We start from the raw sequence: 144,179 nt of genomic DNA, 5'->3' as shown, positions 1-144,179 counted from the left end.
GCAAATAAAGGGGGGCACAAAGCATCTGTGATGCATTACAAGTGTGAATGTTTGTCTGTGGATATTCTGTGTTCACAGGCATTACATACTGGCGCTGGGGTTGTGAACTGGCTGCTCCTAAACTGTGTCCCTCTGACAGATTTTACTGTGGGTCTATCCCCTATAAGTCCCAGTGTGTCTGTGTGTGTGTTGTACACGTGTGAGGCGTGTCTGAGGCAGGTAGTTCCTCCCTGGAGAAATCCATTTTAGGGACACAGAGTTGTAATGTGGTGGCTCTGCTGACACACCAAGAGCCTGCATGGGTGAAAGAAATACATGATAGTATGCACCATCTTAATAGGAGATTAGATAAGTCTGAATCTCATGCTGAGTGCTGGTGAAAATCTGTGGAAGATGTGATTTTTCAAGGCTCTGTTCTTCCATCTGCAGGCAACCCCTCTGGGTCACATAAGAGACCATTTGCGAATATTGTGAATAGACACTGATTCTTGTGTCGACAATAGTGACTCCAGAGAAATATACCATAAATTGGCAAAAAAATATACTATATATGTTTATAGCTATAAGGGAAGTTTTGGGAGTCACGGAAACCACTCCTGTACCTCAGGAGAAGGCTTATTTATATAAAGAAAAGAAATCCAAGGTCACCTTCCATCCTTCCCACGAGCTAAATACTCTCTTCGAGGGGATGTGGGTGAATCCTGAAATTTTGTATTCCCAAGAGGATTCAGATAGCGTACCCTTTCCCAGCAGAGGACAGTAAAAAATGGGAATAACCCCCTGTGTTAGACAGTGCACTGTCCAGGTTGACAAAGAAGGTAATTCTCCCTGCACCTGGCACGGCTTCACTAAAGAACCGGCAGACCCTAAGATGGAAACTACATTAAAATCCATTAATGTTGCAAATGGTACGCTGCTCAGGCCCACTATTGCCTGTGCTTGGGTGAGTCGCACTATTGAAAAATGGTAAAAAAGCGTGTCATCAGAAATTGACACGATTGATAAAGATGAGATACTCCTTCAGTTAGGAAATATCAAAGATGCTGCAGCATACATGCTAGAAGCAATGAAAGATATTGGACTCTTGAGTTCACAAGCCGCTACCATGGCAGTATTGGCTAGGCGGGCGTTGTGGATTCGCCAGTGGAACGCGGATGCAGATTCCAAAAGAAACATGAAGGCTCTCCCATATAAAGGTGAGACCTTATTTGGCGATGGACTGGATGCGTTAGTCTCGGCGGCTACCGCAGGTAAGTCGACATTTTTTCCCTCTGCGCCTGCACCGGCAAAAAAGACCTATCACCCGCACATGCAGTCCTTTCGGCCCAATAAATACAAAAAAGCGAGAGGTTCCCCCTTCTTTACAGGTAGGGGAAGGGGAAAGGGAAAGAAGTCCGCAGCGGCTTCAAATTCCCAGGAGCAGAAGTCTACCCCTACTTCTGCCAAATCTTCAGCATAATGCTGGGGCTCCCTTGCGAGAGGCCGCTCGGGTGGGGGCACGTCTCAAACTGGTCAGCCAGGGTTGGATTTTGTCTGGCCTGGATCCCTGGGTGTTGCAAGTAGTATCCCACGGATACAAGCTGGAGTTTCAAGACGTCCCCCCATGACGATTTTTGAAATCGACCTTGCCAGCTTCACTTCCAGAAAGAGAAGCAGTAACAGTGGCAATCCAAAAATTATGTCAGGATCAAGTCATAGTCCTGGTACCTTTGTCACAACAAGGGGAGGGATTTTATTCAAGCCTTTTTGTAGTTCCGAAGCCCGGCGGCTCGATCAGACCGATCATAAACCTGAAAAATCTGAATTTCTACTTGAAGCGTTTCAAGTTCAAGATGGAATCACTGAGAGCAGTGATTTCCAGTCTGGAGGAGGGGGATTACATGGTGTTGGTAGACATAAAGGATGCTTAGCTGAATGTTCCCATTTATCCTCCTCACCAGGCCTATCTGAGATTTGCGGTTCAGGATTGCCATTACCAATTCCAGACGTTACCTTTCGGTCTCTCTACGGCACCGAGGGTATTCACCAAGGTGATGGTGGAGATGATGGTTCTCCTGCATCAGAATGGAGTCAATATAATTCCTTATCTGGACGATCTCCTGATAAAGGTGAGATCCAGGGAGCAGTTGTTACAAAACATCGCACTCTCCCTGTTGAAACTTCAACAACACGGTTGGATTACAAATGACCCAAAGTCAAGGTTGGAACTGACGACAAGGTTGTCTTTTCTCGGGATGATTCTGGACACAGAAGTTCAGAGAGTATTTCTTCCGGTGGAAAAGGCTCTGGAAATACAGAAAATTGTAAAACTATACTGATACTGAAACCAGCCTGTGTGTCGATCCATCAGTGCATTTGGTTGTTGGGGAAGATGGTGGCTCCCTACGAGGCCATACAGTTTGGCAGGTTCCATGCCCGAATATTCCAGTGGGACCTGTTTGACAAGTGGTCGGGTTCCCACCTACACATGCACTGAAAGATAATCCTGTCGTCAAAAGCCAGGATTTCACTCCTGTGGTGGCTGCAAAGCTCTCACCTACTAGAGGGACGCAGGTTCAGAATTCAGAACTGGGTTCTGGTAACCACAGATGCAAGTCTCCGAGACTGGGGAGCTGTCACTCAAGGAGAAAACTTCCAAGGACGATGGTCAAATCAGGAAGCCTGCCTTCACATAAACGTGCTGGAACTGAGAGCCATTTACAATGGCCTTCAACTAGCGGTACATCTTCTTCAAGATCATCCCGTGCAGATCCAGTCGGACAATGTAACAGCAGTCGCGTACATAAACAGGCAGGGTGGAATGAAAAGCAGAGTGGCAATGGCAGAGTTGACAAAGATCCTCCTCTGGGCAGAAAGACATTGAAAAGGAGTAACGTCTAAACATTACCACCGTATTTGGAGAAAATGTGTATCTTGGTGTGGATCCAAGAAGGCTCCTACGGAAGAGTTTCAGTTGGGTCGTTTTCTCCATTTTCTACAGGCTGGTGTGGAGGCAGGCCTTCGATTGGGATCAATCAAGGTCCAAATTTCGGCCTTGTCAGTGTTTTTCCAGGCACAATGGCCTCTCTCCCAAAGGTTCAAACCTTCGTGAAGGGGGGTTCTGCATATCCAGCCTCCATTTGTGCCTCCAGTTGCACCATGGAACCTTAATGTGGTGCTGCAGTTCCTTAAGTCGGAATGGTTTGAGCCTCTACAAGAAATAGAGTTGAAATTTCTCACTTGGAAAGTGGTGATGCTTTTGGCATTGGCATCCGCATGACGGGTGTCTGAATTGGGGGCCTTGTCTCACAAGAGCCCTTACCTAATCTTCCATGAAGATAGAGCAGAGTTGCGAACTCGTCAACATTTTCTTCCAAAGGTGGTTTCTTATTTCCACATAAACCAACCTGTTGTGGTGCCAGTAGTTACTGACACATTCACCGAGTCAAAGTCTCTAGATGTGGCTAGGGCTTTGAAAGTTTATGGGGTATATGCAATTGCGTTAGAATTCCGGCTGGAATTCGGCCGTTTTTGGATTCGACACAATTCGACAGTCGAATCTCGGCCACCGGCACACGAATTCGACATATTGAATAAAAACCGAATTCGACAGTCCCGCTGTCGAAAAACGGACCAATTGGCGATAGTGTGCATCCTGGATTCCACTTCATGGACGGCACAAAAGTGTTCAAAAACCCCTGAAAAAAATTGCGTGGGCTCTCCCCTCCTAAGCATAACCAGTCTCGGGCTCTTTGAGCCGGTCCTGGTTGTAAAAATACGGAGGGGGGGGAATGACAGGTGATCCCCCGTATTTTAACAACCAACACCGGGCTCTGCATTTCCGGTACTGATGCCAAAAATACGGGGGACAAAACACTTAGGGGTCCCCCGTATGTTTAACACCAGCACCGGGCTCCACTAGCTAGAGAGATAATGGCCCTCATTCCAAGTTGTTCGCTCGCTAGCTACTTTTAGCAGAAATGCAAACACAAAGCCGCCGCCCTCTGGGAGTGTATCTTAACATATAGATTGGTAAATGCTCAATTAGCTTAGTGATATCATTCAGGTGCTCGAACGGAAGGGGTATTTCTAAGCAATAAAAAAAGCAATTGGTTTCCCCAGCACCCTGAATGATAACAGTAACCAGATATAAATCCCACATGATAATAGAATTCAGAGATCTTCGTTACACATATTTGTGCAAATGTGTGGTTAAGTGGTTATTTGCGCAAATATGTGTAACGAAGATCTCTGAATTCTATTATCATGTGGGATTTATATCTGGTTACTGTTATCATACAGGGTACTGGGGATACCAATTGCTTTTTTTCTTGCTCAGTGTATCTTAACATACCAGAATTGCTAACGAAAGCAATTTCCTTACAGTTTCTGAGTAGCTCCAGACCTACTCCTAGATTGCGGTCACCTCAGTCCGTTTAGTTCCTGGTTTCACGTCACAAACACGCCCAGCGTCTGACTAGCCACTCCTCTGTTTCTCCAGTCACTCCTGCGCTTTTACCTTGCACGCCTGCGTTTTTTTAGCACACTCCCTGAAAACGGCCAGTTTCCGCCCAGAAACACCCACTTCCTGACAATCAGCAGGGCGATTGAAAAGCTTTGTTCGCCTGTGAGTAAAATAGCATAGTTTTGTGTACATTTGCTTAGTGCGTGCGCCCTGCTGTGCATACGCATGCGCAGAACTGCCGGATTTTAACCTATTAGCAATTCTGCTAAAATTAGCAGTGAGCGAACAACTCGGAATGAGGGCCAATGCCACAGCCGGGGGACACTTTTATACTGGTCCATGCGGCCGTGGCATTAAATCCCCAACTAGTCACCCCTGGCTGGGGTACCCTGGAGGAGTGGGGACCCCTTAAATAAAGGGGTCTCCCCTTCCAGCCACCCAAGGGCCAGGGGTGAAGCCTGAAGCTGTTCCCCCCCATCCAAGGGTGGCGGATGGGAGGCTGATAGCCATTGTCTAAAAAAAAAAGAATATTGTTTTTTGTAGTAGAACTACAAGTCCCAGCAAGCCTCCCCTGCAAGCTGGTACTTGGAGAACCACAAGTACCAGCATGCAGGGGGAAAACGGGCCCACTGGTACCTGTAGTTCTACTGCAAAAAAATACCCAAATAAAAACAGTACACACACACCGTGATAGCACAACTTTATTACATACATGCACACCGACATACACCCATACTTACCTATGTTGACACGAGGCTAGGTCCCCTTTTCCACGTAGAATCCACGGGGTACCTGTAAATAAAATTATACTTACAACAATCACGTGTAGATCTGTCCTCTTCAGAGTTTGTAATCCACGTACTTGGCAAAATAAAAAAATGCAAAACACGGACCACGCACTGAAACGGGTCCCATGTTTACACTAGAGATGAGCGGGTTCGGTTCCTCGGAATCCGAACCCCCCCGAACTTCAGCCTTTTTACACGGGTCCGAGGCAGACTCGGATCTTCCCGCCTTGCTCGGTTAACCCGAGCGCGCCCGAACGTCATCATCCCGCTGTCGGATTCTGGCGAGGCTCGGATTCTATCGCAAGACTCGGATTCTATATAAGGAGCCGCGCATCGCCGCCATTTTCACACGTGCATTGAGATTTATAGGGAGAGGACGTGGCTGGCGTCCTCTCCGTGTAGAATAGATTAGAGAGACACTTGATTTACTACTTGGGGAGCATTAGGAGTACTCAGTACAGTGCAGAGTTTTGGTGATAGTGACCAGTGACCACCAGTTTTATTTATAATCCGTTCTCTGCCTGAAAAAAAACGATACACAGTCACATACCATATTTGTGCTCAGCCTCAGTGTGCTGCATGATAATATCATCTATGTATATCTGACTGTGCTGAGTGCTCACTGCTCACACAGCTGAATTGTGGGGGAGACTGGGTTGCAGTTAATAGCAGGAGTACAGTGCACACTTTTGCTGCCAGTGTGACTGACCAGTGACCACCAGTATATTGTCTGCCTGAAAAAGTTAAACACTCCTGTGGTGTTTTTTATTTTTATTCTATAAATGCATTCTGCTGACAGTGTCCAGCAGGTCCGTCATTCATTATATTATATAAATATTTACCTGCAGTAGTGTTATATTTTTTTTGTTCATCTCTATCATCTTTATCATCTCTATATTAGCAGACGCAGTACGGTAGTCCACGGCTGTGGCTACCTCTGTGTCGTCAGTGCTCGTCCATAATTGTATACCTACCTGTGGTGGGGTTTTTTTTTCTATCTTCTTCATACTAGTAGTTTAGGAGTCTGCTGACAGTGTCCAGCAGGTCCGTCATTATATTATATATAACTGCAGTAGTGATATATATATATTTTTTATATCATTATCATCTCTATACTAGCAGACGCAGTACGGTAGTCCACGGCTGTAGCTACATCTGTGTCGTCAGTGCTCGTCCATAATTGTATACCTACCTGTGGTGGGGTTTTTTTTTCTATCTTCTTCATACTAGTAGTTTAGAAGTCTGCTGACAGTGTCCAGCAGGTCCGTCATTATATTATATATACCTGCAGTAGTGATATATATATATTTTTTACATCATTATCATCTCTATACTAGCAGACGCAGTACGGTAGTTCACGGCTGTAGCTACCTCTGTGTCGTCAGTGCTCGTCCATAATTGTATACCTACCTGTGGTGGTTTTTTTTTTTCTATCTTCTTCATACTAGTAGTTTAGGAGTCTGCTGACAGTGTCCAGCAGGTCCGTCATTATATTATATATACCTGCAGTAGTGATATATATATTTTTTTTATATCATTATCATCTCTATAATAGCAGACGCAGTACGGTAGTCCACGGCTGTAGCTACCTCTGTGTCGTCAGTGCTCGTCCATAATTGTATACCTACCTGTGGTGGGGTTTTTTTTTCTATCTTCTTCATACTAGTAGTTTAGGAGTCTGCTGACAGTGTCCAGCAGGTCCGTCATTATATTATATATACCTGCAGTAGTGATATATATATATTTTTTTGTATCATTATCATCTCTATACTAGCAGACACAGTACGGTAGTCCACGGCTGTAGCTACCTCTGTGTCGTCAGTGCTCGTCCATAATTGTATACCTACCTGTGGTGGTTTTTTTTTTTCTATCTTCTTCATACTAGTAGTTTAGGAGTCTGCTGACAGTGTCCAGCAGGTCCGTCATTATATTATATATACCTGCAGTAGTGATATATATATATTTTTTATATCATTATCATCTCTATACTAGCAGATGCAGTACGGTAGTCCACGGCTGTAGCTACCTCTGTGTCATCAGTGCTCGTCCATAATTGTATACCTACCTGTGGTGGGGTTTTTTTTTCTATCTTCTTCATACTAGTAGTTTAGGAGTCTGCTGACAGTGTCCAGCAGGTCCGTCATTATATTATATATACCTGCAGTAGTGATATATATATATTTTTTATATCATTATCATCTCTATACTAGCAGACGCAGTACGGTAGTTCACGGCTGTAGCTACCTCTGTGTCGTCAGTGCTCGTCCATAATTGTATACCTACCTGTGGTGGGTTTTTTTTTTCTATCTTCTTCATACTAGTAGTTTAGGAGTCTGCTGACAGTGTCCAGCAGGTCCGTCATTATATTATATATACCTGCAGTAGTGATATATATATTTTTTTTATATCATTATCATCTCTATACTAGCAGACGCAGTACGGTAGTCCACGGCTGTAGCTACCTCTGTGTCGTCAGTGCTCGTCCATAATTGTATACCTACCTGTGGTGGGGTTTTTTTTTCTATCTTCTTCATACTAGTAGTTTAGGAGTCTGCTGACAGTGTCCAGCAGGTCCGTCATTATATTATATATACCTGCAGTAGTGATATATATATATTTTTTATATCATTATCATCTCTATACTAGCAGACACAGTACGGTAGTCCACGGCTGTAGCTACCTCTGTGTCGTCAGTGCTCGTCCATAATTGTATACCTACCTGTGGTGGGGTTTTTTTTTCTATCTTCTTCATACTAGTAGTTTAGGAGTCTGCTGACAGTGTCCAGCAGGTCCGTCATTATATTATATATACCTGCAGTAGTGATATATATATATTTTTTATATCATTATCATCTCTATACTAGCAGACGCAGTACGGTAGTCCACGGTTGTAGCTACCTCTGTGTCGTCAGTGCTCGTCCATAATTGTATACCTACCTGTGGTGGTTTTTTTTTTTCTATCTTCTTCATACTAGTAGTTTAGGAGTCTGCTGACAGTGTCCAGCAGGTCCGTCATCATATTATATATACCTGTAGTAGTGATATATATATATATTTTTTATCATTATCATCTCTATACTAGCAGACGCAGTACGGTAGTCCACGGCTGTAGCTACCTCTGTGTCGTCAGTCACTCGTCATCCATAAGTATACTAGTATCCATCCATCTCCATTGTTTACCTGAGGTGCCTTTTAGTTGTGCCTATTAAAATATGGAGAACAAAAATGTTGAGGTTCCAAAAAAGGGAAAGATCAAGATCCACTTCCACCTCGTGCTGAAGCTGCTGCCACTAGTCATGGCCGAGACGATGAAATTCCATCAACGTCGTCTGCCAAGGCCGATGCCCAATGTCATAGTACAGAGCATGTAAAATCCAAAACACAAAATATCAGTAAAAAAAGGACTCAAAAATCTAAAATAAAATCGTCGGAGGAGAAGCGTAAACTTGCCAATATGCCATTTACCACACGGAGTGGCAAGGAACGGCTGAGGCCCTGGCCTATGTTCATGGCTAGTGGTTCAGCTTCACATGAGGATGGAAGCACTCAGCCTCTCGCTAGAAAAATGAAAAGACTTAAGCTGGCAAAAGCACAGCAAAGAACTGTGCGTTCTTCGAAATCACAAATCCACAAGGAGAGTCCAATTGTGTCGTTTGCGATGCCTGACCTTCCCAACACTGGACGTGAAGAGCATGCGCCTTCCACCATTTGCACGCCCCCTGCAAGTGCTGGAAGGAGCACCCGCAGTCCAGTTCCTGATAGTCAGATTGAAGATGTCAGTGTTGAAGTACACCAGGATGAGGAGGATATGGGTGTTGCTGGCGCTGGGGAGGAAATTGACAAGGAGGATTCTGATGGTGAGGTGGTTTGTTTAAGTCAGGCACCCGGGGAGACACCTGTTGTCCGTGGGAGGAATATGGCCATTGACATGCCTGGTGAAAATACCAAAAAAATCAGCTCTTCGGTGTGGAAGTATTTCAACAGAAATGCAGACAACAGGTGTCAAGCCGTGTGTTGCCTTTGTCAAGCTGTAATAAGTAGGGGTAAGGACGTTAACCACCTCGGAACATCCTCCCTTATACGTCACCTGCAGCGCATTCATCATAAGTCAGTGACAAGTTCAAAAACTTTGGGCGACAGCGGAAGCAGTCCACTGACCAGTAAATCCCTTCCTCTTGTAACCAAGCTCACGCAAACCACCCCACCAACTCCCTCAGTGTCAATTTCCTCCTTCCCCAGGAATGCCAATAGTCCTGCAGGCCATGTCACTGGCAATTCTGACAAGTCCTCTCCTGCCTGGGATTCCTCCGATGCATCCTTGCGTGTTGTCGAATACTGGGACTGAGGCAACCTGCTGAAGGCCTAACAGTTATGTGTGTGCACTACGGGATAGTACGTATATTACGTATATTATGTATACACCCAATAATCACAGTAGCAGAGGGTTCTCATATTCATTAGTATAGTGTAGAAGCATAAGAGAATCCATCTTGATTCTAGCTAGATGATATAGCAAATTCATCTTGAACTTTATACACACCCTGAGAGAAAAACAACTTTGTTGGCTAAGTATTGTTTCCACATACGCACTTTCTAAAAGCTCATAGAGTACAGATGTAATTCCTAATATGGACACAGTTGAAGCTCACGAGTATCTTGTTAGTATTCTTGACAATTGTCCCAATATTGCCTAACATTGTATTCCAGAAGTATGAAATCATATGGGAGGGATATAAGAAAAGGGCGTAACTGTGTATTATATAAAACTCATTGTTACGTGTATGTTGTTGTTAAAAGGATTTAACCCAGGCGGAGAGAATGCTACCTCTCCCCTGTATACGGGCGTTGCCCTTTGAATAAATAATAATTGATTTTTATAAATCCATTTTCAATTCATTCTTTTACCTAACAACCCAAACAGCAACAAGATGGTTAATTTAGTTAACCTCACAAGGAGAATTCAACAGATGGGGGCTCGCGGTCCTTGGAACTATAGATCTCGATCTCTTCATCAAATTCTCAAAGGGGTGTGCCAGCCAGCCAGCAGCTAAGGATGGAAGGAACATCCCAAGTCATTACAGCACTGGTAAGTATAGAATACCATGGTATGTGCTGTATTCCAGTACATGCTGTTTCTATACCTGCCAGCTGTCTGTGTGATTATATTTTTTTTATAATATGATAATTAGGAGTGGAGAGATTGACAAAACTAGTAAAATAACTCAGGGACCTGTTTGTTGTTGCTTGTTTGTAAAATTAATACCAAAATTATGTCCAAATCGGTTGAAGGACCAAGTAACTCGGAAACGATGATTGACAGATGCTGTTGCACGTAAATAAGAATACCAAAATTAATTCAAAGATTTGAGCAAAGAAACAGTGACCTGTGTTTTTCACTCTATGAATGATTGCGTGTATAAGTGCTGTGGACCATCTTCACGAGGTCTGATTGTGTTTCAATCTGCATTTACAGTATTACGTGCCCTCGTTAACGCTGTAAGTGCCAGATAAGATAAGAGCCAAAATTAAGCAAAAAGCACATAGACCACCTACCTTGTTAGTCAGCTACACGTGTAAAAGAAGGGTAAATGAAATAAATAGAGTGAACAACCCGAGGTTGTAAAAATTATATGTAATTGAGTGTAATAATATAGTGCAATACTGAGCTGCTAAGAGCTGCTGGTTGTTTTAACCATAAGAGGTGTTGTGCTAACCATAACAAGGCATGTTGCTTTGTGATTGTAGTTGTGATAAGAGGATCTACTGCAGCTTCCCAGTTGACAGACGTGTCGCGTGTGTGAAAAATTGCAGGGATTGCGAATTTTTCCAGCGTATGGGAAGGGAAGGGAGGATTAACCCTAAGTGTGCATATCATGTATGGAAGAAATATTCCATAGAAGCACAAATTTTGTATAGTACTGTGACAAAGGGTACAGTATATGTTTTGCATTTCAATCATGCTGTATAATATTGGCCTGATCAACCAATACTAAGCGTATTTTGAAATCGGCAAAACTGTTGAAATCTGCAAGAAATTGAAGTTTGCAAACTGAATTTAAATTTTTGTGTTATGGTGTTTTGTGTGTGGAACATAATGTTCAGTTAAGTATATTCTCAGATCTGGGTCTAATGGAAACCTTCTGTCTGTGATTGGCATGGTTACAAGTTTTGAAATAATAAGGTTTATATATATATATATATATATATATATTTGTGAACTGAGGAAACAAGAGTTGATGTCCGTGTTCAAATGGCTTTTGGCAAATCTGTAGTTAAAAATATGTGTTTATCTAATGTTACTATCTAACTATGAAGTGAAGTTTCCATATAGTATTGTTTAATACGCAAATATTCTTTAATGCAATATATTGTGAGAAGGTCTGCCAGCAGAAAGAAAAAAAAAAAAAAAAAGAAAACCCCTTCAGTTTCCAATGCTGTGTAAAAGCACAGAGAGCTAGGGGGCTGCAAAAGCGCAGAAACGTGCCCCCTCCTTTCCAGCAGTAGTGTAAGCCATGACGCAGTAAAGAAAAAAAAAAGTGTTCAGTGAGCTTTGATTTTTTTTCATCTAATAAGATGGATCATAATAAGCATAAGTCAGTGGTTTCCAATTTTTTTTTAATCATGTGGCCCTAGAATATCAGAATTTTTTTTTTCACAGCACCCCTAGGAAAAAAATGTATTATTGAGAAATGTAAAAATAGATATTACATTAAGTAGATGGCGTTTATATGTCATCCTTAGAGTCAGTTGTGTGGTGAGGGATATTTGCTTCTGTTTGGCCACATATTTTATGACTGGCAGCCACCAGCACTGGATAATTTGAATTGGTACTAGACCATCAACCCAGGGCACCCCTACAAGTGTCCTAGGCACCCCAGGTAGCTACGGCACACAGTTTGGGAACCTCTGCATAAGCAATACTCTAGAAATGTTTGTTATACAAACTATCTACTCCAGTTTTAATATAAAAATTAATATCTTTACCAGATAACCTGTAGAAAATGCTGCCAATTTCTTTCTACAGCATAACTGTAATCAGAAAAAAATAACAATAAAAATCCCAGCAACAGATATGGGCTAGAGATACGCTAACAGCGTTAAAGCTAACAGATCTGCATCTGGCAGACAGTCAAGAAGACAACGCCCTAACTCTGGTGAACTATACGGGGAAAAGAGTTTTCAAAGCAGTAGAAGCAGCAGCTAAAATCATAGGGAAAGATAAAGGAATACGCATTCTGTATAGTAAAATGCTGTAAATCAAAGATTGCGACAAGCAATTAATCACTACGATTCCAGTATTAACATACTTTTAGACAATTCTTCAAAGTTATTTGGAAGAAACCTAATGTAAAAGTTACAGTGTAAAATATACTACATCACGGATGAGGTATTTCTAAAGATTCCAGGAAGAATAAAGTAGGAACAGATTAAGTTGGATGCATAGCATATCTATATATCACTTACCCTGGGTTCGTGAGGTAAAAAAAAAAAATATGCTTGCTAAAATCCATCTCATTGTATAGGCATCGATATAATACGTTGCAAAAGTTCTTAGTGGACTGCACAATATGCAGTGATGAACCAGGTTCCGTAGCCAGGAAGTGTGGGGATATGATTGTATAGAATAGTTATACAGATAGAAATGTGAGCAGGAGCGTTGTTAAGTTTGTAAGTTTTCTGTGAATATGTATATGTGCCAAGGCATTCCATAGGATGGACACAGTCCAAGAAAAGTTTGCTTGGAGGCACATGGTGGGTGTGCATGGGGAAGCGTGGAGTTTGTGTGGACTGGCCAGTCTGAATGATATGTTGAAATAAGTAAAGAAATGTAACCAATATGTGGATAATATACCTTTGTGCTATAAATTATTTGAAGTATTGGTGTCAGATACTAAACAGTTGTGTTTTCTTACAGAAAAGGACAAGGTGTCGCAAGACAAAAGTCTACGGTGTACTGACATAGTTAACTACCTAGATCATTATTTGGCGCTAGGCCAAAGATAGTTAAAACCCTTAGAGGGTGGAGCCTTGGTATACATTTATTGATAGATAGATATGTATGACCAGATGATAGATCTCTAGATACAGTAATTATTTTTGGAAATGCTATATGCATACATTCAAGTTCACAACCAAAGAAATTATAGAAGGTAATACAATATTACACTTTATCATGAATAAGACATTATGGATACACAGTCAGAGCCAAACCATCCACTTATGTATAAGCAAGAACAAAAGAAAAAAATATATATGTTTAATACTGAGGTTAAGCAGTAGATTGTATATGATGTGTGCATTTTACCTCTGACAGTATACAACTTAGATATAAAATGCAATAGTGTAGCTTACGGAGAGATTTCAGATTTAAAGATATATCCCTTCATTCAATAGGGGATATATGAACCAACAGGGAAATTGTAACAAATGATTTGTTCCATGAAAAATGTGTTTATTAGGACACATAAACTCACTGACATACTACATACATAAAGTGCATGGGTGAATCTGGACCAGTTAAAGTGACCGTGTGATAGATGTAAATCTCTCACCATATAATGGGATTGCGGTGGGCTAGTTTAAAGAAGCAACATGGGTCCGAGGCTGAAAATAGCCTAGGCACCACCGCAGATGGTTTATTCAGCGTATCAGTCCTTTTACTTGCTTCACTGATCCTCGTCACCCGATTCCCCTGTCCAAGAACCTATCCTGGTAGGGTTTCCTCTGGTGGCACAGTGATGCCCAGCTCAGAGTGTTTCCTGCTAATGATTCACAGGATCCACCACAACTTAGATACAGCTGCATACTTGTCTTCCTCACCCCCAAAAGTGGGGAGTATAAGGAATATAATGTGGATGAGTAAGACAATTATAATGATTACATCGCATTTTACATTGTATTTAAAGGAATTGAAAAAAAAAAAACTGATTAACAGGAGAAAAAATTTCTCGAGCATCCATAGGGGATAATGGGATGGTGAATTAGTGAATTAGTATTATTAATAATAAAGTGTTGTTGCCAAGTTTCATTAAGGGGAAATGTCATGAGTTATGCAAATCTAAGGGTGACTAACATGAAATAGATTCACAAGCTTTCTATAGTGGGATGAAGTTTAATGGAGAAGTGTACATTGTGTTTTGCCATGGGACCAAAATAATTTATGTGATAATAAGAGGGATCGTGATGGTGATAAAGAAAGCTATAGCATGTTTACTGCAGATGGTTGGGTTGATTAAAAACAACATTGTTTTAATACAACATAGTTTAATGAAAAAAAGGAACTATAGTATGTGTAACAGGTGTTAAGGGGTTATTTGAGAAATGAATAATAAGGCCAGAGGTGTGAGCCATTGTTTCAAAGACAGTAAAGTTTCTTTACTGATAGAAAGAGTTTATAGGAGTTTGAAAAATATTTTGTGTTTAATATGTGTAATGTTGAGAATAAAAAGTCATAATGTGACAAGGAAAGCTTAAAGAATTAAGCATTATTAATCTACAAAAGAGACAGGAAAGGCAGAATTTGAATCATGGCATGGTCCAATCGTTGGTTCAATAGTGGTAGAATTACACCTAAGCCTCTGCTTTGTCTCTCTTCTATATAATTTTTTTTGTTATTCTTTTTGGAATCCAGCAAAGATATGTTATCCAGCAAAGATATATTATCCAGAGACTGATTCAAAACTACAAAATGATTTGACGGTTCAAATGTGTCACACAAATTATTTAAACAGTTACAAGAATATCAAAAGCTGCAAGAACCTTGGAAAGATATTTAACCAACACGAAAACGCACAGTCCGGCACAGGACAATCACTAAAGAGAGTGAAGACGGTGTTATGGTGAGAAGTTGCTTATGTTTTGGTTCCATTACAGATCGCATAGGATGGTCCTGGGCAAGTACCGCTGACTACTGATACAGCCGTTGCAAAGGCTGCAGAAGAAGGACACCTAGATCCATGAGCTTGCAATGAAATGAAAAGGTCAGAGACCAGAGTTTAAAGGAACCTAACACTAAAAAAACTATTGTATGGAGATACAATACAGAGACTGTTACTAATGTTACTACCACAGAGTTGTATTTGAATGAACCCTTCAATCAAGATAGAGATGATTCTGATCATTGATAATAGACTATGTGCTTATAAGCTAATATCCTACAGAACTTTTAACATGTCTGAAAGTATACGGGAGCGACGTTATTTATAACAGCATTAGGACTTAATTTATTTATTTTTCATTGAAGAGAGAGCGAGCAAACGTGTGGTGTAGGTATGAGTACTCATCCATTATTGTGGATGGGAATTATTTCAATAAGACCCTTCCTTCCTCTTTTCTTTTCTAAGCAGGAAATCCAGAGGGATTTATGACTGGTGTAACGAACACACACTTTGAAAAACGTGGTTGTGAGTATTATACTCCACTTGAAGACAGATGTATAGATTAATGCAAGGATAATTTAAATAATTTAGGATATTATTCTGAGGAGTATCCAGTCCAGCAATACCATTAATTGTTGGAAAGATTTTAAGTACTGCAGCTATATAAATTGTATTGCTAATCATTTGTATAGATACAACAGTATCTCAGGAAAGAACCACTGGTGATAATATTAGCTACACATATCGGGTGTATTTCAGTTAGTGGAAATAAAATAGGTCAATAATACAGAAAAAAAAATTATCTTATGTAGATAGAAAAGGTTGATTTAAGGGAATGTGAAAGGATTGTTACAATATACTAACCTAAGGTTTCTAGATGTGCTAGATAGAATTAGTTCGATATATATATAGTAATAGTTACATATGATGTTCATTAAGGTTTATGATGTAATATGTATTTTACTAGGAGTAGATTCAAAGGTTAAAAGAAGAAATCATACATAACGGGGAATGGTAGTTGTCACCATGTCCTTAGGATATGATATATAATTGTTTACCTATTAATTCTAAAAAATGTTTGTTATTTAAGAAGATTGATTTTGCAATTTTATACAAAAACATATATTAACTTGAGAAAAGTTTTCTTGCAGGATGAACTACTCCTAAAAAGAGTAATTGACTCAGTAATCAGGAAACATGTTCCTGCCACCAGAGTATCAATAAAACCTCGAAGTGGTAAAGGTGGCTAATAAGTTCTCCTATGGCTAATGAAGTTGTGTGATTAATCAACTGGAAGTTGACGTTTTTTTTTCGTTTAAATTATTGCTAATATGATTGAACTTTGTGATAGGATATTCCAGAACTGTGGACATTTGTGATGATTCCAGGACATTGGACATGAACTATTACGATACCATATTGTTCTACATTTTTTTTAATACCACAAATTGGAGGATATTGTTGATTTCCGGAAACAGCACTTTGAGCTCACTGCTGTGCTTATTTGACCAAAGACAGTACGGATCCTGATACGTGTATTGCCAAGTATATAAAGGAGGTCCATGATTAAAAAAGAACTTTAACCAAAGCATTATGATATGGACTGGAAAAGATAAATGTTTAAATCCTAGTATTCAATTTTCAGGATTAGGAAAATGTTTTTTAAGTATATTGTATGTGATTGTATGTGATGATGTATTCTGTGATGAGGTTTATTCTTTGGTAACCCCGATGTGATTATAGACATTCATCTGATGTTCACCGCCTACAGATGCGGCCTGTGTTGTATTTAGAAGGCTACTGTCAAACGCAGAATAACAATATTACATGAAATGATTATTAGTGAACTATACGTTCCCAGAAATTCTCCTGAGATGACAGGGCACATGGATAATGTCCCTGATCAAAGGGTGGAGCTGTCGAATACTGTGACAGAGGCAACCTGCTGAAGGCCTAACAGTTATGTGTGTGCACTACGGGATAGTACGTATATTACGTATATTATGTATACACCCAATAATCACAGTAGCAGAGGGTTCTCATATTCATTAGTATAGTGTAGAAGCATAAGAGAATCCATCTTGATTCTAGCTAGATGATATAGCAAATTCATCTTGAACTTTATACACACCCTGAGAGAAAAACAACTTTGTTGGCTAAGTATTGTTTCCACATACGCACTTTCTAAAAGCTCATAGAGTACAGATGTAATTCCTAATATGGACACAGTTGAAGCTCACGAGTATCTTGTTAGTATTCTTGACAATTGTCCCAATATTGCCTAACATTGTATTCCAGAAGTATGAAATCATATGGGAGGGATATAAGAAAAGGGCGTAACTGTGTATTATATAAAACTCATTGTTGTTACGTGTATGTTGTTGTTAAAAGGATTTAACCCAGGCGGAGAGAATGCTACCTCTCCCCTGTATACGGGCGTTGCCCTTTGAATAAATAATAATTGATTTTTATAAATCCATTTTCAATTCATTCTTTTACCTAACAACCCAAACAGCAACAAGATGGTTAATTTAGTTAACCTCACAAGGAGAATTCAACAGAGTAACGCCTACTGCTGCTGGCGCTGCTGTTGTTGCTGCTGGGAGTCGATGGTCATCCCAGAGGGGAAGTCGTAAGACCACTTTTACTACTTCCACCAAGCAATTGACTGTCCAACAGTCCTTTGCGAGGAAGATGAAATATCACAGCAGTCATCCTGCTGCAAAGCGGATAACTGAGGCCTTGGTATCCTGGGCGGTGAGAAACGTGGTTCCGGTATCCATCATTACTGCAGAGCCAACTATAGACTTGATTGAGGTACTGTGTCCCCAGTACCAAATACCATCTAGGTTCCATTTATCTAGGCAGGCGATACCGAAAATGTACACAGACCTCAGAAAAAGACTCACCAGTGTCCTAAAAAATGCAGTTGTACCCAATGTCCACTTAACCACGGACATGTGGACAAGTGGAGCAGGGCAGACTCAGGACTATATGACTGTGACAGCCCACTGGGTAGATGTATTGACTCCCGCCGCAAGAACAGCAGCGGCGGCACCAGTAGCAGCATCTCGCAAACGCCAACTCTTTCCTAGGCAGGCTACGCTTTGTATCACCGCTTTCCAGAATACGCACACAGCTGAAAACCTCTTACGGCAACTGAGGAAGATCATCGCAGAATGGCTTACCCCAATTGGACTCTCCTGTATATTTGTGGCATCGGACAACGCCAGCAATATTGTGTGTGCATTAAATATGGGCAAATTCCAGCACGTCCCATGTTTTGCACATACCTTGAATTTGGTGGTGCAGAATTATTTAAAAAACAAGAGGGGCGTGCAAGAGATGCTGTCGGTGGCCAGAAGAATTGTGGGACACTTTCGGCGTACAGGCACCACGTACAGAAGACTGGAGCAACACCAAAAACGCCTGAACCTGCCCTGCCATCATCTGAAGCAAGAAGTGGTAACGAGGTGGAATTCAACCCTCTATATGCTTCAGAGGTTGGAGGAGCAGCAAAAGGCCATTCAAGCCTATACAACTGACCACGATATAGGAGGTGGAATGCACCTGTCTCAAGCGCAGTGGAGAATGATTTCAACGTTGTGCAAGGTTCTGCAACCTTTTGAACTTGCCACACGTGAAGTCAGTTCAGACACTGCCAGCCTGAGTCAGGTCATTCCCCTCATCAGGCTTTTGCAGAAGTAGCTGGAGACATTGAAGGAGGAGCTAACACTGAGCGATTCCGCTAGGCATGTGGGACTTGTGGATGGAGCCCTTAATTCGCTTAACAAGGATTCGCGGGTGGTCAATCTGTTGAAATCAGAGCACTACATTTTGGCCACTGTGCTCGATCCTAGATTTAAAACCTACGTTGTATCTCTCTTTCCAGCAGACACAAGTCTGCAGGGGTTCAAAGAACTGCTGGTGAGAAAATTGTCAAGTCAAGCGGAACGCGACCTGTCAACATCTCCTCCTTCACATTCTCCCGCAACTGGGGGTGCGAGGAAAAGGCTCAGAATTCTGAGCCCACCCGCTGGCGGTGATGCAGGGCAGTCTGGAGCGACTGCTGATGCTGACATCTGGTCCGGACTGAAGGACCTGACAACGATTACGGACATGTCGTCTACTGTCACTGCATATGATTCTCTCACCATTGAAAGAATGGTGGAGGATTATATGAGTGACCGCATCCAAGTAGGCACGTCAGACAGTCCGTACGTATACTGGCAGGAAAAAGAGGCAATTTGGAGGCCCTTGCACAAACTGGCTTTATTCTACCTAAGTTGCCCTCCCACAAGTGTGTACTCCGAAAGAGTGTTTAGTGCCGCCGCTCACCTTGTCAGCAATCGGCGTACGAGGTTACTTCCAGAAAATGTGGAGAAGATGATGTTCATTAAAATGAATTATAATCAATTCCTCCATGGAGACATTCACCAGCAGCAATTGCCTCCACAAAGTACACAGGGAGCTGTGATGGTGGATTCCAGTGGGGACGAATTGATAATCTGTGAGGAGGGGGATGTACACGGTGATGAACCGGAGGATGATGATGAGGTGGACATCTTGCCTCTGTAGAGCCAGTTTGTGCAAGGAGAGATTAATTGCTTCTTTTTTGGTGGGGGTCCAAACCAACCCGTCATTTCAGTCACAGTCGTGTGGCAGACCCTGTCACTGAAATGATGGGTTGGTTAAAGTGTGCATGTCCTGTTTATACAACATAAGGGTGGGTGGGAGGGCCCAAGGACAATTCCATCTTGCACCTCTTTTTTCATTCATTTTTCTTTGCATCATGTGCTGTTTGGGGAGTGTTTTTTTGGAAGGGCCATCCTGCGTGACACTGCAGTGACACTCCTAGATGGGCCAGGTGTTTGTGTTGGCCACTAGGGTCGCTTATCTTAGTCACACAGCTACCTCATTGCGCCTCTTTTTTTTCTTCTCTGCATCATGTGCTGTTTGGGGAGTATTTTTTGGAAGGGCCATCCTGCGTGACACTGCAGTGCCACTCCTAGATGGGCCAGGTGTTTGTGTCGGCCACTAGGGTCACTTATCTTAGTTACACAGCTACCTCATTGCGCCTCTTTTTTTTCTTCTTTGCGTCATGTGCTGTTTGGGAAGTATTTTTTGGAAGGGCCATCCGTCCTGACACTGCAGTGCCACTCCTAGATGGGCCAGGTGTTTGTGTCGGCCACTAGGGTCGCTTAGCTTACTCACACAGCTACCTCATTGCGCCTCTTTTTTTCTTTGCGTCATGTGCTGTTTGGGGAGTGTTTTTTGGAAGGGCCATCCTGCGTGACACTGCAGTGCCACTCCTAGATGGGCCAGGTGTTTGTGTCGGCCACTAGGGTCACTTATCTTAGTCACACAGCTACCTCATTGCGACTCTTTTTTTTCTTTTTTGCGTCATGTGCTGTTTGGGGAGTATTTTTCGGAAGGGCCATCTGGCCTGACACTGCAGTGCCACTCCTAGATGGGCCAGGTGTTTGTGTCGGCCACTAGGGTCGCTTAGCTTACTCACACAGCTACCTCATTGCGCCTCTTTTTTTCTTTGCGTCATGTGCTGTTTGGGGAGTGTTTTTTGGAAGGGCCATCCTGCGTGACACTGCAGTGCCACTCCTAGATGGGCCAGGTGTTTGTGTCGGCCACTTGGGTCGCTGAGCTTAGTCATCCAGCGACCTCGGTGCAAATTTTAGGACTAAAAATAATATTGTGAGGTATGAGGTGTTCAGAATAGACTGAAAATGAGAGGAAATTATGGTTATTGAGGTTAATAATTCTTTGGGATCAAAATGACCCCCAAATTCTATGATTTAAGCTGTTTTTTAGGGTTTTTTGAAAAAAACACCCGAATCCAAAACACACCCGAATCCGACAAAAAATATTCGGTGAGGTTTTGCCAAAACGCGTTCGAACCCAAAACACGGCCACGGAACCGAACCCAAAACCAAAACACAAAACCCGAAAAATTTCCGGTGCACATCTCTAGTTTGCACATGGGACCCCTTTCCCCAACTGCCGAGACCCCCCGTGACTGCTGTCAAAGAGGGTCCCTTCAGCCAATCAGGGAGCACCACATAGTGGCACTCTCCTGATTGGCTTTGCGCGTCTGAGCTGTCAGGCAGCGCATAGGCGCTCCATTATATTCAATGGTTGGAACTTTGTGGACCTCAAGGTTACTCGCAGTCAACCGCTGACCGCAAAGTTCCCACCAGTGAATATAATGGAGCGCCATTGTATCTCGAGTGCTCCATTGTATCTCGAGTGCGCCGCCAGACAGCTCAGACGCGCACAGCCATAGCAAACTGCAATGAGGAAAGAGATAGTAAAGAAACCGGAATTGCAATAGGTTGTGCACTTTCACAGAAATCTGAATTGCACTAGAATTGTGTCAGGAATTCAGGATTGTATATGGATTAGGGATGAGCGGGTTCGGTTCCTCGGAATCCGAACCCGCCCGAACTTCATGTTTTTTTACACGGGGCCGAGAGACTCGGATCTTCCCGCCTTGCTCGGTTAACCCGAGCGCGCCCGAACGTCATCATCCCGCTGTCGGATTCTCGCGAGGCTCGGATTCTATCGCGAGACTCGGATTCTATATAAGGAGCCGCGCGTCGCCGCCATTTTCACACATGCATTAAGATTCATAGGGAGAGGACGTGGCTGGCGTCCTCTCCGTTTATAGAGAAGAGAGTGAGACAGTAGAGAGAGACACAGTAGTAATTTTGGGGAGCATTAGGAGGAGTACTAGTTACTTGCTGAAGTGATAGATAGTGTGACTGTATATTATCTGACTTGTGGGGGAGACACTGACAGTGGGGAGCAGTTAGAGTCTGAGAGCAGGACTCAGGAGTACATATAACGTACAGTGCACACTTTTGCTGCCAGAGTACCACACTGCCATTGTGACCACACTGACCACCAGTATAATATATATTGTGATTGTCTGCTTAGGAGTACTACTTGCAAGTAGCTGATAGTGTGACCAGTGACCTGACCACCAGTCACCACCAGTTTAATATATATATATATATATATATATATTTATATATAATTGTATATAATATATATATAATATTGTATACCACCTACCCGTGGTTTTTTTTTTTTTCTTTCTTCTTTATACATACTACTATAGTAGCTTACTGTAGCAGTCTGCGGTGCTGCTGAGCTGACTGTGTCCAGCAGGTCCGTCATCAGTCATTACATAATAAATATATATACCTGTCCGGCTGCAGTACTAGTGATATTATATATATATATATTGATTTCATCTCATTATCATCCAGTCTATATTAGCAGCAGACACAGTACGGTAGTCCACGGCTGTAGCTACCTCTGTGTCGGCAGTCGCTCGTCCATCCATAATTGTATACCACCTACCCGTGGTTTTTTTTTCTTTTCTTTCTTCTTTATACATACTACTATAGTAGCTTACTGTAGCAGTCTGCGGTGCTGCTGAGCTGACAGTGTCCAGCAGGTCCGTCATCAGTCATTACATAATAAATATATCTACCTGTCCGGCTGCAGTACTAGTGTGATATAATATATATTGATTTCATCTCATTATCATCCAGTCTATATTAGCAGCAGACACAGTACGGTAGTCCACGGCTGTAGCTACCTCTGTGTCAGCAGTCGCTCGTCCATCCATAATTGTATACCACCTACCCGTGGTTTTTTTTTCTTTTCTTTCTTCTTTATACATACTACTATAGTAGCTTACTGTAGCAGTCTGCGGTGCTGCTGAGCTGACAGTGTCCAGCAGGTCCGTCATCAGTCATTACATAATAAATATATCTACCTGTCCGGCTGCAGTACTAGTGTGATATAATATATATTGATTTCATCTCATTATCATCCAGTCTATATTAGCAGCAGACACAGTACGGTAGTCCACGGCTGTAGCTACCTCTGTGTCGGCAGTCGCTCGTCCATCCATAATTGTATACCACCTACCCGTGTTTTTTTTTTTCTTTCTTCTTTATACATACTACTATAGTAGCTTACTGTAGCAGTCTGCGGTGCTGCTGAGCTGACAGTGTCCAGCAGGTCCGTCATCAGTCATTACATAATAAATATATCTACCTGTCCGGCTGCAGTACTAGTGTGATATAATATATATTGATTTCATCTCATTATCATCCAGTCTATATTAGCAGCAGACACAGTACGGTAGTCCACGGCTGTAGCTACCTCTGTGTCGGCAGTCGCTCGTCCATCCATAATTGTATACCACCTACCCGTGGTTTTTTTTTTTCTTTCTTCTTTATACATACTACTATAGTAGCTTACTGTAGCAGTCTGCGGTGCTGCTGAGCTGACAGTGTCCAGCAGGTCCGTCATCAGTCATTACATAATAAATATATATACCTGTCCGGCTGCAGTACTAGTGATATTATATATATATATATATATATTAATTTCATCTCCTTATCATCCAGTCTATATTAGCAGCAGACACAGTACGGTAGTCCACGGCTGTAGCTACCTCTGTGTCGGCAGTCGCTCGTCCATCCATAATTGTATACCACCTACCCGTGGTTTTTTTTTTCTTTCTTCTTTATACATACTACTATAGTAGCTTACTGTAGCAGTCTGCGGTGCTGCTGAGCTGACAGTGTCCAGCAGGTCCGTCATCAGTCATTACATAATAAATATATATACCTGTCCGGCTGCAGTACTAGTGATATTATATATATATATATATTAATTTCATCTCCTTATCATCCAGTCTATATTAGCAGCAGACACAGTACGGTAGTCCACGGCTGTAGCTACCTCTGTGTCGGCAGTCGCTCGTCCATCCATAAGTATACTAGTATCCATCCATCTCCATTGTTTACCTGAGGTGCCTTTTAGTTGTGCCTATTAAAATATGGAGAACAAAAATGTTGAGGTTCCAAAATTAGGGAAAGATCAAGATCCACTTCCACCTCGTGCTGAAGCTGCTGCCACTAGTCATGGCCGAGACGATGAAATGCCAGCAACGTCGTCTGCCAAGGCCGATGCCCAATGTCATAGTACAGAGCATGTAAAATCCAAAACACCAAATATCAGTAAAAAAAGGACTCCAAAATCTAAAATAAAATTGTCGGAGGTGAAGCGTAAACTTGCCAATATGCCATTTACCACACGGAGTGGCAAGGAACGGCTGAGGCCCTGGCCTATGTTCATGGCTAGTGGTTCAGCTTCACATGAGGATGGAAGCACTCAGCCTCTCGCTAGAAAACGGAAAAGACTCAAGCTGGCAAAAGCACCGCAAAGAACTGTGCGTTCTTCGAAATCCCAAATCCACAAGGAGAGTCCAATTGTGTCGGTTGCGATGCCTGACCTTCCCAACACTGGACGTGAAGAGCATGCGCCTTCCACCATTTGCACGCCCCCTGCAAGTGCTGGAAGGAGCACCCGCAGTCCAGTTCCTGATAGTCAGATTGAAGATGTCAGTGTTGAAGTACACCAGGATGAGGAGGATATGGGTGTTGCTGGCGCTGGGGAGGAAATTGACAAGGAGGATTCTGATGGTGAGGTGGTTTGTTTAAGTCAGGCACCCGGGGAGACACCTGTTGTCCGTGGGAGGAATAGGGCCGTTGACATGCCTGGTGAAAATACCAAAAAAATCAGCTCTTCGGTGTGGAAGTATTTCACCAGAAATGCGGACAACATTTGTCAAGCCGTGTGTTGCCTTTGTCAAGCTGTAATAAGTAGGGGTAAGGATGTTAACCACCTCGGAACATCCTCCCTTATACGTCACCTGCAGCGCATTCATAATAAGTCAGTGACAAGTTCAAAAACTTTGGGCGACAGCGGAAGCAGTCCACTGACCAGTAAATCCCTTCCTCTTGTAACCAAGCTCACGCAAACCACCCCACCAACTCCCTCAGTGTCAATTTCCTCCTTCCCCAGGAATGCCAATAGTCCTGCATGCCATGTCACTGGCAATTCTGACGAGTCCTCTCCGGCCTGGGATTCCTCCGATGCATCCTTGCGTGTAACGCCTACTGCTGCTGGCGCTGCTGTTGTTGCTGCTGGGAGTCGATGGTCATCCCAGAGGGGAAGTCGTAAGACCACTTTTACTACTTCCACCAAGCAATTGACTGTCCAACAGTCCTTTGCGAGGAAGATGAAATATCACAGCAGTCATCCTGTTGCAAAGCGGATAACTGAGGCCTTGACAACTATGTTGGTGTTAGACGTGCGTCCGGTATCCGCCGTTAGTTCACAGGGAACTAGACAATTTCTTGAGGCAGTGTGCCCCCGTTACCAAATACCATCTAGGTTCCACTTCTCTAGGCAGGCGATACCGAGAATGTACACGGACGTCAGAAAAAGACTCACCAGTGTCCTAAAAAATGCAGTTGTACCCAATGTCCACTTAACCACGGACATGTGGACAAGTGGAGCAGGGCAGGGTCAGGACTATATGACTGTGACAGCCCACTGGGTAGATGTATGGACTCCTGCCGCAAGAACAGCAGCGGCGGCACCAGTAGCAGCATCTCGCAAACGCCAACTCTTTCCTAGGCAGGCTACGCTTTGTATCACCGGTTTCCAGAATACGCACACAGCTGAAAACCTCTTACGGCAACTGAGAAAGATCATCGCGGAATGGCTTACCCCAATTGGACTCTCCTGTGGATTTGTGGCATCGGACAACGCCAGCAATATTGTGTGTGCATTAAATATGGGCAAATTCCAGCACGTCCCATGTTTTGCACATACCTTGAATTTGGTGGTGCAGAATTTTTTTAAAAACGACAGGGGCGTGCAAGAGATGCTGTCGGTGGCCAGAAGAATTGCGGGACACTTTCGGCGTACAGGCACCACGTACAGAAGACTGGAGCACCACCAAAAACGCCTGAACCTGCCCTGCCATCATCTGAAGCAAGAAGTGGTAACGAGGTGGAATTCAACCCTCTATATGCTTCAGAGGTTGGAGGAGCAGCAAAAGGCCATTCAAGCCTATACAATTGAGCACGACATAGGAGGTGGAATGTACCTGTCTCAAGCGCAGTGGAGAATGATTTCAACGTTGTGCAAGGTTCTGCAACCTTTTGAACTTGCCACACGTGAAGTCAGTTCAGACACTGCCAGCCTGAGTCAGGTCATTCCCCTCATCAGGCTTTTGCTGAAGAAGCTGGAGGCATTGAAGGAGGAGCTAAAAGGGAGTGATTCCGCTAGGCATGTGGGACTTGTGGATGGAGCCCTTAATTCGCTTAACAAGGATTCACGGGTGGTCAATCTGTTGAAATCAGAGCACTACATTTTGGCCACCGTGCTCGATCCTAGATTTAAAAACTTCCTTGGATCTCTCTTTCCGGCAGACACAAGTCTGCTGGGGTTCAAAGACCTGCTGGTGACAAAATTGTCAAGTCAAGCGGAACGCGACCTGTCAACATCTCCTCCTTCACATTCTCCCGCAACTGGGGTGGCGAGGAAAAGGCTCAGAATTCCGAGCCCACCCGCTGGCGGTGATGCAGGGCAGTCTGGAGCGACTGCTGATGCTGACATCTGGTCCGGACTGAAGGACCTGACAACGATTACGGACATGTCGTCTACTGTCACTGCATATGATTCTCTCACCATTGAAAGAATGGTGGAGGATTATATGAGTGACCGCATCCAAGTAGGCACGTCAGACAGTCCGTACTTATACTGGCAGGAAAAATAGGCAATTTGGAGGCCCTTGCACAAACTGGCTTTATTCTACCTAAGTTGCCCTCCCACAAGTGTGTACTCCGAAAGAGTGTTTAGTGCCGCCGCTCACCTTGTCAGCAATCTGCGTACGAGGTTACTTCCAGAAAATGTGGAGAAGATGATGTTCATTAAAATGAATTATAATCAATTCCTCCGTGGAGACATTGACCAGCAGCAATTGCCTCCACAAAGTACACAGGGAGCTGAGATGGTGGATTCCAGTGGGGACGAATTGATAATCTGTGAGGAGCGGGATGTACACGGTGATATATCGAAGGATGATGATGAGGTGGACATCTTGCCTCTGTAGAGCCAGTTTGTGCAAGGAGAGATTAATTGCTTCTTTTTCGGTGGGGGTCCAAACCAACCCGTCATTTCAGTCACAGTCGTGTGGCAGACCCTGTCACTGAAATGATGGGTTGGTTAAAGTGTGCATGTCCTGTTTATACAACATAAGGGTGGGTGGGAGGGCCCAAGGACAATTCCATCTTGCACCTCTTTTTTCTTTCATTTTTATTTGCGTCATGTGCTGTTTGGGGAGTGTTTTTTGGAAGGGCCATCCTGCGTGACACTGCAGTGACACTCCTAGATGGGCCAGGTGTTTGTGTCGGCCACTAGGGTCGCTTATCTTACTCACACAGCTACCTCATTGCGCCTCTTTTTTTCTTCTTTGCGTCATGTGCTATTTGGGGAGTGTTTTTTGGAAGGGCCATCCTGCGTGACACTGCAGTGCCACTCCTAGATGGGCCAGGTGTTTGTGTCGGCCACTAGGGTCGCTTAGCTTAGTCATCCAGCGACCTCGGTGCAAATTTTAGGGCTAAAAATAATATTGTGAGGTGTGAGGTATTCAGAATAGACTGAAAATGAGTGGAAATTATGGTTTTTGAGGTTAATAATACTTTGGGATCAAAATGACCCCCAAATTCTATGATTTAAGCTGTTTTTTAGTGTTTTTTGAAAAAAACACCCGAATCCAAAACACACCCGAATCCGACAAAAAAAATTCGGTGAGGTTTTGCCAAAACGCGGTCGAACCCAAAACACGGCCGCGGAACCGAACCCAAAACCAAAACACAAAACCCGAAAAATTTCAAGTGCACATCCCTAATATGGATAGTATCATAGCAGAATGTTAGGAGCTCATGGAAACTAGTTTGTTTGGAACATAGGATTGCATTTGAAGAGCGAAGTGACAAAAACTTAAGAATGGACTCAGGTAGCAGAGTCACAGGAACTAAGGTTTAAACTCAGGTGGCAGAGTGTCAGTAATTAAACATGGCACATGGATAACAGAGTGAAAGGAGCACATAGAAACTAAAATCACAAACTCAGGACTGTCATTGGGTAGAAAAATATCACAGAACTCAGAATTGCACTTAATTTATAGCAAGAGCTGAGGAATGTATTTTGGGGGTCATTCCGAGTTGTTCGCTCGTTGCCGATTTATGCAACGGAACGATTAAGGCAAACATGCGCGTGCGCATGGTTTGCAGTGCGCATGCGGTTAGTATTTTAACACAAAACTTAGTAGATTTACTCACGCCCAAACGAAGATTTTTCATCGTTGAAGTGATCGGAGTGTGATTGACAGGAAGTGGGTGTTTCTGGGCGGAAACTGGCCGTTTTCTGGGAGTGTGCGGAAAAACGCAGGCGTTTCAGGGAAAAACGCGGGAGTGTCCGGACAAACGGGGAAGTGGCTGGCCGAACGCTGGGCGTGTGTGTGACGTCAAACCAGGAACGAAACTGACTGAACTGATTGCTATTTGTAAGTCTCGAGCTACTCAGAAACTGCTAAGAAATTTATTTTCGCTATTCTGCGAATCTTTCGTTTGCAATTCTGCTAAGCTAAGATACACTCCCAGAGGGCGGCGGCCTAGCGTGTGCAATGCTGCTAAAAGCAGCTAGCGAGCGAACAACTCGGAATCACCCCCTTTAGTAGCAGATTGGCAAGAATGAGGATTCAACTCCAGTAGCAGAATGCTGGAAAATAATCTAGATATCAATATAAAACTAAGGCAGAAAAGCTTGCAAGAAGTTAGAACTGCATATGGATAGCAAAATTAGATAATATGGGAAGCTGATTTTCAGGTAATTACTGTAGGTAGGAACAGGGGCGGATCCAGAAAAAATTTAAAGGGGGGGCACCATGACAGGGGAAGAGGAGAATGTCTGTGGTATCAGTTGTATTTGCACGCACCTTCAGCGCGCGTGCTCACAGAAAAGGGGGGTGGACTCACTAGAAGGGGCATGGCCTCGCAAGATATGCAATCACTATTAACCCCACCTCTCGTTATAGTCACACTGGGAGGTACACACAAAAAACAAGGCCATTCCACTTACCTGCTTGCTATGCTGTGGGTCTTTTGTCTCCTAGTCGATGACCAATCCTTTCCGGATGACTGTTCCAAGTAATGGCGGCCTGGCTCCTCTCCACAGCCTGTGCATTATAGTCAGTTGTAAAAATAAAATGGAGACAGCATAGTTAAAAAGAAATGTCCAGCTCACAGCACTCCCCCTTCAATAACCCCCCTTCAATAACCACAATACCCCCTACCCCACCAGTCCCTTCAATGTCCACACCACAGCACTCTCACAGCCCCTTCAATGTCATCAGTACAGTCATACTCTCCCAACCACGGCGCCTTCAGTGTCAACTCCACAGCACTCTCCCTCCCTGCAGCACCTTCCGAGGTCAAACACCGGTTTTTTTAAGGGGGTTTCCGTATATGTACTGTATGTATAAATGTTATATATTAAAATAAATATATATATATATATATATACACACACACACACACACACACACACGCACACACACACACACACGCAGTACATATATATATATATATATATATAATCCTCAAACTGCTGCCACTCTCCAATAATTCAATCTGCTAAAGTACTCGAACATATAACATGTAAATTAGAGATGTGCACCGGAAATTTTTCGGGTTTTGTGTTTTGGTTTTGGGTTCGGTTCCGTGGCCGTGTTTTGGGTTCGAACGCGTTTTGGCAAAACCTCACCGAATTTTTTTTGTCGGATTCGGGTGTGTTTTGGATTTGGGTGTTTTTTTCAAAAAACCCTAAAAAACAGCTTAAATCATAGAATTTGGGGGTCATTTTGATCCCAAAGAATTATTAACCTCAATAACCATAATTTCCACTCATTTTCAGTCTATTCTGAACACCTCACACCTCACAATATTATTTTTAGTCCTAAAATTTGCACCGAGGTCGCTGGATGACTAAGCTCAGCGACCCAAGTGGCCGACACAAACACCTGGCCCATCTAGGAGTGGCACTGCAGTGTCACGCAGGATGGCCCTTCCAAAAAACACTCCCCAAACAGCACATGACGCAAAGAAAAAAAGAGGCGCAATGAGGTAGCTGTGTGACTAAGCTCAGCGACCCTAGTGGCCGACACAAACACCTGGCCCATCTAGGAGTGGCACTGCAGTGTCACGCAGGATGGCCCTTCCAAAAAACACTCCCCAAACAGCACATGACGCAAAGAAAAAAAGAGGCGCAATGAGGTAGCTGTGTGAGTAAGCTAAGCGACCCTAGTGGCCGACACAAACACCTGGCCCATCTAGGAGTGGCACTGCAGTGTCACGCAGGATGGCCCTTCCAAAAAACACTCCCCAAACAGCACATGACGCAAAGAAAAATGAAAGAAAAAAGAGGTGCAAGATGGAATTGTCCTTGGGCCCTCCCACCCACCCTTATGTTGTATAAACAGGACATGCACACTTTAACCAACCCATCATTTCAGTGACAGGGTCTGCCACACGACTGTGACTGAAATGACGGGTTGGTTTGGACCCCCACCGAAAAAGAAGCAATTAATCTCTCCTTGCACAAACTGGCTCTACAGAGGCAAGATGTCCACCTCATCATCATCCTTCGATATATCACCGTGTACATCCCGCTCCTCACAGATTATCAATTCGTCCCCACTGGAATCCACCATCACAGCTCCCTGTGTACTTTGTGGAGGCAATTACTGCTGGTGAATGTCTCCATGGAGGAATTGATTATAATTCATTTTAATGAACATCATCTTCTCCACATTTTCTGGAAGTAACCTCGTACGCCGATTGCTGACAAGGTGAGCGGCGGCACTAAACACTCTTTCGGAGTACACACTTGTGGGAGGGCAACTTAGGTAGAATAAAGCCAGTTTGTGCAAGGGCCTCCAAATTGCCTCTTTTTCCTGCCAGTATACGTACGGACTGTCTGACGTGCCTACTTGGATGCGGTCACTCATATAATCCTCCACCATTCTTTCAATGGTGAGAGAATCATATGCAGTGACAGTAGACGACATGTCCGTAATCGTTGTCAGGTCCTTCAGTCCGGACCAGATGTCAGCATCAGCAGTCGCTCCAGACTGCCCAGCATCACCGCCAGTGGGTGGGCTCGGAATTCTGAGCCTTTTCCTCGCACCCCCAGTTGCGGGAGAATGTGAAGGAGGAGATGTTGACAGGTCGCGTTCCGCTTGACTTGACAATTTTCTCACCAGCAGTTCTTTGAACCCCTGCAGACTTGTGTCTGCCGGAAAGAGAGATACAACATAGGTTTTAAATCTAGGATCGAGCACGGTGGCCAAAATGTAGTGCTCTGATTTCAACAGATTGACCACCCGTGAATCCTTGTTAAGCGAATTAAGGGCTCCATCCACAAGTCCCACATGCCTAGCGGAATCGCTCAGTGTTAGCTCCTCCTTCAATGTCTCCAGCTTCTTCTGCAAAAGCCTGATGAGGGGAATGACCTGACTCTGGCTGGCAGTGTCTGAACTGACTTCACGTGTGGCAAGTTCAAAAGGTTGCAGAACCTTGCACATTGTTGAAATCATTCTCCACTGCGCTTGAGACAGGTGCATTCCACCTCCTATATCGTGCTCAGTTGTATAGGTTTGAATGGCCTTTTGCTGCTCCTCCAACCTCTGAAGCATATAGAGGGTTGAATTCCACCTCGTTACCACTTCTTGCTTCAGATGATGGCAGGGCAGGTTCGGGCGTTTTTGGTGTTGCTCCAGTCTTCTGTACGTGGTGCCTGTACGCCGAAAGTGTCCCGCAATTCTTCTGGCCACCGACAGCATCTCTTGCACGCCCCTCTCGTTTTTTAAATAATTCTGCACCACCAAATTCAAGGTATGTGCAAAACATGGGATGTGCTGGAATTTGCCCATATTTAATGCACACACAATATTGCTGGCGTTGTCCGATGCCACAAATCCACAGGAGAGTCCAATTGGGGTAAGCCATTCTGCGATGATCTTCCTCAGTTGCCGTAAGAGGTTTTTAGCTGTGTGCGTATTCTGGAAAGCGGTGATACAAAGCGTAGCCTGCCTAGGAAAGAGTTGGCGTTTGCGAGATGCTGCTACTGGTGCCGCCGCTGCTGTTCTTGCGGCGGGAGTCAATACATCTACCCAGTGGGCTGTCACAGTCATATAGTCCTGAGTCTGCCCTACTCCACTTGTCCACATGTCCGTGGTTAAGTGGACATTGGGTACAACTGCATTTTTTAGGACACTGGTGAGTCTTTTTCTGAGGTCTGTGTACATTTTCGGTATCGCCTGCCTAGAGAAATGGAACCTAGATGGTATTTGGTACCGGGGACACAGTACCTCAAACAAGTCTATAGTTGGCTCTGCAGTAATGATGGATACCGGAACCACGTTTCTCACCGCCCAGGATGCCAAGGCCTCAGTTATCCGCTTTGCAGCAGGATGACTGCTGTGATATTTCATCTTGCTCGCAAAGGACTGTTGGACAGTCAATTGCTTGGTGGAAGTAGTAAAAGTGGTCTTACGACTTCCCCTCTGGGATGACCATCGACTCCCAGCAGCAACAACAGCAGCGCCAGCAGCAGTAGGCGTTTGACGCAAGGATGCATCAGAGGAATCCCAGGCAGGAGAGGACTCGTCAGAATTGCCAGTGACATGGCCTGCAGTACTATTGGCATTCCTGGGGAAGGAGGAAATTGACACTGAGGGAGTTGGTGGGGTGGTTTGCGTGAGCTTGGTTACAAGAGGAAGGGATTTACTGGTCAGTGGACTGCTTCTGCTGTCGCCCAAAGTTTTTGAACTTGTCACTGACTTATGATGAATGCGCTGCAGGTGACGTATAAGGGAGGATGTTCCGAGGTGGTTAACGTCCTTACCCCTACTTATTACAGCTTGACAAAGGCAACACATGGCTTGACAAATGTTGTCCGCATTTCTGTTGAAATACTTCCACACCGAAGAGCTGATTTTTTTGGTATTTTCACCAGGCATGTCAATGGCCATATTCCTCCCACGGACAACAGGTGTCTCCCCGGGTGCCTGACTTAAACAAACCACCTCACCATCAGAATCCTCCTTGTCAATTTCCTCCCCAGTGCCAGCAACACCCATATCCTCCTCATCCTGGTGTACTTCAACACTGACATCTTCAATCTGACTATCAGGAACTGGACTGCGGGTGCTCCTTCCAGCACTTGCAGGGGGCGTGCAAATGGTGGAAGGCGCATGCTCTTCACGTCCAGTGTTGGGAAGGTCAGGCATCGCAACCGACACAATTGGACTCTCCTTGTGGATTTGTGATTTCGAAGAACGCACAGTTCTTTGCTGTGCTTTTGCCAGCTTAAGTCTTTTCATTTTTCTAGCGAGAGGCTGAGTGCTTCCATCCTCATGTGAAGCTGAACCACTAGCCATGAACATAGGCCAGGGCCTCAGCCGTTCCTTGCCACTCCGTGTGGTAAATGGCATATTGGCAAGTTTACGCTTCTCCTCCGACGATTTTATTTTAGATTTTTGAGTCCTTTTTTTACTGATATTTGGTGTTTTGGATTTTACATGCTCTGTACTATGACATTGGGCATCGGCCTTGGCAGACGACGTTGATGGAATTTCATTGTCTCGGCCATGACTAGTGGCAGCAGCTTCAGCACGAGGTGGAAGTGGATCTTGATCTTTCCCTATTTTTGGAACCTCAACATTTTTGTTCTCCATATTTTAATAGGCACAACTAAAAGGCACCTCAGGTAAACAATGGAGATGGATGGATACTAGTATACTTATGGATGACGAGTGACTGACGACACAGAGGTAGCTACAGCCGTGGACTACCGTACTGCGTCTGCTAGTATAGAGATGATAATGATATAAAAAATATATATATATATCACTACTGCAGGTATATATAATATAATGACGGACCTGCTGGACACTGTCAGCAGACTCCTAAACTACTAGTATGAAGAAGATAGAAAAAAAAAATCCACCACAGGTAGGTATACAATTATGGACGAGCACTGACGACACAGAGGTAGCTACAGCCGTGGACTACCGTATTGCGTCTGCTAGTATAGAGATGATAATGATATAAAAAATATATATATATCACTACTGCAGGTATATATAATATAATGACGGACCTGCTGGACACTGTCAGCAGACTCCTAAACTACTAGTATGAAGAAGATAGAAAAAAAAAAACCCCACCACAGGTAGGTATACAATTATGGACGAGCACTGACGACACAGAGGTAGCTACAGCCGTGGACTACCGTACTGCGTCTGCTAGTATAGAGATGATAATGATATAAAAAATATATATATCACTACTGCAGGTATATATAATATAATGACGGACCTGCTGGACACTGTCAGCAGACTCCTAAACTACTAGTATGAAGAAGATAGAAAAAAAAAACCCACCACAGGTAGATATACAATTATGGACGAGCACTGACGACACAGAGGTAGCTACAGCCGTGGACTACCGTACTGCGTCTGCTAGTATAGAGATGATAATGATATAAAAAATATATATATATCACTACAGCAGGTATATATAATATAATGACGGACCTGCTGGACACTGTCAGCAGACTCCTAAACTACTAGTATGAAGAAGATAGAAAAAAAAAACCCACCACAGGTAGGTATACAATTATGGACGAGCACTGACGACACAGAGGTAGCTACAGCCGTGGACTACCGTACTGCGTCTGCTAGTATAGAGATGATAATGATATAAAAAATATATATATATCACTACTGCAGGTATATATAATATAAAGACGGACCTGCTGGACACTGTCAGCAGACTCCTAAACTACTAGTATGAAGAAGATAGAAAAAAAAAAACCACCACAGGTAGATATACAATTATGGACGAGCACTGACGACACAGAGGTAGCTACAGCCGTGGACTACCGTACTGCGTCTGCTAGTATAGAGATGATAATGATATAAAAAATATATATATATCACTACTGCAGGTATATATAATATAATGACGGACCTGCTGGACACTGTCAGCAGACTCCTAAACTACTAGTATGAAGAAGATAGAAAAAAAAACCCCACCACAGGTAGGTATACAATTATGGACGAGCACTGACGACACAGAGGTAGCTACAGCCGTGGACTTCCGTACTGCGTCTGCTAGTATAGAGATGATAATGATATAAAAAATATATATATATCACTACTGCAGGTATATATAATATAATGACGGACCTGCTGGACACTGTCAGCAGACTCCTAAACTACTAGTATGAAGAAGATAGAAAAAAAAACCCCACCACAGGTAGATATACAATTATGGACGAGCACTGACGACACAGAGGTAGCTACAGCCGTGGACTACCGTACTGCGTCTGCTAGTATAGAGATGATAATGATATAAAAAATATATATATATCACTACTGCAGGTATATATAATATAATGACGGACCTGCTGGACACTGTCAGCAGACTCCTAAACTACTAGTATGAAGAAGATAGAAAAAAAAACCCCACCACAGGTAGGTATACAATTATGGACGAGCACTGACGACACAGAGGTAGCTACAGCCGTGGACTACCGTACTGCGTCTGCTAGTATAGAGATGATAATGATATAAAAATATATATATATCACTACTGCAGGTATATATAATATAATGACGGACCTGCTGGACACTGTCAGCAGACTCCTAAACTACTAGTATGAAGAAGATAAAAAAAAAACCCCCACCACAGGTAGGTATACAATTATGGACGAGCACTGATGACACAGAGGTAGCTACAGTCGTGGACTACCGTACTGCGTCTGCTAGTATAGAGATGATAATGATATAAAAAATATATATATATCACTACTGCAGGTATATATAATATAATGACGGACCTGCTGGACACTGTCAGCAGACTCCTAAACTACTAGTATGAAGAAGATAGAAAAAAAAACCCCACCACAGGTAGGTATACAATTATGGACGAGCACTGACGACACAGAGGTAGCTACAGCCGTGGACTACCGTACTGCGTCTGCTAGTATAGAGATGATAATGATATAAAAAATATATATATATCACTACTGCAGGTATATATAATATAATGACGGACCTGCTGGACACTGTCAGCAGACTCCTAAACTACTAGTATGAAGAAGATAGAAAAAAAAAACCCACCACAGGTAGATATACAATTATGGACGAGCACTGACGACACAGAGGTAGCTACAGCCGTGGACTACCGTACTGCGTCTGCTAGTATAGAGATGATAATGATATAAAAAATATATATATATCACTACTGCAGGTATATATAATATAATGACGGACCTGCTGGACACTGTCAGCAGACTCCTAAACTACTAGTATGAAGAAGATAGAAAAAAACCCCCCACCACAGGTAGGTATACAATTATGGACGAGCACTGACGACACAGAGGTAGCTACAGCCGTGGACTACCGTACTGCGTCTGCTAGTATAGAGATGATAATGATATAAAAAATATATATATATCACTACTGCAGGTATATATAATATAATGACGGACCTGCTGGACACTGTCAGCAGACTCCTAAACTACTAGTATGAAGAAGATAGAAAAAAAAACCCCACCACAGGTAGGTATACAATTACGGACGAGCACTGACGACACAGAGGTAGCTACAGCCGTGGACTACCGTACTGCGTCTGCTAGTATAGAGATGATAATGATATAAAAAATATATATATATCACTACTGCAGGTATATATAATATAATGACGGACCTGCTGGACACTGTCAGCAGACTCCTAAACTACTAGTATGAAGAAGATAGAAAAAAAAACCCCACCACAGGTAGGTATACAATTACGGACGAGCACTGACGACACAGAGGTAGCTACAGCCGTGGACTACCGTACTGCGTCTGCTAGTATAGAGATGATAATGATATAAAAAATATATATATATCACTACTGCAGGTATATATAATATAATGACGGACCTGCTGGACACTGTCAGCAGACTCCTAAACTACTAGTATGAAGAAGATAGAAAAAAAAACCCCACCACAGGTAGGTATACAATTATGGACGAGCACTGACGACACAGAGGTAGCTACAGCCGTGGACTACCGTACTGCGTCTGCTAGTATAGAGATGATAATGATATAAAAAATATATATATATCACTACTGCAGGTATATATAATATAATGACGGACCTGCTGGACACTGTCAGCAGACTCCTAAACTACTAGTATGAAGAAGATAGAAAAAAAAAAACCACCACAGGTAGGTATACAATTATGGACGAGCACTGACGACACAGAGGTAGCCACAGCCGTGGACTACCGTACTGCATCTGCTAATATAGAGATGATAAAGATGATAGAGATGAACAAAAAAAATATAACACTACTGCCGGTAAATATTTATATAATATAATGAATGACGGACCTGCTGGACACTGTCAGCAGAATGCGTTTATAGAATTAAAAAAAAAAACACCACAGGAGTGTTTAACTTTTTCAGGCAGACAATATACTGGTGGTCACTGGTCAGTCACACTGGCAGCAAAAGTGTGCACTGTACTCCTGCTATAACTGCACCCCAGTCTCCCCCACAATTCAGCTGTGTGAGCAGTGAGCACTCAGCACAGTCAGATATACATAGATATATCATGCAGCACACTGAGGCTGAGCACAGATATGGTATGGAGCATTTTTTTCAGGCAGAGAACGGATTAAAAAAAACTAGCAAAACTCTGCACTGACTGTACTCCTCCTAACAGCTCTCCCCAATCCTCCCCACAATAAGCTAAGCAGCAATCAGATCAACTAACTACTAACAGTAACTATAAACGAAGAGGACGCCAGCCACGTCCTCTCCCTATCAATCTCAATGCACGTGTGAAAATGGCGGCGACGCGCGTCTCCTTATATAGAATCCGAGTCTCGCGATAGAATTCGAGCCTCGCGAGAATCCGACAGCGGGATGATGACGTTCGGGGCGCGCTCGGGTTAGCCGAGCTAGGCGGGAAGGTTCGAACCTGCCTCGGACCCGTGTAAAAAGGCTGAAGTTCGGGGGGGTTCGGATTCCGAGGAACCGAACCCGCTCATCTCTAATGTAAATGCCATCCAGGAACCGCACTCAGAGACAAATAATAGCCAAATATACTTCAAGCTGGCTATTATTTGTCTCCAAGTGCCGTTCCTGGATGGGATATCTATCTATCTATCTCTCTTATATATATATATATATATATATATATATATATATATACACACACACACACTTAGTGTTCACTCTAGGATTTTTTTAGGGCAGGGTGCTGACCTTGGGGAGGGCACATTATTGATTCGGGAGGGCACATTTTAATTTAGAAGGGCAAAATGATGTACATACTGTAATATGTATGCAGGTGTCTTAAACTGGCAGCACATTGTATCTTATGAACCATCCTGGGACACCTTCGCTTCAATCTGACAGCAAATTAAATTTAAATGTGCCGTCAGATTGAAGCGAAGGTGTCCCAGAATGGTTTATATAGCATTCATGTGCTGAAAGTTTATTTCTGAAGTGTCTCAATAGGGTTTATATAGTTTATTAAACTATATAAATCCTATTGAGACACTTCAGAATTAAACTGGCAGCACATGTTGCTATATAAACCCTATTGAGACACTTCAGAAAAAACTGGCAGCACATATTGCTATATAAACCCTATTGAGACACTTTAAGAATTAAACTGGCAGCACGTGTTGCTATATAAACCTGATTGAGACACTTCGGAATTAAACTGGCAGCACGTGTTGCTATATAAACCTGATTGAGACACTTCGGAATTAAACTGGCAGCACGTGTTGCTATATAAACCTGATTGAGACACTTCGGAATTAAACTGGCAGCACGTGTTGCTATATAAACCTGATTGAGACACTTCGGAATTAAACTGGCAGCACGTGTTGCTATATAAACCTGATTGAGACACTTCGGAATTAAACTGGCAGCACGTGACAAGCCTGAGGCAGCGGCAGGGAGGCATGGCAGCACGGCGGGAGCAGCAGCAGCGTAGCGGGGAGGAGTGCCAGCGAGGAGTGACAGCGCTGCCAGAGGAGTGGCAGTGCGGCGGCAGGAGTTTCAGAGCGGCCCGGTGCGGCAGTCCTTTAGTAATCAGCAGGGTGGCAGGGCGGGCACAAATGGGCAGGACGCATTCTGACACTCAGAAAAGGGGCAGAGCGCAGGGCCCCGCGAAAAGGCTAGAGTGAACACTATACACTCACATATATGCAGACCACCCACATGCATTTACAATGTGTTGTATAGGTAAAAGCATATTTCCAACGTGGTACATCCCCCCCCCCAACACAAACACTCACTCAAACAGCAAACTACCCCCTCACATGCACTCACTAGGTCTGCTCTTACCCCCACACAAACACTTGGACTGAAAACTGACTCCCCCACCACTCAGACACACACTAACTGCAGACTGTCACTTCCCCAAGACACAAACTCTAACTACAGATTGTCACTACCCTACCTACCTACCCCCCCCCCCCCCCCCACACACACACACACACACACACACACACACACACAAGACACACACTCTCTCACTAGACTGACTTACATTAGATCTGATGACTCACCACAGTCACTGCTCCACACATCACCGACTGTGGCTGTGAGAGGCTCCTCCAGACTGCCACTGTAGTGTAGGGGCATAGAAGACAGGATGCTCCGCAGTACAGTAGCAGGGGAGCAGGTCGTTGCTGCAGTAGGATGTGCGCAACAGCTCCCCCTCAGTCACCTCCCGTTATTACACTGACTAGAGAGCTCTTAATCAGAGCTCTAGATCTGCTGTTTAGTGCCGCAGCTCTAATATTACTGATGGAGAAAGCAGCGTGTTGTTGCTGCTGCTCACCTTTGGGAGAAAAAAAAAAGTGCTAGAAATGACAGGGGGGGCACGGGCCTGTGTGCCCCTCCCCTGGATCCGCCACTGGGTAGGAACATTGATAGCAGAGTGCCACAAACAAATAGATAGTAGAGTGTTGGGAACTCCGGGTTGCACTTGGATAGCAAAACTATAAAAACTCAAGATTGAACTCAGGTAGCAGAGTGTCAGGAATTTATATCTGTACTCAGGTAGCAGAATGACAGGAATTTATATCTGTACTCAGATAGCAGAGTGTCAGGAATTTATATCTGTACTCAGGTAGCAGAATGACAGGAATTTATATCTGTACTCAGATAGCAGAGTGTCAGGAATTTATATCTGTACTCAGTTAGCAGAATGACAGGAATTTATATCTGTACTCAGGTAGCAGAATGACAGGAATTTATATCTGTACTCAGATAGCAGAGTGTCAGGAATTTATATCTGTACTCAGATAGCAGAGTGTCAGGAATTTATATCTGTACTCAGATAGCAGAGTGTCAGGAATTTATATCTGTACTCAGGTAGCAGAATGACAGGAATTTATATCTGTACTCAGATAGCAGAGTGTCAGGAATTTATATCTGTACTCAGATAGCAGAGTGTCAGGAATTTATATCTGTACTCAGATAGCAGAGTGTCAGGAATTTATATCTGTACTCAGATAGCAGAGTGTCAGGAATTTATATCTGTACTCAGATAGCAGAATGACAGGAATTTATATCTGTACTCAGATAGCAGAGTGTCAGGAATTTATATCTGTACTCAGATAGCAGAGTGTTAGGAATTTATATCTGTACTCAGATAGCAGAGTGTCAGGAATTTATATCTGTACTCAGATAGCAGAGTGTCAGGAATTTATATCTGTACTCAGGTTGCAGAGTGTCAGGAATTTATATCTGTACTCAGGTTGCAGAGTGTCAGGAATTTATATCTGTACTCAGATAGCAGAGTGTCAGGAATTTATATCTGTACTCAGATAGCAGAGTGTCAGGAATTTATATCTGTATTCAGGTAGCAGAGTGTCAGAAATTTATATCTGTACTCAGGTTGCAGAGTGTCAGGAATTTATATCTGTACTCAGATAGCAGAGTGTTAGGAATTTATATCTGTACTCAGATAGCAGAGTGTCAGAAATTTATATCTGTACTCAGGTTGCAGAGTGTCAGAAATTTATATCTGTACTCAGGTAGCAGAGTGTCAGGAATTTATATCTGTACTCAGATAGCAGAGTGTCAGGAATTTATATCTGTACTCAGGTAGCAGAATGACAGGAATTTATATCTGTACTCAGATAGCAGAGTGTCAGGAATTTATATCTGTACTCAGATAGCAGAGTGTCAGGAATTTATATTTGAACTCAGATAGCAGAGTGTCAGGAATTTATATCTGTACTCAGATAGCAGAGTGTCAGGAATTTATATCTGTACTCAGGTAGCAGAGTGTCAGGAATTTATATCTGTACTCAGATAGCAGAGTGTCAGGAATTTATATTTGTACTCAGAGAGCAGAGTGTCAGGAATTTATATCTGTACTCAGATAGCAGAGTGTCAGGAATTTATATCTGTACTCAGATAGCAGAGTGTCAGGAATTTATATCTGTACTCAGATAGCAGAGTGTCAGGAATTTATATCTGTACTCAGGTAGCAGAGTGTCAGGAATTTATATCTGTACTCAGATAGCAGAGTGTCAGGAATTTATATCTGTACTAAGATAGCAGAGTGTCAGGAATTTATATTTGTACTCAGATAGCAGAGTGTCAGGAATTTATATCTGTACTCAGATAGCAGAGTGTCAGGAATTTATATCTGTACTCAGGTAGCAGAGTGTCAGGAATTTATATCTGTACTCAGATAGCAGAGTGTCAGGAATTTATATCTGTACTCAGGTAGCAGAGTGTCAGGAATTTATATCTGTACTCAGATAGCAGAGTGTCAGGAATTTATATCTGTACTCAGGTAGCAGAGTGTCAGGAATTTATATCTGTACTCAGTAGAGATGAGCGGGTTCGGTTTCTCTGAATCCGAACCCGCCAGAACTTCATGTTTTTTTTCACGGGTCCGAGCGACTCGGATCTTCCCGCCTTGCTCGGTTAACCCGAGCGCGCCCGAACGTCATCATGACGCTGTCGGATTCTCGCGAGGCTCGGATTCTATCGCGAGACTCGGATTCTATATAAGGAGCCGCGCGTCGCCGCCATTTTCACACGTGCATTGAGATTGATAGGGAGAGGACGTGGCTGGCGTCCTCTCCGTTTAGACACTTGATTTACTAATTTTGGGGAGCATTAGGAGTACTCAGTAGTGTTACAGTGCAGAGTTTTGCTGATAGTGACCAGTGACCACCACTTTTATTTATAATCCGTTCTCTGCCTGAAAAAAGCGATACACAGCACACAGTGACTCAGTCACATACATACCATATCTGTGTGCACTGCTCAGGCTCAGGCCAGTGTGCTGCATCATCTATATATATTATATATCTGTCTGACTGCTCAGCTCACACAGCTTATAATTGTGGGGGAGACTGGGGAGCACTACTGCAGTGCCAGTTATAGGTTATAGCAGGAGCCAGGAGTACATAATATTATATTAAAATTAAACAGTGCACACTTTTGCTGCAGGAGTGCCACTGCCAGTGTGACTAGTGACCAGTGACCTGACCACCAGTATATAATATTAGTAGTATACTATCTCTTTATCAACCAGTCTATATTAGCAGCAGACACAGTACAGTGCGGTAGTTCACGGCTGTGGCTACCTCTGTGTCGGCACTCGGCAGCCCGTCCATAATTGTATATACCAGTGACCTAACCGTGGTTTTTTTTTCTTTCTTTATACATACATACTAGTTACGAGTATACTATCTCTTTATCAACCAGTCTATATATTAGCAGCAGACACAGTACAGTGCGGTAGTTCACGGCTGTGGCTACCTCTGTGTCGGCACTCGGCAGCCCGTCCATAATTGTATATACCAGTGACCTAACCGTGGTTTTTTTTTCTTTCTTTATACATACATACTAGTTACGAGTATACTATCTCTTTATCAACCAGTCTATATATTAGCAGCAGACACAGTACAGTGCGGTAGTTCACGGCTGTGGCTACCTCTGTGTCGGCACTCGGCAGCCCGTCCATAATTGTATATACCACCTAACCGTGGTTTTTTTTTCTTTCTTTATACATACATACTAGTTACGAGTATACTATCTCTTTATCAACCAGTCTATATATTAGCAGCAGACACAGTACAGTGCGGTAGTTCACGGCTGTGGCTACCTCTGTGTCGGCACTCGGCAGCCCGTCCATAATTGTATATACCACCTAACCGTGGTTTTTTTTTCTTTCTTTATACATACATACTAGTTACGAGTATACTATCTCTTTATCAACCAGTCTATATATTAGCAGCAGACACAGTACAGTGCGGTAGTTCACGGCTGTGGCTACCTCTGTGTCGGCACTCGGCAGCCCGTCCATAATTGTATATACCACCTAACCGTGGTTTTTTTTTCTTTCTTTATACATACATACTAGTTACGAGTATACTATCTCTTTATCAACCAGTCTATATATTAGCAGCAGACACAGTACAGTGCGGTAGTTCACGGCTGTGGCTACCTCTGTGTCGGCACTCGGCAGCCCGTCCATAATTGTATATACCACCTAACCGTGGTTTTTTTTTCTTTCTTTATACATACATACTAGTTACGAGTATACTATCTCTTTATCAACCAGTCTATATATTAGCAGCAGACACAGTACAGTGCGGTAGTTCACGGCTGTGGCTACCTCTGTGTCGGCACTCGGCAGCCCGTCCATAATTGTATATACCACCTAACCGTGGTTTTTTTTTCTTTCTTTATACATACATACTAGTTACGAGTATACTATCTCTTTATCAACCAGTCTATATATTAGCAGCAGACACAGTACAGTGCGGTAGTTCACGGCTGTGGCTACCTCTGTGTCGGCACTCGGCAGCCCGTCCATAATTGTATATACCACCTAACCGTGGTTTTTTTTTCTTTCTTTATACATACATACTAGTTACGAGTATACTATCTCTTTATCAACCAGTCTATATATTAGCAGCAGACACAGTACAGTGCGGTAGTTCACGGCTGTGGCTACCTCTGTGTCGGCACTCGGCAGCCCGTCCATAATTGTATATACCACCTAACCGTGGTTTTTTTTTCTTTCTTTATACATACATACTAGTTACGAGTATACTATCTCTTTATCAACCAGTCTATATATTAGCAGCAGACACAGTACAGTGCGGTAGTTCACGGCTGTGGCTACCTCTGTGTCGGCACTCGGCAGCCCGTCCATAATTGTATATACCACCTAACCGTGGTTTTTTTTTCTTTCTTTATACATACATACTAGTTACGAGTATACTATCTCTTTATCAACCAGTCTATATATTAGCAGCAGACACAGTACAGTGCGGTAGTTCACGGCTGTGGCTACCTCTGTGTCGGCACTCGGCAGCCCGTCCATAATTGTATATACCACCTAACCGTGGTTTTTTTTTCTTTCTTTATACATACATACTAGTTACGAGTATACTATCTCTTTATCAACCAGTCTATATATTAGCAGCAGACACAGTACAGTGCGGTAGTTCACGGCTGTGGCTACCTCTGTGTCGGCACTCGGCAGCCCGTCCATAATTGTATACTAGTATCCAATCCATCCATCTCCATTGTTTACCTGAGGTGCCTTTTAGTTGTGCCTATTAAAATATGGAGAACAAAAATGTTGAGGTTCCAAAATTAGGGAAAGATCAAGATCCACTTCCACCTCGTGCTGAAGGTGCTGCCACTAGTCATGGCCGAGACGATGAAATGCCAGCAACGTCGTCTGCCAAGGCCGATGCCCAATGGCATAGTACAGAGCATGTCAAAACCAAAACACCAAATATCAGTAAAAAAAGGACTCCAAAACCTAAAATAAAATTGTCGGAGGAGAAGCGTAAACTTGCCAATATGCCATTTACCACACGGAGTGGCAAGGAACGGCTGAGGCCCTGGCCTATGTTCATGGCTAGTGGTTCAGCTTCACATGAGGATGGAAGCACTCAGCCTCTCACTAGAAAACTGAAAAGACTCAAGCTGGCAAAAGCACCGCAAAGAACTGTGCGTTCTTTGAAATCCCAAATCCACAAGGAGAGTCCAATTGTGTCGGTTGCGATGCCTGACCTTCCCAACACTGGACGTGAAGAGCATGCGCCTTCCACCATTTGCACGCCCCCTGCAAGTGCTGGAAGGAGCACCCGCAGTCCAGTTCCTGATAGTCAGATTGAAGATGTCAGTGTTGAAGTACACCAGGATGAGGAGGATATGGGTGTTGCTGGCGCTGGGGAGGAAATTGACCAGGAGGATTCTGATGGTGAGGTGGTTTGTTTAAGTCAGGCACCCGGGGAGACACCTGTTGTCCGTGGGAGGAATATGGCCGTTGACATGCCAGGTGAAAATACCAAAAAAATCAGCTCTTCGGTGTGGAGGTATTTCACCAGAAATGCGGACAACAGGTGTCAAGCCGTGTGTTCCCTTTGTCAAGCTGTAATAAGTAGGGGTAAGGACGTTAACCACCTCGGAACATCCTCCCTTATACGTCACCTGCAGCGCATTCATAATAAGTCAGTGACAAGTTCAAAAACTTTGGGTGACAGCGGAAGCAGTCCACTGACCAGTAAATCCCTTCCTCTTGTAACCAAGCTCACGCAAACCACCCCACCAACTCCCTCAGTGTCAATTTCCTCCTTCCCCAGGAATGCCAATAGTCCTGCAGGCCATGTCACTGGCAAGTCTGACGAGTCCTCTCCTGCCTGGGATTCCTCCGATGCATCCTTGCGTGTAACGCCTACTGCTGCTGGCGCTGCTGTTGTTGCCGCTGGGAGTTGATGGTCATCCCAGAGGGGAAGTCGTAAGCCCACTTGTACTACTTCCAGTAAGCAATTGACTGTTCAACAGTCCTTTGCGAGGAAGATGAAATATCACAGCAGTCATCCTACTGCAAAGCGGATAACTGAGGCCTTGGCATCCTGGGTGGTGAGAAACGTGGTTCCGGTATCCATCATTACTGCAGAGCCAACTAGAGACTTGTTGGAGGTACTGTGTCCCCGGTACCAAATACCATCTAGGTTCCATTTCTCTAGGCAGGCGATACCGAAAATGTACACAGACCTCAGAAAAAGAGTCACCAGTGTCCTAAAAAATGCAGCTGTACCCAATGTCCACTTAACCACGGACATGTGGACAAGTGGAGCAGGGCAGGGTCAGGACTATATGACTGTGACAGCCCACTGGGTAGATGTATGGACTCCCGCCGCAAGAACAGCAGCGGCGGCACCAGTAGCAGCATCTCGCAAACGCCAACTCTTTCCTAGGCAGGCTACGCTTTGTATCACCGCTTTCCAGAATACGCACACAGCTGAAAACCTCTTACGGCAACTGAGGAAGATCATCGCGGAATGGCTTACCCCAATTGGACTCTCCTGTGGATTTGTGGCATCGGACAACGCCAGCAATATTGTGTGTGCATTAAATCTGGGCCAATTCCAGCACGTCCCATGTTTTGCACATACCTTGAATTTGGTGGTGCAGAATTTTTTAAAAAACGACAGGAGCGTGCAAGAGATGCTGTCGGTGGCCAGAAGAATTGCGGGACACTTTCGGCGTACAGGCACCACGTACAGAAAACTGGAGCACCACCAAAAACTACTGAACCTGCCCTGCCATCATCTGAAGCAAGAAGTGGTAACGAGGTGGAATTCAACCCTCTATATGCTTCAGAGGTTGGAGGAGCAGCAAAAGGCCATTCAAGCCTATACAATTGAGCACGATATAGTAGGTGGAATGCACCTGTCTCAAGTGCAGTGGAGAATGATTTCAACGTTGTGCAAGGTTCTGATGCCCTTTGAACTTGCCACACGTGAAGTCAGTTCAGACACTGCCAGCCTGAGTCAGGTCATTCCCCTCATCAGGCTTTTGCAGAAGAAGCTGGAGGCATTGAAGGAGGAGCTAACACGGAGCGATTCCGCTAGGCATGTGGGACTTGTGGATGCAGCCCTTAATTCGCTTAACAAGGATTCACGGGTGGTCAATCTGTTGAAATCAGAGCACTACATTTTGGCCACCGTGCTCGATCCTAGATTTAAAGCCTACCTTGGATCTCTCTTTCCGGCAGACACAGGTCTGCTGGGGTTGAAAGACCTGCTGGTGACAAAATTGTCAAGTCAAGCGGAACGCGACCTGTCAACATCTCCTCCTTCACATTCTCCCGCAACTGGGGGTGCGAGGAAAAGGCTCAGAATTCCGAGCCCACCCGCTGGCGGTGATGCAGGGCAGTCTGGAGCGACTGCTGATGCTGACATCTGGTCCGGACTGAAGGACCTGACAACGATTACGGACATGTCGTCTACTGTCACTGCATATGATTCTCTCAACATTGATAGAATGGTGGAGGATTATATGAGTGACCGCATCCAAGTAGGCACGTCACACAGTCCGTACTTATACTGGCAGGAAAAAGAGGCAATTTGGAGGCCCTTGCACAAACTGGCTTTATTCTACCTAAGTTGCCCTCCCACAAGTGTGTACTCCGAAAGAGTGTTTAGTGCCGCCGCTCACCTTGTCAGCAATCGGCGTACGAGGTTACATCCAGAAAATGTGGAGAAGATGATGTTCATTAAAATGAATTATAATCAATTCCTCCGCGGAGACATTGACCAGCAGCAATTGCCTCCACAAAGTACACAGGGAGCTGAGATGGTGGATTCCAGTGGGGACGAATTGATAATCTGTGAGGAGGGGGATGTACACGGTGATATATCGGAGGGTGAAGATGAGGTGGACATCTTGCCTCTGTAGAGCCAGTTTGTGCAAGGAGAGATTAATTGCTTCTTTTTTGGGGGGGGTCCAAACCAACCCGTCATATCAGTCACAGTCGTGTGGCAGACCCTGTCACTGAAATGATGGGTTGGTTAAAGTGTGCATGTCCTGTTTTGTTTATACAACATAAGGGTGGGTGGGAGGGCCCAAGGACAATTCCATCTTGCACCTCTTTTTTCTTTTCTTTTTCTTTGCATCATGTGCTGATTGGGGAGGGTTTTTTGGAAGGGACATCCTGCGTGACACTGCAGTGCCACTCCTAGATGGGCCCGGTGTTTGTGTCGGCCACTAGGGTCGCTAATCTTACTCACACAGTCAGCTACCTCATTGCGCCTCTTTTTTTCTTTGCGTCATGTGCTGTTTGGGGAGGGTTTTTTGGAAGGGACATCCTGCGTGACACTGCAGTGCCACTCCTAGATGGGCCCGGTGTTTGTGTCGGCCACTAGGGTCGCTAATCTTACTCACACAGTCAGCTACCTCATTGCGCCTCTTTTTTTCTTTGCGTCATGTGCTGTTTGGGGAGGGTTTTTTGGAAGGGACATCCTGCGTGACACTGCAGTGCCACTCCTAGATGGGCCCGGTGTTTGTGTCGGCCACTAGGGTCGCTAATCTTACTCACACAGTCAGCTACCTCATTGCGCCTCTTTTTTTCTTTGCGTCATGTGCTGTTTGGGGAGGGTTTTTTGGAAGGGACATCCTGCGTGACACTGCAGTGCCACTCCTAGATGGGCCCGGTGTTTGTGTCGGCCACTAGGGTCGCTAATCTTACTCACACAGTCAGCTACCTCATTGCGCCTCTTTTTTTCTTTGCGTCATGTGCTGTTTGGGGAGGGTTTTTTGGAAGGGACATCCTGCGTGACACTGCAGTGCCACTCCTAGATGGGCCCGGTGTTTGTGTCGGCCACTAGGGTCGCTAATCTTACTCACACAGTCAGCTACCTCATTGCGCCTCTTTTTTTCTTTGCGTCATGTGCTGTTTGGGGAGGGTTTTTTGGAAGGGACATCCTGCGTGACACTGCAGTGCCACTCCTAGATGGGCCCGGTGTTTGTGTCGGCCACTAGGGTCGCTTATCTTACTCACACAGCGACCTCGGTGCAAATTTTAGGACTAAAAATAATATTGTGAGGTGTGAGGTATTCAGAATAGACTGAAAATGAGTGTAAATTATGGTTTTTGAGGTTAATAATACTTTGGGATCAAAATGACCCCCAAATTCTATGATTTAAGCTGTTTTTTAGTGTTTTTGGAAAAAAACACCCGAATCCAAAACACACCCGAATCCGACAAAAAAAATTCGGTGAGGTTTTGCCAAAACGCGTTCGAACCCAAAACACGGCCGCGGAACCGAACCCAAAACCAAAACACAAAACCCGAAAAATTTCAGGCGCTCATCTCTAGTACTCAGATAGCAGAGTGTCAGGAATTTATATCTGTACTCAGATAGCAGAGTGTCAGGAATTTATATGTGTACTCAGATAGCAGAGTGTCAGGAATTTATATCTGTACTCAGATAGCAGAGTGTCAGGAATTTATATCTGTACTCAGATAGCACAGTTTCAGGAATTTATATCTGTACTCAGGTTGCAGAGTGTCAGGAATTTATATCTGTACTCAGATAGCAGAGTGTCAGGAATTTATATCTGTATTCAGGTAGCAGAGTGTCAGGAATTTATATCTGTACTCAGGTAGCAGAGTGCCAGGAATTTATATCTGTACTCAGGTTGCAGAGTGTCAGGAATTTATATCTGTACTCAGGTAGCAGAGTGTCAGGAATTTATATCTGTACTCAGATAGCAGAGTGTCAGGAATTTATATCTGTACTCAGATAGCAGAGTGTCAGGAATTTATATCTGTACTGTAGTGATGTGCACCGGAAATTTTTGGGGTTTTGTGTTTTGGTTTTGGGTTCGGTTCCGCGGCCGTGTTTTGGATTCGGACGCGTTTTGGCAAAACCTCACCGAAAATTTTTTGTCGGATTCGGGTGTGTTTTGGATTCATGTGTTTTTTTCAAAAAATCCTAAAAAACAGCTTAAATCATAGAATTTGGGAGTCATTTTGATCCCAAAGTATTATTAACCTCAAGAACCATAATTTCCACTAATTTTCAGTCTATTCTGAACACCTCACACCTCACAATATTATTTTTAGTCCTAAAATTTGCACCGAGGTCGCTGGATGGCTAAGCTAAGCGACACAAGTGGCCGACACAAACACCTGGCCCATCTAGGAGTGGCACTGCAGTGTCAGGCAGGATGGCACTTCAAAAAAATAGTCCCCAAACAGCACATGATGCAAAGAAAAAAAGAGGCGCAATGAGGTAGCTGTGTGACTAAGCTAAGCGACCCAAGTGGCCGACACAAACACCTGGCCCATCTAGGAGTGGCACTGCAGTGTCAGACAGGATGGCACTTCAAAAAAATAGTCCCCAAACAGCACATGATGCAAAGAAAAAAAAAGGCGCAATGACGTAGCTGTGTGACTAAGCTAAGCGTCCCAAGTGGCCGACACAACCACCTGGCCCATCTAGGAGTTGCACTGCAGTGTCAGACAGGATGGCACTTCAAAAAAATAGTCCCCAAACAGCACATGATGCAAAGAAAAAAAGAGGCACAATGAGGTAGCTGTGTGACTAAGCTAAGCGACCCAAGTGGCATACACAAACAACTGGCCCATTTAGGAGTGGCACTGCAGTGTCAGACAGGATGGCACTTCAAAAAAATAGTCCCCAGAGGTGCAAGATGGAATTGTCCTTGGGCCCTCCCACCCACCCTTATGTTGTATAAACAGGACATGCACACTTTAACGAACCCATCATTTCAGTGACAGGGTCTGCCACACGACTGTGACTGAAATGACTGGTTGGTTTGGGCCCCCACTAAAAAAGAAGAAATCATTCTCTCCTTGCACAAACTGGCTCTACAGAGGCAAGATGTCCACCTCCTCCTCATCGTCCGATTCATCACCCCTTTCACTGTGTACATCCCCCTCCTCACAGAATATTAATTCGTCCCCACTGGAATCCACCATCTCAGGTCCCCGTGTACTTTCTGGAGGCAATTGCTGCTGGTGAATGTCTCCACTGAGGAATTGATTATAATTCATTTTAATGAACATCATCTTCTCCACATTTTCTGGAAGTAACCTCGTATGCCGATTGCTGACAAGGTGAGCGGCTGCACTAAACATTCTTTCGGAGTACACACTGGAGCGAGGGCAACTTAGGTAGAATAAAGCCAGTTTGTGCAAGGGCCTCCAAATTGCCTCTTTTTCCTGCCAGTATACATACGGACTATCTGACGTGCCTACTTGGATGCAGTCACTCATATAATCCTCCACCATTCTTTCAATGGTGAGAGAATCATATGCAGTGACAGTAGACGACATGTCAGTAATCGTTGGCAGGTCCTTCAGTCCAGACCAGATGTCAGCACTCGCTCCAGACTGCCCTGCATCACCGCCAGTAGGTGGGCTCGGAATTCTTAGCCTTTTCCTTGCACCCCCAGTTGCGGGAGAATGTGAAGGAGGAGCTGTTGACGGGTAACGTTCCGCTTGACTTGACAATTTTCTCACCAGCAGGTCTTTGAACCTCTGCAGACTTGTATCTGCCGGAAAGAGAGATACAACGTAGGTTTTAAATCTAGGGTCGAGCACGGTGGCCAAAATGTAGTGCTCTGATTTCAACAGATTGACCACCCGTGAATCCTGGTTAAGCGAATTAAGGGCTCCATCCACAAGTCCCACATGCCTAGCGGAATTGCTCTATTTTAGCTCCTCCTTCAATGTCTCCAGCTTCTTCTGCAAAAGCCTGATGAGGGGAATGACCTGACTCAGGCTGGCAGTGTCTGAACTGACTTCACGTGTGTCAAGTTCAAAGGGTTGCAGAACCTTGCACAACGTTGAAATCATTCTCCACTGCGCTTGAGTCAGGTGCATTCCACCTCCCTTGCCTATATCGTGGCCAGATGTATAGGCTTGAATGGCCTTTTGCTGCTCCTCCATCCTCTGAAGCATATAGAGGGTTGAATTCCACCTCGTTACCACCTCTTGCTTCAGATGATGGCAGGGCAGGTTCAGGTATTTTTGGTGGTGCTCCAGTCTTCTGTATGCGGTGCCTGAACGCCGAAAGTGGGCCGCAATTCTTCGGGCCACCGACAGCATCTTTTGCACGCCCCTGTCGTTTTTTAAATAATTCTGCACCACCAAATTCAAGGTATGTGCAAAACATGGGACGTGCTGGGCACGCGCAAAACATGGGATTGTGCGTGCCCAGATGTAATGCACGCACAATATTGCTGGCGTTGTCCGATGTCACAAATCCCCAGGAGAGTCCAATTGGGGTAAGCCATTCTGCGATGATCTTCCTCAGTTGCCGTAAGAGGTTTTCAGCTGTGTGCCTATTCTGGAAAGCAGTGATACAAAGCGTAGCCTGCCTAGGAACGAGTTGGCGTTTGCGAGATGCTTCTACTGGTGCCGCCGCTGCTGTTCTTGCAGCGGGAGGCAATACATCTACCCAGTGGGCTGTCACAGTCATATAGTCCTGAGTCTGCCCTGCTCCACTTGTCCACATGTCCGTGGTTAAGTGGACATTGGGTACAACTGCATTTTTTAGGACACTGGTGAGTCTTTTTCTGAGGTCTGTGTACATTTTCGGTATCGCATGCCTAGAGAAATGGAACCTAGATGGTATTTTGTACCGCGGACACAGTACCTCAATCAAGTCTATAGTTGGCTCTGAATTAACGATGGATACCGGAACCACGTTTCTCACCGCCCAGGCTGCCAAGGCCTCAGTTATCCGCTTTGCAGCAGGATGACTGCTGTGATATTTCATCTTCCTCGCAAAGGACTGTTGGACAGTCAATTGCTTACTGGAAGTAGTACAAGTGGTCTTCCGACTTCCCCTCTGGGATGATGATCGACTCCCAGCAGCAACAACAGCAGCGCCAGCAGCAGTAGGCGTTACACTCAAGGATGCATCAGAGGATTCCCAGGCAGGAAAGGACTCGTCAGACTTGCCAGTGACATGGCCTGCAGGACTATTGGCTTTCCTGGGTAAGGAGGAAATTGACACTGAGGGAGTTGGTGGTGTGGTTTGCAGGAGCTTGGTTACAAGAGGAAGGGATTTACTGGTCAGTGGACTGCTCCCGCTGTCGCCCAAAGTTTTTGAACTTGTCATTGACTTATGATGAATGCGCTGCAGGTGACGTATAAGGGAGGATGTTCTGAGGTGGTTAACGTCCTTACCCCTACTTATTACAGCTTGACAAAAGCAACACACGGCTTGACACCTGTTGTCCGCATTTGTGTTGAAATAATTCCACACCGAAGAGCTGATTTTTTTTGTATTTTGACCAGGCATGTCAATGGCCATATTCCTCCCACGGACAACAGGTGTCTCCCCGGGTGCCTGACTTAAACAAACCACCTCACCATCAGAATCCCCCTTGTCAATTTCCTCTAGCGCCAGCAACACCCATATCCTCATCCTGGTGTACTTCAACACTGACATCTTCAATTTGACTATCAGGAACTGGACTGCGGGTGCTCCTTCCAGCACTTGCAGGGGGCGTGCAAATGGTGGAAGGCGCAAGCTCTTCCCGTCCAGTGTTGGGAAGGTCAGGCATCGCAACCGACACAATTGGACTCTCCTTGGGGATTTGTAATTTCGAAGAACGCACAGTTCTTTGCTGTGCTTTTGCCAGCTTAAGTCTTTTCTTTTTTCTAGCGAGAGGATGAGTGCTTCCATCCTCATGTGAAGCTGAACCACTAGCCATGAACATAGGCCAGGGCATCAGCCGTTCCTTGCCACTCCGTGTCGTAAATGGCATATTGGCAAGTTTACGCTTCTCCTCAGACGCTTTTAATTTTGATTTTTGGGTCATTTTACTGAACTTTTGTGTTTTGGATTTTACATGCTCTGTACTATGACATTGGGCATCGGTCTTGGCAGACGACGTTGATGGCATTTCATCGTCTCGGCCATGACTAGTGGCAGCAGCTTCAGCACGAGGTGGAAGTGGATCTTGATCTTTCCCTATTTTTTTAACCTCCACATTTTTGTTCTCTATATTTTTAATGCGCACAACTAAAAGGCACCACAGGTATACAATGTAGATGGATGGATAGTATACTTTATGGATGACGAGTGACGACACAGAGGTAGGTACAGCAGTGGCCTACCGTACTGCTATATACAGTATAATAAATGGACCTGGTGGACACTGTCAGCAAACTGCTAAACTAGTATAAAGAAAAAAAGCCACCACAGGTATACAATGTAGATGGATGGATAGTACACTTATTAATGGATGACGAGTGACGACACAGAGGTAGGTACAGCAGTGGCCTACCGTACTGCTATATACAGTATAATATATGACCTGGTGGACACTTTCAGCAAACTGCTAAACTAGTATAAAGAAAAAAAGCCACCACAGGTATACAATGTAGATGGATGGATAGTATACTTATTAATGGATGATGAGTGACGACACAGAGGTAGGTACAGCAGTGGCCTACCGTACTGCTATATACAGTATAATAAATGGACCTGGTGGACACTGTCAGCAAACTGCTAAACTAGTATAAAGAAAAAAAGCCACCACAGGTATACAATGTAGATGGATGGATAGTATACTTATTAATGGATGACGAGTGACGACACAGAGGTAGGTACAGCAGTTGCCTACCGTACTGCTATATACAGTATAATGGACCTGGTGGACACTGTCAGCAGACTGCTAAACTAGTACTACTAGTATAAAGAAAAAAAACCACCACAGGTATACAATGTAGATGGATGGATAGTATACTTATTAATGGATGACGAGTGACGACACAGAGGTAGGTACAGCAGTGGCCTCCCGTACTGCTAAATACAGTATAATAAATGGACCTGGTGGACACTGTCAGCAAACTGCTAAACTAGTGTAAAGAAAAAAAGCCACCATAGGTATACAATGTAGATGGATGGATAGTATACTTATTAATGGATGACGAGTGACGACACAGAGGTAGGTACAGCAGTGGCCTACCGTACTGCTATATACAGTATAATGGACCTGGTGGACACTGTCAGCAGACTGCTAAACTAGTACTACTAGTATAAAGAAAAAAAGCCACCACAGGTATACAATGTAGATGGATGGATAGTATACTTATTAATGGATGACGAGTGACGACACAGAGGTAGGTACAGCAGTGTCCTCCCGTACTGCTATATACAGTATAATAAATGGACCTGGTGGACACTGTCAGCAAACTGCTAAACTAGTATAAAGAAAAAAAGCCACCACAGGTATACAATGTAGATGGATGGATAGTATACTTATGGATGACGAGTGACGACACAGAGGTAGGTACAGCAGTGGCCTACCGTACTGCTATATACAGTATAATAAATGGACCTGGTGGACACTGTCAGCAAACTGCTAAACTAGTATAAAGAAAAAAAGCCACCACAGGTATACAATGTAGATGGATGGATAGTATATTTATTAATGGATGACGAGTGATGACACAGAGGTAGGTACAGCAGTGGCCTACCGTACTGCTATATACAGTATAATGGACCTGGTGGACACTGTCAGCAGACTGCTAAACTAGTACTACTAGTATAAAGAAAAAAAGCCACCACAGGTATACAATGTAGATGGATGGATAGTACACTTATTAGTGGATGAAAAGTGACGACACAGAGGTAGGTACAGCAGTGGCCTACCGTACTGCTATATACAGTATAATAAATGGACCTGGTGGACACTGTCAGCAAACTGCTAAACTAGTATAAAGAAAAAAAGCCACCACAGGTATACAATGTAGATGGATGGATAGTATACTTATTAATGGATGACGAGTGACGACACAGAGGTAGGTACAGCAGTGGCCTACCGTACTGCTATATACAGTATAATGGACCTGGTGGACACTGTCAGCAAACTGCTAAACTAGTACTACTAGTATAAAGAAAAAAACCCACCACAGGTATACAATGTAGATGGATGGATAGTACACTTATTAATGGATGACGAGTGACGACACAGAGGTAGGTACAGCAGTGGCCTCCCGTACTGCTATATACAGTATAATGTCACAACTGAGGGCCTGAGCTGACGGGAGGCAGCCTCAGTTGTAGGGGCTGAGATGTACCGGAACCTGGGAGGTTGTATCAGACCCCTGGACATGTAAGTAACATGAATAATAACTGCCCGAAGGCGTGACCACGACAACTTGGATAAAAGTCAATGATGTTTATTATGACAACTCCGCAACACAGCAGCAGTAAAAGAAAACGTAAAAGTCAGCAAAGAATAAATACAGTTCCTGGGTACTACAGGATGGCAGGAGCCACAGGGCACTGGTAGTGTGAGATAGTTCTTATGATCTTCTAGATGGAAAGTCCTTACCAGGCCCGACTGTAGCAATGGAGATAACCCAGGATTGTGCCAGCTGGTGTTCCAGGAAAAGCTGGGTTGCTGAAGATAAAACAGCTGCTGTGGATACTGGCTGGAACCAGACTGTTGTTAGCACGGAGTGGATACTGGCTGGAACCAGTTAAATAATAAATGAACTTGGGAGCGATGAAATATGAACTGAAATGTAGAACTTGAGAGCGGAGAAATAATAATACCGGTGGAGAGTGGTAAAGTGTAGAAAGGACACCGGCCCTTTAAGGGAAGCTGTACTCTGCTGGAAGCTGAGCTGGAAGCAGGTAATGTTGTAGCTGGAAACAGATGAATCCACAATGGATTGGAGAGTCAGGCTACACCGCAGGTGGAATGCTGGTGCGGGTCTCTATGGTGGAAGTCTTGAGACAGGAGCTGGAACCTGGAAGACAATCACAGGAGAGAGACAAACAGGAACTAGGTTTGACAACCAAAGCACTGACGCCTTCCTTGCTCAGGCACAGTGTATTTATACCTGCAGCAAGGAAGGGATTGGCTAGGCAATTATGCAGATTATCAATACTGAGAACAGATTGGTGGAAATGATCAGCTGACAGAATCCAAGATGGCTGCGCCCATGCAGACACTTGGAGGGAAGTTTGGTTTGTAATCCATGTGGTAATGAAAACAGTAATGGCGGCGCCGGCCACCGGAGACAGGAGGCGCCAGGCTGACAGGTGCATATCCAACCACGCGGACACAGCGGAGGCCGCGGCTGACGTAATCGCCACTCAGACACTCTGCATGCAGAAGTTCAGGGACGGCGGCGGAGGCCGCGGGAGACGCCATGCCAGGTGTAATATGGCGTTTACTGTGACAGCGTCCCAGAGTGACAGGAGAGGATACAGGAATGTACACATCAGGATAACAGATGGGATCCGGTCCTGGAGCACTGAGCCAGCCTTAGGAGGCATCTGATGGGTAAGAAATGGTGTCCAGATACCCGGATCGTGACAGCACCCCCCCCCCTTTAGGAGTGGCCCCAGGACACTTCTTTGGCTTTTGAGGAAACTTGGAATGGAATCTCCGGACCAAGGCAGGAGCATGGACATCAGAAGCATTGGTCCATGAACGTTCCTCAGGACCATAACCCTTCCAGTCAATAAGATATTGTAGTTGACCATAACGGTGACGTGAGTCCAGGATCTTGGCCACTTCATACTCAACGCCTCGTTGAGTTTGGACTTTCGGAGTTGGAGGAAGTGAGGAATGAAACCGATTCAAGATCAGCGGTTTCAACAGGGAAACATGGAATGTCCTGGGTATTTTTAAGAAGGGAGGCAACTGGAGTCTGTAAGCAACAGGATTGATGACTTGTTCAATCTTGAAAGGACCGATATAGCGAGGTGCAAACTTCATACTGGGAACTCTTAACCTCAAATTCTTCGTGGATAACCATACCCGATCACCCACCTTGAGAGCAGGAACTGCTCGACGCTTCTTATCCGCAAACTTCTTGTACCTGAACGATGCCTTGAGCAGAGCTGATCGTACGCTCTTCCAGATATTGGCAAACTGATGCAAGGTGATATCCACTGCGGGAACAGAAGTTGCTGGAAGCGGTTGGAACTCAGGGACTTTAGGGTGGAATCCAAAGTTAGTGAAGAATGGTGTTGAAGCAGATGAAGAATGATACTGGTTGTTATGACAGAACTCGGCCCAGGGAAGTAATTGAACCCAGTCATCTTGAGAGGAGGACACATAGATGCGGAGGAAGGCCTCCAAGTCCTGATTCACCCTCTCGGTTTGACCATTGGTCTGAGGATGGTAAGCCGTGGAAAACTTTAGCTTGACTTGGAGGACTTGACATAAACTTCGCCAGAATTTGGCTGTGAATTGAACTCCTCGATCTGAGATAATTTCTTCAGGAAGACCGTGGAGTCGGAAGATCTCTTGTATGAATACTTGAGCCAACTTGGAAGCTGACGGAAGACCGGTGAGAGGAATGAAGTGTGCCATCTTGGTGAACCGGTCAACTACCACCCAGATGGTATTGAACTTGTTGCACATGGGTAAGTCTGTAATGAAATCCATCGACAAGTGGGTCCATGGTCGACGGGGAACGGATAGTGGAACCAGTTGCCCCGCAGGCGACTGGCGGGATACTTTATGTTGGGCACACTTTGGGCAAGATGCAATAAACTCCAAAACGTCCTTTTTCAGAGTTGGCCACCAATAGGACCTAGAGATAAACTCCAGGGTTTTTTGGATACCTGTATGTCCGGCAAAACGGGAAGCATGGGCCCAATGCATGAGCTTCTTCCTTAGCATCGGCTTCACAAAACTTTTCCCTGATGGGGGCGTAGAGTCCATCCCTACCGTGGAGACTGCCAACGGATTTATAAAATGGATGCTTGTCTGAAGACTCTGACTCATTTTCTTGCTCCCATGAGCGGGAAAGGGCATCGGCCTTGCGATTCTGAGAGCCCGGACAGAACTGGAGTTTAAAGTCGAACCTGGAAAAGAAAAGTGCCCATCTGGCCTGACGAGGGTTGAGACATTGTGCGCCTTTCAGATATAAAAGGTTCTTGTGGTCTGTAAGTATGGTGATTGAATGAGAAGCTCCCTCCAACAGATACCTCCACTCTTCTAGAGCGAGCTTGATGGCTAGCAACTCCTGGTCGCCAATGGCATAGTTGCGCTCAGCTGGGGAGAACTTCCGGGAGAAGAAACTGCAAGGGTGTAAATGGCCATCTTTAGCCCTCTGAGATAACACCGCTCCTACTCCAACGGAGGAGGCATCCACCTCTAAGATGTAAGGAGAGTCGATGTCAGGCTGTTTCAGAACAGGCGCAGAGATGAACCTTTGTTTTAAAAGATGAAATGCTTGCATGGCTTCTTCAGACCACTTGGACGGGTTAGCACCCTTCTTAGTGAAAGCAGTAATAGGCGCCACAATGGTGGAAAAGTCTCGTATAAACTTTCGGTAATAGTTGGCGAACCCTAAGAACCTCTGGACCCCTTTGAGGGTTAAGGGTACCGGCCAATTTTGGATTGCTTGTAGTTTCTCAGGATCCATCTCTAGTCCGGAACCGGACACAATGTACCCTAGAAACGGAATGGACTTGACTTCAAAGACGCATTTTTCTAATTTGCAATAGAGATGATTGACACGGAGACGGGACAGAACCTCTTTAACCCAAAAACGATGTTCCTCTAAATCGTTGGCAAAAATGAGGATATCGTCTAGATAGACCACGACATGACGGTATAGAATGTCTCTGAAGATCTCATTGACAAAATGCTGGAAGACAGCTGGAGCATTGCTCAATCCGAAGGGCATGACGAGGTACTCATAATGTCCGTCACGGGTGTTAAAGGCGGTCTTCCACTCGTCACCCTCACGGATCCGGATGAGATTGTATGCACCTCGCAAGTCCAGCTTTGTAAAGATGGTAGCTCCGCTAACTCTGTCAAAGAGCTCAGTAATCAGGGGTAAAGGATAACGGTTCTTGATGGTAATGTCGTTCAAACCTCTGTAGTCGATGCACGGCCGCAGACCACCATCTTTCTTTTTTACAAAAAAGAAGCCTGCGCCGGCTGGAGAAGAAGAAGGTCGAATGAACCCCTTTGCTAGGTTCTCTTTAATATATTCCTCCATAGAATGCGTCTCAGGCAGAGACAACGGATAAGTTCGGCCTCGAGGTGGAACCTTCCCTGGAACGAGATCAATCGGACAGTCCCATTCTCTATGAGGAAGAAGGATATCAGCAGAAGCTTTACTGAACACATCCGTGAAATCTTGATATGGAGGAGGTGGAACATCAGACGACCTGGGGGAGGAAGAACAGACAGGCAATACTTTAAACAAACATGTCTCAGCACAGGAGGAACCCCATGCCAGGATTTGCGTAGTCGTCCAATCAATTGTAGGATTGTGAAGACGGAGCCATGGAAGGCCCAGGACCACAGGATGTGTGGCTCTTGGAATCACTAAAAAAGAAATAAGTTCGGAATGAAGAACTCCCACTCTCAGACGAACTGGTAGAGTCCTTAAAGAAATAACTGCATCAAAAATTTTGCTGCCATCCACGGCAGTTAAAGAAATGGACGAAGGAAGTCTCTCGGTGGGTAGGGACCACCGTTTAACATAGGCTTCGGTAATAAAGTTCCCAGCTGCTCCGGAATCAAGGAGGGCAATGACGTTCCGATAACGTTGAGCAACTTGAAGCGAGACTGGGAGATTACAATCTTGAGGAGATGGAGAGGAGATCATTACTCCTAGCCGGCCCTCTCCTTGGCGAGCTAAGATTTGGAGTTTCCCGGACGTTTGGGACAGGCATTAATGGTGTGAGACGGAGCTGCACAATAGAGACAGAGAAACTCGGAGAGACGTCTTCGGCGCTCAGCAGGAGTTAAACGGGAACGGCCAAGTTGCATGGGCTCATCTTTAGATGGGGACAGTTGACGAGGAGGAGGAGCAGAAGATTTTGGAGCAGATGATCTTCCACGCTCAGTTGCTCTCTCTCTGAAACATAAATCAACTTTCGTGCAGAGTGAGATTAGCTCATCTAACTTAGAAGGTAAGTCTCTGGTAGCTAACTCATCTTTAATACGCTCAGATAAGCCATGCCAGAATGCAGCATACAGGGCCTCGTCGTTCCATGCCAGTTCGGATGCCAGGATCTGGAACTGTATCAGATATTGTCCTACAGTACGTGACCCCTGGCGTAAACGGAGAATCTCGGATGAAGCTGAGGTTACCCGGCCTGGCTCGTCGAAGATGCGCCTGAATGTTGACACGAAGGCAGTGTAGGAAGATAGCAGGGTGTCGGACCTCTCCCATAACGGTGATGCCCAATCAAGGGCTGAGCCACTGAGAAGAGAAATAATGTAGGCAATTTTTGTACGGTCACTGGGAAAATTGCCAGGTTGTAGCTCAAACTGAATCTCACACTGGTTGAGAAATCCCCTGCAGAATCTTGGAGATCCGTCAAATTTTGCTGGTGTTGGAAGATGAAGACGTGGAGCAGAAATGGGTAAGGTGGGTGGGGTTATAGCTGGAGTCACTGTGGTTGACGCACCAGACGCCTGATCCACGGAGAGTTGTCTGAATCCCATCCAGCCGAGTAGAGAGATCCTGGAGACAGCGGATGATGTGGCCCTGTGCAGCCTCCTGATGTTCTAGTCGGGCTGCCAGTTCTTGCATCGGCCTGGCCGCTTGATCCTGGTCTCCGGCTGAATTCATTAGGTCAGTGCTTACTGTCACAACTGAGGGCCTGAGCTGACGGGAGGCAGCCTCAGTTGTAGGGGCTGAGATGTACCGGAACCTGGGAGGTTGTATCAGACCCCTGGACATGTAAGTAACATGAATAATAACTGCCCGAAGGCGTGACCACGACAACTTGGATAAAAGTCAATGATGTTTATTATGACAACTCCGCAACACAGCAGCAGTAAAAGAAAACGTAAAAGTCAGCAAAGAATAAATACAGTTCCTGGGTACTACAGGATGGCAGGAGCCACAGGGCACTGGTAGTGTGAGATAGTTCTTATGATCTTCTAGATGGAAAGTCCTTACCAGGCCCGACTGTAGCAATGGAGATAACCCAGGATTGTGCCAGCTGGTGTTCCAGGAAAAGCTGGGTTGCTGAAGATAAAACAGCTGCTGTGGATACTGGCTGGAACCAGACTGTTGTTAGCACGGAGTGGATACTGGCTGGAACCAGTTAAATAATAAATGAACTTGGGAGCGATGAAATATGAACTGAAATGTAGAACTTGAGAGCGGAGAAATAATAATACCGGTGGAGAGTGGTAAAGTGTAGAAAGGACACCGGCCCTTTAAGGGAAGCTGTACTCTGCTGGAAGCTGAGCTGGAAGCAGGTAATGTTGTAGCTGGAAACAGATGAATCCACAATGGATTGGAGAGTCAGGCTACACCGCAGGTGGAATGCTGGTGCGGGTCTCTATGGTGGAAGTCTTGAGACAGGAGCTGGAACCTGGAAGACAATCACAGGAGAGAGACAAACAGGAACTAGGTTTGACAACCAAAGCACTGACGCCTTCCTTGCTCAGGCACAGTGTATTTATACCTGCAGCAAGGAAGGGATTGGCTAGGCAATTATGCAGATTATCAATACTGAGAACAGATTGGTGGAAATGATCAGCTGACAGAATCCAAGATGGCTGCGCCCATGCAGACACTTGGAGGGAAGTTTGGTTTGTAATCCATGTGGTAATGAAAACAGTAATGGCGGCGCCGGCCACCGGAGACAGGAGGCGCCAGGCTGACAGGTGCATATCCAACCACGCGGACACAGCGGAGGCCGCGGCTGACGTAATCGCCACTCAGACACTCTGCATGCAGAAGTTCAGGGACGGCGGCGGAGGCCGCGGGAGACGCCATGCCAGGTGTAATATGGCGTTTACTGTGACAGCGTCCCAGAGTGACAGGAGAGGATACAGGAATGTACACATCAGGATAACAGATGGGATCCGGTCCTGGAGCACTGAGCCAGCCTTAGGAGGCATCTGATGGGTAAGAAATGGCGTCCAGATACCCGGATCGTGACAGCACCCCCCCCCCTTTAGGAGTGGCCCCAGGACACTTCTTTGGCTTTTGAGGAAACTTGGAATGGAATCTCCGGACCAAGGCAGGAGCATGGACATCAGAAGCATTGGTCCATGAACGTTCCTCAGGACCATAACCCTTCCAGTCAATAAGATATTGTAGTTGACCATAACGGTGACGTGAGTCCAGGATCTTGGCCACTTCATACTCAACGCCTCGTTGAGTTTGGACTTTCGGAGTTGGAGGAAGTGAGGAATGAAACCGATTCAAGATCAGCGGTTTCAACAGGGAAACATGGAATGTCCTGGGTATTTTTAAGAAGGGAGGCAACTGGAGTCTGTAAGCAACAGGATTGATGACTTGTTCAATCTTGAAAGGACCGATATAGCGAGGTGCAAACTTCATACTGGGAACTCTTAACCTCAAATTCTTCGTGGATAACCATACCCGATCACCCACCTTGAGAGCAGGAACTGCTCGACGCTTCTTATCCGCAAACTTCTTGTACCTGAACGATGCCTTGAGCAGAGCTGATCGTACGCTCTTCCAGATATTGGCAAACTGATGCAAGGTGATATCCACTGCGGGAACAGAAGTTGCTGGAAGCGGTTGGAACTCAGGGACTTTAGGGTGGAATCCAAAGTTAGTGAAGAATGGTGTTGAAGCAGATGAAGAATGATACTGGTTGTTATGACAGAACTCGGCCCAGGGAAGTAATTGAACCCAGTCATCTTGAGAGGAGGACACATAGATGCGGAGGAAGGCCTCCAAGTCCTGATTCACCCTCTCGGTTTGACCATTGGTCTGAGGATGGTAAGCCGTGGAAAACTTTAGCTTGACTTGGAGGACTTGACATAAACTTCGCCAGAATTTGGCTGTGAATTGAACTCCTCGATCTGAGATAATTTCTTCAGGAAGACCGTGGAGTCGGAAGATCTCTTGTATGAATACTTGAGCCAACTTGGAAGCTGACGGAAGACCGGTGAGAGGAATGAAGTGTGCCATCTTGGTGAACCGGTCAACTACCACCCAGATGGTATTGAACTTGTTGCACATGGGTAAGTCTGTAATGAAATCCATCGACAAGTGGGTCCATGGTCGACGGGGAACGGATAGTGGAACCAGTTGCCCCGCAGGCGACTGGCGGGATACTTTATGTTGGGCACACTTTGGGCAAGATGCAATAAACTCCAAAACGTCCTTTTTCAGAGTTGGCCACCAATAGGACCTAGAGATAAACTCCAGGGTTTTTTGGATACCTGTATGTCCGGCAAAACGGGAAGCATGGGCCCAATGCATGAGCTTCTTCCTTAGCATCGGCTTCACAAAACTTTTCCCTGATGGGGGCGTAGAGTCCATCCCTACCGTGGAGACTGCCAACGGATTTATAAAATGGATGCTTGTCTGAAGACTCTGACTCATTTTCTTGCTCCCATGAGCGGGAAAGGGCATCGGCCTTGCGATTCTGAGAGCCCGGACAGAACTGGAGTTTAAAGTCGAACCTGGAAAAGAAAAGTGCCCATCTGGCCTGACGAGGGTTGAGACATTGTGCGCCTTTCAGATATAAAAGGTTCTTGTGGTCTGTAAGTATGGTGATTGAATGAGAAGCTCCCTCCAACAGATACCTCCACTCTTCTAGAGCGAGCTTGATGGCTAGCAACTCCTGGTCGCCAATGGCATAGTTGCGCTCAGCTGGGGAGAACTTCCGGGAGAAGAAACTGCAAGGGTGTAAATGGCCATCTTTAGCCCTCTGAGATAACACCGCTCCTACTCCAACGGAGGAGGCATCCACCTCTAAGATGTAAGGAGAGTCGATGTCAGGCTGTTTCAGAACAGGCGCAGAGATGAACCTTTGTTTTAAAAGATGAAATGCTTGCATGGCTTCTTCAGACCACTTGGACGGGTTAGCACCCTTCTTAGTGAAAGCAGTAATAGGCGCCACAATGGTGGAAAAGTCTCGTATAAACTTTCGGTAATAGTTGGCGAACCCTAAGAACCTCTGGACCCCTTTGAGGGTTAAGGGTACCGGCCAATTTTGGATTGCTTGTAGTTTCTCAGGATCCATCTCTAGTCCGGAACCGGACACAATGTACCCTAGAAACGGAATGGACTTGACTTCAAAGACGCATTTTTCTAATTTGCAATAGAGATGATTGACACGGAGACGGGACAGAACCTCTTTAACCCAAAAACGATGTTCCTCTAAATCGTTGGCAAAAATGAGGATATCGTCTAGATAGACCACGACATGACGGTATAGAATGTCTCTGAAGATCTCATTGACAAAATGCTGGAAGACAGCTGGAGCATTGCTCAATCCGAAGGGCATGACGAGGTACTCATAATGTCCGTCACGGGTGTTAAAGGCGGTCTTCCACTCGTCACCCTCACGGATCCGGATGAGATTGTATGCACCTCGCAAGTCCAGCTTTGTAAAGATGGTAGCTCCGCTAACTCTGTCAAAGAGCTCAGTAATCAGGGGTAAAGGATAACGGTTCTTGATGGTAATGTCGTTCAAACCTCTGTAGTCGATGCACGGCCGCAGACCACCATCTTTCTTTTTTACAAAAAAGAAGCCTGCGCCGGCTGGAGAAGAAGAAGGTCGAATGAACCCCTTTGCTAGGTTCTCTTTAATATATTCCTCCATAGAATGCGTCTCAGGCAGAGACAACGGATAAGTTCGGCCTCGAGGTGGAACCTTCCCTGGAACGAGATCAATCGGACAGTCCCATTCTCTATGAGGAGGAAGGATATCAGCAGAAGCTTTACTGAACACATCCGTGAAATCTTGATATGGAGGAGGTGGAACATCAGACGACCTGGGGGAGGAAGAACAGACAGGCAATACTTTAAACAAACATGTCTCAGCACAGGAGGAACCCCATGCCAGGATTTGCGTAGTCGTCCAATCAATTGTAGGATTGTGAAGACGGAGCCATGGAAGGCCCAGGACCACAGGATGTGTGGCTCTTGGAATCACTAAAAAAGAAATAAGTTCGGAATGAAGAACTCCCACTCTCAGACGAACTGGTAGAGTCCTTAAAGAAATAACTGCATCAAAAATTTTGCTGCCATCCACGGCAGTTAAAGAAATGGACGAAGGAAGTCTCTCGGTGGGTAGGGACCACCGTTTAACATAGGCTTCGGTAATAAAGTTCCCAGCTGCTCCGGAATCAAGGAGGGCAATGACGTTCCGATAACGTTGAGCAACTTGAAGCGAGACTGGGAGATTACAATCTTGAGGAGATGGAGAGGAGATCATTACTCCTAGCCGGCCCTCTCCTTGGCGAGCTAAGATTTGGAGTTTCCCGGACGTTTGGGACAGGCATTAATGGTGTGAGACGGAGCTGCACAATAGAGACAGAGAAACTCGGAGAGACGTCTTCGGCGCTCAGCAGGAGTTAAACGGGAACGGCCAAGTTGCATGGGCTCATCTTTAGATGGGGACAGTTGACGAGGAGGAGGAGCAGAAGATTTTGGAGCAGATGATCTTCCACGCTCAGTTGCTCTCTCTCTGAAACATAAATCAACTTTCGTGCAGAGTGAGATTAGCTCATCTAACTTAGAAGGTAAGTCTCTGGTAGCTAACTCATCTTTAATACGCTCAGATAAGCCATGCCAGAATGCAGCATACAGGGCCTCGTCGTTCCATGCCAGTTCGGATGCCAGGATCTGGAACTGTATCAGATATTGTCCTACAGTACGTGACCCCTGGCGTAAACGGAGAATCTCGGATGAAGCTGAGGTTACCCGGCCTGGCTCGTCGAAGATGCGCCTGAATGTTGACACGAAGGCAGTGTAGGAAGATAGCAGGGTGTCGGACCTCTCCCATAACGGTGATGCCCAATCAAGGGCTGAGCCACTGAGAAGAGAAATAATGTAGGCAATTTTTGTACGGTCACTGGGAAAATTGCCAGGTTGTAGCTCAAACTGAATCTCACACTGGTTGAGAAATCCCCTGCAGAATCTTGGAGATCCGTCAAATTTTGCTGGTGTTGGAAGATGAAGACGTGGAGCAGAAATGGGTAAGGTGGGTGGGGTTATAGCTGGAGTCACTGTGGTTGACGCACCAGACGCCTGATCCACGGAGAGTTGTCTGAATCCCATCCAGCCGAGTAGAGAGATCCTGGAGACAGCGGATGATGTGGCCCTGTGCAGCCTCCTGATGTTCTAGTCGGGCTGCCAGTTCTTGCATCGGCCTGGCCGCTTGATCCAGGTCTCCGGCTGAATTCATTAGGTCAGTGCTTACTGTCACAACTGAGGGCCTGAGCTGACGGGAGGCAGCCTCAGTTGTAGGGGCTGAGATGTACCGGAACCTGGGAGGTTGTATCAGACCCCTGGACATGTAAGTAACATGAATAATAACTGCCCGAAGGCGTGACCACGACAACTTGGATAAAAGTCAATGATGTTTATTATGACAACTCCGCAACACAGCAGCAGTAAAAGAAAACGTAAAAGTCAGCAAAGAATAAATACAGTTCCTGGGTACTACAGGATGGCAGGAGCCACAGGGCACTGGTAGTGTGAGATAGTTCTTATGATCTTCTAGATGGAAAGTCCTTACCAGGCCCGACTGTAGCAATGGAGATAACCCAGGATTGTGCCAGCTGGTGTTCCAGGAAAAGCTGGGTTGCTGAAGATAAAACAGCTGCTGTGGATACTGGCTGGAACCAGACTGTTGTTAGCACGGAGTGGATACTGGCTGGAACCAGTTAAATAATAAATGAACTTGGGAGCGATGAAATATGAACTGAAATGTAGAACTTGAGAGCGGAGAAATAATAATACCGGTGGAGAGTGGTAAAGTGTAGAAAGGACACCGGCCCTTTAAGGGAAGCTGTACTCTGCTGGAAGCTGAGCTGGAAGCAGGTAATGTTGTAGCTGGAAACAGATGAATCCACAATGGATTGGAGAGTCAGGCTACACCGCAGGTGGAATGCTGGTGCGGGTCTCTATGGTGGAAGTCTTGAGACAGGAGCTGGAACCTGGAAGACAATCACAGGAGAGAGACAAACAGGAACTAGGTTTGACAACCAAAGCACTGACGCCTTCCTTGCTCAGGCACAGTGTATTTATACCTGCAGCAAGGAAGGGATTGGCTAGGCAATTATGCAGATTATCAATACTGAGAACAGATTGGTGGAAATGATCAGCTGACAGAATCCAAGATGGCTGCGCCCATGCAGACACTTGGAGGGAAGTTTGGTTTGTAATCCATGTGGTAATGAAAACAGTAATGGCGGCGCCGGCCACCGGAGACAGGAGGCGCCAGGCTGACAGGTGCATATCCAACCACGCGGACACAGCGGAGGCCGCGGCTGACGTAATCGCCACTCAGACACTCTGCATGCAGAAGTTCAGGGACGGCGGCGGAGGCCGCGGGAGACGCCATGCCAGGGGTAATATGGCGTTTACTGTGACAGCGTCCCAGAGTGACAGGAGAGGATACAGGAATGTACACATCAGGATAACAGATGGGATCCGGTCCTGGAGCACTGAGCCAGCCTTAGGAGGCAGCTGATGGGTAAGAAATGGCGTCCAGATACCCGGATCGTGACATATAATAAATGGACCTGGTGGACACTGTCAGCAAACTGCTAAACTAGTATAAAGAAAAAAAGTTACCACAGGTATACAATGTAGATGGATGGATAGTATACTTATGGATGACGAGTGATGACACAGAGGTAGGTACAGCAGTGGCCTACCGTACTGCTATATACAGTATAATAAATGGACCTGGTGGACACTGTCAGCAAACTGCTAAACTAGTATAAAGAAAAAAAGCCACCACAGGTATACAATGTAGATGGATGGATAGTATACTTATTAATGGATGACGAGTGACGACACAGAGGTAGGTACAGCAGTGGCCTACTATACTGCTATATACAGTATAATAAATGGACCTGGTGGACACTGTCAGCAGACTGCTAAACTAGTACTACTAGTATAAAGAAAAAAAGCCACCACAGGTATACAATGTAGATGGATGGATAGTATACTTATTAATGGATGACGAGTGACGACACAGAGGTAGGTACAGCAGTGGCCTACCGTACTGCTATATACAGTATAATAAATGGACCTGGTGGACACTGTCAGCAAACTGCTAAACTAGTATAAAGAAAAAAAGCCACCACAGGTATACAATGTAGATGGATGGATAGTATACTTAATAATGGATGACGAGTGACGACACAGAGGTAGGTACAGCAGTGGCCTACCGTACTGCTATATACAGTATAATAAATGGACCTGGTGGACACTGTCAGCAAACTGCTAAACTAGTATAAAGAAAAAAAGCCACCACAGGTATACAATGTAGATGGATGGATAGTATACTTATTAATGGATGACGAGTGACGACACAGAGGTAGGTACAGCAGTGGCCTCCTGTACTGTTATATACAGTATAATAAATGGACCTGGTGGACACTGTCAGCAAACTGCTAAACTAGTATAAAGAAAAAAAAAACACCACAGGTATACAATGTAGATGGATGGATAGTACACTTATTAATGGATGACGAGTGACGACACAGAGGTAGGTACAGCAGTGGCCTACCGTACTGCTATATACAGTATAATGGACCTGGTGGACACTGTCAGCAGACTGCTAAACTAGTACTACTAGTATAAAGAAAAAAAGCCACCACTGGTATACAATGTAGATGGATGGATAGTACACTTATTAATGGATGAAAAGTGATGACACAGAGGTAGGTACAGCAGTGGCCTACCGTACTGCTATATACAGTATAATAAATGGACCTGGTGGACACTGTCAGCAGACTGCTAAACTAGTATAAAGAAAAAAAGCCACCACAGGTATACAATGTAGATGGATGGATAGTATACTTATTAATGGATGACGAGTGACGACACAGAGGTAGGTACAGCAGTGGCCTCCTGTACTGTTATATACAGTATAATAAATGGACCTGGTGGACACTGTCAGCAAACTGCTAAACTAGTATAAAGAAAAAAAGCCACCACAGGTATACAATGTAGATGGATGGATAGTATACTTATTAATGGATGACGAGTGACGACACAGAGGTAGGTACAGCAGTGGCCTCCTGTACTGTTATATACAGTATAATAAATGGACCTGGTGGACACTGTCAGCAAACTGCTAAACTAGTATAAAGAAAAAAGACCACCACAGGTATACAATGTAGATGGATGGATAGTACACTTATTAATGGATGACGAGTGACGACACAGAGGTAGGTACAGCAGTGGCCTCCTGTACTGTTATATACAGTATAATAAATGGACCTGGTGGACACTGTCAGCAAACTGCTAAACTAGTATAAAGAAGAAAAGCCACCACAGGTATACAATGTAGATGGATGGATAGTATATTTATTAATGGATGACGAGTGACGACACAGAGGTAGGTACAGCAGTGGCCTACCGTACTGCTATATACAGTATAATGGACCTGGTGGACACTGTCAGCAGACTGCTAAACTAGTACTACTAGTATAAAGAAAAAAAACACCACAGGTATACAATGTAGATGGATGGATAGTATACTTTATGGATGACGAGTGATGACACAGAGGTAGGTACAGCAGTGGCCTACCGTACTGCTATATACAGTATAATAAATGGACCTGGTGGACACTGTCAGCAAACTGCTAAACTAGTATAAAGAAAAAAAACCCACCACAGGTATACAATGTAGATGGATGGATAGTACACTTATTAATGGATGACGAGTGACGACACAGAGGTAGGTACAGCAGTGGCCTCCTGTACTGTTATATACAGTATAATAAATGGACCTGGTGGACACTGTCAGCAAACTGCTAAACTAGTATAAAGAAAAAAAGCCACCACAGGTATACAATGTAGATGGATGGATAGTATACTTATTAATGGATGACGAGTGACGACACAGAGGTAGGTACAGCAGTGGCCTCCTGTACTGTTATATACAGTATAATAAATGGACCTGGTGGACACTGTCAGCAAACTGCTAAACTAGTATAAAGAAAAAAAACCACCACAGGTATACAATGTAGATGGATGGATAGTACACTTATTAATGGATGACGAGTGACGACACAGAGGTAGGTACAGCAGTGGCCTCCTGTACTGTTATATACAGTATAATAAATGGACCTGGTGGATACTGTCAGCAAACTGCTAAACTAGTATAAAGAAAAAAAGCCACCACAGGTATACAATGTATATGGATGGATAGTATATTTATTAATGGATGACGAGTGACGACACAGAGGTAGGTACAGCAGTGGCCTACCGTACTGCTATATACAGTATAATGGACCTGGTGGACACTGTCAGCAGACTGCTAAACTAGTACTACTAGTATAAAGAAAAAAAGCCACCACAGGTATACAATGTAGATGGATGGATAGTACACTTATTAATGGATGAAAAGTGATGACACAGAGGTAGGTACAGCAGTGGCCTACCGTACTGCTATATACAGTATAATAAATGGACCTGGTGGACACTGTCAGCAAACTGCTAAACTAGTATAAAGAAAAAAAGCCACCACAGGTATACAATGTAGATGGATGGATAGTATACTTATTAATGGATGACGAGTGACGACACAGAGGTAGGTACAGCAGTGGCCTCCTGTACTGTTATATACAGTATAATAAATGGACCTGGTGGACACTGTCAGCAAACTGCTAAACTAGTATAAAGAAAAAAAGCCACCACAGGTATACAATGTAGATGGATGGATAGTATACTTATTAATGGATGACGAGTGACGACACAGAGGTAGGTACAGCAGTGGCCTCCTGTACTGTTATATACAGTATAATAAATGGACCTGGTGGACACTGTCAGCAAACTGCTAAACTAGTATAAAGAAAAAAGACCACCACAGGTATACAATGTAGATGGATGGATAGTACACTTATTAATGGATGACGAGTGACGACACAGAGGTAGGTACAGCAGTGGCCTACCGTACTGCTATATACAGTATAATGGACCTGGTGGACACTGTCAGCAGACTGCTAAACTAGTACTACTAGTATAAAGAAAAAAAACACCACAGGTATACAATGTAGATGGATGGATAGTATACTTTATGGATGACGAGTGATGACACAGAGGTAGGTACAGCAGTGGCCTACCGTACTGCTATATACAGTATAATAAATGGACCTGGTGGACACTGTCAGCAAACTGCTAAACTAGTATAAAGAAAAAAAGCCACCACAGGTATACAATGTAGATGGATGGATAGTATACTTATTAATGGATGACGAGTGACGACACAGAGGTAGGTACAGCAGTGGCCTACCGTACTGCTATATACAGTATAATAAATGGACCTGGTGGACACTGTCAGCAAACTGCTAAACTAGTATAAAGAAAAAAAGCCACCACAGGTATACAATGTAGATGGATGGATAGTATACTTATTAATGGATGACGAGTGACAACACAGAGGTAGGTACAGCAGTGGCCTACTGTACTGCTATATACAGTATAATGGACCTGGTGGACACTGTCAGCAGACTGCTAAACTAGTACTACTAGTATAAAGAAAAAAAACACCACAGGTATACAATGTAGATGGATGGATAGTATACTTTATGGATGACGAGTGATGACACAGAGGTAGGTACAGCAGTGGCCTACCGTACTGCTATATACAGTATAATAAATGGACCTGGTGGACACTGTCAGCAAACTGCTAAACTAGTATAAAGAAAAAAAGCCTCCACAGGTATACAATGTAGATGGATGGATAGTATACTTATTAATGGATGACGAGGGACGACACAGAGGTAGGTACAGCAGTGGCCTACCGTACTGCTATATACAGTATAATGGACCTAGTGGACACTGTCAGCAGACTGCTAAACTAGTACTACTAGTATAAAGAAAAAAGCCACCACAGGTATACAATGTAGATGGATGGATAGTATACTTATTAATGGATGACAAGTGACGACACAGAGGTAGGTACAGCAGTGGCCTCCCGTACTGCTATATACAGTATAATAAATGGACCTGGTGGACACTGTCAGCAAACTGCTAAACTAGTATAAAGAAAAAAAGCGACCACAGGTATACAATGTAGATGGATGGATAGTATACTTATGGATGACGAGTGACGACACAGAGGTAGGTACAGCAGTGGCCTACCGTACTGCTATATACAGTATAATAAATGGACCTGGTGGACACTGTCAGCAAACTGCTAAACTAGTATAAAGAAAAAAAGCCACCACAGGTATACAATGTAGATGGATGGATAGTATACTTATTAATGGATGACGAGTGACGACACAGAGGTAGGTACAGCAGTGGCCTACTGTACTGCTATATACAGTATAATGGACCTGGTGGACACTGTGAGCAGACTGCTAAACTAGTACTACTAGTATAAAGAAAAAAGCCACCACAGGTATACAATGTAGATGGATGGATAGTATACTTATTAATGGATGACGAGTGACGACACAGAGGTAGGTACAGCAGTGGCCTACCGTACTGCTATATACAGTATAATAAATGGACCTGGTGGACACTGTCAGCTAACTGCTAAACTAGTATAAAGAAAAAAAGCCACCACAGGTATACAATGTAGATGGATGGATAGTATACTTATTAATGGATGACGAGTGACGACACAGAGGTAGGTACAGCAGTGGCCCTCCGTACTGCTATATACAGTATAATGGACCTGGTGGACACTGTCAGCAGACTGCTAAACTAGTACTACTAGTATAAAGAAAAAAGCCACCACAGGTATACAATGTAGATGGATGGATAGTATACTTATTAATGGATGACGAGTGACGACACAGAGGTAGGTACAGCAGTGGCCTCCCGTACTGCTATATACAGTATAATAAATGGACCTGGTGGACACTGTCAGCAAACTGCTAAACTAGTATAAAGAAAAAAAGCCACCACCGGTATACAATGTAGATGGATGGATAGTATACTTATGGATGACGAGTGAAGACACAGAGGTAGGTACAGCAGTGGCCTACCGTACTGCTATATACAGTATTATAAATGGACCTGGTGGACACTGTCAGCAAACTGCTAAACTAGTATAAAGAAAAAAAGCCACCACAGGTATACAATGTAGATGGATGGATAGTATACTTATTAATGGATGACGAGTGACGACACAGAGGTAGGTACAGCAGTGGCCTACCGTACTGCTATTTACAGTATAATGGACCTGGTGGACGCTGTCAGCAAACTGCTAAACTAGTATAAAAAAAAGCCACCACAGGAGTGTTTTTCAGGCAGACAAACGTATACTGGTGGTCACTGTCAGCAAAACTGTGCACTGTACTCCTCCTATAGCTGCTCCCCAGTCCCCACAATTAAGCAGTGTGAGCACTCAGCACAGATATATCATGCAGCACACTGAGCAGTAGCACAGATATGGTATGGAGCGTTTTTTTTCAGGCAGAGAACGGATAAAAAACTGGTGGTCACTTTACTTATCAGCAAAACTCTGCACTGTACTCCTCCTAACAGCTGCTCCCCAATCCTCCCCACAATTATAGTAAAATAATGCTGCTTTCACATCGCAAAACCTGCATTTGAAACGGTTCTTTAAACAGTTCTTAAAACGGGTCTGAGTAGTTAAACCCCCTTCACATCGCATGTTGTAACCAGTATATTACCATTTCATTACCGTTTTGGTACCTTTCACACTGAACCCGTTTCACCCATACAAAACAGTGGTTGTCATTTTAAATGTTTATTTCCTGCTTCTGTCTGGTGAGATCACACATGGAGACAGCCTATCACCTTCTTGGGCTTGCAAATACCGTTTCAGACCCTTTCACACTGCACAATTAAACGGGTCTGAAACGGGTAGGACCCTGCTTTTTTAGCGTTTCAAAATACCGGTATTTTGTAAACGGTAAATTGAAGGTGACCCTTTCACATCGCAGCTCGAACCGTTCAGGAAGCAAGTAAAAACGGCAAATTACCGGGTACAAGCTGCGGTGTGAAAGGGGTATACATTTAAACAAGCAATCAGTCTCCCAGTCTCCGATCAACTGTCTCGTATTAGTAGTGTACGGAGAGGACGCCAGCCACGTCCTCTCCCTATCAATCTCAATGCACGTGTGAAAATGGCGGCGACGCGCGGCTGCTTATATAGAATCCGAATCTCGCGAGAATCCGACAGCGGGATGATGACGTTCGGGCGCGCTCGGGTTAACCAAGCCATACGGGAGAATCCGAGTATGGCTCGGACCCGTGTACAAAGGCTGAAGTTTGGGGGGGTTCGGTTTCTCGGAAACAGAACCCGCTCATCACTAGTTTTTACACATGGGCAGCCAATACAGAAGGAGAGCGGGATGCTGCAGCGGCGCTTACTACCAATCAAATAGCGCTGCTGCAGCTCCCTGCTCCCCCCTCCCTCCTCCTCCTTGAACGCTGCCCGTCGCTGGTCTCTTCTCCCTTCAGCGCGGCGCACGGCGCACACAGAGGCAGCATGTAATGAGTAAATTTGACTCATTACATGCCGCTGGCCGTTGCGCCCTCAGGGCAACTGCGCTGTGTGCCAAGCCGACTTGGCACACGCGTAGTTACGGCCCTGATGACACACACCGCAATGTCCGTGATACATTATGCCACACACTGCAATGACCCTGAGACATTATACCACATACCACAATGCCCGTGATATAGTATACCACACACCGCAATGCCTGTGACACATATGGCAATGCCCGTTATACATTATGCCACACTGCAATGCCCGTTATACCCTATGCCACACTGCAATGCCCCTGAAACATTATACCACATACCACAATGCCCGTGATATAGTATGCCACACACCGTAATACCTGTGACACATACCGCAATGCCCGTTATACATTATGCCACACTGCAATGCCCCTGAGACATTATACCACATACCACAATGCCCGTGATATAGTATGCCACACACCGTAATGCCTGTGACACATTATGACACACACCGTAATGTCCGTGATATATTATGCCACACACCGTAATGCCAATTACACATTAGGTCCTACAGTAAGGCTTCTAATTACTTTTAAATTACCTGCTTATTGCCAGGGGTTTCATGCTCTTGGTTCCATGCACGGTGCCAGGGGTTTTCATGCTCAGGGTGTCATGCTCGTTGACAGGTGTTTCATGCACTGGGTGTCATGCTTGTTGCCAGGGGTTTCATGCACTGGGTGTCATGCTCATTGCTAGCGCGCGCCTCTCCTGTGTCCCTCCTGCATCTCCGTCTGGTAAAGGAAGTGCCGTTCGTGAGCTCTGATTGGCTCACGAACTGGCACTTCCATTATTAGACCAGACGGAGATGCAGGAGGGACACAGGAGAGGCGCGCGCTGTGCCCTCCGTGTCCCTCCTTCACAGCAGCGGGGGGGGCACTGAGGGGACATACATGGCACTGGGGCGGGGGGCACTGAGGGGGCATATATGGCACTGCGGGGGCACTGAGGGGGCATGTATGGCAGGGGGGCACTGAGGGGGCATATATTGCACTGGGGGGCACTGAGGGGGCATATATAGCACTGAGGGGGCATGTATGGTTGTGCTTGTTGCTAGGGCTGTGCTCCCCGTGCCACATATGTTCCCAGTGCCAGATATTCCACCACGGTGCCAGGTACACACATGCCCCCAGGTGCCAAATATACCCCCCCCTCCCCACCCCAGTGCCACATATGCCCCCAGTGCCAGATATTCCCCCACAGTGCCAATGTGCTCACTGCCCCCAGTGCCAAATATAGCCCCCCCCACCATGTGCCGGGTACACATATAGTGCCATATATGCCACCTCAGTACCCCCCCCAGTGCCATATATGCCCCCTCAGTGCCATATATGATCCCTCAGTGCCCCCCTGTGCCATACATGCCCCCTCAGTGCTATATATGCCCCCTCAGTGCCCCCCAGTGCAATATATGCCCCCTCAGTGCCCCCCTGCCATACATGCCCCCTCAGTGCCCCCGCAGTGCCATATATGCCCCCTCAGTGCCCCCCGCCCCAGTGCCATGTATGTCCCCTCAGTGCCCCCCCCCCCCCGCTGCTGTGAAGGAGGGACACGGAGGGCACAGCGCGCGCCTCTCCTGTGTCCCTCCTGCATCTCCGTCTGGTCTAATAATGGAAGTGCCAGTTCGTGAGCCAATCAGAGCTCACGAACGGCACTTCCTTTACCAGACGGAGATGCAGGAGGGACACAGGAGAGGCGCGCGCTGTGCCCTCCGTGTCCCTCCTTACAGCAGGGAGGGAGAGGAGACAGCAGATTGTCAATCTGCTTTAAATCAGTGGCGGCGCCCCCGCAGCCCCTCGCCCCCAATCCACCGCGAGGGCTGCGGGGGCAGTAGTTACGCCACTGAATTAGGATTGCATTTGAAGAGCGAAGTGATAAAAACTTAAGAATGGACTCAGGTAGCAGAGTCACAGGAACTAAGGTTTAAACTCAGGTGGCAGAGTGTCAGTAATTAAACATGGCACATGGATAACAGAGTGAAAGGAGCACATAGATTAGAAACTAAAATCACAAACTCAGGAGTGTACTTGGGTAGAAAAATATCACAGAACTCAGAATTGCACTTAATTTATAGCAAGAGCTGAGGAATGTATTTTGGGGGTCATTCCGAGTTGTTCGCTCGTTGCCGATTTTTGCAACGGAGCGATTAAGGCAAAAATGCGCATGCGCATGGTACGCAGTGCACATGCGGTTAGTATTTTAACACATAACTTACTAGATTTACTCACGCCCAAACGAAGATTTTTCATCGTTGAAGTGATCGTAGTGTGATTGACAGGAAGTGGGTGTTTCTGGGCGGAAACTGGACGTTTTCTGGGGAGTGTGCGGAAAAACGCAGGCGTTTCAGGGAAAAAAGCGGGAGTGGCTGGCCGAACGCTGGGTGTGTGTGTGACGTCAAACTAGGTATGAAACTGACTGAACTGATCGCTATTTGTGAGTAAGTCACGAGCTACTCAGAAACGGCTAAGAAATGTATTTTCGCTATTCTGCGAATCTTTCGTTCGCAATTCTGCTAAGCTAAGATACACTCCCAGAGGGCGGCGGCCTAGCGTGTGCAATGCTGCTAAAAGCAGCTAGCGAGCGAACAACTCGGAATCACCCCCTTTAGTAGCAGATTGGCAAGAATGAGGATTCAACTCCAGTAGCAGAATGCTGGAAAATAATCTAGATATCAATATAAAACTAAGGCAGAAAAGCTTGCAAGAAGTTAGAACTGCATATGGATAGCAAAATTAGATAATATGGGAAGCTGATTTTCAGGTAATCACTGTAGGTAGGCACATGGATAGCAGAGTGCCACGAGCACATACATAGTAGAGTGTTGGGAACTCCGGGTTGCACTTGGATAGCAAAAATATAAAAACTCAAGATTGAACTCAGGTAGCAGAGTGAAAGTAAATTCATGATATCACATGTATTGTATAGTAGGGTGAAAGTAGCACACGTATAGTATAGTATAGTCACAAATTCAGTATTGCACTTTGGTAGCAGAGTATCATGTCATTCAGGATTGCATTTAGATAGTGGAAGGATCTCAGGATTATTTTCTGATACCAGATTTAAAAAACTAGGTAATGCACTCAGGTTGCAGAGTGTCAGGAATTTATATCTGTACTCAGATAGCAGAGTGTCAGGAATTTATATCTGTACTCAGATAGCAGAGTGTCAGGAATTTATATCTGTACTCAGATAGTAGAGTGTCAGGAACTTATATCTGTACTGTAGTGATGTGCACAGGAAATTTTTCGGGTTTTGTGTTTTGGTTTTGGGTTCGGTTCCGCGGCCGTGTTTTGGATTCGGACGCATTTTGGCAAAACCTCACCGAAATTTTTTTGTCGGATTCGGGTGTTTTTTTCAAAAAACCCTAAAAAACAGCTTATATCATAGAATTTGGGAGTCATTTTGATCCCATAGTACTATTAACCTCAATAACCATAATTTCCACTCATTTTCAGTCTATTCTGAACACCTCACACCTCACAATATTATTTTTAGTCCTAAAATTTGCACCAAGGTCGCTGGATAGCTAAGCTAAGCGACCCAAGTGGCCGACACAAACACCTGGCCCATCTAGGAGTGGCACTGCAGTGTCAGGCAGGATGGCACTTCAAAAAAATAGTCCCCAAACAGCACATGATGCAAAGAAAAAAAGAGGCGCAACGAGGTAGCTGTGTGACTAAGCTAAGCGACCCAAGTGGCCGACACAAACACCTGGCCCACCTAGGAGTGGCACTGCAGTGTCAGACAGGATGGAACTTCAAAAAAATAGTCCCCAAACAGCACATGATGCAAAGAAAAAAAGAGGCGCAATGAGGTAGCTGTGTGACTAAGCTCAGCGACCCAAGTGGACGACACAAACACCTGGCCCATCTAGGAGTGGCACTGCAGTGTCAGACAGGATGGCACTTCAAAAAAATAGACCCCAAACAGCACATGATGCAAAGAAAAAAAAGAGGCGCAATGAGGTAGCTGTGTGACTAAGCTAAGCGACCCAAGTGGCCGACACAACCACCTGGCCCATCTAGGAGTGGCACTGCAGTGTCAGACAGGATGGCACTGCAACAAAATAGTCCCCAAACAGCACATGATGCAAAGAAAAAAAGAGGCGCAATGAGGTAGCTGTGTGACTAAGCTAAGCGACCCAAGTGGCCGACACAACCACCTGGCCCATCTAGGAGTGGCACTGCAGTGTCAGACAGGATGGCACTTCAACAAAATAGTCCCCAAACAGCACATGATGCAAAGAAAAAAAGAGGCGCAATGAGGTAGCTGTGTGACTAAGCTAAGCGACCCAAGTGGCCGACACAAACACCTGGCCCATCTAGGAGTGGCACTGCAGTGTCAGACAGGTTGGCACTTCCAAAAAATAGTCCCCAAACAGCACATGATGCAAAGAAAAATGAAAGAAAAAAGAGGTGCAAGATGGAATTGTCCTTGGGCCCTCCCACCCACCCTTATGTTGTATAAACAGGACATGCACACTTTAACGAACCCATCATTTCAGTGACAGGGTCTGCCACACGACTGTGACTGAAATGACTGGTTGGTTTGGGCCCCACCAAAAAAGAAGCAATCAATCTCTCCTTGCACAAACTGGCTCTACAGAGGCAAGATGTCCACCTCCTCCTCATCGTCCGATTCATCACCCCTTTCACTGTGTACATCCCCCTCCTCACTTATTATTAGTTCGTCCCCACTGGAATCCACCATCTCAGGTCCCCGTGTACTTTCTGGAGGCAATTGCTGCTGGTGAATGTCTCCACTGAGGAATTGATTATAATTAATTTGAATGAACATCATCTTCTCCACATTTTCTGGAAGTAACCTCGTACGCCGATTGCTGACAAGGTGAGCGGCTGCACTAAACACTCTTTCGGAGTACACACTGGAGAGAGGGCAACTTAGGTAGAATAAAGCCAGTTTGTGCAAGGGCCTCCAAATTGCCTCTTTTTCCTGCCAGTATACGTACGGACTGTCTGACGTGTCTACTTGGATGCGGTTACTCATATAATCCTCCACCATTCTTTCAATGGTGAGAGAATCTTATGCAGTGACAGTAGACGACATGTCCGTAATCGTTGGCAGGTCCTTCAGTCCGGACCAGATGTCAGCACTCGCTACAGACTGCCCTGCATCACCGCCAGCGGGTGGGCTCGGAATTCTTAGCCTTTTCCTCGCACCCCCAGTTGCGGGAGAATGTGAAGGAGGAGCTGTTGACGGGTCACGTTCCGCTTGACTTGACAATTTTCTCACCAGCAGGTCTTTGAACCTCTGCAGACTTGTGTCTGCCAGAAAGAGAGATACAACGTAGGTCTTAAATCTAGGATCGAGCACGGTGGCCAAAATGTAGTGCTCTGATTTCAACAGATTGACCACCCGTGAATCCTGGTTAAGCGTATTAAGGGCTCCATCCACAAGTCCCACATGCCTAGCGGAATCTCTCTGTTTTAGCTCCTCCTTAAATGTCTCCAGCTTCTTCTGCAAAAGCCTGATGAGGGGAATGACCTGACTCAGGCTGGCAGTGTCTGAACTGACTTCACGTGTGTCAAGTTCAAAGGGTTGCAGAACCTTGCACAACGTTGAAATCATTCTCCACTGCGCTTGAGTCAGGTGCATTCCACCTCCTTTGCCTATATCGTGGCCAGATGTATAGGCTTGAATGGCCTTTTGCTGCTCCTCCATCCTCTGAAGCATGTAGAGGGTTGAATTCCACCTCGTTACCACCTCTTGCTTCAGATGATGGCAGGGCAGGTTCAGGTATTTTTGGTGGTGCTCCAGTTCTTCTGTACGCAGTGCCTGAAAGCCGAAAGTGGGCCGCAATTCTTCGGGCCACCGACAGCATCTCTTGCACGCCCCTGTGGTTTTTTAAATAATTCTGCACCACCAAATTCAAGGTATGTGCAAAACATGGGACGTGCTGGAATTTGCCCAGATGTAATGCACGCACAATATTGCTGGCGTTGTCCAATGTCACAAATCCCCAGGAGAGTCCAATTGGGGTAAGCCATTCTTCGATGATCTTCCTCAGTTGCCGTAAGAGGTTTTCAGCTGTGTGCCTACTCTGGAAAGCGGTGATACAAAGCGTAGCCTGCCTAGGAACGAGTTGGCGTTTGCGAGATGCTGCTACTGGTGCCGCCGCTGCTATTCTTGCAGTGGGAGGCAATACATCTACCCAGTGGGCTGTCACAGTCATATAGTCCTGAGTCTGCCCTGCTCCACTTGTCCACATGTTCGTGGTTAAGTGGACATTGGGTACAACTGCATTTTTTAGGACACTGGTGAGTCTTTTTCTGAGGTCTGTGTACATTTTCGGTATCGCCTGCCTAGAGAAATGGAACCTAGATGGTATTTGGTACCGGGGACACAGTACCTCAATCAAGTCTATAGTTGGCTCTGAATTAACGATGGATACCGGAACCACGTTTCTCACCACCCAGGCTGATAAGGCCTCAGTTATCCGCTTTGCAGCAGGATGACTGCTGTGATATTTCATCTTCCTCGCAAAGGACTGTTGTACTGTCAATAGCTTACTGGATGTAGTACAAGTGGTCTTCCAACTTCCCCTCTGGGATGACGATCGACTCCCAGCAGCAACAACAGCAGCGCCAGCAGCAGTAGGCGTTACACTCAAGGATGCATCGGAGGAATCCCAGGCAGGAGAGGACTCGTCAGACTTGCCAGTGACATGGCCTGCAGGACTATTGGCTTTCCTGGGTTAGGAGGAAATATACACTGAGGGAGTTGGTGGTGTGGTTTGCAGGAGCTTGGTTACAAGAGGAAGGGATTTAGTGGTGAGTGGACTGCTTCCGCTGTCACCCAAAGTTTTTGAACTTGTCACTGACTTATGATGAATGCGCTGCAGGTGACGTATAAGGGAGAATGTTCCGAGGTGGTTAACGTCCTTACCCCTACTTATTACAGCTTGACAAAGGCAACACACGGCTTGACACCTGTTTTCCGCATTTGTGTTGAAATAGTTCTACACCGAAGAGCTGATTTTTTTGGTATTTTCACCAGGCATGTCAATGGCCATATTCCTCCCACGGACAACAGGTGTCTCCCCGGGTGCCAGACTTAAACAAACCACCTCATTATCAGAATCCTCCTTGTCAATTTCCTCCCCAGCGCCAGCAACACCCATATCCTCATCCTGGTGTACTTCAACACTGACATCTTCAATTTGACTATCAGGAACTGGACTGCGGGTGCTCCTTCCAGCACTTGCAGGGGGCGTGCAAATGGTGGAAGGCGCAAGCTCTTCCCGTCCAGTGTTGGGAAGGTCAGGCATCGCAACCGACACAATTGGACTCTCCTTGGGGATTTGTGATTTCGAAGAACGCACAGTTCTTTGCTGTGCTTTTGCCAGCTTAAGTCTTTTCTTTTTTCTAGTGAGAGGATGAGTGCTTCCATCCTCATGTGAAGCTGAACCACTAGCCATGAATATAGGCCAGGGCCTCAGCCGTTCCTTGCCACTCCGTGTCGTAAATGGCATATTGGCAAGTTTACGCTTCTCCTCAGACGCTTTTAATTTTGATTTTTGGGTCACTGAACTTTTGTGTTTTGGATTTTACATGCTCTCTACTATGACATTGGGCATCAGCCTTGGCAGACGACGTTGATGGCATTTCATCGTCTCGGCCATGACTAGTGGCAGCAGCTTCAGCACGAGGTGGAAGTGGATCTTGATATTTCCCTATTTTTTTAACCTCCACATTTTTGTTCTCCATATTTTAATGTGTGGAATTATATGCCAGTATCAATAGCAATGGCCTACTACTATATATAGTGCGCACAACTAAAATGCACCACAGGTATACAATGTAGATGGATGGATAGTATACTTAATGGATGACGAGTGACGACACAAAGGTAGGTACAGCAGTGGCCTACCGTCCTGCTATATATAGTATACTGGATCTGGTGGACACTGTCAGCAAACTGCTAAACTAGTCTAAAAAAAAGGCACCACAGGTATACAATGTAGATGGATGGATAGTATACTTAATGGATGACGAGTGACGACACAGAGGTAGGTACAGCAGTGGCCTACCGTACTGCTATACATAGTATACTGGACCTGGTGGACACTGTCAGCAAACTGCTAATCTAAAATGCACCACAGGTTTAGGAATGTAGATGGATAGTATACTTAATGGATGATGACACAGAGGTAGGTACAGCAGTGCACTCTGCACTGTACTCCTCCTATATAATATTAATTATACTGGTGGTCCCAGTCCCCACAATAAAGCAGCACACTGTGAGCACAGATATGGAGTGTTTTTCAGGCAGACAAACGTATACTGGTGGTCACTGTCAGCAAAACTCTGCACTGTACTCCTGCTATAGCTGCTCCCCAGTCCCCACAATTAAGCAGTGTGAGCACTCAGCACAGATATATCATGCAGCACACTGAGCACAGATATGGTATGGAGCATTTTTTTCAGGCAGAGAACGGATAAAAACTGGTGGTCACTTATCAGCAAAACTCTGCACTGTACTCCTAACAGCTGCTCCCCAATCCTCCCCACAATTAGTAATAAACAAGCAATCAACTGTCTCTTCTACAATAAATAAATGGAGAGGACGCCAGCCACGTCCTCTCTCTATCATCTCCAATGCACGTGTGAAAATGGCGGCGACGCGCGACTGCTTATATAGAATCCGAATCTCGCGAGAATCCGACAGCGGGATGATGACGTTCGGGCACGCTCGGGTTAACCGAGCCATACGGGAGAATCCGAGTATGGCTCGGACCCGTGTAAAAAGGCTGAAGTTTGGGGGGGTTCGGTTTCCGCGAAACCGAACCCGCTCATCACTAGTACTCAGGTAGCAAAGTGTCAGGAATTTATATCTGTACTCAGGTACTGTAGCAGAGGGTCAGGAATTTATATCTGTACTCAGGTAGCAGAGTGTCAGGATTTTATATCTGTACTCAGATAGCAGAGTGTCAGGAATTTATGTCTGTACTCAGGTAGCAGAGTGTCAGGAATTTATATCTGTACTCAGATAGCAGAATTACAGGAATTTAGGATTAAACTTTGGTATCACAGGTTCATGAAATTCAGACTTGGACTCATGTAGTGTAAGGAACTCATACTTGCACTCACAGCAGGGAGGCAAGAAGGTAAGATTGCACATGAATAGCCCAAACCAAAATGAGGTTACACCATATAGTATATAAAGTGCAGAGTTCCAGGAATTCCTGATGGCACACGGAAAGCAGAGTGCCAGGAACACATGGATAGAATTGTGCTGGGAAGTCAGAATTGTCCTTGAATAGCAACATTGCAAAACTCAGGATTGCACTAAGATAGCAGAGTGGCTAGATATCAGGTTTGCACTTGGGTAGTAGGGTATCATTAATTTAGGATGGCATTTAGATAATAGTTTTTAAGTAGTATATGGATAATAGAATCACAAACTCAGGCTTGCACTTGGGCAGTCAAATTTCAGCTATTTAATATAGTACAAGGGTATCAGAGTATTGTGAAATTAAGGAATGCACTTAAATAGTGGCAAGAGCTCTGACCTGGCAAGAATTGAGGAGTGTACTTGGGTAGCAGAGTGCTAAAAACTCACATTTCCACTCAAGTGGCAGAATGGTAGAATGTCAGGATTGAATTCAGGTGTCAGACGTCTATGAAACTCTGGATAGCACTTGGGTAGCAAGTCAAATGGATAGTAGAGTCTAGTGAACTTTACATTGCAACTGGGTAGCAAAACAGCAAAAACTCAAGGTACATTTGGGTAGCATGGTGTTATAAACTCAGGAGTGCACATGAGGGGTCATTCCAAGTTGATCGCTCGCTAGCTAGTTTTAGCAGCCGTGCAAACGCTATGCCGCCGCCCACTGGGGATTGTATTTTAGCTTAGCAGAAGTGCGAGCGCATGTGCAGCCGAGCTCTGCAAAAACAGTTTGTGCAGTTTCTGAGTAGCTCTGAACCAACTCAGCGCTTGCGATCACTTCAGCCTATTTGTGTCCGGATGTGACACCTGCCCAGCGGACGCACAGCGAACGCCCAGCCATGCCTGCGTTTTTCCAGACATGCCTGCGTTTTTGCAAACACTCCCTGAAAACGGTCAGTTGACACCCAGAAATGCCCCCTTCCTGTCAATCTTCTTGCGGCCGTCAGTGCGACTGTAAACTAGAGATGAGCGCCTGAAATTTTTCGGGTTTTGTGTTTTGGTTTTGGGTTCGGTTCCGCGGCCGTGTTTTGGGTTCGAACGCGTTTTGGCAAAACCTCACCGAATTTTTTTTGTCGGATTCGGGTGTGTTTTGGATTCGGGTGTTTTTTTCAAAAAACACTAAAAAACAGCTTAAATCATAGAATTTTGGGGTCATTTTGATCCCAAAGTATTATTAACCTCAAAAACCATAATTTACACTCATTTTCAGTCTATTCTGAATACCTCACACCTCACAATATTATTTTTAGTCCTAAAATTTGCACCGAGGTCGCTGTGTGAGTAAGATAAGCGACCCTAGTGGCCGACACAAACACCGGGCCCATCTAGGAGTGGCACTGCAGTGTCACGCAGGATGTCCCTTCCAAAAAACCCTCCCCAAACAGCACATGACGCAAAGAAAAAAAGAGGCGCAATGAGGTAGCTGTGTGAGTAAGATTAGCGACCCTAGTGGCCGACACAAACACTGGGCCCATCTAGGAGTGGCACTGCAGTGTCACGCAGGATGGCCCTTCCAAAAAACCCTCCCCAAACAGCACATGACGCAAAGAAAAAAAGAGGCGCAATGAGGTAGCTGTGTGAGTAAGATTAGCGACCCTAGTGGCCGACACAAACACCGGGCCCATCTAGGAGTGGCACTGCAGTGTCACGCAGGATGTCCCTTCCAAAAAACCCTCCCCAAACAGCACATGACGCAAAGAAAAAAAGAGGCGCAATGAGGTAGCTGTGTGAGTAAGATTAGCGACCCTAGTGGCCGACACAAACACCGGGCCCATCTAGGAGTGGCACTGCAGTGTCACGCAGGATGTCCCTTCCAAAAAACCCTCCCCAAACAGCACATGACGCAAAGAAAAAAAGAGGCGCAATGAGGTAGCTGACTGTGTGAGTAAGATTAGCGACCCTAGTGGCCGACACAAACACCGGGCCCATTTAGGAGTGGCACTGCAGTGTCACGCAGGATGTCCCTTCCAAAAAACCCTCCCCAATCAGCACATGATGCAAAGAAAAAGAAAAGAAAAAAGAGGTGCAAGATGGAATTGTCCTTGGGCCCTCCCACCCACCCTTATGTTGTATAAACAAAACAGGACATGCACACTTTAACCAACCCATCATTTCAGTGACAGGGTCTGCCACACGACTGTGACTGATATGACGGGTTGGTTTGGACCCCCCCCAAAAAAGAAGCAATTAATCTCTCCTTGCACAAACTGGCTCTACAGAGGCAAGATGTCCACCTCATCATCACCCTCCGATATATCACCGTGTACATCCCCCTCCTCACAGATTATCAATTCGTCCCCACTGGAATCCACCATCTCAGCTCCCTGTGTACTTTGTGGAGGCAATTGCTGCTGGTCAATGTCTCCGCGGAGGAATTGATTATAATTCATTTTAATGAACATCATCTTCTCCACATTTTCTGGATGTAACCTCGTACGCCGATTGCTGACAAGGTGAGCGGCGGCACTAAACACTCTTTCGGAGTACACACTTGTGGGAGGGCAACTTAGGTAGAATAAAGCCAGTTTGTGCAAGGGCCTCCAAATTGCCTCTTTTTCCTGCCAGTATAAGTACGGACTGTGTGACGTGCCTACTTGGATGCGGTCACTCATATAATCCTCCACCATTCTATCAATGTTGAGAGAATCATATGCAGTGACAGTAGACGACATGTCTGTAATCGTTGTCAGGTCCTTCAGTCCGGACCAGATGTCAGCATCAGCAGTCGCTCCAGACTGCCCTGCATCACCGCCAGCGGGTGGGCTCGGAATTCTGAGCCTTTTCCTCGCACCCCCAGTTGCGGGAGAATGTGAAGGAGGAGATGTTGACAGGTCGCGTTCCGCTTGACTTGACAATTTTGTCACCAGCAGGTCTTTCAACCCCAGCAGACTTGTGTCTGCCGGAAAGAGAGATCCAAGGTAGGCTTTAAATCTAGGATCGAGCACGGTGGCCAAAATGTAGTGCTCTGATTTCAACAGATTGACCACCCGTGAATCCTTGTTAAGCGAATTAAGGGCTCCATCCACAAGTCCCACATGCCTAGCGGAATCGCTCCGTGTTAGCTCCTCCTTCAATGTCTCCAGCTTCTTCTGCAAAAGCCTGATGAGGGGAATGACCTGACTCAGGCTGGCAGTGTCTGAACTGACTTCACGTGTGGCAAGTTCAAAGGGCATCAGAACCTTGCACAACGTTGAAATCATTCTCCACTGCGCTTGAGACAGGTGCATTCCACCTACTATATCGTGCTCAATTGTATAGGCTTGAATGGCCTTTTGCTGCTCCTCCAACCTCTGAAGCATATAGAGGGTTGAATTCCACCTCGTTACCACTTCTTGCTTCAGATGATGGCAGGGCAGGTTCAGTAGTTTTTGGTGGTGCTCCAGTCTTCTGTACGTGGTGCCTGTACGCCGAAAGTGTCCCGCAATTCTTCTGGCCACCGACAGCATCTCTTGCACGCCCCTGTCGTTTTTTAAAAAATTCTGCACCACCAAATTCAAGGTATGTGCAAAACATGGGACGTGCTGGAATTTGCCCATATTTAATGCACACACAATATTGCTGGCGTTGTCCGATGCCACAAATCCACAGGAGAGTCCAATTGGGGTAAGCCATTCCGCGATGATCTTCCTCAGTTGCCGTAAGAGGTTTTCAGCTGTGTGCGTATTCTGGAAAGCGGTGATACAAAGCGTAGCCTGCCTAGGAAAGAGTTGGCGTTTGCGAGATGCTGCTACTGGTGCCGCCGCTGCTGTTCTTGCGGCGGGAGTCCATACATCTACCCAGTGGGCTGTCACAGTCATATAGTCCTGACCCTGCCCTGCTCCACTTGTCCACATGTCCGTGGTTAAGTGGACATTGGGTACAACTGCATTTTTTAGGACACTGGTGAGTCTTTTTCTGACGTCCGTGTACATTCTCGGTATCGCCTGCCTAGAGAAGTGGAACCTAGATGGTATTTGGTAACGGGGGCACACTGCCTCAATAAATTGTCTAGTTCCCTGTGAACTAACGGCGGGGGGCGTGCAAATGGTGGAAGGCGCATGCTCTTCACGTCCAGTGTTGGGAAGGTCAGGCATCGCAACCGGCACAATTGGACTCTCCTTGTGGATTTGGGATTTCGAAGAATGCACAGTTCTTTGCTGTGCTGCTTTTGCCAGCTTGAGTCTTTTCATTTTTCTAGCAAGAGGCTGAGTGCTTCCATCCTCATGTGAAGCTGAACCACTAGCCATGAACATAGGCCAGGGCCTCAGCCGTTCCTTGCCACTCCGTGTCGTAAATGGCATATTGGCAAGTTTACGCTTCTCCTCCGACAATTTTATTTTAGGTTTTGGAGTCCTTTTTTTTCTGATATTTGGTGTTTTGGATTTGACATGCTCTGTACTATGACATTGGGCATCGGCCTTGGCAGACGACGTTGCTGGCATTTCATCGTCTCGGCCATGACTAGTGGCAGCAGCTTCAGCACGAGGTGGAAGTGGATCTTGATCTTTCCCTAATTTTGGAACCTCAACATTTTTGTTCTCCATATTTTAATAGGCACAACTAAAAGGCACCTCAGGTAAACAATGGAGATGGATACTAGTATACAATTATGGACTGCCTGCCGAGTGCAGACACAGAGGTAGCCACAGCCGTGAACTACCGTACTGTACTGTGTCTGCTGCTAATATAGACTGGTTGATAAAGAGATGTCTATGTAACTATGTATGTATAAAGAAGAAAGAAAAAAAAACCACGGTTAGGTGGTATACAATTATGGACGGACTGCCTGCCGAGTGCAGACACAGAGGTAGCCACAGCCGTGAACTACCGTACTGTACTGTGTCTGCTGCTAATAATATAGACTGGTTGATAAAGAGATGTCGTAGTAGTATGTATGTATAAAGAAGAAAGAAAAAAAAAACACGGTTAGGTGGTATACAATTATGGACGGACTGCCTGCCGAGTGCAGACACAGAGGTAGCCACAGCCGTGAACTACCGTACTGTACTGTGTCTGCTGCTAATATAGACTGGTTGATAAAGAGATGTCTATGTAACTATGTATGTATAAAGAAGAAAGAAAAAAAAACCACGGTTAGGTGGTATACAATTATGGACGGACTGCCTGCCGAGTGCAGACACAGAGGTAGCCACAGCCGTGAACTACCGTACTGTACTGTGTCTGCTGCTAATATAGACTGGTTGATAAAGAGATGTCTATGTAACTATGTATGTACAAAGAAGAAAGAAAAAAAAACCACGGTTAGGTGGTATACAATTATGGATGGACTGCCTGCCGAGTGCAGACACAGAGGTAGCCACAGCCGTGAACTACCGTACTGTACTGTGTCTGCTGCTAATATAGACTGGTTGATAAAGAGATGTCTATGTAACTATGTATGTATAAAGAAGAAAGAAAAAAAAACCACGGTTAGGTGGTATACAATTATGGACGGACTGCCTGCCGAGTGCAGACACAGAGGTAGCCACAGCCGTGAACTACCGTACTGTACTGTGTCTGCTGCTAATATAGACTGGTTGATAAAGAGATGTCTATGTAACTATGTATGTATAAAGAAGAAAGAAAAAAAAAACACGGTTAGGTGGTATACAATTATGGACGGACTGCCTGCCGAGTGCAGACACAGAGGTAGCCACAGCCGTGAACTACCGTACTGTACTGTGTCTGCTGCTAATATAGACTGGTTGATAAAGAGATGTCGTAGTAGTATGTATGTATAAAGAAGAAAAAAAAACCACGGTTAGGTGGTATACAATTATGGACGGACTGCCTGCCGAGTGCAGACACAGAGGTAGCCACAGCCGTGAACTACCGTACTGTGTCTGCTGCGACTGGATGATAAATGATATAAAAAATATATATATATCACTACTGCAGCCGGACAGGTATATATTATATATTATATAATGACGGACCTGCTGGACACTGTCTGTCAGCAGAATGAGTTTTATTTTTATAGAATAAAAAAAAAAACAACACACAAGTGAAGTCACACGACGAGTGTTTAACTTTTTCAGGCAATCACAATATAAGTATACTACTAACTATACTGGTGGTCAGTGTGGTCAGGTCACTGGTCAGTCACACTGGCAGTGGCACTCCTGCAGCAAAAGTGTGCACTGTTTAATTTTAATATAATATTATGTACTCCTGGCTCCTGCTATAACCTATAACTGGCACTGCAGTGCTCCCCAGTCTCCCCCACAATTATAAGCTGTGTGAGCTGAGCAGTCAGACAGATATATAATATATATAGATGATGCAGCACACTGGGCTGAGCCTGAGCAGTGCACACAGATATGGTATGTGACTGAGTCACTGTGTGTATCGCTTTTTTCAGGCAGAGAACGGATATATTAAATAAACTGCACTGTCTGGTGGTCACTCACTATATAATATTATGTACTCCTGGCTCCTGCTATAACCTATAACTGGCACTGCAGTGCTCCCCAGTCTCCCCCACAATTATAAGCTGTGTGAGCTGAGCAGTCAGACAGATATATAATATATATAGATGATGCAGCACACTGGGCTGAGCCTGAGCAGTGCACACAGATATGGTATGTGACTGAGTCACTGTGTGTATCGCTTTTTTCAGGCAGAGAACGGATATATTAAATAAACTGCACTGTCTGGTGGTCACTCACTAGTAAACTCTCTGCACTCTCTACACTTCTACAGTACTCCTCCTAGTCCTAAGATCCAGTAAATCTCTCTCTCTTATAATCTAAATGGAGAGGACGCCAGCCACGTCCTCTCCCTATCAATCTCAATGCACGTGTGAAAATGGCGGCGACGCGCGGCTCCTTATATAGAATCCGAGTCTCGCGATAGAATCCGAGCCTCGCGAGAATCCGACAGCGTCATGATGATGATGATGTCGGGTTAACCGAGCAAGGCGGGAAGATCCGAGTCGCTCGGATCCGTGTAAAAAAAGCTGAAGTTCGGGCGGGTTCGGATTCCGAGGAACCGAACCCGCTCATCTCTACTGTAAACTTCGCTAGAACCTGTGCACAACCACAACGGGTTTTGTACCCGTACGTCGCGCGTGTGCATTATGGGGCATACGCATGCGCAGAAATGCCGATTTTTAGCCTGATTGCTGCACTGCGAACAGCGGCAACTAGCAATCAAATCGGAATGACCCCCATGGACCGTAGAGTGCAAGAAACACATGGGTAGAACAGTCACAAACTAAGGATTGTTCTTGGGTAGCCAAGTAACATGGAATTCAGGATTGTACTCAGTAGTAACAGGAACTCAGAATTGAACTTGAAAAGTGTCTGGAACTAATAGTTGCACTCAGGTAGAACAGTGTCTTGGTAATGAAATTTGTACTTGGAAAGCAGCAGGAGTAACAAGAACATACAATTGAAAACAGATATTCTAATTTAGATTCTCCAGATAGGATACAAGGAACACAGTTCCAGGGGCATAATAGAATTTGACGGCAGATAAGAACCACTTGGCCCATCTAGTCTGCTACTTTTGTTACTTCAAACACTGGGGCAGATGTATTAAGCGTCATAAAGAAGTGATAAAGCAGTGATAAGTGCACCAGCCAATCAATTCCAATATGTAAAGTGACAGTTATGAGCGGATTGGCTGGTGCGTTATCACCGCTTTATCACTTCCTTATACCTTCTCAAGGCTTAATACATCTGCCCCACTATTTGTTCCTTATTTCTTTGTAAGGATATCCTTATGTCTATCCAATGCATGTTGAAATTGCTCTACAGTCTTACCCTCTACCATCTATGATGGGAGGCTATTCCACTTGTCCACTACCCTTTCTGTGAAGTAAGTTTTCCTCATATTTCCCCTGAACCTCCCCCCCACCAGTCTCAGAGGATGTCCTTGCGTTCTAGTTCTTCTCTTCATTTGAAGAATGTTTCCCTCCTGGACTTTGTTAAAACCCTTTATATATTTAAATGTTTATATCATGTCCCCACTTTCCCTTCTCTGCTCCAAACTATAAATATTGAGGTTTTTTAGTCTTTCCGAGTAAGTTTGTCATGTACACCATGCACCATTTTAGTTGCCCTTCTATGTACAATCTCTAATGTATTAATATCCTTTTGAAGATATGTCCTCCAGAATTGAACACAGTATTCTAGATGAGGCCGTACCAATGACTTATACAGTGGCATTATTACTTCTTTCTTTCTGCTGCTGATTCCTCTCCCAATGCAGCCAAGCATCTGACTAGCCTTCCTCATTGCTTTGTTACATTACTTACCTGCCTTTAAGTCACCTGAAATAGTGACTCCTAGATCCCTTTCCTCCTCAGTAGTTTCCAGTATAGTGCCATTAATACTATATTTAGCCTTTGGATTTTTAAGACCCAAGTGCATAATTTTGCATTTTTTGGCATTAAACTGTAATTGCTATGCTCTTCACAATTCCTCTAGTCTACCTAGATCATCAATCATTTGTTTTACCCCACCTGGTGTGTCTACCCTGTTGCATACCTTTGTGTCGTCAGCAAAAAGGCATACTTTCCCTTAAATACAATTTGCAATGTCACCAAAAAAGATACTAAAAGGCACTGGTCCGAGTGTAGATTCCTGGGGTACTCCACTGGTAACATTTCCCTCCTGTGAATGCAATCCATTAATTACAACTCTGTTTTCCATCCTGCATCCAAGATCATATCCACTCAACCATCTTATTATCCAATTCCATGCTTTTGAAATTAGTTAGCAGTCTGTGAAGTGGAACAGTGTCAAAAGCCTCACTAAAGTCAAGATAAGCTACAGTATACCCCCCCCCCCTTTATCTATTACTTTAGTCACCCAGTCATAAAAGTCAGTAAGGTTTGTTTGATATGATCTCCCCCCAGCAAATCCATGTTTTTTGTGATCCTGCACATGGCTACTACAGTGTTAGGAATGCACTTGGGAAGCAAAGGGCCATGACACTCAGGAATACACTTGTAGTAGCAGAGTTGCGGATACTCAGGTTTGTACAAGGGTAACAAGTTTTAAGGAATTTAGGAATGCACATGGATAGTCATAGGCGTGCGCAGCTAATTTTATTAGGGGGTGCACCCGGAGGGGCATGTCTTGCTCCGCCTTTTGGGCGTATCAAGCACCGCCTTTTGGGCGTGTCTAGAACCAGCCATAGACATGTCTAGAACTATTTTACATTCTCTCAGTAAAATCACATGGCTTAATCTAATTTCCCCCTAATAATAAAGTAGATATAATACACCCCAGAGAAAATAAATGAAATATAATGGTGCAACCACCAGGCAATACTGACGGTCTGCTACGGCATAACCCTGAGCCCTAGCTGCCGCTGTACCCTATTCACTGCTTACACTTCCCCAATCTATCCCTGACCCAGTGGCGGAACCAGAGAGTGATGGGCCTAGGTGCATATGCATTCCCCTCCCCACCCCACACACGTCCCTAGCACCCCCCAGCACTACACCCTAATTTTGAGTGGGCCACTCTGAAAAGTACAGAAGATTTATTAAGCCAAATGGGAGGCGATCACGATACCGCCTGTCGGAAAACCGGCACCGTGTCCACAGCGTAGCGAGCACGGCAAGCCTGCAAGGGGCTTTCAAGCGCTCATCCCGCTGCAGGCACACTGGTGGTCGGTATCCCGCTGTCGGGATCATGACAGCCGGGATCCTGGCCACCAGGACGAACATTTCCATTTTATTCTAACACAAGTAATTTTATAATTTACACATGTGCCATCAGAGCCTCATTTGCCTCTTTCTATGCCAACAGACCCCTCCTCTGCAATACACCAGCATTTGTCACACATGTCCCCATGCTCACCAGCTACTGACAGTAGTGCCCCTTATTCACATTATGAGTCAAAATTCACATGACCCCACACAGTTTGAGTCGAGTTCACATTACGCCACACAGTATGAGCTGAAATTCACATTACGCCACACAGTATGAGCTGAAATTCACATTACGCCACACAGTATGAGACGAAATTCACATGACCCCACACAGTATGAGCCGAAATTCACATTACCCCACACAGTTATGAGCCGAAATTCACATTACGCCACACAGTATGAGCCGAAATTCACATTACGCCACACATTTTGAGCCGAAATTCACATTACGCCACACAGTATGAGCCCGAATTCACATTATGGCAAACAGTATGCCACCAGCAGTGCCAGATACAATAATACCCCCGTAGTGCTCACCGTTATTACAATAGTATAACACATTATTAATAATAAATATTTTGGGGGATACAAATAATCCATAGTAATAAAAAAATCAAAATTTAACATATTAAACAGAGCTGTCTCAGTGACACACTGACAGATAGCGTGTGTCTTAAGGCCCATACACACTGGGCGATTTTGAGCTGAAAGCAGATCACTTTTGGTGTTTTGTGCTGCTTTCAGCTCAAAACCGCCCAGTGTGTATGCCTGGCGATGAGCGCTGATGCACGCCTACGCTTCATCGCCGGCGGCCGCCGCTCATCTGCTGGTATTACCAGCAGATGAACGGCCGGGTGGACAGCTTTTCATAGAAAGCCGTTCACCCCCGCTGACATTGCTGGCCGATTTTCAGCCCAGCAATCATCGCTGTGCATATACGCTGGGCAAAAACGCTCGGTGTGTATGCACCTTTATACTCTCTGCTGAGTGCTGAACTGTCCTCCGCTCCGGTGGCGGCTCCGATTCCTCCTGAGAGGAACGCTACCTGGGCTGGGCCTGTGATGTTGGCATGGCTGGTGCATACCTCCCAACTTTGGCTGCCTTGAAAGAGGGACACACGCGCTCCCAAAGGGGGGCGTGGTCTATGAAAAGGGGGCGTGGCTTTGCGGGAAGACCCGCGATCGCGAGCCACGCCCCCGATTTCATCACTGAGGGGGCATGCCCAGCGCTCCGTGAGCCGCTGGCATGCCCCCTCTCCCTCTGTCTACAATGAATAGACGCTGTGCGCATGCGCACAGCGTCTATTCACCGCTGCTCTGCTAAGCAGGGCAGCGAGAGACTGAGCCTCCCAACTGTCCCCCCCCCACCGCGGGACACTGCGGCCCGCGGGTGGGACAGCGGGACAGACCCCAAAAAACGGGACTGTCCCACGAAAATCGGGACAGTTGGGAGGTATGCTGGTGGTGGCAGTTACAGGACAGTGAGGACATGGCGCAGAGACAAACGCAGGATTTTTATTGGGGGGGGTTCCATATATATATATATATATATATATATATATATTCAGCAAAAACAATGGCCGGCACTCCTAGGAGATGTAAATAATTAAACCACATCACAACATGTCACCAATCACGTAGTACACATACACATACACACCATACATTGACACAGTAAACTCAATTAATAGTGTACATACACATAGATGACATACATACCTACTTACATACATCACACATAGCAGTAGTACACAACATGCATACATACAGTAGACACACACAGTAGCATAGATATACACAGCAGACACCAAAGTATACATACGGTAGTGTACACACACATCTCTTTCACACAAAAATAAAACACAGCCACCATAATTGCATATAGGCGCTGCCAGCCCCTGCCGGATCAGCGAGAGCCCACCCGGCCAGCATCATTAATCAAACACGCCCGCATACCCATCCCCCACCGGACCCGCCACTACCGCCGTCACCCCCTGACATACGTCTCATACCTACGGACATGAGACGCTGCATCCGACATCGGCCAGTCCACCCCCATGAGAAGGAAAATGGCTGAGGAGCAGCTCTCACTCACCCCCTGCGTGCGCGTAGCTGCTGGAGGAGACTGGAGAGCGCTGGCGGGAGGCGGAGCTTGACATCAGTCACCCCCTGTGCGGCTGCTGTGCTGGGCAGCCGTTCGTGACACCAGCTTGAGCCTCTATAAATATATTGTCCGCGGCGGCGCAGCAAGTCAGTGACAGACTGCAATGAGCAGCGCTGGCACTGTGGCGGCTTATCGCGATCATCACAGGTGTGGAGTGCGGGGGGTGCCGGACATTAGGGGGTGCCTGTGCGCACCAGGCACCCCCCGTGCGCACGCCTATGTGGATAGTACATTTTCAGGTATTCAAGACAGCACAATGGTATCAGAGTATCATGGGATTCTGGATTGCACTGAAATAGTGGATAAAGGGCCTAATTCAGATCTGATCGCTGCAGCAAATTTGTTAGCCAATGGGCAAAACCATGTGCACTGCAGGGGTATGGGTCATTAGGTCGACCACACTTAGGTCGACAGTCATTAGGTCGACCACTATTGGACGACATGCATTAGGACTACATGGTCACTAGGTCAACGTGGTCATTAGGCTGACATGGAAAAAGGTCGAAATTAGTTTTTTTACTTGTTTTGGTGTCATTTTCTTTATAAAGTGATGGGGAAGCCCAATTAGTGCACTGTGTCCCCTCGCTTCGCACGCCATGCTTCGGTCAAGGTGCCTCGCTCCGATACCACTGCGCACAGCACAGGTTACTACTCCCAATCGTAGTTCACCTGGATTGGAAAGTATGAAAAAGTTCAAAAAAAATGAAGAAAAAAAAAAGTGAAAATCTCATGTCGACCTTTTTCCATGTTGACCTTGTCCATGTTGACCTAATGACTATGTTGACCTAGTGACCCCGCCGACCTAATTCTTGTCGACAAATAGTGGTCAACCTAATGACTGTCAACCTAAGTGTGGTCGACTTAATGACCGTATCCTCACTGCAGGGGGGGGGGGGGGGCAGATGTAACATGCGCACAGAGAGTTATATTTGGGTGGGTTATATTGTTTCTGTGCAGGGTAAATACTTTATTTTTACACTGCAATTTAGATTTAAGTTTGGACACACCACACCCAAATCTAACTCTCTCTGTACATGTTATATCTGCCCCCCCTGCAGTGCACATGGTTTTGCCCATTAGCTAACAAATTTGCTGCTACGATCAGGTCTGAATTAGGCCCAAAACTCAGAAAAGCACATGTATAGCAATTAGCAAGAACTTATAGTTGGAATTGGGTAGCAGAGAGTCAGGAACTTACAACTGCAATCAGGTAGCAGAGTGTCAGGATCTCAGGATTGCACTCCAGTAGCAGATTGACAGGAAATCATGACTGGGCATGATAGCAAAGACAAGGAGTACGCACAGCAGAGTGTCAGGATCACCTGAATGGCAGCCTGTCCGGAACTCTAAATTGAATACTGGCAGTGTGATTATATGAACTCTGCCAAGTAGCATATTTGTGTATTTTATTTCTGAAAAAGTGCACAATCGTGCAAGAATTGAAAATATTTTGAATATATAAATCACAAAAGTCTGAAAGTACAGGTTGAGTATCCCATATCCAAATATTCCGAAATACGGAATATTCCGAAATACGGACTTTTTTGAGTGAGAGTGAGATAGTGAAACCTTTGTTTTCTGATGGCTCAATGTACACAAACTTTGTTTAATACACAAAGTTATTAAAAATATTGTATTAAATGACCTTCAGGCTGTGTGTATAAGGTGTATGTGAAACATAAATGAATTGTGTGAATGTACACACACTTTGTTTAATGCACAAAGTTATAAAAAATATTGGCTAAAATGACCTTCAGGCTGTGTGTATAAGGTGTATATGTAACATAAATGCATTCTGTGCTTAGATTTAGGTCCCATCACCATAATATCTCATTATGGTATGCAATTATTCCAAAATACGGAAAAAAAACCATATCCAAAATACCTCTGGTCCCAAGCATTTTGGATAAGGGAGACTCAACCTGTATATGGTTAACCAGAATGAAATATAAACTCATTAAAGGCAGATGAGGAAGACAATATCCCAGAGCAGTTTGCTTGAGCAATGTAATGACACAATATTTTCTTTTTCCCAGGAGATCTTCCATTAGCACACTGCGTACGGAGAGTATACAATCATATATATATATAACCTGTTTCTAACATGAAACAAGGGCTGGAACATAACATGTTCTATGGTTTATCATCTATTATAAAGTGATTTTACACCACAACAGAACTTTGATATATTTATTTTGCAGACAAACTTGAAAATATGAGGAATATGACTTAAGGCATTTATAGTTCAAAGTCAGTATCAGCGCAGTGCCATATACTGTGTACAGTAGGTAGAAAGTTACAGTAGTTGATATCAAAGTGTATTGCTACTGTATATTCTGTATTGAAATTCTTGAATCATTTGTATGTACTTAATTTCAGCAACGGTTCAGATGCACTGTTTTAATTACCAGTGGAAATATAATTTTTGTTTTTCTAGTTCAGCATTAAAAGAGTTTATCTTCGAATTATTAAGCAAAAATATGAAGGCTATTAAATATGTGATTTACTAACAGCACAATGGGGGGAATTCAGAGTTGATTGCAGCAACAAATTTGATAGCAGTTGGACAAAACCATGTGCACTGTAGGGGGGCAGATATAACATGTGCTGAGAGAGTTAGATTTGGGTGGGTTATTTTGTTTCTGTGCAGGGTAAATACTGGCTCCTTTATTTTTTCACTGCAATTTAGATTTTAGTTTGAACACACCCCACCCAAATCTAAATCTCTCTGCACATGTTATATCTGCCCCACCTGCAGTGCACATGGTTTTGCCCAACTGCTAACAAATTTGCTGCTGCGATCTACTCAGAATTAGGCCCCATAAGCAGATATGCATCACATTTTATCTAGAGATGAGCGCCTGAAATTTTTCGGGTTTTGTGTTTTGGTTTTGGGTTCGGTTCCGCGGCCGTGTTTTGGGTTCGACCGCGTTTTGGCAAAACCTCACCGAATTTTTTTTTGTCGGATTCGGGTGTGTTTTGGATTCGGGTGTTTTTTTCAAAAAACCCTAAAAAACAGCTTAAATCATAGAATTTGGGGGTCATTTTGATCCCATATTATTATTAACCTCAAAAAACATTGGCCCTCATTCCGAGTTGTTCGCTCGCAAGGCGAATGTAGCAGAGTTACACACGCTAAGCCGCCGCCTACTGGGAGTGAATCTTAGCTTCTTAAAATTGCGACCGACGTACGCGCAATATTGCGATTACAAACGAGTTAGCAGTTTCAGAGTAGCTCCAGACTTACTCTGCCTGTGCGATCATTTCAGTGCTTGTCGTTCCTGGTTGACGTCACAAACACACCCAGCGTTCGCCCAGGCACTCCCACCGTTTCCCCGGCCACTCCTGCGTTTTTTCCGGAAACGGTAGCGTTTTCAGCCACACGCCCCTGAAACGCCGTGTATCCGCCCAGTAACACCCATTTCCTGTCAATCACATTACGATCGCCGGAGCGAAGAAAAAGCCGTGAGTAAAAATACTTTCTTCATAGTAAAGTTACTTGGCGCAGTCGCAGTGCGAACATTGCGCATGCGTACTAAGCGGATTTTCACTGCGATGCGATGAAAAATACCGAGCGAACAACTCGGAATGAGGGCCATAATTTCCACTCATTTTCAGTCTATTCTGAATACCTCACACCTCACAATATTATTTTTAGTCCTAAAATTTGCACCAAGGTCGCTGGATGACTAAGCTAAGCGACACTAGTGGCCGACACAAACACCTGGCCCATCTAGGAGTGGCACTGCAGTGTCACGCAGGATGTCCCTTCCAAAAAACCCTCCCCAATCAGCACATGACGCAAAGAAAAAAAGAGGCGCAATGAGGTAGCTGACTGTGTGAGTAAGATAAGCGACCCTAGTGGCCGACACAAACACCGGGCCCATTTAGGAGTGGCACTGCAGTGTCACGCAGGATGTCCCTTCCAAAAAACCCTCCCCAATCAGCACATGACGCAAAGAAAAAAAGAGGCGCAATGAGGTAGCTGACTGTGTGAGTAAGATTAGCGACCCTAGTGGCCGACACAAACACCGGGCCCATTTAGGAGTGGCACTGCAGTGTCACGCAGGATGTCCCTTCCAAAAAACCCTCCCCAATCAGCACATGACGCAAAGAAAAAAAGAGGCGCAATGAGGTAGCTGACTGTGTGAGTAAGATTAGCGACCCTAGTGGCCGACACAAACACCGGGCCCATTTAGGAGTGGCACTGCAGTGTCACGCAGGATGTCCCTTCCAAAAAACCCTCCCCAATCAGCACATGACGCAAAGAAAAAAAGAGGCGCAATGAGGTAGCTGACTGTGTGAGTAAGATTAGCGACCCTAGTGGCCGACACAAACACCGGGCCCATTTAGGAGTGGCACTGCAGTGTCACGCAGGATGTCCCTTCCAAAAAACCCTCCCCAAACAGCACATGACGCAAAGAAAAATAAAAGAAAAAAGAGGTGCAAGATGGAATTGTCCTTGGGCCCTCCCACCCACCCTTATGTTGTATAAACAAAACAGGACATGCACACTTTAACCAACCCATCATTTCAGTGACAGGGTCTGCCACACGACTGTGACTGATATGACGGGTTGGTTTGGACCCCCCCCAAAAAAGAAGCAATTAATCTCTCCTTGCACAAACTGGCTCTACAGAGGCAAGATGTCCACCTCATCATCACCCTCCGATATGTCACCGTGTACATCCCCCTCCTCACAGATTATCAATTCGTCCCCACTGGAATCCACCATCTCAGCTCCCTGTGTACTTTGTGGAGGCAATTGCTGCTGGTCAATGTCTCCGCGGAGGAATTGATTATAATTCATTTTAATGAACATCATCTTCTCCACATTTTCTGGATGTAACCTCGTACGCCGATTGCTGACAAGGTGAGCGGCGGCACTAAACACTCTTTCGGAGTACACACTTGTGGGAGGGCAACTTAGGTAGAATAAAGCCAGTTTGTGCAATGGCCTCCAAATTGCCTCTTTTTCCTGCCAGTATAAGTATGGACTGTGTGACGTGCCTACTTGGATGGGGTCACTCATATAATCCTCCACCATTCTTTCAATGGTGAGAGAATCATATGCAGTGACAGTAGACGACATGTCCGTAATCGTTGTCAGGTCCTTCAGTCCGGACCAGATGTCAGCATCAGCAGTCGCTCCAGACTGCCCTGCATCACCGCCAGCAGGTGGGCTCGGAATTCTGAGCCTTTTCCTCGCACCCCCAGTTGCGGGAGAATGTAAAGGAGGAGATGTTGACAGGTCGCGTTCCGCTTGACTTGACAATTTTCTCACCAGCAGGTCTTTCAACCCCAGCAGACTTGTGTCTGCCGGAAAGAGAGATCCAAGGTAGGCTTTAAATCTAGGATCGAGCACGGTGGCCAAAATGTAGTGCTCTGATTTCAACAGATTGACCACCCGTGAATCCTTGTTAAGCGAATTAAGGGCTCCATCCACAAGTCCCACATGCCTAGCGGAATCGCTCCGTGTTAGCTCCTCCTTCAATGTCTCCAGCTTCTTCTGCAAAAGCCTGATGAGGGGAATGACCTGACTCATGCTGGCAGTGTCTGAACTGACTTCACGTGTGGCAAGTTCAAAGGGCATCAGAACCTTGCACAACGTTGAAATCATTCTCCACTGCGCTTGAGACAGGTGCATTCCACCTCCTATATCGTGCTCAATTGTATAGGCTTGAATGGCCTTTTGCTGCTCCTCCAACCTCTGAAGCATATAGAGGGTTGAATTCCACCTCGTTACCACTTCTTGCTTCAGATGATGGCAGGGCAGGTTCAGTAGTTTTTGGTGGTGCTCCAGTCTTCTGTACGTGGTGCCTGTACGCCGAAAGTGTCCCGCAATTTTTCTGGCCACCGACAGCATCTCTTGCACGCCCCTGTCGTTTTTTAAATAATTCTGCACCACCAAATTCAAGGTATGTGCAAAACATGGGACGTGCTGGAATTTGCCCATATTTAATGCACACACAATATTGCTGGCGTTGTCCGATGCCACAAATCCACAGGAGAGTCCAATTGGGGTAAGCCATTCCGCGATGATCTTCCTCAGTTGCCGTAAGAGGTTTTCAGCTGTGTGCGTATTCTGGAAAGCGGTGATACAAAGCGTAGCCTGCCTAGGAAAGAGTTGGCGTTTGCGAGATGCTGCTACTGGTGCCGCCGCTGCTGTTCTTGCGGCGGGAGTCCATACATCTACCCAGTGGGCTGTCACAGTCATATAGTCCTGACCCTGCCCTGCTCCACTTGTCCACATGTCCGTGGTTAAGTGGACATTGGGTACAGCTGCATTTTTTAGGACACTGGTGACTCTTTTTCTGAGGTCTGTGTACATTTTCGGTATCGCCTGCCTAGAGAAGTGGAACCTAGATGGTATTTGGTAACGGGGGCACACTGCCTCAATAAATTGTCTAGTTCCCTGTGAACTAACGGCGGATACCGGACGCACGTCTAACACCAACATAGTTGTCAAGGCCTCAGTTATCCGCTTTGCAGTAGGATGACTGCTGTGATATTTCATCTTCCTCGCAAAGGACTGTTGAACAGTCAATTGCTTACTGGAAGTAGTACAAGTGGGCTTACGACTTCCCCTCTGGGATGACCATCGACTCCCAGCAGCAACAACAGCAGCGCCAGCAGCAGTAGGCGTTACACGCAAGGATGCATCGGAGGAATCCCAGGCAGGAGAGGACTCGTCAGAATTGCCAGTGACATTGCCTGCAGGACTATTGGCATTCCTGGGGAAGGAGGAAATTGACACTGAGGGAGTTGGTGGGGTGGTTTGCGTGAGCTTGGTTACAAGAGGAAGGGATTTACTGGTCAGTGGACTGCTTCCGCTGTCACCCAAAGTTTTTGAACTTGTCACTGACTTATTATGAATGCGCTGCAGGTGACGTATAAGGGAGGATGTTCCGAGGTGGTTAACGTCCTTACCCCTACTTATTACAGCTTGACAAAGGGAACACACGGCTTGACACCTGTTGTCCGCATTTCTGTTGAAATAGTTCCACACCGAAGAGCTGATTTTTTTGGTATTTTCACCAGGCATGTCAACGGCCATATTCCTCCCACGGACAACAGGTGTCTCCCCGGGTGCCTGACTTAAACAAACCACCTCACCATCAGAATCCTCCTGGTCAATTTCCTCCCCAGCGCCAGCAACACCCATATCCTCCTCATCCTGGTGTACTTCAACACTGACATCTTCAATCTGGCTATCAGGAACTGGACTGCGGGTGCTCCTTCCAGCACTTGCAGGGGGTGTGCAAATGGTGGAAGGCGCATGCTCTTCACGTCCAGTGTTGGGAAGGTCAGGCATCGCAACCGACACAATTGGACTCTCCTTGTGGATTTGGGATTTCGAAGAACGCACAGTTCTTTGCGGTGCTACTGCTTTTGCCAGCTTGAGTCTTTTCATTTTTCTAGCGAGAGGCTGAGTGCCTCCATCCTCATGTGAAGCTGAACCACTAGCCATGAACATAGGCCAGGGCCTCAGCCGTTCCTTGCCACTCCGTGTGGTAAATGGCATTTTGGCAAGTTTACGCTTCTCCTCCGACAATTTTATTTTAGGTTTTGGAGTCCTTTTTTTACTGATATTTGGTGTTTTGGATTTGACATGCTCTGTACTATGACATTGGGCATCGGCCTTGGCAGACGACGTTGCTGGCATTTCATCGTCTCGGCCATGACTAGTGGCAGCAGCTTCAGCACGAGGTGGAAGTGGATCTTGATCTTTCCCTAATTTTGGAACCTCAACATTTTTGTTCTCCATATTTTAATAGGCACAACTAAAAGGCACCTCAGGTAAACAATGGAGATGGATGGATACTAGTATACAATTATGGACGGACTGCCGAGTGCCGACACAGAGGTAGCTACAGCCGTGAACTACCGTACTGTGTCTGCTGCTAATATAGACTGGTTGATAAAGAGATGTCGTAGTATGTATGTATGAAGAAGAAAGAAAAAAAAACCACGGTTAGGTGGTATACAATTATGGACGGACTGCCGAGTGCCGACACAGAGGTAGCCACAGCCGTGAACTACCGTACTGTACTGTGTCTGCTGCTAATATAGACTGGTTGATAAAGAGATGTCGTAGTATGTATTTATGAAGAAGAAAGAAAAAAAAACCACGGGTAGGTGGTATACAATTATGGACGGACTGCCGAGTGCCGACACAGAGGTAGCCACAGCCGTGAACTACCGTACTGTACTGTGTCTGCTGCTAATATAGACTGGTTGATAAAGAGATGTAGTAGTATGTATGTATGAAGAAGAAAGAAAAAAAAACCACGGGTAGGTGGTATACAATTATGGACGGACTGCCGAGTGCCGACACAGAGGTAGCCACAGCCGTGAACTACCGTACTGTACTGTGTCTGCTGCTAATATAGACTGGTTGATAAAGAGATGTAGTAGTATGTATGTATGAAGAAGAAAGAAAAAAAACCCACGGGTAGGTGGTATACAATTATGGACGGACTGCCGAGTGCCGACACAGAGGTAGCCACAGCCGTGAACTACCGTACTGTACTGTGTCTGCTGCTAATATAGACTGGTTGATAAAGAGATGTCGTAGTATGTATGTATGAAGAAGAAAGAAAAAAAAACCACGGTTAGGTGGTATACAATTATGGACGGACTGCCGAGTGCCGACACAGAGGTAGCCACAGCCGTGAACTACCGTACTGTACTGTGTATGCTGCTAATATAGACTGGTTGATAAAGAGATGTCGTAGTATGTATGTATAAAGAAGAAAGAAAAAAAAACCACGGTTAGGTGGTATACAATTATGGACGGACTGCCGAGTGCCGACACAGAGGTAGCCACAGCCGTGAACTACCGTACTGTACTGTGTCTGCTGCTAATATAGACTGGTTGATAAAGAGATGTCGTAGTATGTATGTATGAAGAAGAAAGAAAAAAAAACCACGGTTAGGTGGTATACAATTATGGACGGACTGCCGAGTGCCGACACAGAGGTAGCCACAGCCGTGAACTACCGTACTGTACTGTGTCTGCTGCTAATATAGACTGGTTGATAAAGAGATGTCGTAGTATGTATGTATAAAGAAGAAAGAAAAAAAAACAACGGTTAGGTGGTATACAATTATGGACGGACTGCCGAGTGCCGACACAGAGGTAGCCACAGCCGTGAACTACCGTACTGTACTGTGTCTGCTGCTAATATAGACTGGTTGATAAAGAGATGTAGTAGTATGTATGTATAAAGAAGAAAGAAAAAAAAACCACGGGTAGGTGGTATACAATTATGGATGGACTGCCGAGTGCCGACACAGAGGTAGCTACAGCCGTGAACTACCGTACTGTGTCTGCTGCGACTGGATGATAAATAATGATATAAAAAATATATATATATCACTACTGCAGCCGGACAGGTATATATATTATATAATGACGGACCTGCTGGACACTGTCTGTCAGCAGAATGAGTTTTTTATAGAATAAAAAAAAAAACACCACACAAGTGAAGTCACACGACGAGTGTTTAACTTTTTCAGGCAATCACAATATAGTATACTACTAACTATACTGGTGGTCAGTGTGGTCAGGTCACTGGTCAGTCACACTGGCAGTGGCACTCCTGCAGCAAAAGTGTGCACTGTTTAATTTTAATATAATATGTACTCCTGGCTCCTGCTATAACCTATAACTGGCACTGCAGTGCTCCCCAGTCTCCCCCACAATTATAAGCTGTGTGAGCTGAGCACAGTCAGATATATAATATATACATAGATGATGCAGCACACTGGGCTGAGCAGTGCACACAGATATGGTATGTGACTGTCTTGTACTCCTGGCTCCTGCTATAACCTATAACTGGCACTGCAGTGCTCCCCAGTCTCCCCCACAATTATAAGCTGTGTGAGCTGAGCACAGTCAGATATATAATATATACATAGATGATGCAGGCATGCAGCACACTGGGCTGAGCAGTGCACACAGATATGGTATGTGACTGAGTCACTGTGTGTATCGTTTTTTTCAGGCAGAGAACGGATATATTAAATAAAACAACTGCACTGCTGGTGGTCACTGTGGTCAGTCACTAAACTCTGCACTCTCTTCTACAGTATCAGCCTCAGGTCAATCTCTCTCTCTCTCTCCTAATCTAAATGGAGAGGACGCCAGCCACGTCCTCTCCCTATCAATCTCAATGCACGTGTGAAAATGGCGGCGACGCGCAGCTCCTTATATAGAATCCGAGTCTCGCGAGAATCCGACAGCGTCATGATGACGTTCGGGCGCGCTCGGGTTAACCGAGCAAGGCGGGAAGATCCGAGTCGCTCGGACCCGTGAAAAAAAACATGAAGTTCGTGCGGGTTCGGATTCAGAGAAACCGAACCCGCTCATCTCTAATTTTATCATATGCAGCCAAGCCCAAATAGTTTCCCTCGCCAGGCTGCTTTATCTAGGTATTAATACACTGTAGCATTCTCTCAGGCACATAGCATACCTTCTCTGTTTCATTTAACATTAACTGATATGGGTGTGGTATACAATAGAAGATCTTCAATGTCTATGTTGACAGTCATTAGGTAGAGAACCCATATATTCGGCATGCATTAGGCCAACACTGAAACATAGAAACATAGAATTTGTCGGCAGATAAGAACCACTTGGCCCATCTAGTCTGCCCCTGGTTTTTTTTTTTTTACATTATTTTTTTCTCTCATTTTATTAGAGATGAGCGGGTTCGGTTTCTCTGAATCCGAACCCGCCCGAACTTCATGGTTTTTTTCACGGGTCCGAGCAGACTCGGATCCTCCCGCCTTGCTCGGTTAACCCGAGCGCGCCCGAACGTCATTATGACGCTGTCGGATTCTCGCGAGACTCGGATTCTATATAAGTCGCCGCGCGTCGCCGCCATTTTCACACGTGCATTGAGATTGATAGGGAGAGGACGTGGCTGGCGTCCTCTCCATTTAGATTAGAAGAGAGAGAGAGAGAGAGAGATTGACCTGATTTACTGGAGCTTAGGAGTACTGTAGAAGTGTAGAGAGTGCAGAGTTTACTAGTGACTGACCACAGTGACCACCAGACAGTGCAGTTTTATTTAATATATCCGTTCTCTGCCTGAAAAAAACGATACACACAGTGACTCAGTCACATACCATATCTGTGTGCACTGCTCAGCCCAGTGTGCTGCATCATCTATGTATATATATCTGACTGTGCTCAGCTCACACAGCTTATAATTGTGGGGGAGACTGGGGAGCACTGCAGTGCCAGTTATATGTTATAGCAGGAGCCAGGAGTACATATTATATTAAAATTAAACAGTGCACACTTTTGCTGCAGGAGTGCCACTGCCAGTGTGACTGACCAGTGACCTGACCACACTGACCACCAGTATAGTTAGTAGTATACTATATTGTGATTGCCTGAAAAAGTTAAACACTCGTCGTGTGACTTCACTTGTGTGGTGTTTTTTTTTTTATTCTATAAAAAACTCATTCTGCTGACAGACAGTGTCCAGCAGGTCCGTCATTGTATAATATATACCTGTCCGGCTGCAGTAGTGATATATATATATTTTTTATATCATTATTTATCATCCAGTCGCAGCAGACACAGTACGGTAGTTCACGGCTGTAGCTACCTCTGTGTCGGCACTCGGCAGTCCATCCATAATTGTATACCACCTACCCGTGGTTTTTTTTTCTTTCTTCTTTATACATACATACTACTACATCTCTTTATCAACCAGTCTATATTAGCAGCAGACACAGTACAGTACGGTAGTCCACGGCTGTAGCTACCTCTGTGTCGGCACTCGGCAGTCCGTCCATAATTGTATACCACCTACCCGTGGTTTTTTTTTCTTTCTTCTTTATACATACATACTACTACATCTCTTTATCAACCAGTCTATATTAGCAGCAGACACAGTACAGTACGGTAGTTCACGGCTGTAGCTACCTCTGTGTCGGCACTCGGCAGTCCGTCCATAATTGTATACCACCTACCCGTGGTTTTTTTTTCTTTCTTCTTTATACATACATACTACTACATCTCTTTATCAACCAGTCTATATTAGCAGCAGACACAGTACAGTACGGTAGTTCACGGCTGTAGCTACCTCTGTGTCGGCACTCGGCAGTCCATCCATAATTGTATACCACCTACCCGTGTTTTTTTTTTCTTTCTTCTTTATACATACATACTACTACATCTCTTTATCAACCAGTCTATATTAGCAGCAGACACAGTACAGTACGGTAGTCCACGGCTGTAGCTACCTCTGTGTCGGCACTCGGCAGTCCGTCCATAATTGTATACCACCTACCCGTGGTTTTTTTTTCTTTCTTCTTTATACATACATACTACTACATCTCTTTATCAACCAGTCTATATTAGCAGCAGACACAGTACAGTACGGTAGTCCACGGCTGTAGCTACCTCTGTGTCGGCACTCGGCAGTCCGTCCATAATTGTATACTAGTATCCATCCATCTCCATTGTTTACCTGAGGTGCCTTTTAGTTGTGCCTATTAAAATATGGAGAACAAAAATGTTGAGGTTCCAAAATTAGGGAAAGATCAAGATCCACTTCCACCTCGTGCTGAAGCTGCTGCCACTAGTCATGGCCGAGACGATGAAATGCCAGCAACGTCGTCTGCCAAGGCCGATGCCCAATGTCATAGTACAGAGCATGTCAAATCCAAAACACCAAATATCAGTAAAAAAAGGACTCCAAAACCTAAAATAAAATTGTCGGAGGAGAAGCGTAAACTTGCCAATATGCCATTTACCACACGGAGTGGCAAGGAACGGCTGAGGCCCTGGCCTATGTTCATGGCCAGTGGTTCAGCTTCACATGAGGATGGAGGCACTCAGCCTCTCGCTAGAAAAATGAAAAGACTCAAGCTGGCAAAAGCAGTAGCACCGCAAAGAACTGTGCGTTCTTCGAAATCCCAAATCCACAAGGAGAGTCCAATTGTGTCGGTTGCGATGCCTGACCTTCCCAACACTGGACGTGAAGAGCATGCGCCTTCCACCATTTGCACGCCCCCTGCAAGTGCTGGAAGGAGCACCCGCAGTCCAGTTCCTGATAGTCAGATTGAAGATGTCAGTGTTGAAGTACACCAGGATGAGGAGGATATGGGTGTTGCTGGCGCTGGGGAGGAAATTGACCAGGAGGATTCTGATGGTGAGGTGGTTTGTTTAAGTCAGGCACCCGGGGAGACACCTGTTGTCCGTGGGAGGAATATGGCCGTTGACATGCCTGGTGAAAATACCAAAAAAATCAGCTCTTCGGTGTGGAGGTATTTCAACAGAAATGCGGACAACAGGTGTCAAGCCGTGTGTTCCCTTTGTCAAGCTGTAATAAGTAGGGGTAAGGACGTTAACCACCTCGGAACATCCTCCCTTATACGTCACCTGCAGCGCATTCATAATAAGTCAGTGACAAGTACAAAAACTTTGGGTGACAGCGGAAGCAGTCCACTGACCAGTAAATCCCTTCCTCTTGTAACCAAGCTCACGCAAACCACCCCACCAACTCCCTCAGTGTCAATTTCCTCCTTCCCCAGGAATGCCAATAGTCCTGCAGGCCATGTCACTGGCAATTCTGTTGATTCCTCTCCTGCCTGGGATTCCTCCGATGCATCCTTGTGTGTAACGCCTACTGCTGCTGGCGCTGCTGTTGTTGCTGCTGGGAGTCGATGGTCATCCCAGAGGGGAAGTCGTAAGACCACTTTTACTACTTCCACCAAGCAATTGACTGTCCAACAGTCCTTTGCGAGGAAGATGAAATATCACAGCAATCATCCTACTGCAAAGCGGATAACTGAGGCCTTGGCATCCTGGGTGGTGAGAAACGTGGTTCCGGTATCCATCATTACTGCAGAGCCAACTAGAGACTTGTTGGAGGTACTGTGTCCCCGGTACCAAATACCATCTAGGTTCCATTTCTCTAGGCAGGCGATACCGAAAATGTACACAGACCTCAGAAAAAGAGTCACCAGTGTCCTAAAAAATGCAGCTGTACCCAATGTCCACTTAACCACGGACATGTGGACAAGTGGAGCAGGGCAGGGTCAGGACTATATGACTGTGACAGCCCACTGGGTAGATGTATGGACTCCCGCCGCAAGAACAGCAGCGGCGGCACCAGTAGCAGCATCTCGCAAACGCCAACTCTTTCCTAGGCAGGCTACGCTTTGTATCACCGCTTTCCAGAATACGCACACAGCTGAAAACCTCTTACGGCAACTGAGGAAGATCATCGCGGAATGGCTTACCCCAATTGGACTCTCCTGTGGATTTGTGGCATCGGACAACGCCAGCAATATTGTGTGTGCATTAAATATGGGCAAATTCCAGCACGTCCCATGTTTTGCACATACCTTGAATTTGGTGGTGCAGAATTATTTAAAAAACGACAGGGGCGTGCAAGAGATGCTGTCGGTGGCCAGAAGAATTGCGGGACACTTTCGGCGTACAGGCACCACGTACAGAAGACTGGAGCACCACCAAAAACTACTGAACCTGCCCTGCCATCATCTGAAGCAAGAAGTGGTAACGAGGTGGAATTCAACCCTCTATATGCTTCAGAGGTTGGAGGAGCAGCAAAAGGCCATTCAAGCCTATACAATTGAGCACGATATAGGAGGTGGAATGCACCTGTCTCAAGCGCAGTGGAGAATGATTTCAACGTTGTGCAAGGTTCTGCTGCCCTTTGAACTTGCCACACGTGAAGTCAGTTCAGACACTGCCAGCCTGAGTCAGGTCATTCCCCTCATCAGGCTTTTGCAGTAGAAGCTGGAGACATTGAAGGAGGAGCTAACACGGAGCGATTCCGCTAGGCATGTGGGACTTGTGGATGGAGCCCTTAATTCGCTTAACAAGGATTCACGGGTGGTCAATCTGTTGAAATCAGAGCACTACATTTTGGCCACCATGCTCGATCCTAGATTTAAAGCCTACCTTGGATCTCTCTTTCCGGCAGACACAAGTCTGCTGGGGTTGAAAGACCTGCTGGTGAGAAAATTGTCAAGTCAAGCGGAACGCGACCTGTCAACATCTCCTCCTTCACATTCTCCCGCAACTGGGGGTGCGAGGAAAAGGCTCAGAATTCCGAGCCCACCCGCTGGCGGTGATGCAGGGCAGTCTGGAGCGACTGCTGATGCTGACATCTGGTCCGGACTGAAGGACCTGACAACGATTACGGACATGTCGTCTACTGTCACTGCATATGATTCTCTCACCATTGAAAGAATGGTGGAGGATTATATGAGTGACCGCATCCAAGTAGGCACGTCACACAGTCCATACTTATACTGGCAGGAAAAAGAGGCAATTTGGAGGCCCTTGCACAAACTGGCTTTATTCTACCTTAGTTGCCCTCCCACAAGTGTGTACTCCGAAAGAGTGTTTAGTGCCGCCGCTCACCTTGTCAGCAATCGGCGTACGAGGTTACATCCAGAAAATGTGGAGAAGATGATGTTCATTAAAATGAATTATAATCAATTCCTCCGCGGAGACATTGACCAGCAGCAATTGCCTCCGCAAAGTACACAGGGAGCTGAGATGGTGGATTCCAGTGGGGACGAATTGATAATCTGTGAGGAGGGGGATGTACACGGTGATATATCGGAGGATGATGATGAGGTGGACATCTTGCCTCTGTAGAGCCAGTTTGTGCAAGGAGAGATTAATTGCTTCTTTTTTGGGGGGGGTCCAAACCAACCCGTCATATCAGTCACAGTCGTGTGGCAGACCCTGTCACTGAAATGATGGGTTGGTTAAAGTGTGCATGTCCTGTTTTGTTTATACAACATAAGGGTGGGTGGGAGGGCCCAAGGACAATTCCATCTTGCACCTCTTTTTTCTTTTATTTTTCTTTGCGTCATGTGCTGTTTGGGGAGGGTTTTTTGGAAGGGCCATCCTGCGTGACACTGCAGTGCCACTCCTAAATGGGCCCGGTGTTTGTGTCGGCCACTAGGGTCGCTTATCTTACTCACACAGTCAGCTACCTCATTGCGCCTCTTTTTTTCTTTGCGTCATGTGCTGTTTGGGGAGGGTTTTTTGGAAGGGCCATCCTGCGTGACACTGCAGTGCCACTCCTAGATGGGCCCGGTGTTTGTGTCGGCCACTAGGGTCGCTAATCTTACTCACACAGCTACCTCATTGCGCCTCTTTTTTTCTTTGCATCATGTGCTGTTTGGGGAGGGTTTCTTGGAAGGGACATCCTGCGTGACACTGCAGTGCCACTCCTAAATGGGCCCGGTGTTTGTGTCGGCCACTACGGTCGCTAATCTTACTCACACAGCTACCTCATTGCGCCTCTTTTTTTCTTTGCGTCATGTGCTGTTTGGGGAGGGTTTTTTGGAAGGGACATCCTGCGTGACACTGCAGTGCCACTCCTAGATGGGCCCGGTGTTTGTGTCGGCCACTAGGGTCGCTAATCTTACTCACACAGCTACCTCATTGCGCCTCTTTTTTTCTTTGCGTCATGTGCTGTTTGGGGAGGGTTTTTTGGAAGGGACATCCTGCGTGACACTGCAGTGCCACTCCTAAATGGGCCCGGTGTTTGTGTCGGCCACTACGGTCGCTAATCTTACTCACACAGCTACCTCATTGCGCCTCTTTTTTTCTTTGCGTCATGTGCTGTTTGGGGAGGGTTTTTTGGAAGGGACATCCTACGTGACACTGCAGTGCCACTCCTAGATGGGCCCGGTGTTTGTGTCGGCCACTAGGGTCGCTAATCTTACTCACACAGCTACCTCATTGCGCCTCTTTTTTTCTTTGCGTCATGTGCTGTTTGGGGAGGGTTTTTTGGAAGGGACATCCTGCGTGACACTGCAGTGCCACTCCTAAATGGGCCCGGTGTTTGTGTCGGCCACTAGGGTCGCTAATCTTACTCACACAGCTACCTCATTGCGCCTCTTTTTTTCTTTGCGTCATGTGCTGTTTGGGGAGGGTTTTTTGGAAGGGACATCCTGCGTGACACTGCAGTGCCACTCCTAGATGGGCCAGGTGTTTGTGTCGGCGACTAGGGTCGCTTAGCTTAGTCATCCAGCGACCTCGGTGCAAATTTTAGGACTAAAAATAATATTGTGAGGTGTGAGGTATTCAGAATAGACTGAAAATGAGTGGAAATTATGGTTTTTGAGGTTAATAATAATATGGGATCAAAATGACCCCCAAATTCTATGATTTAAGCTGTTTTTTAGGGTTTTTTGAAAAAAACACCCGAATCCAAAACACACCCGAATCCGACAAAAAAAATTCGGTGAGGTTTTGCCAAAACGCGGTCGAACCCAAAACACGGCCGCGGAACCGAACCCAAAACCAAAACACAAAACCCGAAAAATTTCAGGCGCTCATCACTACATTTTATTTGATCCTTATTTCTGTGTAAGGATATTCATATGCCTGTCCCAAGCATGTTTAAATTGCTCTACTGTCTTAGCCTCTACCACCTCTAATGGAAGGCTATTCCACTTGTCCACTACCCTTTCTGTGAAGTAATTTTTCCTCAAATTTCCCCTGAACCTCCCCCCCTCCAGTCTCAGTGCATGTCCTCGTGTCCTATTGCTTCTCTTCATTTGGAGAATGTTTCCCTCCTGGACTTTGTTAAAACCCTTGATATATTTTAAAGTTTCTATCATGTCCCCGCTTTCCCTTCTCTGCTCCAAACTAAACATATTGAGGTGCTTTAGTCTATCTGGGTATGTTTTGTGATGTAGGCCATGCACCATTTTAGTTGCCCTCATTTGTACAGTTTCTAATGTATTAATATCCTTTTGAAGATATGGCCTCCAGAACTGAACACAGTATTCTAGATGAGGCCGTACCAATGACCTATACAGTGGCATTATTACTTCTTTCTTTCTGCTGCTGATTCCTCTCCCAGTGCAGCCAAGCATCTGACTAGCCTTCCTCATTGCCTTGTTACATTGCTTACCTGCCTTTAAGTCATCTGAAATAGTGACTCCTAGATCCCTTTCCTCCTCAGTAGTTTCCAGTATAGTGCCATTAATACTATATTTAGCCTTTGGATTTTTGAGACCCAAGTGCATGATTTTGCATTTTTTGGCATTAAACTGTAATTGCCACACTCTTGACCATTCCTCTAGTCTACCTAGATCCTCAATCATTTGTTTTACCCCACCTGGTGTGTCTACCCTGTTGCATACCTTTGTGTCATCTGCAAAAATGCATACTTTCCCTTTAATGCCATTTGCAATGTCACCAATGAAGATATTAAAAAGCACTGGTCCACGGCTGACAAAAGGTCGACACAAAAAAAGGTCTGCTCATAATATTTTAAAAAAATGTTTTTATTAATTTAATGTAATTTAAAAAGTATTTTTTTCAATATATAAATATTATATTATGCACATCTGCAGAACGGATCTCCTCGTCAAAAACTGGGGGACACAGTGGGGCGGCGCCATCGCATGTGATCTCACCATGCCAGTAAAGTGGTTAATATCAATTTCTACACTGTCTGCAGTGTTAATGCTCAGTAAAAGACAATGCAGTTCTGCAGGAGAGCTCCGTAAGAGCACAGAGCCCGAATCAGGCTGGGCGCAGTCCCTAGTCGGTCGCAAATGATGGTTTCAGGTTGGGAGCCACAGTGCACATATGCAGCAATGTTGCAGTGACTCTAGTGACAGTGCGCTGTATCCCACAGCTTGAGTAACAAGTTGCAGGCATTTGAGGAGGAGAAGGGGGCCGTTGGCCACAGTGATCAGGTTTCTACTGCGCATGCATATGTACCGCAATGTGCACTTGCGTCATATGGGTACAAAGCAGATCGTTGCTGAGCGATGGATTTAATGAAGAATCCAGTCGCACAGCCAATCGCAAGGAGATTGACAGAAAGAGGGCGTTTATGGGTGTCAACTGACCGTTTTCTGGGAGTGGTAGGTAAAAGGCAGGCGTGTCCGGGCGTTTGGAGGGCGGGTGTCTGACGTCAATTCCGGCACCAAAAAGACTGAAGTGATCGCAGCGGCTGAGTAAGTCCAGCGCTACTCAGAAATGGCACAAACTGTTTTTGCAGAGCTCGGCTGCACAGGTGTTCGCACACTTGCAAAGCAAAAATACACTCCCCCGTGGGCGGCGACTATGCATTTGCACGTTGCTAAAAGTAGCTAGCGAGCGATCAACTCGGAATGACCTCCATTGCCTCCAGTTGAGTGGCGTGCTGAAGCTGACAGTGGGCATCTGTTTTCAAAATGCACTCAGATCTGCTGCTACGGAAGATGCAGCACCGACCAGGACTGCGTTCACCTCTGAAGCAGGCCCATAGCACACTATGCCGCGGGGAAGCCCTGAGGAGCATTAAGCTTTGCAGACTCCCTTAAACATTACAACAAACTGCAAGTATTATCCATGCTTTAACCAGTGTTTTTTTTAAATATCCATATGTACTGAACAAGCGCTAATATATAAAGTGTGTTTTCTCATGTGTACAGTACCAGCACATTATTGGGTCAATATGAACATAATCAGAATAATTTGCTTTACATATTAACAGCACTGATTTATATATTCATTTCAATATGTGCATACCTTCCAGATATACCTTTTTAGCAGGTACAGTACCTTTTTTTTATGGTCTGTACCGATTTTTGGCTCTCCAAACTTCCATTGAAAGTACAGAAAAAAAGATGTGACCACGCCCCTTTACCCGTGACCACGCCCCTTTTCTCATTTGTGCCGATTTTTATGTGTAAAATGTTGGAGTGTATGTATGTACATTTTCCAGATTTGATGTTTACAGAATAAATCAAGAATGACAAGGGAACCTATGCAGCACGGATCGCAAAATTGAGAAAACGCAATCCAGACGTCTATCGAATGACTGTGCATGCACAGCATTCTCAATGCACATGCGCACTCGCAATTTGCGATTATTTCTGTGAATGCATTGTGCTTCAATGCACTCGCATTTTGATTGCCAGGACGTCAGCATTTAGGGAAGGAAACATGGCATTTTGTGGGTGTGTATGTAAAAACGCAGGCGTAGCAAGGCATTTGCCCTCATTGCTTCAATGTCTTTACTTGTACAGCATGTGCACATATTTCCAGCAGACAAAAATATTCACCTCTTCTAGATTTCTGATTTTCTTCATTTGTTTAATCCATTCATTATGTTTCAGCTAGGCATTTTACAATCAATGTCAAGTTCATCCACTTTTATACAGCTCTGTGGCAAATTAAAATAATGCATGTGACATAAATATACTTTTAGTAAGACATCCTGTAAATATATAATGTCTCATTATATATATATATATATATATATATATATATATATACACTGCTCAAAAAAATAAAGGGAACACTAAAATAACACATCCTAGATCTGAATGAATGAAATGTTCTTATTAAATACTTTGTTCTTTACATAGTTGAATGTGCTGACAACAAAATCACACAAAATTATCAATGGAAATCAAATTTATTAACCCATGAAGGTCTGGATTTGGAGTCACCCTCAAAATTAAAGTGGAAAAACACACTACAGGCTGATCCAACTTTGATGTAAAGTCCTTAAAACAAGTCAAAATGAGGCTCAGTAGTGTGTGTGGCATCCATGTGCCTGAATGACTCCCTACAATGCCTGGGCATGCTCCTGATGAGGTGGCGGATGGTCTCCTGAGGGATCTCCTCCCAGACCTGGACTAAAGCATCCGCCAACTCCTGGACAATCTGTGGTGCAACGTAGCGTTGGTGGATGGAGCGAGACATGATGTCCCAGATGTGCGCAATTGGATTCAGGTCTGGGGAACAGGCGGGCCAGTCCATAGCATCAATGCCTTCGTCTTGCAGGAACTGCTGACACATTCCAGCCACATGAGGTCTAGCATTGTTTTGCATTAGGAGGAACCCAGGGCCAACAGCACCAGCATATGGTCTCACAAGGGGTCTGAGGATCTCATCTCGGTACCTACTGGCAGTCAGGCTACCTCTGGTGAGCACATGGAGGGCTGTGCGGCCCCACAAAGAATTACCACCCCACACCATTACTGACCCACTGCCAAATGGTCATGCTGGAGGATGTTGCAGGCAGCAGAATGTTCTCCTTGGCGTCTCCAGACTCTGTCACGTCTGTCACATGTGCTCAGTGAGAACCTGCTTTCATCTGTGAAGAGCACAGGGCGCCAGTGGCGAATTTGCCAATCTTGGTGTTCTCTGGCAAATGCCAAACGTCCTGCACGGTGTTGGGCTGTAAGCACAACCCCCACCTGTGGACGTCGGGCCCTCATACCACCCTCATGGAGTCTGTTTCTGATCGCTTGAGTAGACACATGCACATTTGTGGCTTGCTGTAGCTCATTTTCCTGGGCTCTGGCAGTGCTCCTCCTGTTCCTCCTTGCACAAAGGCGGAGGTAGCAGTCCTGCTGCTGGGTTGTTGCCCTCCTACGGCCTCCTCCACGTCTCCTGATGTACTGGCCTGTCTCCTGGTAGCGCCTCCATGCTCTGGACACTACGCTGACAGACACAGCAAACCTTCTTGCCACAGCTCGCATTGATGTGCCATCCTGGATGAGCTGCACTATATGAGCCACTTGTGTGGGTTGTAGGGAGGTCATACAGGCACGTGGAGGCCACACACACTACTGAGCCTTATTTTGACTTGTTTTAAGGACATTACATCAAAGTTGGATCAGCCTGTAATGTGTTTTTCCACTTTAATTTTGAGGGTGACTCCAAATCCAGACCTCCATGGGTTAATAAATTTGATTTCATTGATAATTTTTGTGTGATTTTGTTGTCAGCACATTCAACTATGTAAAGAACAAAGTATTTAATAAGAATATTTCATTCATTCAGATCTAGGATGTGTTATTTTAGTGTTCCCTTTATTTTTTTGAGCAGTGTATATATATATATATATATATATATATATGCCAAAAAATTTAAGAAGCAGGGAGCGCCAATAGTGCATTCAAAGAGTACAGGAATTTTATTTAAAAAGTCCAAATTGGTGACAAGTAAAAACCCGTACCATAAAAGGCGGTCAAACCACCGCTCGTATAACCGGCATATGATTTACCCCACCGTGCAAAGCAATATTCTTAGTTCCAAATCCAAACGTCAGGCGACGTAAGTACTGACACCCAACTGCGAGGATTGATACAACTGCTGTGAACAAAAAAGACCAGGCCTACTGACGAAGTCGAATGACGAAACGCGTATGGGCGTGGTCTGACGTTTGGATTTGGAACTAAGAATATTGCTTTGCACGGTGGGGTAAATCATATGCCGGTTATACGAGCGGTGGTTTGACCGCCTTTTATGGTACGGGTTTTTACTTGTCACCAATTTGGACTTTTTAAATAAAATTCCTGTACTCTTTTAATGCACTATTGGCGCTCCCTGCTTCTTCAATTTTTTGGCAGGACTACCACCCGTCCGGGATCGGGTAACACTGGGGAGGCGACAGCTGGAAATCCCAGAAGTGCGCACTGACAAGTCTCTTCCACCAAATAATATTGGCAGTCAGTGAATTTGAGGAACATTGCTCCTAGTTTATCTTTGGACTTGCAGTTCCACGGGACTTTTCACATATATATATATATATATAAAAAAAGTTTTACCTTGTTATTTGCGCTCATACTATCTGTTCATATATATATATATATATATATATATATATATATATATATGTAAATCATACAAATTCAGCACTCATCTAATATTAACACTTCAAACTGTAATTCATCTGAATTCAGGGAATGTTAGTTCCAAAATATTGCAATTTTTGTTAAGCTGTGAAGTGGCTGGTCAGCTTAACAAACTATTACAATATTTTGGAACTAACATTCCCTGAATTCAGATGAATTACAGTTTGAAGTGTTAATATTAGGTGAGTGCTGAATTTGTATGATTTTTTTATTTAAATGGTGTGGTCACAAATCAAATACCACTGGAACCACGGATGTATGAGTTCTGTGGGTTCTAGTCTATTATATATATTGTGACAAGAACACTGGGATAGTGTTTGAGGGCAGGTATATTTGTCCCAGGTTCTTGTCTTACATGTTTTAGAAAATGTTAACTTCTAGGAAAAATGCTTTTTGTTTTGTCTGAACCTTTTCAGTTTGCTGTAAAAGCTGGGTAAAGGCTCTGAGAGAGAGATAAGGCGAGTTCTAGACATTGGGCCCAGTTCGGGTCTTTGGCCTCACAGAGGGCTAATCAGGGTTTCAGCTGTGTAAGTGTGTTATAGTGCTGCTAACCTGATTAGTATGGGCAGACTGCCTGGGAAGGCTGCAGGATCTGTGTGTGAGAGACACGCTTTCTGATGCAAGTGAGCTATACAGTATGTACTGAAGAACTCTGTGTTTTGTTTAGTGACAGTTAGGAATATCTTATGTTTAGTTAGTGCCGGACAGGCAAGGTATTTTTATTTTGGGGTTTGTTTTATTTTCTGTTTCAATAAAACTGGCCGGGGTCAGTTGTACCAGAAACTGGACTTGTGTTGTTCCTCAGCTGCTGCGTGCTACCATATTCCCCAGGAAAAGGCGCCTTGCACCCCTACAGTGTTACAATATATATATATATATATATATATATATATATATATATATATATATATAATTGGCAAGCAGGGTTCCCTAAGTTGGATAGCATGTCTCCTATTGCAAAAAATGTTGTATTCAAATCATGGTGGTACAGGCATAGTGAAGACCAACGTTTCATTGCCACCCAGGCATTTTTCTCAAGGTGTTTTGCACAAATAAATAAACAGATCTATGTACATATCTTACCTTAAATAGCTGTAAAACAGCATGATCAGACCCCATGCTGCTATGAGTCTGGAAGCGGACAGCAAGCCGGACGTGCGGGCAGGGCTTGCCCCGCGGGCGTGTGGTATGACATCACTCCAAAGTGCAATCTGTGCAAAAAGATGCTAACAATATTAAAAATATTAAAAATTGGTAAAACAAGATGACACTGCCTCATATTGCTAATGAGCCATATAAGCAGTGAGAGCCATAATTACAATTTACTCTGATAAAAACAAATGAATACAGTAAAGTACTGCATTAAAGCAAAGTAAAGCAGGCAGGCAAAGTCTTGCATGTAGGAATAACATTGTATAAAAATATACACACACCGCATCACCTTGCAGTTGGATTCTACCAAATTATTCAGAGGGATACACCTATAAATAGGGGAGTGATTCTATTTACTAAACCTGCTTAAGATAATGGGCGGAATGATAATATTCTATTACTATCATGAATCCTACTAATTAGTAGAAAAGGAGAGGAAGAAATAATAACATAAAGAAAAAGTAAAGAAAACAAAGTATAAAAATCACAGGAATTAATTCCAAGCTATTTGTTCATTAAATCCATGAGGTGCTTACGTATTTAGGCCCTCATTCCGAGTGTTTCGCTCGCAAGCTGCTTTTAGCAGCATTGCACACGCTAAGCCGCCGCCTACTGGGAGTGAGTCTTAGCATCTTAAAATTGCGAACGAAAGATTTGCAATATTGCGAAAAGACATCTCTGTGCAGTTTCTGAGTAGCTCGAGACTTACTCTGCCAGTGCGATCAGTTCAGTGCTTGTCGTTCCTGGTTTGACGTCACAAACACACCCAGCGTTCGCCCAGACACTCCTCCGTTTCTCCAGCCACTCCCGCGTTTTTCCCAGAAACGGCAGCGTTTTTTCACACACACCCATAAAACGGCCAGTTTCCGCCCAGAAACACCCACTTCCTGTCAATCACACTCCGATCACCAGAACAAAGAAAAAACCTCGTAATGCCGTGAGTAAAATTCCTAACAGCATAGCAAATTTACTTGGCGCAGTCGCAGTGCGAACATTGCGCATGCGCAATAAGCGGAAAATCGCTGCGATGCGAAGAAAATTACCGAGCGAACAACTCGGAATGACCACCTTAGTACATATATCCATCTTGTTTCTTTTTGTGCCAAAATTTAAACTCAGTCTCCTCCCATTGTTATAGCTGGAGCATGATCCAATATTTTATATTTGCCTATTTATAATGTCTGGCTACTGTTGCTCATTGTTCTTTCCCTCCAATGCTGCCCTTATGGCTGACCGATGTAGAGCCATATGCTCCCTGAATGTTCTGATTGCTTGTCCAATGTAGAGAAGTCCACATAGACATGTAATGACGTAATTGACAAATTGAGATGTACAGGTTACATAATGGTTTATTCGATATGACTCCTTTGTTTTAGGATGTATAAATACTGGACCCAGGTCCATATAGCTGCAAGTTTCACATGACAGGCGCTTAAAACAACCTTTTTTTATGTATGTTCCCTTGTTTTGGTGTCACATCTGTTTTGACGAGTAAATCACACAAATTGCGTCCCCTCCTGTAGCTGGGCATGATAGGTTTGCCCTTAAAACACGGTAGGTTTTTATCAGATGTTACTATAGGCCAAAGGGCTTTTGTTGCTCTTGTTAAAACAGAGCTAGCTGTGGTAAATTCTGTAACAACAAGAGGGACCTTGAAGAAAATGCCTGGGTGGCATTGAAAAGTTGGTCTTCGCTATGCCTGTACCACCATGATTTGAATACAACATTTCTCATACATCCTAGAGGATGCTAGGGATGACATCAAGACCATGGGGTATAGACGGGATCCGCAGGAGACATGGGCACTCTAAAGACTTTTCATTGGGTGTGAACTGGCTGCTCCCTCTATGCCCCTCCTCCAGACCTCAGTTTTAGAAATGTGCCCATGTCGACTGGATGCACTCTGAGGAGCTCTACTGAGTTTCTCTGAAAAGACTTATGTTAGGTTTGTTATTTTCAGGGAGAACTGCTGGCAACAGACTCCCAACTTCCTGAAGAGTTTCATGGCTCTGCTTCTGGCTGACAGGACACCATTAGCTCCTGAAGGGTACTGAACGCTAGCCGTGCCTAGATGCTCACTCCCACAGCACGCCATCACCCCCTCACAGAGCCAGAAGTCAGAAGACAGGTGAGTATGAGAATATAGATCTTCTAGCAACTAAAGTGATGGCTGAGGTACGGCGCGGCTCGTAGGAGCGCAGCGCGTCATTGCTGCCCACACACACAGAACACTGCAGGGTGCAGGGCGCGGGGGTGGGCACCCTGGGCAGCAAAAACACCTCTATAAACTGGCAAAAAGGGGGGCATAGATGCCCAGGCACAGCCCTACCCCCGCCAGTATAAATATTATGAAAAGTTTCTGAGGTAAAAAGGGCGGAGCTTCTTCCTCAGGCAGCCAGCACACTGCTCAGTGCCATGTTCTCTCTACTCAGGATGCAGAGAAATTGCTGGTCCTCCTTCACTTCTGACTGCAAATATCAGGGTGCAAAACAGGGGGGGGGGGGGGCACAAGCTAATTTGGTGTTTACAAGTGTGTTTTACTGTGTAAAAAGCGCTGCATGTCAGTGGGCATTCTGTGTTCACAGGCATTAGATACTGGCACTGGGGTTGTGAACTGACTGCTCCTAAACTGTGTCCCTCTGACAGATTTTACTGTGGGTCTGTCCCCTAATAAGTCCCAGTGTGTCTGTGTGTGTGTTGTACACATGTGTAAGACATGTCAGAGGCAGGGAGTTCCTCCCCATAGGAAATCATTTTAGGGACACAGAAGTGTAATGTGGTGACGCTGCCGGCACACCAAGAGGCTGCATGGGTGAAAGAAATACGTGATCGTATGCATCATATCAATAGGAGATTAGATAAGTCTGAATCTCATGCTGAGTGCTGGAGAAAATATGTGGAGGATGTGATTTTTCAGGGCTCTGTTCTTCCATCCGCAGGCGACCCCTCTGGGTCACATAAGAGACCATTTGCAAATATTGTGAATACTGATACCAACACGGACACTGATTCTTGTGTCGACGATAGTGACTCCAGGGAAATAGATCATAAATTGGCCAAAAATATACAATATATGATTGTGGCTATAAGGGAAGTTCTGGAAGTCACGGAAGCCGCTCCTGTACCTCAGGAGAAGGCTTATTTCTATAAAGAAAAGAAATCTAAGGTCACTTTCGCTCCTTCCCACGAGCTTAATACTCTCTTTGAAAGGATGTGGGTGAATCCCGAAAATAAATTTCGTATTCCCAAGAGAATTCAGATAGCTTATCCTTTCCCGGTGGAGGACAGGAAAAAATGGGAGTCACCCCCTGTGTTAGACAGTGCACTGTCCAGGTTGACAAAGAAGGTAATTCTCCCTGCACCTGGCACGGCTTCACTAAAAGAGCCGGCAGACCGAAAGATTGAAAATACATTGAAATCCATTTATGTTGACAATGGTACGCTGCTCAGGCCCACAATTGCTTGCGTGTGGGTGAGTCGCGCTATTGAAAAATGGTCAGAAAGTGTGTCTTCAGAAATTGACACGATTGATAAAGATGTGATACTCCTTAAGTTAGGGAATATCAAAGTCGCTGCCGCATACATGCTAAAAGCGATGAAAGATATTGGACTCTTGAGTTCACAAGCCGCTACCATGGCAGTATCGGCTCGGCGGGTGTTGTGGATTCGCCAGTGGAACACGGATGCAGATTCCAAAAGAAATATGGAGGCTCTCCCATATAAAGGTGAGGCCTTATTTGGCAATGGACTGAATGCGTTAGTCTCGGCGGCTACCGCAGGTAAGTCAACATTTCTGCCCTCTGCGCCTGCACTGGCAAAAAAGACATATTACCTGCACATGCAGTCCTTTCTGACCATTAAATACAAAAAAGCGAGAGGTTCCCCCTTTTTTGCGGGTAGGGGAAGGGGAAAGGGAAAGAAGTCCACAGCAGCTTCAGGTACCCAGGAGCAGAAGTCTACCCCTACTTCTGCCAAATCTTCAGCATGACGCTGGGGCTCCTTTGCGGGAAGCCGCCCGGGTGTGGGCACGTCTCAAACTGTTCAGCCAAGGTTGGATTCTGTCTGACCTGGATCCCTGGGCGATGCAAATTTTGTCCCAGGGATACAAGCTGGAGTTTCAAGACGTTTCCCCATGCAGATTTTTCAAATCGACCTTGCCAGCTTCTCTTCCAGAAAGGGAAGCAGTAACAGCGGCAATCCAAAAATTATGTCAGTATCAGGTCATAGTCCTGGTACCTTTGTCACAACAAGGGGAGGGGTTTTATTCAATCCTTTTTTGTAGTTCCGAAGCCGGATGGCTCGGTCAGACCGATCCTAAACCTGAAAAATCTGAATCTCTACTTGAAACGATTCAAGTTCAAAATGGAATCACTGAGGACAGTGATTTCCAGTCTGGAGGAGGGGGACTACATGGTGTCGGTAAACATAAAAGATGCTTACCTGCATGTTCCCATTTATCCTCCTCACCAGGCTTATCTGAGATTCGCGGTTCAGGATTGCCATTACCAATTCCAGATGTTATCCTTCGGTCTCTCCACTGCGCCGAGGGTATTCACCAAGGTGATGGCGGAGATGATGGTTCTCCTGCGTCAAAAAGGAGTCAATATAATTCCTTATCTAGACGATCTCCTGATAAAGGCAAGATCCAGGGAGCAGTTGTTACAAAACTTCACACTCTCCCTGTCAATACTCCAACAACACGGTTGGATCATAAATGATCCAAAGTCACAGTTGGAACCGATGACAAGATTGTCTTTTCTCAGGATGATTCTGGACACAAGTTCAGAGAGTATTTCTTCCGGTGGAAAAGGCTTTGAAAATCCAGAAAATGGTAAAACAGATATTGAAACCATTGAGTGTGTCGATCCATCAGTGCATTCGGTTGTTGGGGAAGATGGTGGCAGCCTACGAGGCCATACAGTTTGGAAGGTTCCATGCCAGGGTATTCCAGTGGGACCTGTTGGACAAGTGGTCAGGATCCCACCTACACAGGCACCGGAAGATATTCCTGTCATCAAAAGCCAGGATTTCGCTCCTGTGGTGGCTACACAGTTCTCACCTACTACAGGGATGCAGGTTCGGGATTCAGGACTGGCTCCTCGTAACCACGGATGCAAGTCTCCGAGGCTGGGGAGCTGTCACTCAGAGAGAAAGCTTCCAGGGAAAATAGTCAAGTCAGGAAGCCTGCCTTCACATAAACGTGCTGGAATTGAGAGCCATTTACAACGGCCTTCAACAAGCGATACATCTTCTTCAAAATCATCCCGTGCAGATCCAGTCAGACAATGTAACTGCAGTCGCGTACATAAACAGGCAGGGTGGAACGAAAAGCAGAGCGGCAATGGCAGAGGTGACGAAGATCCTCCTCTGGGCAGAAAGACATGTAAAGGCTCTGTCGACTATTTTCATTCCGAGAGTAGACAATTGGGAATCAGTCTTCCTCAGCAGGCACAATCTCCATCCAGGGGGTATATTTACAAAGATTTGTGTTTTTGCCGTTTTGAAGGGTGTTTGAACTCGAATGGTATCGGGTGCATTTTACTGCAACTTTTTGAATCCTGATACGATCATTCACTAAGCTGCCGAGTTTTGCACAATCGTTTCTTCCGATGTCGATGTGATTTGTAATATCAGGCAATGTTTTACGGGAGTGATGAGTAAAATATTGCCTGACAAAACACAAGGAATCCCGGCCGGATCTGTGAGATCCGTGCTGGGCTTCATTGTGTACCTTAAAAAGTTGTTTAAAGTCTTAAAAAATCTTTAAAAAATTGCGTGGGGTCCCCCCTCCTAAGCACAACCAGCCTCAGGCTCTTTGAGCCGGTCCTGGTTGAAAAAATATGGGGAAAAAAATGACAGGGGTTCCCCCATATTTAATCAACAAGCACCGGGCTCTGCGCCTGGTTCCAAAAATATGGGGGACAAAAAGCGTAGGGGTCCCCCGTATTTTTGAAACCAGCACCGGGCTCCACTAGCCAGGTACATAATGCCACAGCCGGGGGACACTTTTATACTGGTCCCTGCGGCCCTGGCATTACATACCCAACTAGTCACCCCTGGCCGGGGTACCCTGGAGGAGTGGGAACCCCTTAAATCAAGGGGTTTCCCCCCTTCCAGCCACCCAAGGGCCAGGGGTGAAGCCCGAGGCTGTCCTCCCATCCAAGGGCGGTGGATGGGGGGCTGATAGCCTTTTTAAAAAATGTGAATAATGTTTTTAGTAGCAGTACTACAAGTCCCAGCAAGCCTCCCCGCAAGCTGGTACTTGGAGAACCACAAGTACCAGCATGTGGTGGAAAACCGGGCCCGCTGGTACCTGTAGTAGTACTACTACTAAAAAAATACCCGCAAAAAAACAGGACACGCACACCGTGAAAGTATAAGTTTATTACATACATGCACACCTCCATACATACATACATACATACTTACCTATGTTCCCATGAGGCTCGGTCCTCTTCTCCATGTAGAATCCTTGGGGTACCTGTGAAAAAAATTATACTCACATAATCCAGTGTAGAATCAGACCTTTGTATAATCCACGTACTTGGCAAAATAATAAAACGGAAATCCGACCACGCACTGAAAGGGGTCCCATGTTTACACATGGGACCCCTTTCCCCGACTGCCAGGACCCCCCCTGACTCCTGTCAAAGAGGGTCCCTTCAGCCAATCAGGGAGCGCCACGTCGTGGCACTCTCCTGATTGGCTGTTTGCTCCTGTAGTGTCTGTGAGGCAGCACACGGCACAGATACAATGTAGCGCCTATGCGCTCCATTGTAGCCAATGGTGGGAACTTTGCGGTCAGCGGTGAGGTTACTTTCGGTCAACCGCTGACCGCAAAGTTCCCACCATTGGATACAATGGAGCGCATAGGCGCTAGATTGTATCTCTGCCGTGTGCAGCCTCACAGACACTACAGCAGCACACAGTCAATCAGGAGAGTGCCACGACGTGGCACTCCCTGATTGGCTGAAGGGACCCTCTTTGACAGGAGTCAGGGGGGGTCCTGGCAGTCGGGGAAAGGGGTCCCATGTGTAAACATGGGACCCCTTTCAGTGCGTGGTCGGGTTTCCGTTTTATTATTTTGCCAAGTACGTGGATCATAAAAAGGTCTGATTCTACACTGGATTATGTGAGCATAATTTTTTTCACAGGTACCCCAAGGATTCTACATGGAGAAGAGGGCCGAGCCTCGTGGGAACATAGGTAAGTATGTATGTATGTATGGAGGTGTGCATGTATGTAATAAACTTATACTTTCACGGTGTGTGTGTCCTGTTTTTTGGGGGGTATTTTTTTAGTAGTAGTACTACTACAGGTACCAGCGGGCCCGGTTTTCCACCGCATGCTGGTACTTGTGGTTCTCCAAGTACCAGCTTGCGGGGGAGGCTTGCTGGGACTTGTAGTACTGCTACTAAAAAACAATATTCACATTTTTTTAAAAGGCTATCAGCCCCCCATCTGCCGCCCTTAGATGGGGGGAACAGCCTCGGGCTTCACCCCTGGCCCTTGGGTGGCTGGAGGGGGGGACCCCTTGATTTAAGGGGTTCCCACTCCTCCAGGGTACCCCGGCCAGGGGTGACTAGTTGGGTATGTAATGCCAGGGCTGCAGGGACCAGTATAAAAGTCTCCCCCGGCTGTGGCATTATGTACCTGGCTAGGGGAGCTCGGTGCTGGTTTCAAAAATACGGGGGACCCCTACACTTTTTGTCCCCCGTATTTTTGGAACCAGGACCAGGAGTAGAGCCCGGGGCTGGTTGAAGAAATATGGGGGAACCCCTGTCATTTTTTCCCCCATATTTTTTCAACCAGGACCGGCTCAAAGAGCCCGAACCTTGTTATGCTTAGGTGGGGGGACCCCACTTAATGTTTTTTCCCATTTTTACACTAAACAGACCCTTTCCCATAGATAACCATGCACAGATCTCACTGATCCGTGCATGGTTATCCAAACTTGACTGGAAAAAGCAGGTCTATTTTTTTGCTGCTTTTTTTAACGATTCGAAAAAAAAAACAGACCCGCACTTGAGCACTCAGAAACTAACACCAAAATACGAATGAATAGTGAATGCCCGTATTGTATGAAATAACAGCCGTGTTTGACCGATGGTCTATTCATTCGTATTTCGGAACTTTGCAAATCAAACCATTACGAATAGTCCAAACACTGCCGAGATTGGTGCTTAGTGAATTGCCGGATTGGGACTTAGAAAAAAAAAAACACAAATCGGACAAACTCGAATTCTTAGTAAATATTGGCCCAGGAGAGTGGGGCCTACACCAAGAAGTCTTCACAGAGGTGACAAGTCTTTGGGGAGTTCCTCAAGTAGACATGATGGCATCTCATCTCATCAAGAAGCTTCAGAAATATTGTTCCAGGTCGAGAGACCCTCAAGCAATAGCAGTGGATGCACTGGTGGCCCAGTGGGTGTTCCGGTCGGTGTATGTCTTCCCTCCACGTCCGCTGATCCCAAAAGTGCTCAGGATCATAAGAAGAACAAGAGTTCGAGCAATCTTCATTGCCCCAGACTGGCCAAGGAGGGCCTGGTACCCAGATCTTCAGGAGTTGCTCATAGAAGATCCCCTGCCACTTCCTCTTCACGAGGACCTGCTGCAGCAGGGGCCGTGTGTGTATCAAGACTTACCGCAGCTACGTTTGAAGGCATGGCTGCTGTGCCCCAGATCCTAGCCTGAAAGGGTATTCCCAAGGAAGTCATCCCCACCCTTATTCAGGCCAGAAAAGGAGTAACGTCGAAACATTACCACCGTATTTGGAGAAAATATGTATCTTGGTGTGGATCCAAGAAGGCTCCTATGGAAGAGTTTGAGTTGGGACATTTTCTCCACTTTCTGCAGGCTGGTGTGGAGGCAGGTCTACGATTGGGATCAATCAAGGTCCAGATTTCGGCCTTGTCAGTGTTTTTTCAAAAACAATTGGCCTCTCTTATAAGAGGTCCAGACCTTCGTGAAAGTGGTTCTGCACATCCAGCCTCCATTTGTGCCTCCAGTGGCACCATGGGACCTTAACGTGGTGTTGCAGTTCCTTCAATCAGATTGGTTTGAGCCTCTACTAGAGATAGAGCTGAAGTTTCTCACTTGGAAAGTGGTGATGCTTTTGGCATTGGCATCTGCGCGGCGGGTGTCTGAATTGGGGGCCTTGTCTCACAAGAGCTCTTACCCGATCTTCCATGAAGATAGGGCAGAGTTGAGGACTCGTCAACATTTTCTTCCGAAGGTGGTTTCATCTTTCCACATAAACCAACCTATTGTGGTGCCAGTAGTTACTGACACGTTCACTGAGTCAAAGTCTCTAGATGTGGTTAGGTCTTTGAAGATTTATGTCGCTAGAACAGCTCGAATACGGAAAACAGAGTCTTTGTTTGTCCTGTATGCTCCCAACAAGATTGGGTGTCCTGCTTCCAAGCAGACTATTGCACGTTGGATCAGAAGTACGATTCGGCACGCTCATACTATGGCTGGATTGCCGTTACCGACGTCGGTGAAGGCCGATTCTACTAGGAAGGTGGGCTCATCCTGGACGGCTGCCCGTGGGGTCTCGGCATTGCAACTTTTCCGAGCAGCTACTTGGTCAGGGTCAAACACATTTGCTAAATTCTACAAGTTTGACACCTTGGCCGATGAAGACCTCAAGTTCAGTCAATCGGTGCTGCAGGGTCATCCGCACTCTCCCGCCCGTACTGGAGCTTTGGTATAGACCCCATGGTCATGATGTCGTCCCCAGCATCCTCTAGGACGTATGAGAAAATAGGATTTTGATACCTACCGGTAAATCCTTTTCTCCTAGTCCATAGAGGATGCTGGGCGCCCGTCCCAGTGCGTACTTTACCTGCAGTTTAGTTATTAGAATTACACAAGTTGTGTTATCTTAGTTTTCAGCATGTTGCTGCAATTGGTTCATGCCTGTTGGCGTGTGTTATGTTGAATGCCATGTGTGCGGCATGGTTGAGGGTGTGAGTTGGTAGATATCTCACCACTAATTTAAGTAATTCTTTCCCTTGATATGTCAGTCTCCCTGGGCACAGTTCCTACAACTGAGGTCTGGAGGAGGGGCATAGAGGGAGGAGCCAGTTCACACCCAATGAAAATTCTTTAGAGTACCCATGTCTCCTGCGGATCCCGTCTATGCTCCATGGTCTTGATGTCGTCCCCAGCATCCTCTACGGACTAGGAGAAAAGGATTTACCGGTAGGTATCAAAATCCTATTTTAATTGCTTTTCATAAAAAACCATGGAGTGCTGTCTGGTTCTTTTTTTGAGATAGGAGACATGCTAGTCAACTTAGGGTACCCTGATTGCCATTATCTACATTGAGGAGGACACCCCAGTGGATGCACGTTTCAAAGTGATTGCCTACTTTAACTATAGAGGTATATATATTTATTGTCTTGCAGACTGGTGACAAAATCTCATGGAGAACCACACATCTGTTATAGAATTCCAAATGTTGCCATTTTACATGAAAGCCAGTGATGGACCCCTCATTTTCCATATTTTTTTCGGAATATTCCTGTTTGGAGTTCTGCTGAATTTAGCTATAATCATAGTTATATGTTTGGATTCACGTTTACACACCCCCATGTACAGTATCTGTTTCTCTGTAACTTGTCCTTTGTAGATCTGTGTTACACAACAGTAACTGTCCCCAAACTGCTGGACATGTTGCGGTCTGGGAATTACACAGTGTCCTACACACAGTGTATGACTCAGATATACTTTTTCTTTATAGCTGCCAGCGCTGAGAATATACTTTTATTTGTGATGGGGTACGACCGGTACATTGCGATCTGTCATCCCTTACACTACCACCAGATACTCAGCAAGGAGATCTGTATCCTGATTGTGACAATGATCTGGCTATATGCATGTTTAAATGCAATATTAGCTTTATATTCAGTTCTTAAAATGTTCTTCTGTCATTCTGTCACCATTCATCATTTCTTCTGTGATGCTAAAGCTCTGTTTAATATCGCCTGTTCTGGATTAAATATGTTTTATATAACCGTGTGTTTTAACATATTGTTACTTGGTGTTTGCCCAGTTCTCATCAATGTGATGTCATACAAAAAAATTATCAGTGTTATATTGCATATTAAATCAAGTGATGGAAGAAGAAAAGCTTTCTCCACCTGCTCATCCCACCTCACCGTCATGACCATGTATTATGTTAATTGTATTTCTGTCTATATGATACCACCATCAGACCAACCAAATTTCCTAGAACAGATTTTGACTGTGCTGTATACAACAGTGATCCCCATGGTAAATCCTCTTGTATATAGTCTGCGCAATTATGAAATCAGGAGAGCTCTTCAGAGGTTAGTGGCACAGCTGTAAACCCCTCATTAGCCCATACTTAGCCCCTTTCCAGTGTCCATTGTCACGATCCGGGTATCTGGACGCCATTTCTTACCCATCAGATGCCTCCTAAGGCTGGCTCAGCGCTCCAGGACCGGATCCCATCTGTTATCCTAATGTTTACATTCCTGTATCCTCTCCTGTCACTCTGAGACGCTGTCACAGTAAACGCCATATTACACCTGGCATGGCGTCTCCCGCGGCCTCCGCCGCCGTCCCTGAGCTTCTGCATGCAGAGTGTCTGAGTGGCGATTACGTCAGCCGCGGCCTCCGCTGTGTCCGCGTGGTTGGATGTGCACTTGTCAGCCTGGCGTCTCCTGTCTCCAGTGGCCGGCGCCACCATTACTGTTTTCATTACCACATGGATTACAAACCAAACTTCCCTCCAAGTGTCTGCATGGGCGCAGCCATCTTGGATTCTGTCAGCTGATCATTTCCTCCAATCTGTTGTCAGTATTGTTAATCTGCATAATTGCCTAGCCAATCCCTTCCTTGCTGCAGGTATAAATACACTGTGCCTGAGCAAGGAAGGCGTCAGTGCTTTGGTTGTCAAACCTAGTTCCTGTTTGTCTCTCTCCTGTGATTGTCTTCCAGGTTCCAGCTCCTGTCTCAAGACTTCCACCATAGAGACCCGCACCAGCATTCCACCTGCGGTGTAGCCTGACTCTCCAATCCATTGTGGATTCATCTGTTTCCAGCTACAACATTACCTGCTTCCAGCCCAGCTTCCAGCAGAGTACAGCTTCTCTTAAAGGGCCGGTGTCCTTTCTACACTTTACCACTCTCCACCGGTATTATTATTTCTCCGCTCTCAAGTTCTACATTTCATTCATATTGCATCGCTCTCAAGCTTCATTTATATTTAACTGGTTCCAGCCAGTATCCACTCCGTGCTAACAACAGTCTGGTTCCAGCCAGTATCCACAGCAGCCATTTTATCTTCAGCAACCCAGCTTTTCCTGGAACACCAGCTGGTACAATCCTGGGTTATCTCCATTGCTACAGTCGGGCCTGGTAAGGACTTTCCATCTAGAAGATTATAAGAACTATCTCACACTACCAGTGCCCTGTGGCTCCTGCCACCCTGTAGTACCCAGGAACTGTGTTTATTCTTTGCTGACTTTTATGTTTTCTTTTACTGCTGCTGTGTTGCGGAGTTGTCATAATAAACATCATTGACTTTTATCCAAGTTGTCGTGGTCACGCCTTCGGGCAGTTATTATTCATGTTACTTACATGTCCAGGGGTCTGATACAACCTCCCAGGTTCCGGTACATCTCAGCCCCTACAACTGAGGCTGCCTCCCGTCAGCTCAGGCCCTCAGTTGTGACAGTAAGCACTGACCTAATGAATTCAGCCGGAGACCAGGATCAAGCGGCCAGGCCGATGCAAGAACTGGCAGCCCGACTAGAACATCAGGAGGCTGCACAGGGCCACATCATCCACTGTCTCCAGGATTTCTCTACTCGGCTGGATGGGATTCAGACAACTCTCTGTGGATCAGGCGCGTCTGGTGCGTCAACCACAGTGACTCCAGCTATAACCCCACCCACCTTACCCATTTCTGCTCCACGTCTTCATCTTCCAACGCCAGCAAAATTTGACGGATCTCCAAGATTCTGCAGGGGATTTCTCAACCAGTGTGAGATTCAGTTTGAGCTACAACCTGGCAATTTTCCCAGTGACCGTACAAAAATTGCCTACATTATTTCTCTTCTCAGTGGCTCAGCCCTTGATTGGGCATCACCGTTATGGGAGAGGTCCGACACCCTGCTATCTTCCTACACTGCCTTCGTGTCAACATTCAGGCGCATCTTCGACGAGCCAGGCCGGGTAACCTCAGCTTCATCCGAGATTCTCCGTTTACGCCAGGGGTCACGTACTGTAGGACAATATCTGATACAGTTCCAGATCCTGGCATCCGAACTGGCATGGAACGACGAGGCCCTGTATGCTGCATTCTGGCATGGCTTATCTGAGCGTATTAAAGATGAGTTAGCTACCAGAGACTTACCCTCTAAGTTAGATGAGCTAATCTCACTCTGCACGAAAGTTGATTTACGTTTCAGAGAGAGAGCAATTGAGCGTGGAAGATCATCTGCTCCAAAATCTTCTGCTCCTCCTCCTCGCCAACTGTCACCAACTAAAGATGAGCCCATGCAAATTGGCTGTTCCCGTTTAACTCCTGCTGAGCGCCGAAGACGTCTCTCCAAGTCTCTCTGTCTTTATTGTGCAGCTCCGTCTCACACCATTAATGCCTGTCCCAAACGTCCAGGACTCCAGACCCTAGCTCGCCAAGGAGAGGGCCGGCTAGGAGTAATGATCTCCTCTCCATCTCCTCAAGATTGTAATCTCCCAGTCTCGCTTCAAGTTGCTCAACGTTATCGGAACGTCATTGCCCTCCTTGATTCCGGAGCAGCTGGGAACTTTATTACCAAAGCCTATGTTAAACGGTGGTCCCTACCCACCGAGAGACTTCCTGCGTCCATCTCCTTAACTGCCGTGGATGGCAGCAAGATCTTTGAGGCAGTTATTTCTTTAAGGACTCTACCAGTTCGTCTGAGAGTGGGAGTTCTTCATTCTAAACTTATTTCTTTTTTAGTGATTCCAAGAGCAACACATCCTGTGGTCCTGGGCCTTTCATGGCTCCGTCTTCACAATCCTACAATTGATTGGACGACTACGCAAATCCTGGCATGGGGTTCCTCCTGTGCTGAGACATGTTTGTTTAAAGTATTGCCTGTCTGTTCTTCCTCCCCCAGGTCGTCTGATGTTCCACCTCCTCCATATCAAGATTTCACGGATGTGTTCAGTAAAGCTTCTGCTGATATCCTTCCTCCTCATAGAGAATGGGACTGCCCGATTGATCTCGTTCCAGGGAAGGTTCCACCTCGAGGCCGAACTTACCCGTTGTCTCTGCCTGAGACGCATTCTATGGAGGAATACATTCAAGAGAACCTAGCAAAGGGGTTCATTCGACCTTCTTCTTCTCCAGCCGGCGCAGGCTTCTTTTTTGTAAAAAAGAAAGATGGTGGTCTGCGGCTGTGCATCGACTACAGAGGTTTGAACGACATTACCATCAAGAACCGTTATCCTTTACCCCTGATTACTGAGCTCTTTGACAGAGTTAGCGGAGCTACCATCTTTACAAAGCTGGACTTGAGAGGTGCATACAATCTCATCCGGATCCGTGAGGGTGACGAGTGGAAGACCGCCTTTAACACCCGTGACGGACATTATGAGTACCTCGTCATGCCCTTCGGATTGAGCAATGCTCCAGCTGTCTTCCAGCATTTTGTCAATGAGATCTTCAGAGACATTCTATACCGTCATGTCGTGGTCTATCTAGACGATATCCTCATTTTTGCCAACGATTTAGAGGAACATCGTTTTTGGGTTAAAGAGGTTCTGTCCCGTCTCCGTGTCAATCATCTCTATTGCAAATTAGAGAAATGCGTCTTTGAAGTCAAGTCCATTCCGTTTCTAGGGTACATTGTGTCCGGTTCCGGACTAGAGATGGATCCTGAGAAACTACAAGCAATCCAAAATTGGCCGGTACCCTTAACCCTCAAAGGGGTCCAGAGGTTCTTAGGGTTCGCCAACTATTACCGAAAGTTTATACGAGACTTTTCCACCATTGTGGCGCCTATTACTGCTTTCACTAAGAAGGGTGCTAACCCGTCCAAGTGGTCTGAAGAAGCCATGCAAGCATTTCATCTTTTAAAACAAAGGTTCATCTCTGCGCCTGTTCTGAAACAGCCTGACATCGACTCTCCTTTCATCTTAGAGGTGGATGCCTCCTCCGTTGGAGTAGGAGCGGTGTTATCTCAGAGGGCTAAAGATGGCCATTTACACCCTTGCAGTTTCTTCTCCCGGAAGTTCTCCCCAGCTGAGCGCAACTATGCCATTGGCGACCAGGAGTTGCTAGCCATCAAGCTCGCTCTAGAAGAGTGGAGGTATCTGTTGGAGGGAGCTTCTCATTCAATCACCATACTTACAGACCACAAGAACCTTTTATATCTGAAAGGCGCACAATGTCTCAACCCTCGTCAGGCCAGATGGGCACTTTTCTTTTCCAGGTTCGACTTTAAACTCCAGTTCTGTCCGGGCTCTCAGAATCGCAAGGCCGATGCCCTTTCCCGCTCATGGGAGCAAGAAAATGAGTCAGAGTCTTCAGACAAGCATCCTATTATAAATCCGTTGGCATTCTCCACGGTAGGGATGGACTCTACGCCCCCATCAGGGAAAAGTTTTGTGAAACCGATGCTAAGGAAGAAGCTCATGCATTGGGCCCATGCTTCCCGTTTTGCCGGACATACAGGTATCCAAAAAACCCTGGAGTTTATCTCTAGGTCCTATTGGTGGCCAACTCTGAAAAAGGACGTCTTGGAGTTTATTGCATCTTGCCCAAAGTGTGCTCAACATAAGATATCCCGCCAGTCGCCTGCGGGGCAACTGGTTCCACTATCTGTTCCCCGTCGACCTTGGACCCATTTGTCGATGGATTTTATTACAGATTTACCCATGTGCAACAAGTTCAATACCATCTGGGTGGTAGTTGACCGGTTCACCAAGATGGCACACTTCATTCCTCTCACCGGTCTTCCGTCAGCTTCCAAGTTGGCTCAAGTATTCATACAAGAGATCTTCCGACTCCACGGTCTTCCTGAAGAAATTATTTCAGATCGAGGAGTTCAATTCACAGCCAAATTCTGGCGAAGTTTATGTCAAGTCCTCCAAGTCAAGCTAAAGTTTTCTACGGCTTACCATCCTCAGACCAATGGTCAAACCGAGAGGGTGAATCAGGACTTGGAGGCCTTCCTCCGCATCTATGTGTCCTCCTCTCAAGATGACTGGGTTCAATTACTTCCCTGGGCCGAGTTCTGTCATAACAACCAGTATCATTCTTCATCTGCTTCAACACCATTCTTCACTAACTTTGGATTCCACCCTAAAGTCCCTGAGTTCCAACCGCTTCCAGCAACTTCTGTTCCCGCAGTGGATATCACCTTGCATCAGTTTGCCAATATCTGGAAGAGCGTACGATCAGCTCTGCTCAAGGCATCGTTCAGGTACAAGAAGTTTGCGGATAAGAAGCGTCGAGCAGTTCCTGCTCTCAAGGTGGGTGACCGGGTATGGTTATCCACGAAGAATTTGAGGTTAAGAGTTCCCAGTATGAAGTTTGCACCTCGCTATATCGGTCCTTTCAAGATTGAACAAGTCATCAATCCTGTTGCTTACAGACTTCAGTTGCCTCCCTTCTTAAAAATACCCAGGACATTCCATGTTTCCCTGTGGAAACCGCTGATCTTGAATCGGTTTCATTCCTCACTTCCTCCAACTCCGAAAGTCCAAACTCAACGAGGAGTTGAGTATGAAGTAGCCAAGATCCTGGACTCACGTCACCGTTACGGTCAACTACAATATCTTATTGACTGGAAGGGTTATGGCCCTGAGGAACGTTCATGGACCAATGCTTCTGATGTCCATGCTCCTGCCTTGGTCCGGAAATTCCATTCCAAGTTTCCTCAAAAGCCAAATAAGTGTCCTGGGGCCACTCCTAAATGGGGGGGTGCTGTCACGATCCGGGTATCTGGACGCCATTTCTTACCCATCAGATGCTTCCTAAGGCTGGCTCAGCGCTCCAGGACCGGATCCCATCTGTTATCCTAATGTTTACATTCCTGTATCCTCTCCTGTCACTCTGAGACGCTGTCACAGTAAACGCCATATTACACCTGGCATGGCGTCTACCGCGGCCTCCGCCGCCGTCCCTGAGCTTCTGCATGCAGAGTGTCTGAGTGGCGATTACGTCAGCCGCGGCCTCCGCTGTGTCCGCGTGGTTGGATGTGCACTTGTCAGCCTGGCGTCTCCTGTCTCCAGTGGCCGGCGCCACCATTACTGTTTTCATTACCACATGGATTACAAACCAAACTTCCCTCCAAGTGTCTGCATGGGCGCAGCCATCTTGGATTCTGTCAGCTGATCATTTCCTTCAATCTGTTGTCAGTATTGTTAATCTGCATAATTGCCTAGCCAATCCCTTCCTTGCTGCAGGTATAAATACACTGTGCCTGAGCAAGGAAGGCGTCAGTGCTTTGGTTGTCAAACCTAGTTCCTGTTTGTCTCTCTCCTGTGATTGTCTTCCAGGTTCCAGCTCCTGTCTCAAGACTTCCACCATAGAGACCCGCACCAGCATTCCACCTGCGGTGTAGCCTGACTCTCCAATCCATTGTGGATTCATCTGTTTCCAGCTACAACATTACCTGCTTCCAGCCCAGCTTCCAGCAGAGTACAGCTTCTCTTAAAGGGCCGGTGTCCTTTCTACACTTTACCACTCTCCACCGGTATTATTATTTCTCCGCTCTCAAGTTCTACATTTCATTCATATTGCATCGCTCTCAAGCTTCATTTATATTTAACTGGTTCCAGCCAGTATCCACTCCGTGCTAACAACAGTCTGGTTCCAGCCAGTATCCACAGCAGCCATTTTATCTTCAGCAACCCAGCTTTTCCTGGAACACCAGCTGGCACAATCCTGGGTTATCTCCATTGCTACAGTCGGGCCTGGTAAGGACTTTCCATCCAGAAGATTATAAGAACTATCTCACACTACCAGTGCCCTGTGGCTCCTGCCACCCTGTAGTACCCAGGAACTGTGTTTATTCTTTGCTGACTTTTATGTTTTCTTTTACTGCTGCTGTGTTGCGGAGTTGTCATAATAAACATCATTGACTTTTATCCAAGTTGTCGTGGTCACGCCTTCGGGCAGTTATTATTCATGTTACTTACATGTCCAGGGGTCTGATACAACCTCCCAGGTTCCGGTACATCTCAGCCCCTACAACTGAGGCTGCCTCCCGTCAGCTCAGGCCCTCAGTTGTGACATCCATGAGCATAGATTAAACCTTGTTCTGGTAACTGTCCTGGTCAATGCTCGTTCATACAAAACAGAAGTGCCCAGTGGGCAGAAAAGAATGCTATGCGAGCAGTAGCCATAATATTGTCTCTTTAGTCCTGTTGTGGTCTCTGATAGTCAAATGCTTGGTTTCAGAAGCTCACATGTAGTCATTATTCTCCTGATGAAACACCTTCATGCTGAACCTTATTGATGGAGAACATTATGTATCAGCTGAACATATAATTTGAAACATTAAGATGAGGAAGACATCACCCACCTGCCAAGCTATCAGCTTGAAATAAAACATTTACTCCTAGTGGGAACCCCACCACTTGATGGCTGCTCACATCTAACAGAGTGTTCCTGGCAGTGTCTTTGTAGTATACTGAACATAGGCAAATGCAGGGGGGGTTTCTGGTTGCCCGGAAACCCCCGTCCACTTGGCAAATGGCTCAAATTATGACAACAATAGCAATGGTATATAAAATGATTAGATTACTAGAGCTGCCAAAACTTCATGCAGTTTAAGGGACAGAGCAGAGCTGCTGTACAAGCCCAGTGGTAGCAGCTTCTTCCACTGAGTTTGCTGTGTGTGTGCACTGGACCAGAGAGTAGCTACCAGGAAGAAGAAACAGGAGCCTTACCATGAGGTGGGAGAATGTGAGTTTAGAAAGTGCAGCACTAGTTCTATTATGTTTGTGTTATTATTTATTATGGGATGTTTAACCTTTTCCTGACCACTTATTTTATGTTATTTAAATGTTTGATACAGCCAATACTATAGTATAGACCATCTACAGTAGTAAATATTAATACTGTATTCCTTACAATATCCAATGTATAGAAAGACCAATGTTTAAATTAATGTCCAGGGTCATTACTAGGTTCTTCTACCGCTCCTCCAGACTCCTGCACTTGTTTCAATGTTCTGCAGAGTGGTAGATTGTGGACTTCTTTTGGAAACCCCCCTCTAGAAATCCTGCGTTTGCCACTGCTGAAGTAACAAGTTTGCCAATCCATATACTCACTGTCTCATCCAAATAATTGATGATTATTTTACTATGGAGGAGTCGAGTTGTTTGAGAGTATGATGAAATAAATCAACAGACTTCTGTCTCCAATAAAATTTACATATCAACATACAGTAGCAAAACCATCATTAATTATTTGGATGTGACAGTATATATGTATATGGTTTGGCTACTTGTTACTACAGTATACTAGAGATGAGCGCCTGAAATTTTTCGGGTTTTGTGTTTTGGTTTTGGGTTCGGTTCCGCGGCCGTGTTTGGGGTTTGAACGCGTTTTGGCAAAACCTCACCGAATTTTTTTTGTCGGATTCGGGTGTGTTTTGGATTCGGGTGTTTTTTTCAAAAAACACTAAAAAACAGCTTAAATCATAGAATTTGGGGGTCATTTTGATCCCAAAGTATTATTAACCTCAACAACCATAATTTACACTCATTTTCAGTCTATTCTGAATACCTCACACCTCACAATATTATTTTTAGTCCTAAAATTTGCACCGAGGTCGCTGTGTGAGTAAGATAAGCGACCCTAGTGGCCGACACAAACACCGGGCCCATCTAGGAGTGGCACTGCAGTGTCACGCAGGATGTCCCTTCCAAAAAACCCTCCCCAAACAGCACATGACGCAAAGAAAAAAAGAGGCGCAATGAGGTAGCTGTGTGAGTAAGATTAGCGACCCTAGTGGCCGACACAAACACCGGGCCCATCTAGGAGTGGCACTGCAGTGTCACGCAGGATGTCCCTTCCAAAAAACCCTCCCCAAACAGCACATGACGCAAAGAAAAAAAGAGGCGCAATGAGGTAGCTGACTGTGTGAGTAAGATTAGCGACCCTAGTGGCCGACACAAACACCGGGCCCATCTGGGAGTGGCACTGCAGTGTCACGCAGGATGTCCCTTCCAAAAAACCCTCCCCAAACAGCACATGACGCAAAGAAAAAAAGAGGCGCAATGAGGTAGCTGTGTGAGTAAGATTAGCGACCCTAGTGGCCGACACAAACACCGGGCCCATCTAGGAGTGGCACTGCAGTGTCACGCAGGATGTCCCTTCCAAAAAACCCTCCCCAAACAGCACATGACGCAAAGAAAAAAAGAGGCGCAATGAGGTAGCTGACTGTGTGAGTAAGATTAGCGACCCTAGTGGCCGACACAAACACCGGGCCCATCTGGGAGTGGCACTGCAGTGTCACGCAGGATGTCCCTTCCAAAAAACCCTCCCCAATCAGCACATGATGCAAAGAAAAAGAAAAGAAAAAAGAGGTGCAAGATGGAATTGTCCTTGGGCCCTCCCACCCACCCTTATGTTGTATAAACAAAACAGGACATGCACACTTTAACCAACCCATCATTTCAGTGACAGGGTCTGCCACACGACTGTGACTGATATGACGGGTTGGTTTGGACCCCCCCAAAAAAGAAGCAATTAATCTCTCCTTGCACAAACTGGCTCTACAGAGGCAAGATGTCCACCTCATCTTCACCCTCCGATATATCACCGTGTACATCCCCCTCCTCACAGATTATCAATTCGTCCCCACTGGAATCCACCATCTCAGCTCCCTGTGTACTTTGTGGAGGCAATTGCTGCTGGTCAATGTCTCCGCGGAGGAATTGATTATAATTCATTTTAATGAACATCATCTTCTCCACATTTTCTGGATGTAACCTCGTACGCCGATTGCTGACAAGGTGAGCGGCGGCACTAAACACTCTTTCGGAGTACACACTTGTGGGAGGGCAACTTAGGTAGAATAATGCCAGTTTGTGCAAGGGCCTCCAAATTGCCTCTTTTTCCTGCCAGTATAAGTACGGACTGTGTGACGTGCCTACTTGGATGCGGTCACTCATATAATCCTCCACCATTCTATCAATGTTGAGAGAATCATATGCAGTGACAGTAGACGACATGTCCGTAATCGTTGTCAGGTCCTTCAGTCCGGACCAGATGTCAGCATCAGCAGTCGCTCCAGACTGCCCTGCATCACCGCCAGTGGGTGGGCTCGGAATTCTGAGCCTTTTCCTCGCACCCCCAGTTGCGGGAGAATGTGAAGGAGGAGATGTTGACAGGTCGCGTTCCGCTTGACTTGACAATTTTGTCACCAGCAGGTCTTTCAACCCCAGCAGACCTGTGTCTGCCGGAAAGAGAGATCCAAGGTAGGCTTTAAATCTAGGATCGAGCACGGTGGCCAAAATGTAGTGCTCTGATTTCAACAGATTGACCACCCGTGAATCCTTGTTAAGCGAATTAAGGGCTGCATCCACAAGTCCCACATGCCTAGCGGAATCGCTCCCTTTTAGCTCCTTCTTCAATGCCTCCAGCTTCTTCTGCAAAAGCCTGATGAGGGGAATGACCTGACTCAGGCTGGCAGTGTCTGAACTGACTTCACGTGTGGCAAGTTCAAAGGGCATCAGAACCTTGCACAACGTTGAAATCATTCTCCACTGCACTTGAGACAGGTGCATTCCACCTACTATATCGTGCTCAATTGTATAGGCTTGAATGGCCTTTTGCTGCTCCTCCAACCTCTGAAGCATATAGAGGGTTGAATTCCACCTCGTTACCACTTCTTGCTTCAGATGATGGCAGGGCAGGTTCAGTAGTTTTTGGTGGTGCTCCAGTTTTCTGTACGTGGTGCCTGTACGCCGAAAGTGTCCCGCAATTCTTCTGGCCACCGACAGCATCTCTTGCACGCCCCTGTCGTTTTTTAAAAAATTCTGCACCACCAAATTCAAGGTATGTGCAAAACATGGGACGTGCTGGAATTGGCCCAGATTTAATGCACACACAATATTGCTGGCGTTGTCCGATGCCACAAATCCACAGGAGAGTCCAATTGGGGTAAGCCATTCCGCGATGATCTTCCTCAGTTGCCGTAAGAGGTTTTCAGCTGTGTGCGTATTCTGGAAAGCGGTGATACAAAGCGTAGCCTGCCTAGGAAAGAGTTGGCGTTTGCGAGATGCTGCTACTGGTGCCGCCGCTGCTGTTCTTGCGGCGGGAGTCCATACATCTACCCAGTGGGCTGTCACAGTCATATAGTCCTGACCCTGCCCTGCTCCACTTGTCCACATGTCCGTGGTTAAGTGGACATTGGGTACAGCTGCATTTTTTAGGACACTGGTGACTCTTTTTCTGAGGTCTGTGTACATTTTCGGTATCGCCTGCCTAGAGAAATGGAACCTAGATGGTATTTGGTACCGGGGACACAGTACCTCCAACAAGTCTCTAGTTGGCTCTGCAGTAATGATGGATACCGGAACCACGTTTCTCACCACCCAGGATGCCAAGGCCTCAGTTATCCGCTTTGCAGTAGGATGACTGCTGTGATATTTCATCTTCCTCGCAAAGGACTGTTGAACAGTCAATTGCTTACTGGAAGTAGTACAAGTGGGCTTACGACTTCCCCTCTGGGATGACCATCGACTCCCAGCGGCAACAACAGCAGCGCCAGCAGCAGTAGGCGTTACACGCAAGGATGCATCGGAGGAATCCCAGGCAGGAGAGGACTCGTCAGAATTGCCAGTGACATGGCCTGCAGGACTATTGGCATTCCTGGGGAAGGAGGAAATTGACACTGAGGGAGTTGGTGGGGTGGTTTGCGTGAGCTTGGTTACAAGAGGAAGGGATTTACTGGTCAGTGGACTGCTTCCGCTGTCACCCAAAGTTTTTGAACTTGTCACTGACTTATTATGAATGCACTGCAGGTGACGTATAAGGGAGGATGTTCCGAGGTGGTTAACGTCCTTACCCCTACTTATTACAGCTTGACAAAGGGAACACACGGCTTGACACCTGTTGTCCGCATTTCTGGTGAAATACCTCCACACCGAAGAGCTGATTTTTTTGGTATTTTCACCTGGCATGTCAACGGCCATATTCCTCCCACGGACAACAGGTGTCTCCCCGGGTGCCTGACTTAAACAAACCACCTCACCATCAGAATCCTCCTGGTCAATTTCCTCCCCAGCGCCAGCAACACCCATATCCTCCTCATCCTGGTGTACTTCAACACTGACATCTTCAGTCTGACTATCAGGAACTGGACTGCGGGTGCTCCTTCCAGCACTTGCAGGGGGCGTGCAAATGGTGGAAGGCGCATGCTCTTCACGTCCAGTGTTGGGAAGGTCAGGCATCGCAACCGACACAATTGGACTCTCCTTGTGGATTTGGGATTTCGAAGAATGCACAGTTCTTTGCTGTGCTGCTTTTGCCAGCTTGAGTCTTTTCATTTTTCTAGCGAGAGGCTGAGTGCTTCCATCCTCATGTGAAGCTGAACCACTAGCCATGAACATAGGCCAGGGCCTCAGCCGTTCCTTGCCACTCCGTGTGGTAAATGGCATATTGGCAAGTTTATGCTTCTCCTCCGACAATTTTATTTTAGGTTTTGGAGTCCTTTTTTTACTGATATTTGGTGTTTTGGATTTGACATGCTCTGTACTATGACATTGGGCATCGGCCTTGGCAGACGACGTTGCTGGCATTTCATCGTCTCGGCCATGACTAGTGGCAGCAGCTTCAGCACGAGGTGGAAGTGGATCTTGATCTTTCCCTAATTTTGGAACCTCAACATTTTTGTTCTCCATATTTTAATAGGCACAACTAAAAGGCACCTCAGGTAAACAATGGAGATGGATGGATTGGATACTAGTATACAATTATGGACGGGCTGCCGAGTGCCG

This window comes from Pseudophryne corroboree, chromosome 7, assembly GCF_028390025.1.
Source record: "Pseudophryne corroboree isolate aPseCor3 chromosome 7, aPseCor3.hap2, whole genome shotgun sequence".
Classification (NCBI taxonomy): Eukaryota; Metazoa; Chordata; class Amphibia; order Anura; family Myobatrachidae; genus Pseudophryne; species Pseudophryne corroboree.
This window is presented reverse-complemented; position numbering follows the sequence as displayed.